General features: G+C 35.4%; 1 protein-coding gene and 1 non-coding gene across 2 annotated transcripts; both read right to left on the bottom strand.

The window, feature by feature from the left end:
* Nucleotides 1-1,496: 1,496 nt before the first annotated feature.
* G2E3 (G2/M-phase specific E3 ubiquitin protein ligase) lies at nucleotides 1,497-68,639 on the bottom strand. The gene is made up of 16 exons (XM_054577904.1): nucleotides 68,538-68,639; nucleotides 38,901-39,023; nucleotides 38,724-38,764; nucleotides 32,673-32,770; nucleotides 30,327-30,428; nucleotides 27,813-27,937; nucleotides 26,752-26,917; nucleotides 22,372-22,478; nucleotides 21,379-21,495; nucleotides 18,430-18,554; nucleotides 18,190-18,322; nucleotides 15,538-15,845; nucleotides 13,567-13,748; nucleotides 10,151-10,323; nucleotides 3,020-3,210; nucleotides 1,497-1,868 (listed from the first exon to the last, which is right to left on the bottom strand). Exons 3-16 carry the CDS (start codon nucleotides 38,758-38,760, stop codon nucleotides 1,612-1,614), a joined length of 2,121 nt encoding a protein of 706 aa, XP_054433879.1. The 5' UTR covers nucleotides 38,761-38,764; nucleotides 38,901-39,023; nucleotides 68,538-68,639; the 3' UTR covers nucleotides 1,497-1,611.
* On the bottom strand, nucleotides 42,953-43,096 carry LOC129074215 (small Cajal body-specific RNA 11). Its single transcript, XR_008529522.1, has one exon. It is a non-coding gene; the product is annotated as a small Cajal body-specific RNA 11 (non-coding RNA).
* Nucleotides 68,640-123,162: the final 54,523 nt, after the last annotated feature.

The raw sequence follows: 123,162 nt of genomic DNA, 5'->3' as shown, positions 1-123,162 counted from the left end.
ATCAGATATTAAAACTTTTTTGATAATAGGTCCTTCAATTATTTTCAATAATCTAAAATTAACACAAGACAAAGCATTGCCTTGTTTAACATCCTTTAAAAATTCAAATGAAAGTGAAACGTTAATTTGCTCAATCTGCTAGTAAGTATAACAAAGAAAATTACACTAGGATTATGTTTTAGTTTTCCCTTAGTATTAAGAGATACATAATCAACATCAAATCAGTCATATTATTTTTCTTTAAAAATATCAGTAACTTGAAGATATTTCTTGGGGAGAATGAGGATGTGATGACAGCTGATACCTGCTCTGCGTATCAAAAAAATTGCAATTACAATTAAGCAATTTACCTTTCATATGATTTACATTGGTAGAAAACCCATTTATATTTGATAATAGCTTTAGAGACATTAGACTTTTCCAATTTCTTCTTTTGCAAAAGTGTATATAAATACGGAGACATGACTACAGGGACATAATCTTCAAATGTTATTGCATGATTTCTTGTTCCTTTTAGGTAACATTAATAAATGTTAATGTTCTTTGACTTTTAGTAACAGTAATAAAGTTAAAAAAGGAAACGAGAGTTTATAGAAGAGTATACTGAAACAAATTAGTTAATTCTGCATGGTGAGATTAGAATGGGTTTTTCATTCTATTTGTATTTCTTTCTTATATATTTCTACATTGCCTATATAATAATAGATATCTTTCAAGAGCAAAAGAGATTAATAGGAATGCAATGGTGTGAGCTTATTTATCATAGAACCATCTCAATAATAAATAACTGTCAAATAGCCAAACCTACCACATGACACCCCACAGAGATCATTCAAATATCTGAAACAATTATGGATCAGACATGAAAAAAAATCCTGTGATAAAGCCAAAGCTTTAAAGAAGACAGTTTCTTAGTATTTTCAACTATATTTTATCCACCTCGGAAGTGTTTTTAAGACTATGGAATGTACATAGATTGTAGAATATTTGTGCAATTCTGCTTTTTATGTAATACTTCCCATAAGGCATAATCTAATTGCAGTGTGGGTCTATTTTAATATAAATCAGAAACTTAAAAAAACAACAACCACCATTTTTAACAACCAATTTAGTGCCATCCTAGAAAAGGATACATTATAACACATATCCCAGAATATATGCCTTTGATTTATATAACAGGATTTATCAATTAGCTTTCCTATTTAATGCTTTAAAATAAAATAAGTAATAATTTGAAAATTGCATAAAGCTAGAGAAAAGTCATTGTAGCATCCTAGAGCTAATCCAAATTTACACAAACAGTGAATACAAGTCTTTTTCTTATATATACCATGCTACTTTACTTGAAGAAAGTCTGTACAGACATCCTAAAAGTAATTATATTGAACATTATAAAGCATGTATACTAACAAAATTGAAAAACATCAACTTTGGTACATCTTAACAAAATATTTTTTAGCCTAAATGGCCAAAATATTCCTTTATGTTCACATCAACAATTTTATTGGACCAAGAAGCTCAGAAGTGTGTTCAACAGTGATGATGGACAGATTCTTGAAACAAAAATATCCATAGCAGCTTTTAAAGAAGCATCTCTTTGTTCAAAACATGTTAATGTCCAATATAATGAGAACTTTCTTCCTTTTCTAGTCTTAGAGTGTTTCTTATGGCAAAGTCCATTTTTTCTTGAAATTCTTTATATGTCTTGGTGATTGGAAGAGCTAAACAGTTATTACACTTGTTTCCAACAGGAAAATCTATATGGAGGCACTCAATTGAAGGAGTGGGTTTAAATCCTGCAGGTGGAATGGAATTGCAACCAGTTGCAAAAACAAGAATGTCTTCCATTGTTGTTGCAGATTTACCATCTGAAAAGTTTACCGAAAAGAGAAAGAGAAAGAAAAATAAATTCAGTATATATTGCTACCATCATGACTCTTCCCCAACTCAATTGGGAATGTTGAAAGGCAGGGACTTCCACATTTATCTCAGGCAAATTAAATCACTAAGTCAAGTATAGTAAAAGGAAAACAGTACTTTCAATAAATGTTTATTTGAATCTCAAAGTAAGACTCACATCATCACTTAGTTGAACTACTTATTGTATATCTGAATGCCTTCTCTAATATAAAATTATCATAGAGTACAAAAGGTTCAGTCATGAAACTCTATCTTTTTGGAATATGATGCTAAAAACAATTTTAAACTATTTCTAGGGCATCACTGTTTGATAAACTAGTTCAGCGATTTTTAAGATATTTTTATTTCATGACACACACAACCACTCATTATTAAAAATTTGCAGCACACCAAAAAATATATTTTTGCCAATCTGACAAAAAATAGGTATAATTTTGATTCATTTACACTGGGCAGCTATTGTGTTGGCTGTTGTTATTTTTTAATTTGATAATGTAAGGGAAAAGAGGTCAGTGCCCCTGACTAAATAGTCAGGCATTGCATGTTTCAAGAACTCCTGTGCATTACCAGTGTGCCTCTTGAGTCATACCAGTCAAAAAGTACTGAATTCAACAAATACAGAGAAAAACTAAATGGTGTAAAACAAACAAACAAAAAAACCTAGCTAAGAGATTTAACTAAAAGTTAATTTTTCCCACTCTATTAAAGAAAATGATTTCACATTGCTAATGATCAATGGTAAATATCACTCACTATCATGGCCCTAACCAATGAATGAAGAATAATTCAGTTTAAGTATGAAAAAGATGAAATAGGCAGTTAGCTTTTAGGCTATTCTATGCAGTAGCAATCACCCATATATTTAAAATTCCTAGGAAGAATGCCTTTCACTTCAAATTATATACAGGAAAACTTTACTGTGTAACCTTTCCTTGTCACTTTCAACTCAAGTCATATAAACTTGTTTTTAAATGTTTCATAAATATGGAGTTAGCCAATGACAGTTCTTATTATCAAAAAGCAAAACTCAAAAGAAATAAACTAAAATCCTGAAACAAACAGTCTAAGACAGTTAGGTAAAAATAAAACATCTACATACCCTCAACAGCCTGTAAGTAACTGTTCCAAAACCCCAAACACTGTGCATCAGATAATGTGTGTACTGTAAAAAGATCACTAAGGATTTTTGCAGAAAGATTCTCAGGTTTATGACAAAAGATGCTATAAAATGCTTCCGGATAAGTCTGAATTTTCTCCAAAACACCAAGAGTTTTCAGACCCTGCTTAAAACTTAGGAGAAGAAAAGTAATGAGTGAACATTCATACATGTGTTTGATATTACAATACGGAATTAACATTTCTAGCTAATTTACTACCACATATACAGAGAGGAAAGGAAAACGATAAAAAAGTATGGGTATACTGTATGTGCTATGATACTTTCAAATAAGCAATATTTTAATATAAAATAAAGCTTTTATATATCTACAATATCTGGCTGTATAGTTTTAAAATTAAACTAACAATTTTTAAGAGGAAGAAAGTAGACATCTGAAGTATTTTACATGTCAAAGCTAGTTAGTATAAAATGAAATTGACTAGCGAAAGCAAAAATTGCAAACCGTAGCAACATAAAAATTTAAAACATAGCTAAAAAGAAATTAACAAAGGAAACAAAGTGGGAAAATTATAATATTCATGACAAAACTAATTTCTAAATATACAAAAAAATACAAATCATTTTTCTAAAAGAACAATCCAGTGGGAAATGAGCAAAATGCATAATTAACGAAATGCAAGTAACAAATGGCTTTTTAAAAAACGTACATTCTCACTGGTAAGGAAAGCATGAAGGTGCTGTCAGACTGACTAGGCCCCATCTGTGGCTCTGGACTCCCCATCACAGGTCCCCTTCCACACTGATCCACCTCCCTTTCTACTGGCTCTTCCTCAGGAGTGCATAAATGTGCTTGTCTTTCCCATTTTGAATAAGGAAAAAAAATTCAGTCAATTCCATCAGTTTCCTTCATTACAACCTACTTGAAAGACATCTCTATTCACTGTCTCCATTTCCTAATTTCCATTCACTTTTCCTCCACTTTTGTCTACATCTCAGGAAAAACTGCCTTTGAATGATCTTCCTCTTTGGCACCAGTCTCCTGGTTTCCTCCTTTTTGTCTGACCAGACCCATTTCAGTCTCTTACAAAAAGCTTTTTTCTTTCCTTTGCCTATTGTTGTTTGTCCCTCATGGGTCTGTAACAAGGCCAATTTCTCCCATGGCTTCATTTACCAGGTATAGGCTCATCACTATAAAATCTACTCTCTCCAGAAATACATCCAACAGAGTACTGGGCACCACAAATTCCAAGCACCTAGGTTATGATGTCCAAAAGAAAGTTATTCCTTACTACCAAAATCTGAACCATAAGGGACAGTAAATGCCTCCATTTCATCTATCAAATTAATACAGCTAAATCTGAAAGTCAACCTTAACTGCTCTCTCTTCCATTCCTAATTACCAAGTCCTATAAACTCTCTTTTCTGAATCCCTTTATCTGCTCATTCCTCCATATACCCACTACCACCCTATTACAAACCACTTGCAGAGGAACTGTTGTACCAGGTATATAAATCTCCAAGTTCATGCTATAGCCACAGGTATGTGCCAGAAATAAACCCAATACTGTCATCCTGAGGTAGGTTGAATGGAGGTCCCCGCTCCGTCAAAGATATTTTCACGTCCTAGTCCCTGGAACCTACGAATGTGACCTTACTTGGAAAAACGGTTTTAGCAGATATAACTGAGATCTTGAGACCATCCTATCTGGATTATATATGTTCTGGCCCTAAATCCAATGACAAGTATCTTTGTAAGAGACACACAGACACAAAAGGCCATGTGGTACAGATTCAAAGAACTGGAGTTACACAACCACAAGCCCCTAGAACCTGGGCATAACAAAGAATAGACTGTTTTTCTAAATTCTGAGGAGTGTAGCCCTGCCAGCACCTGGATTTGGACTTTGATGCTCCAAAACTGTGAGAGAATAAATTTCTGTTATTTTAAGTGACACAGTTTATAATAATTTTTTACAGCAGCCACAAGAGACCGATATACACACTTGTCCATGAAACAAAGTCCACACTCCTTACCATGCCTTCCAAGGCCCTCCACAGTGCCACCCTTGCCTTTCTTTCCTGCTTTTAACCTTCACCTTCCATTTATCTTTGAAGCAAGTTTCAGTCAAAATTAAGTTCACCCTTAAAATTTTTTTAAATTAGGAAATATTTCAAGCTTACATAAAAATCCAAGAAATAATAGAAAACCACAAACTGTCACTAGAATTAAAAGATATGAACATTTTGTTTGCTCATATTATTTTTATGAAAAATATTCTATTCATTCAACTAAATCCTGTCCTCTTATCACTTTCCCCTCTCTCCCTCTACAAAGGAAACTATTTAAAATTGTTGTTTAACTACTGTCCTAAAATTTTTACTATAGTCTGCATTTTATTTTCATTTCACTATGTATGTATCCCCAAATAATAGCATTGCTCTGATTGTTCTGAAATGTTTATAAATGGTACAACACTGTATTTATTTTTCTGCAACTTGGTTTTTGAAGAGTAATTTTCACTTGTAACTATTACTATATTAGGGAACTATTTCTATCACTTTGGGCAATTGTACTGCTTTTTAAAAATTACTTTTTTACTTGGTTTTAGAGGAAGGGAGAGTGAGAGTATGAGTGTGTGTGTGTGTGTGTGTGAGAGAGAGAGAGAGAGAGAGAACATACATCAATTTGTTGTTCTATTTATTTATGCATTCATTGGTGGCTTCATGTATGTGCCCTAACTGGAAATTGAAGCTGCAACCTTGGAGTATCTATCAGAAGGACGCTCTAACCAACTGAGCTACGCGGCCAGGGCCAATTGTATTGCTTTTAAAAAATATTTTTTTCTTAGTTCTGCTGTGGTGCCAATTTTCATATTTACTTTTTTAAAATTCTTATTTATTTTAATTGCATGAAATCTTTCTTAAAAAAAGTTACCTCTTAAGATTTTAATAGGCATATTTAAAATATTAAGTGACTCCATGTACAGTAGCTCCACAAGACCCCTTAGTAGATGCCTGAAACCATGGATAGTAACAAACCCTAATATACTATATTTTCTCCTGTACACACAACCTTTCTTCTTAGTAATCAACTTCTTCAACTCTGCTGGAAATGTGGCAGCAGTTTCTTTATGGGCAGTGAGCAGACACAGCCCCTCCAGTAACCTTTCTATTTTTCAGACCAAAACTATTCTTGAATCTGTGTAACCACACCCTTACTTGAAGTAAATGGCGTGGTGTCACTTGTTCAGGAATCCCTTGCCGAAGTCTTCATATAAGCTCAATGTTTTCTGGTCCAGTGTGTTGCCATCATTCAGAACAAATTTTCTGCTCATATCTTCTATCCACAATTTAACTCCTTTTCTATCTTAGCTGAGCAGTTTTTACACACTGTGGCTATAATTTTGCCATTTGAGGTGCAATGGCAAAACTAGCATAAATTTCTTTTTCCTTCTTCATAATTTCACAGATGATTCACTCTTACTATACATCTTAACAACTTCAGCTGATTTTTTTTTTATTCCTTACTAAGGTTGAGAATGTTCAATTTTTCACATAAAGGAAACACTTTATAGCTTCTCTTTGCGTATCTGAATTGCCAGTATCATTACTTTTGCACTTTGGGACCATTATTAAATGTATCCAAATGTCCTGACAATAAGACTCTTAAGTAGTATAATTTTCTTATGAATAGAATTACCATTTATAATTATGGTTAATACACAGAATAGCCCAACATAGTATAAATTTTGATGTGGTTATTTTAAATTTTGAAGTGCATCTCTTAATGAGATAGCTGTACACAATGTTTATTTCCCCAAATAGTTCATGTATCTACAGATGGATTTTTTCTGATGGATTTTTCTGGTTGCTAAGTCAGAGAATTCATCATTTATTTCTTCTGTTTTGTTTTCTTTTCACAGATATCACTAATCTAGATTTCAGAGAGGGCTTCCCTAATCTATGTAACTGGTGTTTAAATTAAAACTGAATGATAAATGGGAGTTAGGCAGATCAACATGAAGAGGGCAAGAGAAAAGCTGAAGAGTAATCTCTCCTATGTAAAAGATAAAAAAATTATATAGCAAAAAAATAACCTTTTACATATACATCTGAACTTATAAGAAAAGTCTTACAGATGGCGGAAATAACAAGGAAACCAAAATTTTGCCAAATTCTGCATGGACCCCCATGTGAAGCAAAGATATTAATAAGTAATTGGTTTTATGATTCATAGCTCTTGTAAGTAGAGTGCCAGGCAAAAGCAATACACAGCAGCTGTGCTGAGAAATTTCTACAGCCTGTGCCTAATGGGAATGCTGAAGACACATTGCTAAAGAAGAGGATTTCCCAACAGAAGACAAAACATGCAAACATCTATTAAAGCAAGTATTGGGAATAGCACTCAAAAAAAACAAACTGAATGAAGTAAAGTATTAGTGCAGTGATTTAAAATGAAAACAAGCAACTGAAAAAAAATGAATCAAATAACTTTTCTGTGTTGAAAAATGATCACAGGCATTTGTGTAATGGAATAATGGAATAGACATATTTTTCTCTGCTCTTTCTGCTAAGTACAGTAAAAACCCTAGACATTATATATAAAACAAATGTAAGAAGACTGAAAGATGGAGAGATGAAAGCAGATCAGCTGGGTATCTCAGGACCCAAGGAACACCACAGCAGAACGAAGAGGAAATCTAGACATTCTTATATGAAGTAAAACTAAGAAATGTGTCACCAGCAGATCTACCCTAAAATAATGCCTATAGGAATTTTTTGAAACAGAAAGTGAGTTATTAATGGTATACTCTTGGAATATCAGGAACAAAGAAATAAATAAAACTGAAAGCATGCTGCCTTCTGTTTTCTAAATTATGTTTGATAGTTGACTCAAAATTTATAACATCCTATAAAGTGTTTCACAATGTATGTGGAAGAAATTACATTATAAACAGCGAAAGGCAAAGAGACTTAAAGAGAGGCGAGGCTTATAAAATGTTGACAACAGTAGACTTAGGTTTTTTAAAAACTACACAAAGACACACACTCAACAGCACTCTAAATAAAAATGAAATTTAAAAATTCAACCCATAGGAAAGCAAGAAAGATGAAACAAAAACGATCATGGAAATGAAAACTATTAAAAGAGCTATATAACTGTTATTTTAAATTGCAATATTAAAAATATATTGGGAATTATATCCTTTGAAACTATTTAAGCTTATGATGTCATATTTAATTTGTAAGAGTGCTAGGGAAAATCTCAAATATACATCTATAGAAAACTGGTTCAAAACAAAACAAAACAAAACAAAAATGATACATCAAAACAACAGATTTCTGTAGGGCTCTTACAAAGACTGAGGATTAGGTCTGTTTACTACCACTGAGTAATCTCCAGAATAAATTGACAAGTCAAAAATGAACAGGGGGGAAAAAAAGGGTGGATGGTATCTTATCCAATTAAGATAAGTGAGTACACATACACATATACTCACATATTTATCTGCTATTACTGAAAAAAAAAATGAAAGGATAAACAATAAAAGCCACTAAAATGATTACTTCATTAAGGGCATAGGAGGCAGATGTGGTAAAGAGAAAAGCTGTATTTCATTGAATACAATTTCTATCATAGAGCTGAGTTCTTTCAATACCCTTTCATTATAGATCTGACTTTGGGACCACATAAATATTTTACATAACATTTTTAAAAAATCAAATTTTAATTGAAACCACTAAAAATAAAAAATGAATAAAAGAGTATACCCACTTAGTAGTATAATATAGAAAGGAACTATTACAAATGACTTTAAAACATAGTAATTTGATGATAACAGCCCAGAACATAACAAAAAAATAATTTTAACCTGTTTTCAATATCTATTACTGGTAATAATGTTGGCATTGTTATTCTAACACTATTATTTATAAAATGTGGAATAAGTCAAGTGAGTAATCATTTCATATTCTAATTCTTCAGTGCCTTTAAGACCTGGGATCTTTCAATATGGGACAGAAAAAGTTAAACATCTTGTAGTAGTGAATTTGAAGTATCAGTATAAACTCATAATATATTTTATCTTAAAAACAAAAACAAAACAAAAACACCTGCATTTCCCAGTTTGGTCCACTGAAAAGGCCTAGAAACAATGACCAACCTGACATTCCTAGATCAAAACTGTAGTTTTAAAATATCATTTCCCATTGAAAGAAACAAAGATCCTTCAGATCAAAATGACAAAATGAGACTGAAACACATTATTACACCATATGGCAAGATGGCTATCAAAGACCATTAAGGGTCAACATACAAAAGAAAAAAAAAACAACTCTCAAAGAAACAACATAAAAAGGCTTATACTGGCCAAAAACGAGACAATTTGAACTTCAGTAAAGATAATAGCTCTAACAGTTTCAACACAAGTATATTCAGATCTATGGATTAATGATACTGAAAAAAAAAACAAACATGATCACTTTGGAGATAACATGATGTCTGATAATAGCTTGAAAATAATACTGGAGTTAACAGCAATGGTAGGATCCATGAACAAGACTGGCCACAGGTTGATTGATAATTGTTAGATAATGGTTGATCACATGGTATACCATTCCGTTTTTGTGTATATTTTGTTTTTCAATATTTAAAAAAAAAAGTATGAGGGCATATAGAAATTTTGAAGCTTCTTCAAAGCTTGAAGAACAAAAAGTTTGAGGACCAGTGTTCTAAGCTAAAGCAAGAATCCTATCTACCGTGTTAATCAAAGAACACTTAGTACCTCTTACCCAGCAGACTACAGTGCTCAATATATATTGTAGTTATTAAATGAGTGAGTAGAGATGAAATAGTTGGCTTATGTGGTAGGAATTTTTAAATAATTTTTACTTAGAAAAATAATTATAAATTGAGACAATGATTACTTTTCCTACGTAAGTATCATATACTTATGCAAGTCTAGAATGGTCAGAAGAGTAATCATCTGTAACAGGTTAGTTTTAAAGCATTGTTTTAAAATAACATTTAAATTTTTTATCAAATATATCTCACATTATAAGACAGTTAACATGTAATTTGAGAGAATCTTTCACATATAAATAACTTACCTTTCAAAAGGTGCTTGGACTCTCTTAATTACATGGTAAGCAAGTATATCTTTTGCCAGTAAGTATTTATCACTTAATGATGTTATAAGTCTTAGACATCCAATAAACTCTAGGTAGCTATAGCACTCATTCATAACTGAGTTTAAGTCAGCTATATTTGTTGCAGTATTTATCTGTAAGGAAGAAGAAAATATACCCAGTTTCCCCTTTCACTTGTGAATGTTATTTACATTTCAAATGACATACTACTTTATCCTCAATTCTTGAGTACACCAAGGTGGAGTGAAAGCATACCAAATAATTATTTTTCTAGAATATTTGACAATTTAGTTTAATAAACATGGTATATTTCTGCCTTCAAGAAACCTTGAGTATAATGCCACTTTAATACAGGCAATTACTTATATAAAACACAGTAATTGACATAGAACAGTTACACAACACTAGAGGCAGGAGAGAGAACCTGAGATTTTATGGAAGAAAAGAATTACCAGATGACTTAGATGAATACGATCAAAAGAATATTTCAGTGCACAGCATAAACAAAGGAATACTTGACCATTTATGTGCCAGACACTTTCATATAGGTTAACTCTTGAACAAAGTCACAGAGGATGAAAGATAAAAATAGGAGGCAGTCAATAATCTACCGAATGGAAAATTTCCTTGCTATTCTTTTCAAAATCCTCTTCTCCCCAAGATTTATATGATTCATTCATTCATTTCAGATTTCTGCTGAAGTCCCCCAAGTTCTTCCTGACTACCTGGTTCAAAATATTACCTTCACACTCTGTGGGTATATATGGCCTCATCCTCCCAAACCCACCACCAAGAATTTTAGTTGGGCCCACAGCCAAACTTCCCTTGCAGCTAGATGTGGCCATATGTGACTAAGGGTGTCCAAATGGGATGTGAATGAAAAACGTATCAAGCATTGCTGTACTCCACTTTCTCCCTTAACACAAAGCTTGAGCCATGGAGATGCTGACACTATCCTAAGTGATTACATAACAATGAGAGGATAAAATACAGTTTCCTGGATGACTAGGTGTACCATAGCTATATCTTTAAAATAGGAGTCAGGAGTCATTTCTGTAAAAATCAGATAGCATTTTATATTTTGTTGGACATATTTGTCACAGCTACTCAACTCTGCCATTGCAAAACGAGTCGCAGATGTGTAACAAATGGCTGTGTTGTGTTTCATTAAAACTTTACAAAAAGAGGCAGCAGACCCAATTTGACTTATATAGCCATAGTTTGCCAATCCCTATCCCTAAAATCTAGACAACGGATTTGAGAAACAAATATCTGCCATTTTTTGAGACATTGGTTATTTTTGGATCTCTTTGTTTTAGCAGCTTAGCCTAAGCTTTAACTTATTATACCCCAATCATTCTCTAGCTCCTTTCTCAGTCTTATTTTTACAACATATTTTACTACATAATAGTACAGTTGACCCTTAAACAGCACAGGTTTGAACTGTGCAGGTCCACTTGTGCAGATTTTTTTTCAATACTATCATCTCTCTGCATCCATGGTTTTGCATTAGTAAATGGGGAGGGCTGACTGTATGCATTGTTCTATGACATTTTATATAAGAGATTTAAACATCTGAAGATTTTGGTATCTGTGGGGGCAGGGAGGGAGGGAGTCCAAGAGCCAATCCCCAGCGGATACCAAGGTATTTAATTATAGTTAAATTTTGGGGGAATCAAAAATTATATCTGGATTCTTAACTGTGTGGTGTTAGGTGCCCCTAGCCCCTCATGTTTTTCAAGGTCAACTATATATTATATATTTATTTGTTTATCTTCAGTCTTCCCTCTAAAAGGTAAATTTCAAAGAGGCAGGGACTTTGGTTCACTACTCTATACTCAGGGATAAAACAGTCCTGGGTATGTAGTATTTGTTGACTAAATAAACAAACATCAAACAGGAAGAGAGTCTAAGGGCTCACAAATACAGGTCTGGGAATCACTTAGAAAGGTTATGGGTGAGCAGAAGCTTTCCAAATACTACAGAATGAGGACTGTTAAGACAACACTGAAAAACACCTAAATTTGAGGGGTAGGAAGAAGCATTAAAAAAGACAAAATAGTCAGAAGTATAAGGAAGTGCAATATTAAAGGAAACAGTAGAGAGGAATTTGATGACAATGGTGATTGCAGAAATCAAAGGAGATAAGGAGATTAGAGAGAAAAAAAAAGGGCAAGATATTTGAGTGTGAAGGTCTAGATCCCTGGATTATGAACTAGCTAACTTGGAGAGAGTGATGGTGGGAACAGAGGTCTCCCTCTAAGAAGTTAAGAAATCCACAGGAAAGAGGAAGTGAGGATAAGGTTAGGCTTAAGAAAATTAAGCCTAACTTCATTGCCCAAGTCACACAGCTTATAGTTTCTAGTTATTTCAATCTAAAATCTGACTTGTAAGCATTTGCTTTTAACCATTAAACTATACTGCTTTATTAATTGAGACAATGAATGGATACAGCAGGCTTAAGTAGGAAGAAGGTTAAAGGAAGAAAAGGTGAATGGCTTTCATTACCTCAATTAGCTTCCAAATCAGTAACATGTAAGCAATGACACACTTATACAGCATTGTGATAACTAAATTGAGTTTGTACATATAACATATGCAGTACAGAATTCAATAAACATTAACATTTTTTAGTTGGGAACAGTGAGTCTCCCCACTTGTTGCCATACAGAAAAAATTTATCCTGGTCTTTCTCTTAACCTAGCACCCATATGTCCCTACAGCAGGAAGCAGAAGTTTTCTGACTGGAATACTAATTCCTTGCTCTCTTCAGATCCACTGCCCACCTGCAGGAAAGCATACTTTCATCTACTATATAGCATGCAACAAGAAATCTGCCTTCCATTGTCTCTGACGGGGTAGATAAATCCATCTCATTCTGAGAAATGTTAGCAAGCCATTCTTGCTATAGATTGAAGTCACATTATCCAAACGGTTTTATCAACATTAAACCTGGGATTTTAATCCCTAACTGTCTTACCTTTACATCTACCTTTTGACTGGTTATGAACTCTGCTGGTAAATAAAAATATTGACAGCTCTTAACTAGTCCACAGAATATTATTATTCTATTGTAGATCCATTATGTATATTTGAATATTCTTAGAATGTAGTCTACATTTTATTTATTTTTAAGATTTTATTTATTCGTTTTTAGAGGAAGAGGGAGGGAGAAAAGCAGTGATGTGAGAGAGAAACATTAATCAGGTGCCTCTTGTACGTGCCACAACTGGGACTGAACCCACAACCTAGGCATGTGCCCTTGACCAGGAAATGAAACAGCCACCTTTTGCTTTGTTGGATGACACCCAACCAATTGAGCCACAATGGTCAGAGCGAATGTGGACTACATTTTAATAAACATGCATAATTCTTACCCTGATTATAATCTGTGCCACGTCAAAGTCTGAAACATCATCGAAAATTGGTAAGGTATTTTCTGGTCCATAAACAAGGCAGTTAAACAAAGTTTTAGAAAAGAAACCAGGTGAAGGACCCCCATGTACCAAAGAAATGGCAAGCATTTTGCCAGCTTCATAGTAAAGATTCTCTTTGAGAGCTGTAAATAGATGGAAATACATCAAATACACTTTAATTATTATAAGATAACCATCATACATAAGGAATACATATATAATAAATTAAAAATAAAAAAAAACCTAAGCATTAGGTAAATGAAAAATAATTCATGGAAGCTATAACATGTATAAAATGTTTCACATAAAATATACAAAAAATATTTTTCTGAATACAAAGTAACAACCTATTGTAGAAAAAATATACAGAAACTAAAAAAAAATCACCTATGAGCCTACCACCATAATTACCAATGTACATACTTTGGCATATTTGTATCTTGTGTGTATATAAATATTTACATAATAATTTGACTTCTGCTTTTTCCACTTTACTATACATTTTTTATATTATTCAAAATTACTGAAATTTACAGTTAAGGCAGGCATTAAGATTAACTTATAAATGTGCAGCAATATAAACCATCCCTTTAATTATTGGTACCCTCCCTGAGTGACATTATACAATCAACATCAATTTACCTATTGTTGTTTATATATATCTTTGATTATTTGATTAGGATAAATTAGGATAGATACAGTATTAGTGGCTCAAAGGATATGGCTATTTTTAAAGTTACTCATATATAGCGCTAAATTATGTTCCAAAGTGATACAAATTTAATCTTAACGGTATATGCTATCACAGCTTTCAATATTTTTCAGTTGTCATTTAAGATGTTTTAGCTAATTCAATCAAGTCAAAAGGATATCATGTAAATTTTCCTTGATTGTTTCTAAAAATTTTTCAAAGCAACTTTTTAGTAATCAATATTAACAATACTTGAAATAATAATAAAATCTCAGTAACTTTATAAGCTATGTATTAGTAGTCACATTTTACAGTAGAAGAAACTAAAATCCAGAGAGACTATATAATTAATCTAAGGATATAAAGCTACTTAAGTGATGTGAATAAAATGAATTCAGATTTTGTTCCTTAAATTCAAGTACTCTCCACTGTACCACAACTACCTTGAGTTAACATTACTGATTACTTGGAATTTTTTTCTTTTTCCCTTAAAGGAAGTTTAGAATTGAACTGTATGTAGTGTATATAGCACAAATGATCCTCAATAGTTTCTCAATTATTTCAATGATGCTTCAGGCAACAGTGAGGAAGTTCTAGGGAATATGTAGGAAGAAATTCAATTGTAATGAAATAAGTTTTCTTACTTTCAAATTTCCCATTAGAGCAAAAGTGGTATGAAAGCTCCTAAAGTGCTAGAATTAACTAGTGTTTTGAGATGCCTGTTTTAATCACATTAACTCCTCACTAGAAGACAGAAAAGTATCATATACATAATTAATTGCATAAGAAAAATTCTTGAAAGCAAAAGTACATTTAAAAATCTGTTACATGTGGACCAGAAAATTATGTTATAAAAATCCTAGGTTGTGAAGAAACACGCCAACTGTAAATTCCAAATATCTGAACAAGAAGGACTTAGATCATCCATCCCATTTTGCCATTTATTCAAATAAAATTATAATAAATATAAAATACATTTTTAAGAAGTTAGTTAATTATGGAATTACTTCAAGTAGGATACTGCTATAAAGAAATTAAGAACATTCTTAAAAACAATGTTTCACTACAAAATTTGCTTTTAAAAATATCACTCTCCACACCCCCTATTTCTGTGATTCTATCAGTATTTTATTAACAAAGTAAATTATACATTCTAATCACATGTACTGTGTATCAATTCTAACCTGCTATCTCTTTGTTTACACAAGGTATAGTCAGTAAATTCAATAATAAACAATTACCTTGAGAATTTAGGGACAAGTTCTTTGACAAGGACCCTTCAAACAATGGTGAGTTCTCAAGATGGTGCATTAAACGACTTAGAAATTCTTGCTTTGATCCAGAATGCTCTATTCCAAAATTATCATTTTCATTAACATATACTACTTCAATTGTGTATGAAGGATTAAACTTTTGATTTCTGAATCCATTTAGGGCACTATTCCAGATGTCCGCTTTGTTGATATAGAATCTTTTAGTTTTTTTAACAATCTGAAACCCTAACTCTATAATTATTGTTGAAATGTCTCTTCTAAATTTGTTGCCTTGCCTGTAAAACATGAGTTTAAACACAGAGGTAAGGACTCTAAAATACTTTATGTGACATGGCAGTTATACAGCCAATTAAAAAAAAAAGATAAAAAGGGAGTTCTTTCCCAACTCCCACCCAAAAAGCAGACAATGGCTGCCACTGGAACCCAAAACAGTTATTTGATAACCTTATTTCAAAATTTTTTATCCTCTCTCCCCAGTCTCCTACCAAATTAAAATCATCTAATGTTGTAAATGATTTTGAGTATGTTGATAGATGATTATTTCAAATTTGATCAATTCGGTAGTCAGAAGCCAAACCTTTATGGCCTATGGCTGCAACATACACTTAACTATATCTTAATTCATGTTCACTAGATCCTTTAATAATAGAGCAAACATAGTCTCTGCTTACTATACCAGATAACTATACTTTGAAGAAATTACAATGTACTTTTAATGATAAAGTTAATTAATATAACTAATATAAACAGATCTCACAACCCTATAAGTAGTGCTTTATAGTCTACACTAGTAATTTTCAGGTTGTGATCCCAGACCACCACCAATAGCAGCAGCATCTGGAAACTTGTTAGAAATGCAAATTCTTAAGCCCCCCAGCGGATAAATGGAATTGGAACCCCTGAGCACGAGGCCCCACAACCTGCCTTAAGTAGGGTTCCAGTCTACTATATAGACTAACTCAATTGCTCCCTACCTCAGTTGCTCCATCTGTAACTAGAATTGATGTACTCAAAATGATCCTATTTGGGGATGTCATGGATCATCTTTCTACATCAAGTATAAATTTTTCCCTACTAAAATACTATAATGGCCTAGTGTGGCCTAGGTTTTATTCTTGTAATTCCTGTTTGGTCCAGGCAGGAAGTTTAGTGTAGCTTCTACCTAACTGGCTGCCATCTTGGATCCTCCTGTTTTTTTCTTTCTTCACAGAACCCCCTTTTCATTAACCCAGGTTGAGCAAAACCAAAATTGTTTGCAAGATAATCCTTCAGAAATACAGCTTTTTGTAGCAATTCGATTCCTTGCTCCTGCCAGGAATGGGAATACTAATGCTATTCTAGAATATGATGGAATATTAAAGCAGGAGCAAGGAATCAAACTTCCTTGGTATAATATCTTTAGTAACCTAAATATTAAAATTGCTTAAAACCATGAACATCTTTTTTGACACTAAAATATAAAAATATTTATAACAAAATTTTAGTTAATACAGTACCTTAAAACAATTGTTCACTTTTTGAATAGTATTCAACTTCTATCTGCAAATCTAGTTATCAAATATTTTCAGAAAAATTCTCGTCCTGCCCTGGCCAGTGTGGCTCAGTTGGTTGGAGCGTTGTCCCATAAACCAAAAGGTCGTGCGTTTGGTTCCAGTCAGGGCACATGCCTAGGTTGTGTGGGTTAGGTACTGGTCAAGGCACGTATGAGAGGCAACTGATTGATGTTTCTCTCTAACATCAATGTTTCTCTCCCTCTCTTTCTCCTTCCTTTCCCTTCTCTCTAGAATCAAAGAGCATGCCCTTGGGTGAGGACAAAAAAAAAAAAAAATTTTTCTTGTTCTTCTAAGTTTTAACTTGATATTATTTTTAACAAGAAAATATTTCCTCATGCTAAGCTACTCATGTTACTTTAGTCTATTTTTCTCCTATTGGCTACAACAAGGCTCTATAAACTTTTTTTATAAGCCATATATACTTAAAATCCTAACTAGCTGAACAAATACCTGACACAGTATAAAAATGTAATTCTATCCTAAATGGTTACGTGATTTTGGAAGTTATTCATTTTTCTGTCTTATGAAAACAAGCATTAATACAATAATACTTGTAAGTATGCCTTAAACTTCCAACACAGCTGACATTAGACCTGACATTGACAGTAAATACATTAAACAAACTATTACAAAATAAAAAGAAAACCCTCTATATTAAATGATTCCTTCCTTTTTAACAAAGTAACATGGTACCATGTTATTTTATTTTCCTGTCTTTCTCTGTAACCAAATAACAGTTTGAGCACATTTTCCAGATCCGTGTTTTTAAACTATCTTGAAAAATCTATAATGAAAAAACATTTTACATCATGACTCAGTATAGGATAAAATACAAGTATTTCATACATTCTTTCTATTTGCAATGCAATGTGATACTTTATATTCCTGTTTCATTTTCTTTTTTAAATGTTGGTTGCATGACTTCATAATCAAATGTTGGGTCCTGCTGTTTGAAAAAAGTTCTTCCAGACCACTGTAAAAATCAGCTAATATTCTAAGTGTATATAGCCACTTCCTAATTAATTTTCTTAGAGGTTTATATTTTTCTCCAATTCAAAATACACACCTCAGCAGATCTTTATGCTGGGCTCCAGGTGACTGTCTGGGTAATTTAGGTGATGATCCTTCCAACAAACAATCATTTATTCCAACATTGTTAGTGTTGGGTAATGTATGTTTTTTGGCTTTTTGGAAACCCCCTGCAGATTTAAAACCCAATGTGAACATAACAGAAATATAGGTAGAAACTTTTTAATAATATACATTTGAATAAGAACACCTTTACTCAAAATTACAAAATAATTACCTGAATTGTAGAGAATACCTCTACATTCCAAACACTCCCAATTTTGTTCCCATGACTGTAGTGAGGAACAGGCTAAATGTGTTCCACTAGAACCACAACACTGACAGCGCTTTATTTCCCATTTGCTGTAGAGATAAAGAGAAGCAGATGTTGACATTCTGGTATTAACTTGGTCAAATTCCAACCACCCACACTGCCGCAGGCCTCACTGTCCGCCTCACACACACAACCAACCCAAAGGATGTAAAGTACAGTATCTGCTTTGATAGTGTATTACTTTTCCTCAAAGCATTTTTTTTATTTCATTATGTTTAAATCTGCTCCTCTAAATGTTCTCTAACTCAAATATGTACATATATATGAAGATGCACATACATAAAGAATATACACATCAGAAAGAATATGATTAAAGAAAAAAATGTTTCTTTTATATTTGGAGATGACTGTGCTCATAGGAAAATTGCTATGCCAGTGTATCTGACATGGAAGAAGCATTCAGCAAGTATAGTACCATGGCTAAAATATTATCTTTCCCACCTGAGATGAGGCATCATTTCCTATAAAAAGCTTGCTCAGACATCTCAGGTACTGTCCACTCAACAGGACCCAGACTCCCTAGCTGGCCCATCTTTGTATTCTCTCTCAGCTGTTCTCCCACTACCACCATGTTGTATGATGTGTGCTGGTCCATATTCACATTTTCTGTCTGGGTGTGAGTGGGGGTTGTTGGGCCTCATCTTTATTTGGTTATGAGTACACTTTCTCTATAAAATGGATATACTCCCTGACTGTGTAGACGTGTAGGTGACGAGAGAGGTAACTGGATACCCTGCCCTCTGGTGTGTGTGGGCGAAGCTCCCTTTGTGTGGATATGGGTATGCAGGTGTGCGTCCTGTGTCCCAGTGACCCCTTCCCCAGATAGTTCTGCCAACTAATGATGAGAAGAAAGATGATAGCTAACACAAGTGCTTATTATATACTGGGCCCAGTTCTTACTCTACATGAAAAGTTTAATCCTCACATTTTACAAGGTAGGGAAAACCACTGTTATCTCCTTAAAGAAGAGAAAACCAAGGCATAAAGGAGTAAATAACTTGCCCAATCAAGTTCACCCTGCTGGTAAGTCTAAGAGTGAGGCTTCCAACCCACTTTACCTGCCGCCAGACCCATGCTGCTAACCTTTATACCATGCTGCCTTTCAGCAAAACTACCTTCCTGTCACTGGGATGAGGGGGAGAGATTACAAAGAAAACATTTAGAAAGCACATATCTGTGTCCCAGGAGAAAAGGCAAGGGATGGTAATCTCAAGTAGCTGCCAGAAAAAAATGGAGTTGGTACCTATTGATGGGCCAGTGGTTTACAAAATATATATATATATGTATATCAGTTAAATAAAACAGCCTAAAAGAATTTAGAAAATATCAATATTAACAAATGCAATGCTTCTTAGAACTCTAAAGTGCTTTTATTGTTTGCATTATCTGTGCCTCAGCACAACCCTTGAGAGGGGTATTATTACTGAATGTAAAGAGTTACCATATTAAGTTATATACATGCACATTACTCGACATCTTCAAAGATATCTCTGCCCTTATAGAATTTTTAGTCTAACAACAAAGACAAATTAAAACAATGCAATTATAACAAGCATAGTGAAGGGAACACCCAGCCCAGAATGGGAAATCAGGAGTGCTAACAGCTGCTTAGCGGAAAACTTCCAAAGCTACCAAGACTTCAGCTGAGTCTTCACAGGTAAGTAGTAGCCCATCCAGCTAAATCACTTTCCATGAGGAACAAGGTTCCCAATATCCTGCTCTATACTTTAAGTTTCACCTTGCCATGTTCAAATACTATTGTATAACAGAGATAAACATTTAATGAAATTTCCTATAAGACTGGCTTTGTTACTTTTTATACTGCATCTTAAAAAATTAAGATACTCTTGATTTCTAGTACCCAACACAGTGTTGTACAAACAAAATGCACAAAATGATTGTTGATTAAGGTTAGAGTCAATATCTACTGACATTATAAAGGAATAATCAATAAATTTCAAATGCAAAACCCTTCATATAGTGATCCAAAAGAAACACTGCTAGATTAATCTAGTTAAATTAACTTCTAGAACAGGGCCATCCAATAGAACTATAATGCAAATCATGTATGTCATTTAAGTTTTCCTAGGAGCCATATTTAAAAGGTAAAAGAAACAGGTGAAATGAATCAGAATGTTTCAAAAATATTATCATTTTGTTCAACATGTAATCAATATAACATTATTAAGATATTTTCAGTTCTTTTTTCTTACTGTTATAGGCTCCCCAAAATTCTTACGTTGGAGTCCTAACAACCCAGGACCTTGCGATATGACTGTGTTTGGAAATAGGGCCTTTAAAGAGATAATTAAGGTAAAATAAGGTCATCTGGGTAGACCGTAATCCAGTTTGACTGCACAGAGACACAGGCACAATCATGTGAAGATATAGCTAGAAGAGTCATATACATGCCAGAGACTGGTTTCAGAAGAAATAAAATCTGTGGATACCTCTATCTTGGTCTGGCCTCTAGGATTGTGAGAAAACAAATTTCTATTGTTTAAGCCACTCAGTTTGTGGTATTTTGCTATGGTAGCCCTAGCAAACTAAGACACATTCTAAGTCTTCAGTGTTCAATAAACCCACATGCGTAGTGGCTATTATATAGGAACAGCGCAGCACTAGAAAACAGAGCCTTATGAAAATGTACCAAGGAAATAAGTTGAAATTATGCTGAGTGCAATAATTTTTCTGTGAACAAATACAAATATACATTTAATCAATATACCTCATCTCAAGATAGAACTTCAAACATTGTAAAAGCAAACACATTTCACTAACTATAACTCTGCTTACTAAGCTGAAGGTTTCAGTAAGAACACTAATTAAGCACAAGGGAACTTCCCAATATACCTATTAGGCACATTATAGTCTCTCCCTTCCTTGCAACGACATCTTCGTACATCACAATGCTCATAGTGCTGCAGAAGCTCTTGATAAGCATTTTCCTCTAATTCCCAAGATGCATCTCTGTAAGTGAAGCAATATTTAAAATATACTTTGACCTAAAATGTTACATAAAAGGATTAGTAATGAACCTAAAAATAAAAACTTTTCACGTACTTAGGAACGAGGATAAAATTTGTTCTTTTTAGGATTAATCATTCTCTTCAAGATATAAATCCATTAGTGTCATTTTATCCTAAACTTAATTAGTCTCTCAGTGAATTTTCAACTGCTAAATGAAAAATTAAGCAGAAATTTTCTTAACTTACATTTTTAACATTTCACTGCCACTTTTTAAAATTTCAAGTTTACTAACATTTCTCGATTCCTCATCTTTAAGTATTAAGAAAATTCTCATACATTTTATTTATTTTTTGTTTTTGACACTATTACAGAAGCCCCCTATTTTCACTCCTCTGCTTCCCTCTACCCTGCCCTCACCTCCCCCCCCCCCCGCCCGCCTTCACTACATTATTGTCTGTGTATATGGGCTATGCTTGTGTTCCCTGACTAATCTCTTCACCTTCTTTTATCCAGCCCCACCCCCATCTGTCATCAGTCAGCCTCTTCTCATACATTTTAAATCACATCTTAATTCTCTTAATAAATATATACCACTTTGAAGCCTACTATACTTGTATATAAATCAATTAATACTGTATTACAAGTAAGGTGTTTATTAAGAGACTGTAAATCAACTAATGAGACATTTAAGTCACAGTCCCTGCTCCCAAGAACTAGAAATCTGATGAGAAGGACTCAGTGGCAAGGGTGGCTTTACAGTTCCTCATTTGAAATGTCTGTTTGTCCATTATCACATAATCAGACATAAATTATTATTTCCAGTTATTAAATATTACTTTTAAAATACCTTTTGTCAAAAGACTACATGTTACTCACTTTTCAGGAATATGAATTCCCATTTTCAGCATCTCTTTCTGAAACATGTCACTATTATTGCATATTGTGCACCTAAAGAAAAACACTCCTGCATTTATTGCTTGAACCTATTATAAAAAAATAGAAAACCTATTAGCAATTTAACAAGTTATCTGATCATAAACTTTATAGCTAACAAAACATGTGCTATTTTTCACTTACTATATTATGAAATCTTATTTTATATGTTAATGGTTCTCAAACATTGATTAAGTTATCTCACTGCTAAAATTTGGATATCTTTTTTCCCCAGTGGTCAAAACAATTAAGCTAATGAACTGACTATTCGTAGCTTTACTATTTCTTCACCAATATAGTCTTCTCAAACTTTGGTGTCTAATATCATTTCTTTCCCAAATAATATGTTGCCCATCTCTATGAATAAAATAGTAAAAATCTTGAATTACTTCATCTAGGAAAGATGTTTAAGTGTTACTTAAAAAGTATCCTTGATTCTTTTTCTAATTCCATCTGTTTAGTTTTCTTCCTAAGTGGGGAAAAATATAAAACCTATTCTCACTCTAACAAATACCAGCACAGAAGCAGCAGGCAGAGGACATGCAGGAGACAGAAAACTCTATAATCTACTGGGAAGAGTAGCCAATCCCAGCAAAAAAAAAAGAAAAAGGTAGCACATATTCATTTAACAAATATTTAACCCTTTCTATATAGGTGTCAAACACTATGCTATTGTACCAAAAATAGAAATATAAAATGACTTGGGTTTTACTCCAAGGAAAAGTTTTTTTAAAGCATATATATGCGAGAGGAAGAAGTACCTCAGTCTATACAAGAGTTTGACAAAAGGACTTCTGGCCAAGATGGAGGCATAGGTAGATACACACTGCCTCCTTACACAACCAAAATAAGGACAACAACAATTTTAAAAACAAAAAATACAGAAAATCAAACTGTATAAAAGTCCGACAGCCAAGGAATTAGAGAAGAAACATTCATCCAGACCAGCAGGAAGGGCGGAGACAGGCAAACAGGCGGAGAGGACACGGGCCAAGGCAGTGGCTGGAGGACTGGGCAGACAGCAGGGGCCGGCAGACTGGGCAGTCCCACATTTGCATGCAGATAAACCGTGAGGAACTGCTGGGGAGTGAGACAGACCATGCAACCCAGGGTTCCAGTGCGGGGAAAAGAAAGCCTCCAAACCTCTGAAGATAAAAACCTGTGGGGGTTGCAGCGGCAGGAGAAGTCCACTGGAGAGACCTATAAGGTCCTAGAATGTACACAAACCCGCCCATCCGGCAATCAGCACCAGACGGGCCCAATTTGCTTATGGGGTAGTGGCGGGGGGTGGGGGCGGCGTGGGAAGTGACTGAAAGCCTGCAGAAAGCTGATCAAGTGGCATTGTTCCCTCTCGGACCCCTCCATCACACACAGTGTCACACCTTGGCAACCTGGGTTGCCCTGCCCTGGTCAATATCTAAAGCTCCACCCCTTCCAACATAACAGGCGCGCTGAGACAAAGAAACATGGGCCAAATGAAAGAACAGATTAAAACTCCAAAAATAAAACTAAGTGATGAACAGATAGCCAACCTATCAGATGCACAGTTCAAAACACTGATAATCTCGCTGCTCACTGGATTGTTTGAGTATTGTTGCAAAATGGAGGAAAAAGCGAAGGCTATGCAAGGGAAATAAAGAAAAACATACAGGGAACCAACAGTGAAGGGAAGGAAACCAGGACTCAAATCAATGATGAGGACCAGAAGGAAGAGATAAACATTCAGCCAGAACAGAATGAGGAAATAAGAATTCAAAAAAATGAGGAGAGGCTTAGGAACAACTGGGACAACTTTAAACCTCCCAACATCTGAATCATAGGGGTGCCAGAAGAAAAGAGGAAGAGCGAGAAATTGAAAATTTATTTGAAAAAATAATGAAGGAGAACTTCCCCAATCTGGCCAAGGAAATAGACTTCCAAGAGATCCAGGAAGCTCAGAGTCCCAAAGAAGTTGGACCCAAGGAAGTACACACCAAGGCACCTCATAGTTACATTACCCAAGATCAAAGATAAGGAGAGAATCTTAAAAGCAGCAAGAGAAAAGGAGACAGTTATCTACAAAGGAGTTCCCATAAGGCCATCACCTGAATTCTCACAAGAAACCTTGCAGGCAAGAAAGGGTTGGAAAGAAGTATTCAAAATCATGAAAGGCAAGGACCTACATCCAAGATTACTCTATCCAGCAAAGCTATCATTTAGAATGGAAGGGCAGATAAAGTGCTTCCTAGATAAGGTGAAGGAGTTCATCATAACCAAGCTCTTATATTATATGAACTGTTAAAGGGACTTATCTAAGAAAAAGATCAAAAACTATAAACAGTAAAATGGGGTGGGAGGCAGAAGAATGGGGGAAAAGGTACAGGGAATAAGCAGCATAAACAGTAGGTACAAAATAGGCAGGGGGAAGTTAAGAATAGTATAGGAAATGGAGAAGCCAAAGAACTTATATGTATAACCCATGGACATGAACTAAGGGGGCGATGGTGAATGCTGGGGGGTGGGGTGGTATAGGGTCAATGGAAATAAAGGGGGCGGGGAGAATGGGACAACTGTAATAGCATAATCAATAAAATATTCTTAAAAAGTAAAAAAAAATAAGAGTCTGACAAAAATATCACAGGGATGGTGAAGTCAAAGCTAATTTTGGAAGATACAGGGGTCTGCCAGGAAAATGGGACAAAAAACATTATAAAACTAGAAAATAGCATTTATCAAGCCTCAGTGGTGATAGAAAACACATGTTATTAGAAAACTAATTAACAATATACTTAGAAATTACATGTTGTCCACACTGAACTAAGTTAAGGAGGCTAAACAGGTAAATCAAAGACAGCAGAGTGAAGAAATGATAGGAAAGCATGCAAGAGAAATCTAGTTAAAGAAAAAAAAGTGCCTGAAGTTAAATCACATAGAAGGCTGAGAACAGCAACAAAAAAGGACAACCAAAAATATATATTAGGAAGACCTGATAGACTTGTGAATGCTTTGTGCTCAGTGAAGAAAGAAGTGAAAAAGAGGAATCCAGGCTCAAATAAGGAGCAAGTAACACCCCCCGCCACACCTCCCCCCAGGAGCTAGACAGACAGACACACCCCACCCCCTCCATGTGGTATGAAAGCAACAAGTTACTGAAATCTCTGAACCTAAAGGGTCTGATAGCAACTGAAACAGATACCAAGGTCTTAGTAATTGTATGATATAATTTCGAGAAAGTAAGTATCTAGTATGGAGGGGAAAAAACAACAATATGGAAGCAAGACCAGAGCAACAATAGAGAAATCCAAGCAGAGCAAGAATAGTGACAATTCTGTACATACCCAGAGTGAAAAGTTCCCATCACTTTTTTGATATTAACATAATAGCCTCTCCTCACGAAATCCCAATGTATCATTTGTGTGGTAAAAACAATGAAATTTGCTTAACCACATATGAACTGTGCCCTCTGGGTCCTTTTACAAACACTTCTTTGTAAGAATTAACAGAATTTCTAATATTTACCCAACAAAATACGCTCCATCCTGCCACTTCTCACTGAATAGTACTAAATATAAATGTTTAAGGCTCATACAAAAAAATTAAAAGTAATCAATTAAGCTTTACTACTTTGACTACTGTTAGTAGTTTTAAGAGTAATGAAATATAAGAGGATTTACAATATTTCCTAATTTAAAAAAATACTTTTGTGGATAATCTGTAATCAGTAGTAATGTTTCATTTTAGTAGGCAACAATGAAAGATAAGCTTTAAAAAATAGTATTAAACTTAAGTAAATCCTTTGTTATTTGGCATTCTATTAACTATAACTATCAGTTGGCACTTTCATACATGTATACTACATATTAGATGTTTTTAATAACTGATATCTTTTTACCTTTCAAGTATATTCTGAATAAAATATTATTAAATTGTTTAATGCCACATTTTATGTTACTTCATTTACTTGAAAACTTATCATGCTTGACATATAAGAAAAAATGCCAGTAACATTTAAATATCTTAGTTTACAGTTAAATGATTGTTTCACTTATCTTGGTTCTGTAAGTTTAAATATGTAAATAACTTGGGAATTAAAATCTGCTTTTTATTCACTGTGAAATACAAACTAAGTCCTCAGGTAAATATACATTAAAGGGTAGTATATAAAATAATAAAATATTGTATACTTCTAATGGATGAATTTTATATGTAAAATGTTTCAATAAAGCTGTTTTTACAAGTTACAAATAATATTAGCTAAATTACACATGTTAATTCTTTCTAATTTTAAATTCAATTCAACAAGGAACAAATTTTATATCAGAACAAGTTTACAAAACATCTTACCTGTAAACAGTCTCTGTGAAACCAAGCATTCTTACAACAAGGACTTCGTAGTATGTTGTAAGTTGGAATAGGCTCAACAAATTCCAAGCAAATGGTGCATGGTATTGAGTCTCTATAATTATTAGGTGTAATTATTTGAACAGGTCGATGGTTCCAACAAAACGACCTAAAAATGTAAATTATTTAAAACCAACATCTAATAAATTAGAAAGCACAACTACATTAGCATTACAATTCACATTTATAAGAGAAAATGTATTCATATATCTCTCATTACTAACCTACATTAGACTGGAACCTTGGTACTATACATCAGTTTTATAAACTATGACCATGGTGAATTGAACTTTCCAAATGTAAACCTCTGGTGATAAGACTTACCTCACAGAATTTCAGTAACTAAAATTATGTTGAGAATCCCATGTAATATTGTTGGCAATAGAATATACACATCATTGTATTCAACACTGTACAAAATTAAAGGAACTTAAAATTTAAATATTTAATCATTTAACAAATGAGAATAACTTATTCCTAAACCACTACATTTATTTCCATTTATATTATTGAAACTGCAGTTTTTGTACATAGTAAAAATCTATTAACTTGGTCAAGAGCACAAAGACTAAAAGAAACATAAAACTCATGTTACCAAATATCAAAATTTATAAATTTTGATGCTTAAATCTGGATCCAGAAAGCAGTATTTTCAGGAGCATCCGAGGGCAAGATATTCATTTTTTGGACTCCACCAAATTTCTCTACCTTCAATTTACTCAAAGAAAAATACTATGAATACACATTAACAGTTCCATATTATATTCCAGAGCTGAAAGCTCAAGGTAAATAAGTCCATTTCACACAAGGCAATTCTCAAGATTCTTCAGGGAGAAATGACTCCATATATTTTCCCTGTCTATATATTTATACACTATATATATAAAATGTGTAAATTCAGTGCAGCTTTAAAAATTTTTTAAAAAAATTTTGTCTTTGGAATACCCATATCCTTTATCCACTTTCCTTTAAACATCATCCCTTATATTCAACAGTTAACTCACGCAAAATTGCCAGTGAATTGAAAAATACATTCTCTTTGAAGTCCACATGGGAAATGATAACTTCGTTTACATCGAGGTGCAACACATCCAATTGAAGCACCACTTTTCTTGCAAACACAGCATTTCTAGAAGAAAATAAGAAAATAGGGGCCATAATATAGAGAATTTGAGCACAATAATATGACCTAGGTATACATGAATATTTCTTTTGTGGAGTATGAAAATTATTTTCATCATGATGGTATATTAAAGAAACTTCCTGTGGAAACTGTTCTACCCAGAAACAACCTAAAGACACTAAAGATTCACTCCTACAACAATTTCTGATATAGGGAACATTTATAATTTAACATGTGAATGAGAAAGAGAAGCTTCTTTTCCTTCCTACTTGCTAAAAGAACCAGAAGGGTTTATAAACATAACAGCTAACATGAAAGTCTCATTCAAATCTCAATAGAAAAATACTCACCAAGGAGAACAGTAAAAGAATACTAGAAACCAATCTGTAGAAATATTGGCTACGATCACTTTATCTTAACCAAATGAAAAAGTGTTAGATACTCATAGTAAATTAAATAGTGAACCAAAAAATACATGTTCACGTCTTAATTCCTGGTACCAAGGCCACGTTCATATTAGGTACTCCCAGTATGAATGTGGCCTTATTTGGAAATAGGATCTTTGTAAACGTAAGTTAAAGATCTCAAGATGAGCTTATCCTGGATTTAGAGTGGTTCCTAAATCAAATGACTGGTGTCTGTGTAAGTGAAAAGAATGGGAGATTTAAGACACAGACACACAGAGGGGAAGGCCATGTGAATATGGAAGTAGAGACTGAAATTATGCTGCCACAAATCGAGAAATGCAAAGGTTGCCAGCAGCTACTGGAAGTGGGGAGAGAAGCATGGAATGGATTTTCCCTCAGAGCTTCCAGAAGGAATCAATTCTTCTGACAACTTGATTTGGAACTGCTGGTTTCCAGAATTGTAAGAGAATAAATTTCTGTTTTAAGCAACCCAGTTGGTGGTAATTTATTATGACAGCTCTGGGAAAGAAACATCATACCACTGTCACTTAACTGAAATACAACAGTGGTATACAAACAGAAAGGCTGTTAGATGAATCAGTCATTACTAAAATACAGACCAGTACTAAAACATCCTTTTCTGGTGCATCCTTTTCTGGTGCATCTCAAATGGAATCCTTGAGATGGCCATTATAATGGTCACTGATGAAGAGATTATACTGTGTTAATGCTAACTCCTCAAGCACCACCAAGTCATAGGAGAATACTTTGCCAACCTGATACTCTCCCAGTAAAATGATACACAGAATTCTAGTGTAAGGTCACAAATGGAGATATTTTCAAAAGTTCACAATACAGTATACTCAAGAGAGAATTCAGATGCTTTAAGAAATCAGGTATTTCCAAACTGTAAGGGGACTTTTAGAGGTTATCTTTCACAAGTTCACTGTCTTCAGGAGGTTGAGGAATTTTGATGCTAACACTCACATGTGGCCCTTAGATGAAGGCCACTGATCAACTTTCTCCAAAGGGTTTCCCTTGTGCTCTAGAGCCTCTATTTTACCATCAAGTCTTCTGTATCCTCAACATCTTAAAAAATAATTGCTTCCATTTCCTTGCCTCAACTAACTTTAAAATAGGGAATAAAACATTATTTTAATTATCTGTTGCAGATTGTAGGCCACTACTCTATCTTCATATTTTACCTACTCATTCTCTCATTTTCATTATTTCTAGTCAGACCACATGGAAACCTACAGTCCTTTCCTTGCACATAATCTAGTAGCTATCACACAGAAGACTTACAAATTATAATTAAATGAATGAAGAGTTAAAGTTTAGAATACTTATCTTGGAGAACAGGAGAAGGCACTGAACACAAGCATGCATTGTCACAGAAGGGCCACAAGAGGTGTGGAGATCATAAATTATTGGTCTACATAGTTGAGTAATTTTTTCTCAAATCATCATTCCAACCCAGAAACTGAAGTATAAGAATGAAAAGTGAATGGCTGGATTGACTCAGGTTTAAAGAACAGCAGTGTGGAGTTTGTTCACAATTCTGATGGAGAGTGAGTGAAATGGCCCTGGCCAGGTAGCTCAGTTGGTTAGAGTGCCATTCCCATACACTAAGTTGTGGGTTTCATCCTTAGTCAGGGTATATAAAGAAACAACCAATAAATGCATAAATGAGTAGAACAGTAAATCGATATCTCTCTCTCTCTCTAATAAATAACTACATTTTAAAAAAGGAGTGGGTAAAATGATGAGTTGGTTGGACTAAGATAAAGGAAGTGAAATCAACATTGTCACATATATTAACCAGGGGCAAGATATACAAATGTTCCAAAATTCACATTTGACAAGAGTAAGCACTGGAACATAAATCAAAGTCTTACAAATTTCTAGTGCAGAAACTGATGAAGAAGACTTCCCTAGTATTAACAATATTTATGGTATTAGTGTACTGAATTAAATAATTTACTTACCAGTTTGGAAGCTCTATTCACTTCTTTCCTTATGTCTTCTATTAGAAAACCATAAACTCCTTCTTCTTCTTTACCTCTCTGCCAAATTCCACTTGACATCAACTATGAATATATTCTCAGTTAGAAAATAAGCTCTAAGAAACTAGTTTGTAATAAAAATATATCTGTAGTATTTTAATAAGAATAAGCATAGAACAACTCAAATTTCAAGCACCTCTTAACTTTAATAGTTATTTTTCATGATCAAAGAAAGAAGCTACTCATATTCTTTGACTGGAAAGACATTGCACATTAATAGTTCATATAATGAAACTGGTTTCTAAAGTATTTCAGAAAATAACAGACAAAGAAAGAAAAACAAAAAATATCTATAATTAAGGTTTAGGGAAAAAAGGGGATAAATGCTGAAAGGTGTAAATATAGTAACAGTATATAGTATGAAGATAATAGAGATTACCAGTGATATTTCAGGCTAATTGTAAATCTAGCTGGATTTTGAATCCTAAAAGGCATATTTACAGGGAAACCTAATGAATTGTAATTAACATAAATGTTTACATGTTAAAACATCTGATTTTTAACTTTAGCTTAAATATGTTAAAAGAGCATCATTAAACAAGAAAAAGCATGGGACTGCTAATAAGAAACACTCACTTGCATGCAAACCAGGCTCTGTGTCCAACTTTCTGGACCCCTAAGCAAGTAATTTAATGTCTCTGACCTTAAACACAAAAATAAAAACACTAGACTAGACTAGCTTGTCTCTAAGTCTCTTCAATTCTAATATTCCACTGCCATTTGTAACATTACTATACTTTCCTGTTCACAATGAAGTAAAATGCTGTAAGTGTTGAGCCCATGGTCAATATCTTTTTAAATATATTAAATAATTCAAAAATATTTCAAAATTTTGATTAAAGAGGTTTATTTTAATCAATATATCCTAAAGAAAACCAAGTGATATACATTACTTAAGAATTAGCTATGAAAAAAAATAAATAACCCACTAACAAATAAAGTAGCTCTCCTAATTCTACTACATAAAAAGTACTATAGCCCCAGCCAATGTGGCTGATATGCTTGGTCATTGTCCCATAAACCGAAAGGTCTCCAGTTTGACTTCCAGCCAGGACACATGCCTAGGTTGCAGATTCGATCCCCTGGAGCATGTACAGAAGGCAACCAATTGAAGTTTCCTCTCATATTGCTGTTTCTCACCTTCTCTTCCTCCCTCCCTTCCCTTCTCTCTAAAGTCAAAAATAAAATGTATTTTTTTAAAAAACTGAAATAAACTCTTAGAAAAGTGAAAAAGTTTTCTTGTGTGATACAAAATATAATAAACCCCAACTTACATACAAATTTGGAATGCCAGCTTCATGTTCCCTTAAGACTTGATACAAAGGAATTTGGTTTTTAGACCAGTCTACAAGTCTAATTAACTGAGATGCAAAACGGTAGTCTTAGAGAGCCACCAAGGAATATGTTAGATGTTTTCTCAAGGAAGCATCTATAGAGTTTTAGCATGAATAATGTGACGGGTATAAAAATATGTCCACAAATTTGTTGATACTCCTTCCTTTAAGAGGCGGGACCTGGTCCCCTTCTCCTTAAGTGTGGCCTAGCCTTAATGACTTTGCTTCTAACAAACAGCATAAAGGGAAAGTGACTGTTAAAGCTAGGTGATATGATTCCATCTTGGTTTATCTCTCTATCCCTCTCTTTCTTTTTTATCACTTGCTCTGGGAGAAGCCAGAGTCTATGCTATAGACATTCCTATGGAGGCACCCAGAAAATAAGAACTTAAGACACAAATTCAGTGTGGGGAGAACTGGGTGGAGGGAATGGGGAACAAATTAAAAACTAATTTTCACTATGAAATCACTTTTCTTTTTCTTTTGAGTGACCCACCATAAATTAACTTATTTACTCTTCTACAAGTATTACCTTTAGTCAGAACTTTTCTTTCCAGGGTCTCTTTGAAATAAAATGCGTTTCCTCTACTCCCTCAACCTATGAACAAGTCTTTCATGAGATTTATCACTAGCAACAATGAAAACAAGAAGTGGTAAAAAGAATAACTTTCATTTAGACCAAACTATTTTTGTTAGTTAGGCCCTAATGGGTTAGACAAAAATAAACAGGTAACAATGACAGGTTTTTAAACGTGCCAAGCAATTTTAGAATCTTGGAATTTGATAAATGAAAATCTTATTTTTACATATAGGTGAAAGGAGGTATATAGAAGTTAAATGATTTATCCAATTCTCAGAAAACAGTCATCAGCATCTAATTATCTTCTTTAAAAGAGTATCAAATTTCTAAGTTTTAATTATAAATTATACTCACCAAACAATAGTAATGGACAGTGAGGTTCCATTTCTCATTAGTTTTTTTTTCTCCATATTTATTAGGGCAGTCATCATTTTTTCGACAGAAAACACAAGCTAACAGTGAAAAAGTAAGTAGACAAAAATATTTTTTAAGTTTCTAAAAAAAAAAAAATCTATGGAATTAGTGCTTTCCTCAATTGATGTGTTCAATTCTTTCTGTGTGAGCAAATCACGTTATATTGTTATCAGTAACTTATGATTCCCAACACCTTCTTCTAAAACAATAATGTGATTTTACATTTTACTCATTAATTCTTAATGATGAGTGTATAGTTAAATGGCAACTTGCAGGGTAACATCACTGAAAACAATGGATTAGGAGTTTTTAAAACTCCATTAAAGCAACAATCAAGCTGACAAAAAATGTCAGAATAAATTTTTCAGAAACTTTGAAATCTAATTTGAAAACATAAAATAATTAGGAGTATGCTTAATAAAGAAACCAGTTGCTATACTTTGATGAGAGCATTGTGGCATTTTAGCTTACCTACCTACCACCCCCTGATCTCCACCTGGGCAATATGGCCTTTGGTATGATGGTCCTTGGTATGATGGCCCATGTTCCTGGTGTAGATTGTCTAGAGGAGGCAATATGGACTCTGTTCTAAAAAAAATGTGACTGTTTTTGCCTGTGTGGTGGCTGAGGCACGTGCTCAGACGCTTGACCTTGTTTTTCCTATCTCAGAACTTTCTCAGGACTGGAGCATGACCATCTGTCAAAAGCATTTAGGACAAATATACTAGCTGCAGCAGCTTGAAGCAAAGGCTAACAGAGGGCAAGCAGGTAATACAGTAAAAGCAGACTGGTAAAAAGCAGGACAGCGGAAATGACTACCTAATGGGTACAGTTCCCTCTGATGGCAATGAAAATATTTTGGAACTAGAGGTTGTACAACATTGTGAATGTACTAAATGCCCCAAATTATATACTTTAAAATAAATAATATGGTGAATTTTGTATTTATGTGTATTTTACCACAGTAATAATTTTAGAAAAAAGTTTGAGAAACTCAGCTCTAAACAAGAGCTATTTTAAAGTGTTGTGGTCTGCTCACTCATGCACTCCTGTGCATTGTTTCTGGCTCCTGAGGAGGTCTGGACATAAACTAAAGGTCCCAGAAGGGCCACACTGAACCTTCCGTATGACTAGCTTATGCCTAATTGGATTTCATTGTTCATCAAGCCACATACAGAAGAGCCTTATACACACCAAGTTTGCTGATGGAAGTATGTACATAATGCTTCACAGACATGAACTACCACTATAATCAATAACATGGATAAATTTCATGAACATAAGGATGAGCAGAAGAAGATTTAAGGTCAGATATTACTCTTGGGGAGGAGCAACAATAACAAGGACAGCTTCTGGGTGCTGTTTCTATTCTACTTCTTGTTCTGGATGGTGGTTACACAGGATGATCCTAATTATCACCCTGAGGAGTTTGTAATTTATTTGGGGAGCAAACAGGTGTCAATGAAGACTTCTGACTTGGTAGTGATATGACCAAAGATGTGTTTAGAGAAGATAATTCTGCAAATTCAAAGCCTAAGCACTGTGTTAAAGAAAGGAGAAAGCCCACCAGAATCTAGAGCAACTTAGACAAAAGAGATGCAAGAAAGGCCAAAAAAGAAAGGAAGAGGGCCTATGTAAACTATAAGATGGTGCTGCTGCCAAACTTTATAAATGTGTCTTGATGTAACAATCTTACCCAAACTTCCAAGTACCTTCTGTTGGGAAATGCCCGTCTGGTTTTAGGGACTGTAGCCTTGCCGACAGGCAAGTGGTCCCAAGGTTGGAAATAATCAAGGAGGTCGTGGAAAAACAGGCTACTGAGGAGACAAAATCTGTCCCCCTGGCAAGGATGCAGCTCCTGCCTCCCTCACATCACCCTGACTGGCCCTGTGATGATTGGTAGTCAATGATGGGTAAGATCTTTCATGAGGAGGGACAACTTGAGACAAACACGGCAGGTATGGGCAGCAGACAAGGACTTTGGGGACATGGAGAAAGGGCAAAAAGGCCCGCACCCCTGCACCCCTTGGCTCAGCTTGGACATGGCCAGGATCCTCATTTTATCTGAAAAAAAGTCTCCTTATCTCTTGGTGGCTCTGCCCTGCCACCAGGCTCAGGCTTGAAACAATACTATAGGTAGGTATGGCTCTAAATTGGATCCCGAGGTTCCCAGGGGGTAATCAGGCCTAGAATTAAGTTCCTTGAAGCATGCTTTGTTCTTCCCTCAAAAGACCTGATAATCGGCTCATACTAGGAAGGAGATTTACATTATTCACAGACCCTGACCTGAGGCAGACCTCTTGTGTTCCTCTAATTGTTATCTATGATCTCTGTCTGTTTTCTGTAAACATAGCCTTTTGACAGTGATTGATGAGCTTTGCATCCACACCCCTGTGCATTCAGTTCTAAATAGAAGCCTTTAGACACTTGGGGGCTCAGGGCCTTCCCACTAGAGGGAAGAACCACGTCCCCTCTCCTGGCAAACAGAGGAGTGTTTGTGACAACTCGTGTTTATTCCCCCATCCATGACAACCCTGGAACGGGCTCTGTGGGATTCAGAGCCCCGGTCCTTCCTCAGCTGCCTCTGGACAGTGACCCTCAGATCCAAGAGTGCCCCGCGCAGCACTCCCTGCGACAACCTCATTGAAAATGGCTCAAAGAAAGCAAAATTGTTTTGTGACACTATTGGAAATAAGAGTGAGCCAAATCTACCCATGTCCATGCGATGTCCTGTAATCTTTCAAATGTATGACTTTGGATAAAATATGAAATGAAGTTAGTAATTTTATCACTATACTACATTTCTCGAATGTATACACAATGTTGTTTTTAATATAATGAGATACCAAACATCTATCTGCAATGAAGGGTGGGAAAAAAAATTGAGGGTTTCATATTCTCAGCAAGCTACTTACAGGTCACCAGATTACAAGCAATTCAGAGAAGCTCCAAAATCTAACATCTATATTTCAACCATCACATGTATTGAAACCACTGTGACAATGCTGTCATTCTCCCTTGTGAGACCAAGGCAAGATGGCAGGCTCTAAATAAAGCGTAAGTTTCCAACATTCCTGCTCTTATCCCTTTAAAAAAATAACAAAGTTATCTCTTTTATAGTCCGTGGTGAATCTGACAGTTGCTTTCAGAAGGAATCGTGACACGGCCTGCAGGTTCCTCAGGTTGCCCATTTCAGGAACACAGGCTGCTACTGCACATAGATGAGTACAGCATCCAGAGAGCCTTCCAGCTGCATTTCCCCAGGGCTGAACGGATCCACGCCAGCTTAAAATCCTGCCTCTACCTCTTACCAATTAGCATGTCCCTCAACCACTTCATTTCTCTCCTGGGAAGTCAGATTAATATTTTACATGAGGGAACAGTGCTCTCAGAAAAATGTTCAACTCTTTCCTTTACCTCTGAATACAGATCCCAGTGTAAGCAGACTGAAAACAGAACAGGAAATATAACCAAATATAACCAATATGTAAATTAGCACTAGCCCTCAGTTACTGGGCCACACAGATACACACTGACATTTCTGGTTTCTCTGAGAGTAGGACCAGAGAAAAATTAGGGAGGAAGATGGTGTGGTGGGAAGAAACAGGTACTGCCCAAACGTAAGGTGCCCTCCTCTTTCCTCTCTTCTCTTTGTCTGGATCCTCCGTAGGTTTCAACTTTCAAGATAAATTCTCCCAAGACCATCTTAACCCAAACATCTCACACTGCTCCTTGAATTCATAGCAACTCTAAGAGCAAAATCCTCCTCCATGAGATTTCTTAGTGTTGCTTGGTTTAATGTGTATGTATGACTAACTTTCACTATGGTAAGATCAAGAATGCTTAAGATCTCGAGGTTACTATCTATATCCCTCCCAGTGCACAGTACTGGGAATATAACAGGTTTTTAATAAATATTAGTGAGGTGAATAAAAACTAAATAATAATATTAAAAAGGCAATTGTAGAGTCAGGGAGATATGAGTTAAGACTCAGATCTACACTCTCACTGTACAAACCTTGGACAGGTCACATAAACAGTTTACAGCTGTTTCCTCTTAAAAATAAGGACAACAGTACCTACCTCAAACTGTGTTTTAATGAGAACAAGATAGTATATAGTAATATAATTAAAAGGGTGTGACACAGATAGAATTGAGTAAATGTCAATATTACACCTATCAATCTTTTCTATCTTGCAATGTTTATGTGCACAGAAAATTTCTAATGTACTAATAAAACAATGAGAAAATCACTAGCTGAAGCAAAAAGGCTCTGAGGATCTCAAGGTGGCAAATCAATACAAGGTCGAAGGAGCTTGGATATCTAAATGACTGCATGGAACAGAAACTCCCTACCTGTTCCACCTCCCCTAACTAATCCACACTGGCCTGTAACATGAGCACATAATAAAATTTTCTTGTGTTAAACTACTAAGACTTCAGGGTTTACCTATAACAGCAGCTAGTCCTATTTAACTAATCAAGAATGGATGTTATATGTTTAAAAGGTGCTATATATTTGTAAACAGGCTAGTCATAAAATAGATTTCAGGGCTGGAAACAAACCTCATTAGCTAAAATTTAATACTGTGAAATAGTCCCCCTATATTGACCCTCCTCACTCCAGTTTAATGAGATAAGCCATAACTGAAAGCCCCTTTCTCCAAACTTTTGAAAGAATTCAGCTACCCTGCCTTCCCCGTATAAAGTAACTGACCACATTAACTCCAGCAAAATGCCATTTGTTTATTGGACATCTTACATCAGCAGCTCCCACCTTAACATCTTCATCCCCAGTGCCTGCACTTTTATAGAAGTGTGCATGCAGCTATCAAGAGAAGAGGAATTAGCTTAGACTACAGAAGAGGAATCCTCATGATGTGTGCTTGAATGAACCTGAATCTGCTATAGACAGCGATCCTGTGGCTTTCCATTTGTGGCATTGAAGACCATGAATACAGGACAGACTAGGTTTCAGGCATGTTTTTTTATAAGTAGATTACTTTTGTTTTTATTTGTACTTTGTTTTTTCTAAATTTTAATGTTTAAAATTCAATAAAATTGTTCTGAATTAATTATACTTATCATCTTCTACTATAGCAAATGATACTGGCTGTATTATAATAATGAAATAAACACATTCATATATATGTATATAAAGCTGAGTCAATCTTGGCAAAAATATTAAGTAAATAACAGAATAGGTAGTGTTTGCAATTGGCAAATACATGAAGGTAGTCCATGAATTACTAAGTTTCAGAACTGTTAGCATAGTTGATAAGGAATCTATAGGTAAAATCAGGAAAGCTGAGGGAGGTTTAAGAAAACAAATTTTCTTACCCAACACAATGTAGAATCAACAGATATTCTCTATAAGTGACAGGCAAAGTATAGGTTTTTAAGTATAATACTTTAATTTGAGAGAGAATCAAAAAATAAATCTTAAAAAGGGCTGATGAGGGTAGAAGCGGTGGCACGGGAGTATAATGTAACAGTTTAAATTTCTCATTTTCAATAGTATCAATAAATACTGTTTCAATCCAATATATAAATGAAGAAAACAACAACTAAAAAAAAAGGTCTATTATCTATTTGAGGAGACTGTTGTGACCATGCAGAGGTAACTTTTCCTATTCATGTTAAACTTTTATGTATTGTTTAAATTGTTCTTAATTCCATTTCCTTTTTTAAGAAAAATTATTTATGAAATAAAAAATACCATTTTACCCAGATACAAACTATACCTGATAAATACATACAGAGAATACAAATAAAATATGGTAAATAGTCTTCTTACAGCAGACTTTTGTTGAAATGAATACACACAATATTGTCCTTTAGTATACAGATATATGAAGTAGGCATGGATTGGGGAATTCATTTCTATTGTTTGAGTTGTATTCTAGAGATTTATTATAATAAAAAAGCAAGAGTAAAATATATCAATATTTTAAATTATATTTGAAAATATTTTAAATATAGTTACTTACCAAGAGTCTGTGAGTCACCAGGTTTTTTTTCATTCATTTTACTACGAAACATAAGAACATACAAATACAGCCATCTTAATTTTAAAAGTCTCAAATTAGCCATCTTAATTAAATTTAATCAGTGCATGATTTCAAATATTGTATATCATTTTGTATTCTAGTACATGACTTCCTCACCTTTTACACAATTAGACCAATAGTTCCCGATAAGGGTGGTAGTCTGTGGACACTTAAAATTGGAGGAAATGATTCCTGTGCAGGTAGTTTAGTTGGTTAGAGCCAAGGTTGCAGGTTCAATCCCTGGTCAGGGTACATACAAGAATCAACCAATGAATGCATAAATACGTGGAACAACAAATCGATGTTTCTCTCTTCTTTCCTCTCTAAAATTAACAAATAATTTTTTTTAATTGGAAGGAATATTTTTTAGTTATCAAAATATTAAGATGACTACTTGTATTTAGTGTAAAGAGGATGTTGGGTCCTGCAATGCACACCCAACAGACCTACACAATAAAAAATAGTCTAGATGAGCAATTTTCAACCTTTTTCATCTCATGGTACATATAATCCAATTACTAAAATTGTGCAGCACACCAAAGAATATATTTTTTGCTGATCTGATAAAAAAAAAAGGATTAATTTTCATTCAATCACACCATACAGCTATTGATGTGTTGGCTGTTATTTTTTATTTGATAATCTAAGGAAAAGAGGTTACTGCCTCTGACTAAATAGTCAGGTATTGCATGTTTTAAAAATACTTTCAGCACACCAGTGCACCACAGCATGCCAGTTGAAGATCTCCGGTCTAGACTTTTCAATTTCTAGCTGGACATTCAAGTAGGTAAAGAAGCAAAAAACAAACAAACAAAAACCTATTTATAATTTCATTAACCTAGAACCTAAGTGCATTTTACACATGGTCTTTTTTCCCCCTGCTATTTTAGGGCAAAAATGAGTATTTCCAAAATACAACTCCTATGTAAAGTCAAAGAAATTTGTATTTTATTTCTGTTCATAACTTTACCAAGACTTGTTCATTGTTTAGGAAAAATAACACATCATCAATAGTAATGCCATTCATATTTGAGTAGCCTACACAACAATCATTCATCAGGCTATATTTGTGGCTGTTATATTTACAGGGTTTCTATATAGAGTTGCAACATATGACTGCCATATCACGTTAATTCTAATACAGTGTTCAACAATTCCATACTGAAAGACACTGATGTGCCTATCTCCCTACTCCCCACTAGTTAACAAATAAAATTATTTATATTCATTACTGAAATATAACTTTTCTAACTGTTCTCTAGTGCCAAAAGAACAATAAAGAACATCTTAATAATGTCAAAGTTTCACTTTTGAAAGATATATGAACAGCCTACTTGAAATGTTATGAGATTCAAGTATACGTATGTGTTGGCTCTTGGAATTTAAGTCAAAAAGAATAAATATAACGATGCTATGAGGTAAATATAATCTTTTACAGCTGCAAAACCAATGCTGAGAGAGATCACAAAGCTTGGAGGTGGCAATAGACTAACCTATCACTGAGTGACTGTGTCACTTCACATGAAAAAAATTAAAAGAGCACAATAAATAACAATAGTAATATCAAAGGAGAAACAAAAACCACAAAGATTACTATCAAATTTTGTCAATGCTTTCTTATAATTTAGGATTTATATTTCACACTGATGTTAAGAAATATCTGAGTTTAAACATTGATTTTTCTCATATATTACTTTGGCGTTTTCATAAAAAGTCATAATTCAAGTCATTTGAATCATTCTGACTCCAAGCTTCAATATATTCTGGTTCTTCCTTACAAAATCATTTGTGACATCAAGACTGATAATTAAAAGAATCTGTAAAACAACAAAAGAGACCCCTATGAAGCAGGTTTTACAATTAAGTGTGTCTAGCCTACTTTTCCCACCCCCACAACCATTATGTAGTGTTATAAGAATACTCCTTAGTGTTTCCTGGATATTTTTTCTTTTTTAGAAGCATTTATTATACTCTGTACAGGCATATGACAACATTTATGATGCTTATGCATTTCATACAATTACTGCGGACTATACTACTTGGCCAAAACTGGTTGATGATCATAATCTGTTTTTTTTTTTATTTTGTTAAATATATTGGGGAACGTCAGTTAGTAAGATTATATGTTTCAAGTATTGGATTGGTCAAAAAGTTCATTTGTTTTTTTCCATAAAATGGCTCTAATAGTCCTTCACTGTCCTTAAATTTACCTGAAACAATTCCATTAGACTGTATTGTGACAGCTGTCATTCCAATGGGCATTAAAAAAAAAAAACCCTCGAAATTGGTGAATTTTTGTGTAGCCTTTTTAACATTAAAGATGAAAGAAAATAAGCAACATTTTTGACATACTAAGCTTTATTATTTCAAGAAAGATAAAAACTCAATTGAAACACAAAAAAAGATTTGTACAGTGTATGGAGAAGGTCCTATGACTGATCGAATGTGTCAACAGTGGTTTGTGAAGCTTTGTGCTGGAGATTATTTGTGCTCCATGGTTGGGTAGACCAGCTGAAGTTGATGGCAATCAAATTGAGACATTAAATGGGAAAAATCAATGTTATACCACACGGGAGATCCGAATCAATAGTTATTGGTGAAAATGAAAAATGTGTATCTAATTTTACAGAAGAAACTAAACAGATATTTTAGCCAACCCAATATATAATTCTATAATACATCATCTATATATTGCATTGCGTGTTCACCACTCTAAGTCACGTCTCCTTCTATCACCATATACAGGAGTGGGCAAAAGTAGGTTTACAATTGTGAGTATGAGAAACACAGGATTTATTCTTGCATTATTATTTATTAATTATTGTATTATTTTCCACACAAACTGTCAATCTACTTTTGCCACACCCTATATTTTGCCTTTTCTACCTCTCCTCAAACAGCTTGTTTTTAAACATGCTAAAAAGGGTGAAGGGGGTGGGTCCATCTTAAAAGTGATGAAATATAATAAATAGGGAGATAAAAATGCCTTTTTTTATTCAATGGCTGATAATAATTCAGCATATCATAAACCCATTCATGCTTAAGAATGTGTTGCAGAAAATTCCATATACAAATGATAACAGCACTTCAGTTAGAGTAAACATGAAATTTTAACTTATATATGATAACCCAATATCTCCATCTTCTAATTCCTTACCCTCTCCTCTCCATGGGTGAATTGCATCTATCTATTGTTTACTTTTACATTTACTAAACTCAGTATAATGATTTAGGTCCACAATATAGGTAACTCTAGTAAAGATATTTAAAAACCTTCCAATGGCATTAATGCAAACATTAATCACATATGACTTTACATTCTGTTTATTTCATTTGTTAATCCCTCAGCTACATTGCTAACTTCTGAGGGCAATATCCCCATATAATTTAGCACAGTGCTAATAAGTATTTGCTGAATGTGACCGATAATTATAATACAGATATTGATATGAATAGCCAAGATTCTAAACTAAACTTTCTTTGTAAAGAAGTCATTGCATCTTCTGCTATTCTTCCCCTTCCCATTGCAAGGACCCAAGGAATCTCTCTTGGTGGACAATATGATTAAGTCCTGTCCAGGTTTTTATAATAATTGTATTGACTACTATGTTACTTTCGAAAAGGTACCTGCAGATTCTTGTTAATTACCAAACTTAGAACTCTGTACTAAAAATGCTCTTTCTTGTATTTATAAATAAATATAAAAGAATAAACTTGAACATCAGTCTCATGTGACACACAACAAAAGTAGCACAGGAGTATGTAGAAGACCATACTGAAAGCCTCCAAATATCATTGGCCACAAGCTGATCATAAGAAAGATCTCCAAGGCTGTCCAAACAGGAATGGAAAAGGTTTTCCTATGTATGCCAATATCCAATAAGCACTTTGTTAATATATAAGCAAAGTGTATTAATATATACTATTCCATCAACAGAGCCAGCCCAGAAACAGGTCAATACTTTTCTAGTGATTTGATTTTCAACAAAGGTACAAATCAATGGGAAAAAGAAGTCTTTTCAACAAATGTTACTAGAAAAAACTGGATATTCATATGGAAAACAAAAGAACCTGGATCCATACTTTACACCATAAATAAAAATTAATTTCAAACGGATCATAAACCTAACTGTAAAAACTAAAACTACAAAAGTTTTTTTCCCTTTTTTATTGTCTTCTGGTGCCTTTAAGAGCCAGCCCTACACTCATGATGGCCGGCCCTCCTAACCAGCAAGGGAGATTGCTGTGTTTCCTGCCAGACTTTACCGTAATAAATGAGCATAGGAGAGCAGAAAAAGCATAGGCCAGGAAAACTAAAACTACAAAAGTTTTAAAAGAAAAAGTAATATAGCCCTGACCAGTGCAGTTCAGTTGGTTGCGTGCTGTCCTGCAAAGTGAAAGGTTGCGGGTTCAGTTCCCCATAGGGGCATGTGCTTGGGTTGCAGGTTTGGTAACCATATGAGGTACATGCAAGAGGCAACTGACTAATGTTTCTCTCTTGCACCAATGTTTATCTCCCTCACTTTCTCCTCCCCCCCTTCCTCTCTAAAAATAAATAAGGTCTTGGGGAAAAAAAGGAACACATTATACTTCATTGAAAAAAAAAAAAAAGCTTCTACTAATCAAAAGATACCGTTAAGAAAATGAAGAGCATTCCACCGACTGGAAGAAAATCTTTGCAAAAGATGTGTCTGACAAAGACTTGTACTCTGAAAACAAAGAACTCCTACAACTCAACAACATAAAACAATCCAATGAATGGATGGGTAAAAGACACGAACAAACACTTCATGCAGGAAGATACACAAATGGCCAATAGACACATGAAAAGATGTTTAACATCATTGGTAATCAGAACAATAAAATTAAAGCTACTATGAAAAACCACTTGATGCCCACAAAAATGGCTAAGAAAGATTAAAAAGTTTACCAACACCAAACACTGGAAAGGATATGAAGCAACTTGGGAACTCCCATAAATTGCTGATGGGAATATAAAATGGAACAATCATTTTGAAAAGTTTAGCAAGTTTCTTAAAAGTTAAACATATACTTATGACTCTAACCTTTGATATAGATATTTTACAACTAGGTATTTATCCAAGAGAAATGAAACACATATATAGATAGGAAACTTCATTTATAAGAATATTAATTAGCAGCCTTCTTCATTATACTCCCAAACTGGAAACCCATAAAACCATCAAAGAGAAAACAGGTATAAATTGCAGTATATTGATAAAATGCAAAAGTACTTAGCAGTGAAAATATAAGAAGTGCTGCAAGATGCAACAAAAGAGTTGGCTCTGCCAGATATTATGCTGAGTGAAAGATACAACATACTACGGTTCAGATCCAGATTGTTCCATTCACATAAATTTTGCCTATTCTAGGACAGGCAAAAACCAATAAATCAAAGAAAACATCAAAACAATGCCTGTCTTTCAGGTGGGGAAATGACTGGGAAGCAACATAAAGAAAGTTTCTGAAATACCCTAGTTTTGCTAGGAGGATCTAAGTAAGCAAATTTTCAACAGAGATATCAGAGCTACAAATTAAGTTTTCTGAACCCAATATTCTTCATCTCTCTTAATTTTGTAGTTTTCAAGGAAACAACACCATAGGTCCACTTTGTAGTGGAGACCTGATGTTGACTCCTTTACACACATCCCTGGCTTTGCTATGATCCTATGAAAATGCTACTTCATTTAAATTTCACCTAAATGCCACCAAACTTGGATTCACCAAAATCCTATGAGAAATCTATTTTATCCTTTGGTGAGAAGTCCTGCGGTTCCTCTGGGCTGCAATCTTTCTCACTGCAATCAGTTAACCCCAAATTAAGAAGTTATAAAGATATCACATAATTCATACTTTTGATACATTTGCATTAGTCTTTTTTCTAATCCTTAACACCAGAAATAAAACATTTGTTTCTAAATCCTGATTGATGACAATTTTATTTCGAACAACCATCTCCAAAATAAAACTTCAGCAAAAAAAGGGACTATTCATATATTTCTGTTGGATTTTTATCATTTGTTTTCCTTCTAGTATATAAATTTTAAGAGCCCTAGAAGTAAGAAAAACAATGTTATTTAAGTATATATCTCAATAACTGCCCAAGAATTAACATGAGACTTGTTCTTAGAATAGCACTGTTTCCCCCTTTCTTGAGAAATCATTAACAATTTGATGAAGCAATCTAGAGACACTGTCTACAGACATTCTTGTAACAGTGATTGAAGTAAACATAGTATACCAATCAGGTGTTGATTATGGAATAGGCTGTACTAACAAACTCATAGAAAATTCATGTATTACAAGTTTCTATAAATATTTTATAGACATCAGCAGTTGCAGCTCCTGCTTAACCAAGGAATGACCTGGACCACAAGAAATTGGGCAAGTGTCAGCAACACATATCAGAACCAGAAGAAACGTTGCCTGCACATCTTGTTCCCAGATATCAGCAGCGAAATTGTGGATGGAGTGATGAAACTACATGATGATGCACACAGGAGATAACATTGAAACCACTCAGAAGCAGAGCTAAGAAACTGCAGATCACCAGAAATTCCTTAGTTCCTCTCTTCACACAGTTCCCCTATCTAAACTAGCCAAGACACCTGAAATGCTAAGATGGGCTTTGAAATGAGAGTCCCCCATCTTCCAGCTCCTGGATAAAACCACTTTCCTTTTACATCAGCACTTGCCTTTCACGTATCGGCTTTTGAAATGGTGGGCAGCTGGAGCTGTGTTTGGTTACAATTTTTGGCGAAGCAGATGGGGCTAGGTGGACTCGGATAAGGCCAGGAGTGCCTGGGCTGGAGTCCCAGATGCTTGTGGTAGACTGACTCCACTGCAAAGATTACACAAATTTCCCAGAAGCTGCCAAGTTCTTTATCTCAGGGATTCTCCCTCTCAAGGCATCAGCCACCTTTAAATGTTTTATTGGTGAAACAGGTTACTGGGGGCCTGTCAAGCCCAAACCAGGTAAAGTCCCTGGTGTGCACAACCAGGAACCCTCAACCTCGCCATCTGGGTTTTTTGAACTGCCTGGGATTCCATAGGAATCAATAGGGTGCCACGTGGCAGTAGGCATGGCTCAGTGACTAAGAAAAATCCCAGTTTCCTGGTGTGGCATTCAGAGTGTGCTTTTGGTGTTCTGGTTAATAGATTTCTGGGTTTTGAATATTTATTCTGTTTTAAAGCTCTCTCATCAGTCTGTTCTGTTTGGGAGCTTTGGGAGAGCTCTTGTCTGTCTGAAGTGAAGCTTTGGCTACAGTTGTTATCCACTTGCTTTCTTGTATTTTAAGGACTTGACTTGCTCTTTGTTGTTTTGTTCACACAGGGAATCCTGTCTTTGTCATTTGGGCATTCTAAACTTTGTGTCATTTAAAATTTGTCCAAGGTCATTTGCACTAATATCTCAGCCCGTTTTATAGAATTTAGTTTGAGAGTACTCATTTGTTTGAGGTTTGTCTTTGCTTTATGTATTATTTTGAAATGGGTGGCTTGATCTTGATCCCATCAGAGAATTCATTAGGTCGCATTTTAATTGGCCAACTTATAGCTATAAGTCAATGTCTAATTACAATTATTTTGCCAAAGGTCTGGTAAATGGGATAAGATCTTGCCCTGGCTGATGTGGCTCAGTGGATTGAGCGCTGGACTGTGAACCAAAGGGATGCAGGCCAGGTCCCTGGTAGGGGGCACGCGAGAAACCACCACACACTCATGTTTCTCTCCCTCTCTTTTTCCCTTCCTTCTCCTCTAAAAATAAATAAAATCATTTTTTTAAACAAAAGATCTCTTATGTGCAAGCTTTCATGTCATTACATCATTAGGGTTCTACTCAGAATTTAAATTGATAATTCAAAGGGAGGGAGAACTATCACTCCACTCCCAGACTGTAAACTCAAAAAGAAGAAAAAATGAAAACTGAGGTAAGTTTGTTGTTTTTTTTAAAGATTTCCATTTACTTTTAGAGAGAGATGGGAAGTACAGAGATAGGGAAGCATTGATGTGTGAGAGGAACTGGGGACCTGGCCTGCAACCCAGGCATTTGCTCTGACCTGGAATTGAACCAATGACCTTTCCCTTTGCAGGACAACACCCAAGCAAGCCACACTAGACAGGGCAGAGGAGATAAGTCTTTTAAACACTCTGAATCCTCTTTCTGGAGGCATAGGAGCTATGGTGGCCCTAGGAACAATGGGGAAACTAATGCCACCCCAAAATCCTATGGAAACAGCAGAGGTGACTACCCTACCTCAATATGAAGGAAAAAGAGGGCACTTTTTAAAACTTAAGCAGCTAAAACCAGCCAATCCTGATACTTCCCCCACCTGTCTTCCAGCTTCCTTACTGTTGTCAAAACAAAAAAAATCTTGTGTTTTCTACAATTATTAGTAACACCATGTATATGTATGGTAAAAAGAATAAGAACTACCTCAAATTATTTTTAGAATGATGTGGTCTGAAAAAATATTTGATATTAAGCCTGCTTTAAATTTAACTGGTATTTTTTAATGTTATTAACATAACATGTATGTTTGTTTTGCTTGGGTTTGCAGGAATAAGTTTACGTTATCTTTGTTACAGAATTTGTCAAGAAAATGGTTTGGGTAATAATTGACTTTAAAATCTTATAAAGTTGTTAAAAACTAGTAAGTAGGCATAACTAAAGTGAAAAGTTTTTGATAAGGCTTTTCAATAATAATTTTATATATATACCTAAACATAATTTTCCAAAGCCTTTGGTGACTTGGAAATTTGGAGAAGTTTTCTGGGTTAAATCATAAAAATTATTAAATATATAGATATTTTGAAATAACAGGATACTAAAATATTAATTGATCTGAGTTTGCCTAATGTGGCTTCTTATCACAGAAAAGCTAGAAAATGGATTTGGATCTGTTAATGACATATTTTATACTTTATTAGAAGTATGTTACTTGCAAATGTTAGCAAATGGAAAACACCTGCTTCTACAAGTTATGAAATGTATTCATAAAAATATCAATATAAAGAATGCTAATTACTTCTTGCTGTCACTAACAATCAAGGTTTCTAAGAATTAAGATTTCTAATTAAGTTACAAAGAAATTGTATGGTTTGATAATAGAAGGTATAAACTATGAAAACACTTGTTAAAGAAAAAGAAAAAAGCAATTTGTTCTAAAGTTGGTTAATTCTGAATGAGTTAAGAAGCAGCAAACCAGAAGGGACTATATAAATTGCAGATAAATTGTTTACATTGTGCAGATCTGTGCAAATTGAAGGTTTATGAAAAGAGGTTAAGGGGAAATTATATAGGAAAGCTGAATAATAAATTTAATTAGGCAAATGAACCTAAATATCAAAAGTAAGCTAATTCAGAATTTGTTTGGTTCTCCTTCACTTTGTTAAAAGGGAAAAAGTTTTCCTTATATCTTCCCAGACAGCAAACATTTTATTTTTTTTAAAAGTGATATGATATGCTGTGTTAATAACATACTTGATTATTTAAAAATCATATTCTTTATCATAAGAACTGAAGTTTTGGTGGCATGTATTTATGTTTGATACCTTGTCACTTTGGGTAAATAATTTAATATTATCTCATAATGATACATATTCTTTTGGTCAAATATGTTTGACAACCTTCTCAGGTTTTAAATTTTAAGAGACTTTTTCATGACCTAACATTGGCTTTGGGTCATTGCAATGGGTCCCTGAAATGCTGTGGGGATTTGTCCTTTCTCCTATGAATAAGAAATTTTGACCCAATTAGGACTATTTGAAATGCTGAAAGTATGTGGGAAGTTTTGCCATATAAAACAAAACAAAACTATGTTCTATTTATACACATATTTTTATTATTAAAAAGAATGTTCCAGATATTATATAGAAATGTCCAAGAGTCTACTAAGTTCTGATATACTCTTATTTGTAATTTTAGTTGTTATTGTAAAATGTTGTTACAGGAAGCTAATTTCTTTGTCCATTGCATTATAATCAGATCTATAACTTCATTTTAAGGGTTTTTTTTGGGGGGGGCATCTAGAGACTTTGTTTTACTCTGATGCATTTAAAAATATGTTATTCTTCAGAAAGATCCAAGGAAAGAATTGTGACATTCTAAATTACATATTTCTGAGAATAAATTTTCAGGTCATACTTTTGAACTAGATGAAGATGACTAGAACTCTTACGTAATAACTGGATCTACAGGAATACTGGCAAATACTCAGCATAAACACACACTGATTATAGGACAGAATGAACTGAAGATGATTGCACTTTGTAACTTTTTCCTGAAAATATTGCTAATTTTTAATCTTTTTATTTTTCAGACATAAGGAAACATTTTTTTCCTTAAAGAAATTTGGTAAATTATACTTTCATAAGCAATACTGAGGCACTTATATTTTTCTCTCTACCTGATCCCTATGGAATTTGGAAACTCTAAATGAAAATTATTGTTTCCATGGCAATATGTTTGTTTGCTAAATACAATAGGATCTGATTTCTTCACAACAGGACACATAAAGCCAGTTTCCTATTGTGATTTTATTAATTAAGACTTTGACTGGAATGTCATGTCTGAGAGAGACATGCATAGACTCTGGATGTTATGAGAAGCCTTTAAGGAATAAAGACCGACTTTGAAGCTGATAAAAGCCCCTTGGAACAATGCCATGTACCTTACAAATTTGGAGATTGGTTTGCAAGGCTATTTTCACGACTACAACAAGGATTCAAGACCGTATTAGGAAAAATTTTAATTTAGATTTAACCATTCTTTTCTTTATAATGCTTCTCTATTATTTTAAACCTCCTTATAACTTAGTTTTCCCACACCAAAAAAAAAATTGTATCTGCTCAAAAGACACCTCTTAAAAATACATCTGCTTTTAACTCATGAGATTTTACTTTACAGCAGGCTAAAGTTTTTCATTCCTCTAGAAGACTCAGAGACCATCAATAGCTCCATAGATAAAGAGAGATTGACAGTGGGGAATTCTAACAGTGTTACAATCAGCTGTTAATTACAGAATAGGTTGTACCAAAAAACTCAAAGAAGATTCATGTAATATAAGTTTCTATAAATATTTTATAGACATCAGCAGTTGCAGCTCCTGCTTAACCAAGGAATGACACAGATCACACGAAATTGGTCAAGTGTCAGTGATTCCTATCGGAACCAGCAGGAACACTGCCTGCATGTCCTGTTCACAGATATCAGCAGTCAAACTGAGGATGGAGCAATGAAACTACGTGACGAAACATGTAGGAGATAATGCCGACATGACCCAGGAGAACTGAGAAAGTGCACATCGCCAGAAATTCCTTAGTTCCCCTCTTCACATTGTTCCCCTATAAAATAAACTAGCCAGGACATCTGGGATGCTAAGATGGGCTTTGAGATGAGAGTCCCCCATCTTTCAGGTTGCCAGCACCTGAATAAAACCATCTTCCTTTACATCAGCACCTGCCTCTGCAGTATTCACTTCTGAAGCAATGGGTGGCTGGAGCTGCATTTAATTACATTCTTAGTCTCTTCCACTGCTTACCTCCAATTGGTCAGTTAGTGATATTCACAGTATGAATCTCCTCCCTTCAACAAGTGGAGCCTGATTTCCCTTTTCTTGTTTGTGGTTGTGCTTAGTAATTTGTTTCCACCAAAAGCCTGACAGAAATGACAATGTGTAACAATCATAAAAGGCACTGTGACATTCCTGTCATTGGTCACCTGCACTGGAGGGAGCTACTTGACATGTTATAAGGACTTTCGGACGCTCTCTAAGAGGTCAGTTGGCAAAGAACTGAGGTTTCCACCGACAGCCTTGTGAGGGAGCCATTTTAGAATTAATCCTTTAGACTCAGTCAAGTCTTCATACAACTGCAGATGGGCTGACGTCTGAGAGCAACTTCATAGAAAACCATAAGCCAGAATCACATTGCTAAGCTGCTTTCAAATTTTTAACCATAGGAATTGTCAGATAATAAATGTTTATTGTTTCTAGTCACCAAGTTTTGAGTGATTTATTACACAGAAATAGATAAGTAATACAATTAAGTAAGCCAAATTCCCTCTCATTGCCCTGGGGGGCTATTTTAACAGGTTTTTGGTGGGATCTTTAGAATTTTCATTATGTAAGATTATGTCATGTGCAAACAATTTTACTTATTCCTTTTGGATTTAGATACCTTTTATTTGTTTTTCTTGCCTGACTGCCCTAAGACTTCTGGTACTATGCTGAAATAGAGTGGTCAGAATGCATACCCTTCTCTTTTAATCTTTCACCATTGAGCATGATGTTAGCTTGTCATGTATGGCTTTTATTATGTTGAAGTATGTTTCTTCTATATCCAATTTGTTGATAATTTTATCCTAAAAAGATGTTGCTTTTTGTTAAATGCTTTTCCTGAATCTATTGAGAAGACTGATTTTTATTTCACATTTTAATAATGTGATGGATCACATTTATTGATTTTCATATGTTGAACCATCCTTGCATCCAGGGATGAATCCTACTTGATTGTGATGTATGATCCTTTTCGTGTGCTGTTGAATTTGGTTTCTTAGTGTTTTTTTGAGAATTTTTGCATCCATACTCACCAGGAATATTGGTCTGTAGTTTCCTGTAGTGTCATTATCTGGAATTGGTATGAGGGTAATGCTGACCTCAAAAAACAAGCCTGGGATTTGAACACACACTTTACAAAACATTTCAAATGGACAACAAGCAAATGAAAGAAAGAATGCTCAAAAAGTCACAAAAATGTGAAGATTCAAAAACACAATTTAACCAAGCAAGTCAAAGAAGACATCAAAAGGAAATTTAGAAAATACTTGAGACAAATGAAAGTGAAAATATCCTGAAATCTATGGATGGAACTAGAAAAGAGCAAACTGAAACCAAAGCTAGCAGATGGAAAGAATTTGTAAGTATTAGAGTGGAGATAAATGTAAACAATAGAAATATAATAGAGAGAATAAAACCAAAAATTGGTTCTTTAAAAAGATCAACAAAATTGACAAATTTTTAGCTAGACTAACCAAGAAAAAAAACACTTCAAATTACTAAAATTAGAAATAAAAACACTATAGAACTTACAAAAATAAAAAGGATTCTATGAACAATTGGATGCCAACCAGTTAGACAGTTAACTAGTTAAACAAGTTAGAGAATCTTACAAAACAGACTCAAACAGAAAGAGAAAAATTCACAGATCTCTATCAAAAGCTTGAATAATTAATCAAGAATCTACCAACAAAGAACAATTTAGGTCTAGAAGGCTTCACTGGTGAATTCTATCAAGTGTTTAAGAAGAATTGGCACCAATGTTTCTCAAACTGATCTAAAAAATAGAAGAAAACTGGTAATAGAAAAAAATACAATAAAAAATAAACAGGAGAGGAGAAAATACTTCTTAATTCAATCTATGAAGCCAGAATTACCTTTATACCAAAGCTAAATACCGAAAAGCTACAGACTAGTACCCTTACTAATACAGATATAAAAGTCCTCAACAAACTATTAGCAAACTGAATCTTTTTAAAGAGAATTAAACACCAAGACAAAATGGGATGTATCTCAGGAATGACTGGGTGGTTCAACACATGAAAAGAAAAATCAATGTAATACATCATATTAACAAAATAAAAGAAAAAGGTGACATGTTCGTCTTGATTGATGCGGAAAAAACATTTGAGAAAATCTAACACTCTTTCACCATAAAAAGAACACAACAACCTAGGAATAGAAGGGAACTTCCTCCGCATGATAAAGGGCATCTACAAAAACCCACAGCTAATATCATACTCAGTGGTGAAAGACTGAAAGTTTCCCACTTAAAATCTGAAGCAAAACAATAATATCCACTTTACCATTTGTATTCAACATTGTACCAGAAGTTCTAGCTAGAACAATCAGGCAAGAAGGAAACAAAAGGCATCCAAAATTGAAAGCAAGAATAGCTCTATTTGCGGAACACATGACATTTTGTGTAAAATATCCTAATGAATTTGCAATAAAATTTTTTAAAAAACTAGTTTGAGCTTCTGAAATGTCAGCAGCATGGCACACACTGAGGCTGAGCCCACAGTCAGGGGCAGAGATGCAAAGCAAAGGGTAGCAACATTGTACAACCATCACTGGACAAAGGAATCCTCAGTCATAGGAAATGCCCAGCCTGTCTTCCTGTGGCCCCCTTCCAGCAGTAAAATCCTCACTTGGAAGATCATGAAAAGGCACAAGAAACTTTCCAGCCTTAGTGTCTGTTCTCATTGCAGTTAAATCCACTAGAAAGAACAGAGCTGCAAATGAGCAAATCTGCCCCCCTCGACACCGACCCCTTCCCAACCTATCTAGAGAGAGCATGGTAGAGGCAGCTGGATCAACTCAGAGCAGCTTTGTGGGCACGCCTGGCTATAGGAGGGCAGCAATGGAAATACTCAGGTCAGGACAGTCATAGCTTACCACTTCTAGCACCTAGGTGGTGCTTTGACACTGAGGCAACCAGATCATAATGGGGACGCCCACCCCCTTGAGAAATATAGGGCGTTTCCACAGCAGAGGTGACAATGCTCCACAGAGATCACAGAAGCCCCAGTAGTGCAAACAAGAGCAAATAAAAGCTTGCGCTTCAGCGCCACCTCCTGGAAAAAAGAGAAAGACCTCTAATTATCAACCTGCTAAATAGTGAAGAGTCAAATACTTTAAAAAATACGTATTTCATTCCCACAACTGCTCAGGCAGAAATTAATCCATAAATCACAACTGATAACCAAAGCAAGAAGGGAGTTCAGAGAGAAAAGAAAAAGTCTCCAGAAAACAAACTTAAAAACATGAGAAACTATGATTCAAATTAAGAGAGAATTCATGAATGCAGTTCTGAAAAAACTCAGTGAGATACAAGAAAACTCAAAAAGCAATTCAATAAGCTCTGGGGGGAAAAAATCAGTCAGCAAAAGGAGTATTTCCCCAAGGACTTTGAAACTATAAAAAAAAGCACAAACCCAACAAATTCTGGAGCTGAAAAACCCTAATAAATGAGATAAAGAATGAACTATCAAGCTTGGAAAATAGAGCAGACCAGATAGAGGAAAGAATTAATGATAAAAAAGATAAAAATCTAGAAGTGACTCAGTTGGAAGAAGAGAATTGATAGTACAAAAAGAAATGGAAGAACTTTATGAGAACTGACTCCATTAGAAAGAACCACCTTAAAATAACGGGTATATCAGAAGAAGGGAACAGAGAGCCTACTTAAACAAATAATACTTAAACAAGAACTTCACACACCTATGGAAAAAACAGGATCTCGAATCTAAGAAGTTAACAGAACACTTAATTAACTCAATCCAAAAAGACCTTTTCCAAGGCACATTATATTAAAACTGTCAAAGATTATGACAAAGAATTCTCAAGGCAGCCAAGGAAAAGAAGACGGTAATATATAAAGGAAACTGGGTTGGCCAAAAAAGTCCATTTAGTTTTTTCCTGTAAAATAAAAGACACGTTTTTCATTTTCACCAATAACTTTATTGATTTAGATATCTTGAGTATGTCGGCTATCTCCCACATGGCATAATGCTGACTGTTCTCAAATAATGTCTTGATCTGATTGCTATCAACTTCAAATGGTCTACCTGACCGTGGAGCATCGTCCAGAGAACAGTCTCTAGCACAAAGCTCCGCAAACCACTTTTGACAGGTCCAATCAGTCACAGCATTTTTTCCATACACCGCACAAATCTTTTATTGCGATTCAGTTGCATTTTTACCTTTCTTGAAATAAGAAAACATAATATGCCAAAAATATTACATATTTGCTTCAATCTTCAATATTAACATGGCTACATAAAAATTCGCCTTTTCTGATAATTTTTAAAAATGCATGCTAATATGACAGCTGTCACAATACAATCTAACAGTTGTTTCAAATGAAGTTAAAGACAACTAAGTGCTACTTCAGCCATATTACAGAAAAACAAACCAACAAACTTCTTTGTCAACCGAATACAATAATAAATAAATACGTAATACAAGAATAAACTCTGTGTGTCCCATACTCACAACTGTAAAACTGCTTTTGCCTACCCCTATATATGCACCCAACCTGGGAGTACCAAAATGTATACAGCAACAATTAACAGAACTAAAGGGAGAAAGTGATAAAAATACGGCTATAGTAGAGGACCTAAATACCCCCATTCATTGACAGGAATGCCTATATTATCCAAACAAAAAATCAGTAAGGACATATAAGCTCTGGGGGGAAAAAATCAGTCTTAAATGACACATTAGACCAAATGGACATAATTGATATTTAGAGCTTTTCATTCTAGAACACCAGAACACACTTTCTTCTCTAGTGTACAAAGAACATTCAAATATAGACTATATGTTGAGGCACAAAACAAGCTTCAACAAATTTAAGAAGACTGAAATCATATTCTCTGACCACAATGCTTTGAAACTGCAAATCATATGCAAAAAGGAAGCTGTAAAAACCACAAGTATATCGAGATTAAACAACATGTTACCAAAAAACAACTGAATTAAAGAAGAAATAAAAGGTAAAAAAGATACATAAAGACAAATGAGAATGACTATACAATGTAGTAGTTGGGGATGCAGCAAAAGTGGTGATAAAAGGGAATTTTACAGAATCACAGGCCTACCTAAAGAAACAAGAAAATCTTAAATAAACAACCTAACTTTTCATCCTAAAGAACTAGAAAAAAATGAGGCCAAGTCAGTAGAAGTGAGGAAATAAAAATTAGAGCAGAATTAAACAAAACATAGGACATAAAAACAATAGAAAAAATGCAACAGAGCTAATTCTTGTCAAAAATTTAAAAAACTAACAAACCTCTGGCTAGACTAAGGAAAAAAGAGAAAAGACTCAAACAGAATAAAAAACAAAACAGGAGAAGTTACGACACCAGAGAAGTACAAATGACTATATGAGAATACTATGACAGACTATATGCCAGCAAATTCAAAAGCCTAGAAGAAATGGACCCTTTGCAACAGCATAGATGGATGTGGAGAGCATTATGCTAAGTGAAATAAGCCAGTCAGAGAAAGACAAATACCATATGACTTCACTCATATGTGGAATATAATGAACAAAATGAACTATCAAGCAAAACAGTGACAGAGAGAAGGCTGACAGCTGTCAGAGGGAGGGTGGAGGGACTGAACAAAAAAGAAAAAGAAAGAAAAAAGAAAAAAGTCATGGACATGGACAACAATGTTGTGACTGCTGAGTAGCGGTGGGGGCAGGGGTCAAGGGAAATGGAGGAGGGTATGGGCGGTGGAGGGGGATAAATGGTGATAGACAGAGACTTGACTTGGAGTGGAGAACACACAATACAGTGTACAGATGATGTGTTTGTGGGACTGTGCACCTGCACATGTATACTTTTGCTAACCAGTGTCACCCCAATAAATTTAATAAAAGGTAGTGGAGAAGGACACTTCTTAAATATATAACTTTCATAGGCTCATAGAATCATGAAGAACTGGAAAATCTAGCTATAAGGATGATCAACAGTAAGGAAATTGAAATAGCCATCAAAAAACTCCCAAAAGTAAAAGTCCAGGACCAGATGTCTTCATTAGTGAATTCTACCAAACATTCAAAGATTTAATACCCATTCTTCTCAAAGTCTTCCAAAAAACTTAAGAAGTGGCAATGCTTCCTAACTCATTTTATGAGGTCAAGCAAACCCACACACAAAAAATTACCTATCAATAACTAATGAATATAGATGCCAAAATCCTAAACAAAATACTAATAAACTGAATACAACAACACACTAAGAAGATCAAGGGGGGCTCATTCCCGGGGAACAAGAATGGTTCAACATAACACAAATGGATCAATGTGATATACCACATTAACAAAATAAAGGATAAAAATCCTGTGGCTTTATCAACAGATGCAGAAAGCATGTAACATGACACAACATGCATTTATGATTAAAACACAATAAAATAGGTACAGAAGGAAAGTAACTCAACATAATAAAGGACTATTTTAACAAACCCTTAGCTAAATAAGACTCAATGGTGAAAACTGAAAGCTTTTTCTTTAAGATTAGGAACAAGACAAGGATGCCCACTTCAGCACTGTTATTCAGCATAGTATTGGAAGTCCTGTATAGAGTAATAAGGCAACAGAGAGAGAAATAAAAGGCATCCATATTGGGAATTAAGAAGTACAACTGTCACTTTCTGCAGATGACATGATTCTATATATAGAAAACCCTAAAGACTCCATTAAAAAACTATCAGAAACAATAACATACAGTAAAGTTGAAGGATACAAAATCAGTATAGAAAGTCCATTGGATTCCTATGCACTGACAATGAAATAACTGAGAAAAAATTAAGCAAACAATTCCATTCACAACTGCAACAAAAAGAATACCTAGGAATAAACTTAACAGAGAATGTAAACAGAGTATACACTGAAAACTACAAGACACTGTTGATAGAAATTGAATATACAAAGAAATGTAAAGATATTCTGTGTTCATGGGTTGGAAAGATCACCACAATTAAAATGGTCACATTACTTAAAGCAATATACAGGTTTAATGCAACCCCACCATAATCCCATGGGCAATTTTCAAAGAAATAGAGCCAAAAAAATCATCAAGTTTGTATGGAACCACACAGACCCTGAATGGCCAAAGCAATCCTGAGGGGGGAAAAATATAGGGGCATCACCCTGACTTCAAATTATACTACAAAGCTACAATAATCAAAATAATATGGTATTGGCCCAAAAACAGACACAGAACAATGGAACAGAATTGAGAGCCCAGAAATAAACCCGTATGTATATGGGAAAGTAATTTTTAACAAAGGGGACAAAAACATACAACGGAGAAAAGAAAATCTCTTCAATCAACGGTGCTGGAAAAGTTGGAAAGCTACATGCAATAGTATGAATCTAGACTGCTATTTGACACTGCACACAACAATTAATTCAAAATGGATCAAAGATCTAAATATAAGACCTGAAACAATTACATACATAGAAGAATACACATTTACTAAACTTATGGACCTTGGTTTCAGAGAGGACTTTATTAATTTGAACCCAAAGGCAACGAAAGTAAAAGCCAAAATAAATGAATGAGACCATATAGAACTAAAAAGCTTCTGCACAGCAAACAAAACAAAACGGCAACCAACTAAATGGGAGAAGAATTCACAAATGATACCTCCAAGAAGGGGTAATATCCAAAATATAGTGTAAAGAATTCATACGACTCAACACCAACAATAAGAAAAAAAAATCCAATTAAAATGCCAGCAGAGGACCCAAACACTTTTCCCAAGAAGACATGCAAATGGCTAACGAATATAAGAAAAGATCCTCAACTTCACTAGCTTTAAGGGAAATGCAAATCAAAACTATAATGAGATACCACCTCATATCTGTTGGAATGGCTATTATCAATAAAACAAGAAACAAGAAATGTTGGAGAGGACATGGAGAAAAAAATAAACCCTTGTACACAACTGGAAGAAATGTAAATTTGTACACCCAGTATGGAGAATGGTATGTTGGTTCCTCAAAAAATTAGGAATAGAGCTACCATATGACCATGCAACCCCTATTCTTGGTATCTACCTGAAAAATTTGAAAACACTTATTCACAAAGATATATGTACCCCTATGTTCATTGCAGCATTATTCACAGTAGCCAAGACACAGAAACAACCTAAGTATTGTTCGAGGGATGAATGGGTAAAGAAGACATGGTACATATATACGATGGATACTACTCAGCCATAAGAAAGGATAAAAGCCGTGGCTGGTGTGGCTCAGTTGGTTAGAGCATCATTCCATAAACCAAAAGGTCGTGGGTTCGATTCCTGGTCAGGGCACATACCTGGTTTGGCAAGTTCAATCCCCAGTCAGGTCATATACAAGAAGGCAACTGATGGATGTTTCTTTCTCTCTGCCCTTCCCCACCCCCCGCCTCTTGCCTCTCTAAAAAGCCATGAAAAAATGTCCTTTGGTAAGGATAAATAAAAAAAAAATGAAAGAAAAAGGATGAAATACTGCAATTTGTGACAACATGGACAGATCTTGAGAGTTACATGCTAAGAAAGAAAATAAGTCAGACAGAAAAGGACAAGAACCATATGATATTACTGATATATGCAATATAAAACAAAAAAAACAACACGAGTACAAACTCATAGACACAGACAACAAAAAGTAACTAGAGGGGAAGGAAGGGGGAGGATGAAGAGGGTAAAGGAGGTCAAATACATGGTGAGAGACTAGACTTTTGATTGATGAGCACAGTGCAATATACAGATGATGTATTATAAAAATGTATACTTGAAACATATTATTAATCAATGTCACTCAAATAAAGTTAATTTAAAAAGGTGTTAGATCTAAAAAACAAACTCAGCAATGTTGCAGAATGCAAAGTCAACACACAAAAACCATTTTTATTTCTGTACAGTGGCAAAGAACAATCCATAGAGAAATTAAGAAATCAATTCCATTTATAATAGCATGAAAAGGAACAAACTATTTAGGGATAAAAAATGTAACCAAAGAGCGGAAGATCTGTGCACTGAAAACCACTAAACATTGCTAAAAGAAATTAAAGAACCCAAATATATGAAAACACACTCTATTCATTATTGAAATACTTAATATTGTTAAAAGTTCCCAAAGCAGTCTACAGGTTTGATGTAACACCTATCAAAAGCCAATGGCCATTTTTTGTAGACATGTAAAACCTAATCTAAAGTTTATATGGAATTGTAAAGGATGCAGAATTAGCCAAAACAATACAGAACATAAAAAGCTGGAGTGCTCATACTTCCCAATTTGGACATTTACTACAAAACTATAGTAATCAAAATAGGGTGTTACTGACATAAATATAAATGTATAAATCAATAGAAAAGGAATTCAAAAATAAACTCACACATCTATAATCAATCAATTTTTGACAACGGTGCTAAGACCACTGAATTGGGAAGGAACAGTCTCCAACAAATGGTACTGGGACAATTGGGTAGGCAAAGGCAAGAAGCCCTACCTTGTATTATATACAAAAATTAATTCAAAATCAATCAAAGACTTAATAAGAGCCAAAACTATAAAAAGTTTAGAGGAAAAAAATTTTTAGAGGAAAATTTAGAGGGTTATGTAAATTGTCATGACCTCAGATTTAACAATGGTTTCTTATACAGGATCTGGCAGAAGTAATGCTTGCTTGAATGTGGTTGTAGGGTAATAATATGGGTGTAATAATTTATAGTTTTAATTTGAATACTTCACCTAAAATGTCATATGGTGTGCTTGAGTGTGATACTGACATGTTACACAATTACATGCTTATGATTTTGTAAAAGAAAAAAAAAAGGGGGCATCATTTGTGCCGGACCCTGTATATGACACCAAAATCAAAAGCAAGATAAAAAGAAGCAAAAATAAATAAATAAATCGAACTACACAATCAAGGGAGTGACAAGATAATCTACAAAAATGGGAGAAAATATTAGAAAATCATTTATGTGATAAGGATCTAGTATTCAGAATATATAAGAAACTCTTACAACTTGACAACAAAAAGACAACTCAATTTAGAAACAGGCTAAGGGCCTGACTAGACATTTCTCCAAAAAACAAAAACCAAAAACCAAAACCAAAAACCAAAACCAAAAACAAAAACACAAAACAAAATTTAAATGGTCAAAGAACACACACAAAATATTGCTCAATGTTATTAGTCATTAAGGATACACAAATGAAAACCACAATGAGTACCACTTGATACCCCCTATGATGACTATAAGTTTTGTTATATAAGGGAAAATAACAAGTGTTGACAATGATATGGAAAATTGGAATCCTCATTGTTACACTGTTAATGGAAATGTAAAATGGAGCAGCTACTGTGGAAAACAGCTTGGCAGTTGCTCAATACATCAAACCCAGAACTACCATGTCACCCAGCAATTACACGAAGTACTTAGCCAAAAGAATTAAGGACAGATATTCAAACAAAAACTTGTACACAGAATAGATTGTAAACAGACCTATTCACAATAGATAAAGTATAGAAGCGATTCATTTGTCCATCAACTGATGAATTAGGTACCAAAAATGTGGTATATCCATATAATGGAATATTATTCAACTATAAAAAGGAATGAAGTAGAGACATATGTCATATCATGAACCTCAGGAACATGCTAAGTGAAATGAAGCAGATACAAAAGGTTACATATTGTATAAACCCATTTATATGAAATATCCAGAGTAGGTAAATCCATAGAGACAGAAAGCAGATTTGTGGTTTCTAGGGTCAGGACTGGGGAATGTGGAATGACCACCTAATTGGTATGAGCTTTCCTTTTGGGGTGATGAAATGTTTTTGAACTAGACAGAAGTAATGGTTGCACAATACTGGAAGTGTACTAAAATGTCACTGAATTGTAGACTTTAAAATAATTAGTTAATTTTATGGATGTGAATTTTTCTTCAATAAAAAAATGTTAAATGTACACATAAAATATGATGCAACCAAGAGAAATAAAGGCATATGTCCACTGTACACAAATGTCCAAAGCTGCTTTATCTGTAATAGCCAAAAACTGCAAATAACCTGAATGTTCATCAACAGACAATGGACAAAACAAAAAGCGGGATATTCATAAAATGGAATACATTTAACTAAAACTCTTTGAACTGTACTCCTAAAGTGGGTGGATATTATTCTATACAAATTATATTACTAGGCAGGTGTTTAAAAGTTAACAACCTTCTTTAACAATGAAGATATTTGTTTAAATTAAAAGGAAAAGCAGCATGTAAGGAGTTTGTAAGTCACCACTCCATCCTAACAACAAGAGCTGAAAAGGCTGAATAATGAATAACACTGCTGGAATCTGTAAGAGAAAAGTGGACACAGAGCATACCATTGCCCCCAAGACTGAAGAGACAGTGAATACTGGGAGTCACAGGCTACCTCCAGAGAGACACACCAGCTGAAACCACTGTGGAATCCAGTACTAACGTTGGGAAAACCATAACTGTAATTGATTCATTGTTGGAGGCTCAGTGCGGACAACTCTGTGATTTAAAAACTCCAGGGGGCCGCAGTCATGGGGCTCTCTCACAATATTGTTGAGATTTACCATGAGGAACTTGACAAGGATCCCACAGTAAATATAAGAGAAGAATTTCCTTGTGACTTCAGCAACATTCTGAAATATACCAAAGCACTCTGTCCGTCAAAACACAGCCTGCCCTCAGGAAAGCTAGGTTAACCAGACAGAGCCTAAACTGCTTGTGCATTATCAGAGCCTAAATGACCTGGAGTAAAGGAAATACCCAACTACAGTCCATTCTAGCCATTCTGACCTACACAATGGAGGAGAAAAAACCAGAAATATTTGTAAAGTTCAGAGTCCGAGCCTTAGGCTTGTAAAAAGACTGAGACCTAATCATAGGCTATAGAACACTTCCACTTTCCCCATACCTTACCACCACATTACTAACAGCCTATTCACAGCAACTCCCTTTCCTGAGTGCATCATGTTGGCTATCAAGAAAAACCTTGATTACAAGGTATACCTAAGGGCAAAAAGGTATTACAAGGTATACCTAAGGGCAAAAAGCACAACTTAAAAAGAGCAAACATCAGAGCCAGACATGGCAGGGATGCTGGAATTTTATAAAACGAGAAGTATGAAATAACTACAATTAATATGAGAAGGGCTCTAATGGAACAAGAAGCAAGTATACAGGAACAAGATGGGCAATATAAGCAGAGCTGGAAATTCTATGAAAGCACCAAAAGGAAACACTAGAGAGATCAAAAACATAGTAACAGAAATGAAGAATGCATTTGATGGAATTACTAGTAAACTGGACAAAGCACTGCTGAGATTGAAGATATCTTAATAGAAACTTTAAAAAACTGAAAAGCAAAGACTGAAAAAGAAAAATCAGAATACCAAGCAGTGTGGGAGAACTAGACAGTATAACATACATATTTTGGGAATGCCAGAAAAAAAAGAAAGGAACAGAAGAAATATTTGAAGCAATAACAAGTTAATGTGAGACACCAAACCACATATCCGGGAAGTTCAGAGAACAGCAAGCAAGATAAAATTCCCCAAACTACACTTAGGCATATCATTTCAAACTATGGAAAATCAAAGATAAATTTAAAAATCCTAAAAGAAGCCGGGTGGTGGTGGTGGGGCGGGGGGGAATACTTACTTACAGAGGAGAAACAAAGGTAGGAATTACATACAGCTTCTCAGAAACCATGCAAGCAATAAGAGTGAAATATTTAGTTTTGGGAGAGAAAAAAATACCAACCTAGAATCCTGTATCTTGTAAAATTATTCTTCAAAAGTGAAGAACTTCCTCAGACAAAAACTGAGGAAACTTGTTGCCAGTAGACCTGCCTTACAAGAAGTGTTAAAAGAAGTTCTTGAAAGAGAAGGAAAAAAAATATAGGTCAGAAATTCAGATTTACGTAAAGGAAGGAAGACCATCAAATAAGGAATACGTGAAGATAAAATAAAAACTTTTATTTTTCTTATTTTTAACTGATCTAAGAGAAAACAATTTGTTCAAAATAACAGCAGCAACAATAAATTTGATTATGTACTAGTTGTGAATGTATACTGCATGCTAGGGAAACCACTAAAAAATGTTGGGGGAAAAAAAAGATGTATAACTGATACCCTAAGAGAGAAAATAAAGTCAAATAAATTGTTCAATTAAAATCACAAAAGGTAGCCCTGACCAGTGTGGCTCACTTGGTTGGGTGTTCTCCCACAAAAGGTCATCGGTTCAATTCCCAGTCAGTGCACACATGAGAGGCAACCGATTGATGTTTCTCTCTCACATTGATATTTCTCTCCTTCCGTTCCCCTCTCTAAAAAATAAAAATAAAATTTTAAAAAATTGCAAAAGGTAGACAAAAGTAGGACAAAAGAACAGGCCAACAAGTAGAAAATAGTAGTAAATACGGTAGATATAATTCCAACTATATCAATAATCACTTTGATGTCAAAGGTCTAAAGTACCAAATGAAAGACTGATTTGTCAGAGTAGATTTAAAAAAAAAAAATTAGACCCAACTATATGTTACCTACAAGAAACTTTAAATATAGATTTATATTTAAAACTAAACAAGTAGAGAAAAACATACCATGCTAACACTAATCCAAAGAAAGCAGGAAAAGCTTTATTAATTTCAGACAGAATAGACTTCAAAGTAAGAAAACTTACCCAAGATAAATAAGGGCATCATGTAATGATAAAGGGGTCGATGCTCCAAGAAGGTATAACAATACTTAAGATGTATGTGCCTAACAAGAGTGATATGTGAAGCAAAATCTGAAGGAATTGCAAAGAGAAACAAATAAATCCACTAACATAGTTGGAAACTTCAACACTTCTCCATCAGAATAGGATAAATCCAACAGGCAAATAATCAGTAAGGGCATAGTTGAATTCATCATCAATTAACTGGATGTAATAGACTACTACATCTAACATCAGGAGAATATACATTTTTCTCAAACTTACGTGGAATATTCACCAAGTCAGACCCATTCTAGGACATAAAGCAGAACTTAACAAATTTAAAAGAACAGAAATCATATAATGTCTGTTCTCAGACCATAAAGGCATTAAACTAGAAGCCAGTAACAGAAAGATAATCAGAAAATCAAAAACTCACAGATACTAACACACTTTTAAATAACACAAAGGTCACAGAAGAAATCTCAAGAGAAAAATACAAGGTATTTTTAACTATATGAGAATTAAAATGCAACATATCAAAATTTGGGGGATGCTGTAAAAGCAGTGCTCAGGGGGAAATGTAGAGCACTGAATATGTATATTTAAAAAGATCCAACTGTTGTATTCTGGAAAAGGCAAAACAATGAAGATGGTAACAAGATCAGTGTTTGCGGAAGGGGGATGCATAGGTGGAGCAGAGGAATTTAGAACTATATTACACTATAGTATTTTTACTCTGTATGATACCACAGTGATGGATACGAATCATTACTGGTAGGTATTTGTCTAAACCCAATGAATGTACATCAAGAGTGAACCATAATTTAAATTATGGATTTCGAGTAATTATCATCAGTCAGTATAGGTTCATCAACTGTAAGAAATGTACCACTCTAGCGCGAGATATTGATAGAGAGTATGCATGTGTGGGGGCAGAGTGTACATGGGAAATCTCTATTCTCAATTTGTTGTGAACCTAAAAACTGCTCTTAAAAATAGTCTTGACAACAAAAAAGGAGAAGTAATAAAGTTACAAGTTTATATTGACTTACTTTATAACTAGTCCTTAGGAAACATGTTCCCCACCCTCTTCTGCATATAGGCTCCCTATGCCCATTGTTCATGTTTCTTCATGATACTACTGTCATCTCAGCACGTGAAAACTTTTCTAGCTTGGTTCCCAATAGCTTTTTTGTATCCCAACTCCAAATTCAAGAGAAATAATGTGAATGGCCTGGCCTACATCAGATATTCAGCTCTGAGGTAAAATACCTGGTACTACTTTGGCTGAAGATGATAAGTGGAACAGAAGCATCCTTAGACCAAATCCCTACCCCTTGGTCCTTAGAATGATGTTCCTACATTGTTGGACAGGTTTTCAAAGGAAAGTTTGTGGGCAAGGTCAGATAACAGTCTTAACTATTCAAACTAAAAAGAAAGGTAAACCTGTTTTTCGATCCCTTGACATTTTAATTTAGAATTGATGCAAAAATGAACATTCATGTACAAATGAGGCTAATTTTCTATTATAAAGTTAATTTTTAAATTACACTTAACATGTTATTTCTATAATTAAAAGAAAACTGCACTAGGAGGAAATTAAACACAAAAAAATAACTTTTTTAATTATTAAATTCTTTGGTGCCTGTTTCTTCATCATAATATGGAGATAAAATAGCTCTAAGTGTGAAAATACATATACAGGATTTGGAGTTATGTGAATGTTAGCAAATATTGCTTTTAATTTTCCCCCACTTGAAATGTCTTCTAAGCCAGTGATTTCAATATCTATTTTTCCATATTTGTGAAACTTACAAACCATATGATGTGACTAAAATCTCTCCACTATACTACACAGAATTATATTATCTCAGCATTAATAAGATACAATGTGTTAACTTGTTAAAATAACAAGCACTCATTGAATATTAACAGTTTCAGAGTATAAGGACCCACTGTTGTGCATAAGAATTTGCAGATAAAAAGACAAAGAGGACAAGAACTCTCAGTCTAGGGTTATGATGTCTTTAACTAAATGGAGGTGGAAGAAGCACTGTCTGGGGAAATCTGGGACAATATCTGAAACTCACTGGGTAAAATTTTAAGGGGAAATAAAAACAGTCAATGGCTAAGTATGCATAAAAATGAGAGAATGGATTTGAGGAACTGTAGTATGGATAAAACATCACAGGTTGGAAAAGGGTGGTAAAATATTATGACGATGATGTTTGGAAAGAGAGATTGGGACCAGATTGAGAAGGGCTTTGTAAAAAACAGCCAAGAAATTTGAATTTTATATGGTAGGCCATGGGGAGTCATAAGAGATTTTTTTATGGAGCAACATTTGGAAGGAGAGACTGCAGAAAGGGGCAGGGAGCATAACTTACAAAAAAAAAAAAGGCATAAACTTTCTAATTAAATCTAGCTTCTAACCCCAGTTCAAACATTTTATTAGTTGTGTGAAAACAAATTACTGAAGCCCTCTTAGCTTCAATTTTATCTGAAAGCAGGGCATATCAAGGTTATTTGTAAATAGTGAGGTAATGTATGTAACGTGGCTTGTATAATGCTTAGTAACTCAACAGGAGGTATATGTATCATTTACTATGTGCTACACACTATTCTAAAATGTGTATATGTATAACTTTGATTCTCACCATAATCCTACAAGGTAGGTATTATTTATCCCCATTATACAGTTGTGGGAACTGAAGCACAGAAAAGTGAAACAGCTTTCTTAGGTCACACAGCTACCAAGTGGAAGAGATGGAACCACTGGCTCCAGTTTCACGCCCTTAACTAATATATTATAAAGCCTCTTTAGGAAAGATCAAGTCAGTGTTTTTGAACACTGGCCAAATTTTCAAACTTTCTAGTTAAATTAATAATTAATAAATACAGATTCCTCAACCCCATCCTCCAGACCTACTCTGAGATTTGAAGTGCAGGAATTAGCACTTAAACAAACCCTTCATGATGATATGTACAAAATAGAAACGGAAACTCACTGATTTAGGCAGACAGAGCAAATACTCAATGAAAAGAGTCCAGGTAAGGAAAAGAAAAAGATTAAAATGTAGACACTAACCATTTAAAAAATTACCATTTGCTGGTGGTTTACACAAAACAAGCGGAACAGCTGCTTGTACTCCCTAGGAAAGTAGAGCTAATGTCTTTGCTACAGCCTTATGCAAGATGTTTAATTTTCAATGATCATAAATACTGAATATTTAAATCTAATTTTTCCTGATTATTAAAGGAACAAAAATTCATCAGCAGGATGGAAGAGTGGGAGTAGTCAGTATTGGATGAAGGAACGTCTGAGTATTACTAAGTACTACTTTTTAAGAACTATTTATACACCTATACGGTGTGAAACCCTGGTGTTAAAATCTTTAAAAAAAATGTGTTTCTATAAAGCAAGACAAAATTAGTCTGACAGATTTCAGTAAGGCAAGATATTTAATTTCTATACATTTAAAGTACTCATTTATAGTTTACACTTAGGGCACACAGTTAAACTATTCCAGAAGGCATCACTTTGTTACAGGGTTAGATAGATTTTGATATTTTATATAGTTCATCATTAAAAATAAATAAGCAAAAACACACAAACAAACATGCACACACAAGAACCAAACAAAGAAATCCCATACTATTAATATGAGTAGAGTATTTCCAAAATGACTCCACAATAACCCGGCTGGCCAATGAATGAAGAGAATGAGAGCAGATCTGTGGAACCTTATTGCTATTGTTAGCAAACTGAGACCCTTGTGAATCACCACTACTATTATAGTAAGTTTAAAGGAGAAAGAGTCTCGGATTTTTGTGGTATATGAAATATGTCAAGGAGTGAAAGAAAAATATCCGGGTTTTAAATACAAAGGATACTCAGATTTCAGTTTAAATCCCTACCAGGCGTTTCAGACTGTCACTTCCCTGCGGTCTAGAATAATAAAGGCTACTGCGGGCACTCCTCTTAGGGAGGAACTCGGAGCTCTGTTGAGCACCTCGTCATTCCAAACCTGTCCCCCACCTTCCATTTTTAATAAAGGAAGGTTCTTTTACCTGTGGTAACGCTTCCACAATTAGCTATAACTATTGTTGAAGCTTCAGCATTCCAACCTAATGGCGGAAATGCTAAACTGCGATTACCAGAAAGTCAGAAGTTAAACAAGACTTAATCTCGGGGCTGTGGAGTCTCTGAATCCTCAACATTATCCGAATCGACTTGTATACGCCCGGGAAAAGCTCCCCAGCGCCCTGACTTCTCAAAGTCCCCATACCCGGTCCCGCCATCCGACAAACCCTAAGGCAGTCCAAGGCCACCGCTACACTCTGCCGCCTCCCGAACTCCAACTCCAGGGGACGGTTCGGCTTCTCTCCCTGGAATACTCCATTTCTTCTCATTCCTCTTCCACTCACCAAAGCACGGGAAAGAAGTTCCAGAAGGGCCGTGTCACTTTTCAGTTCTCGCGCTGCAACAACCCAGACATTCCCATCCAACGGCCTCCAAGATTCAAAATCTCCACTTCCGTCCTCAACCCGGAAGAAGAGCTCAGCCCCGCCCCTGAGACACAGAACCCCAGGCGACGGGGGAGGTGGAAAGGATGAAGTGCAAAGGCAGGGTCTATGCTTTTCGGTGCTATCCCGGCTGTGTCCACGTCACTTTAGTTTCCTTTGTCTCGCTCCTATTTAGGTCACAGCCAAGTCCGAGTGCAGGGTTGGTGTTTCTGTCTGGTGACTCTTGAGAGGACCCTATTGTTTTAGAAAAGGGCAGAGATGTGCTAAAGTTTCCCTCCTTCAAGGAATAGGGAGAATTAAAGCAGTCATGGAGCCCGGATGTTTTTATTCCTCCCCTTAGCCTCGCCAAACAGTAGCAATAGCAAAGAGTAAAAAACCAAACCCTCCCCAAACTTAGGACGGGGTTTCCCTGGGCCGCAGCAGTCCTATCCCAGCCGAGACAGGACTTTTAACCTCTTTCCCTCCTGTTTGAGGAAGACAAAAAAACCAACTGCAGCTCCACTAAAAATTGAAAATAAGTTGTAGGACCAGTACTGGCCCACAATAAAATATTTGAGGATGAGTGTTAAAAAGCGACAAGTCTTTTTTTTTTTTTCTTCTGAGTTCATTTTACAAGTTGTCCTGTAAAATTCTTGGGAAATAGCGTTATTTTCTTTTACCAAGGACCGCACAGTATATTCTTTATCCAAGCATCTCAAGCTTCTGAAGGAATACGCGTGAGAACCTTAAGAAGAGAAAGGAAGGACTGAACGGTTTGTAGGTACACACACACACACACACACACACACAAGGACTGAACGGTTTGTAGGTACACACACACACACACACACACACACACACACACCCAACCCCGCCCCCGCACCCCACCAAATAAAAACTAAACAACTGATCTTGATGTGGCCGCCAGTTCATCCTGATATCTAATGAGCATTGATTTACCTAAACTGATCAGTTTAAACCAAATCATGATAGAACAATTTCTACCTTCATCAGAAGTGCAATTTGAAGGATTAGATTTCTGGGGATTTATTTTACAGATAATCTGACACAAGGAGGTATAAATCTATTAACTGATGTACTATTTCTAACAGTGGAAAATAGGAAATAATCTGAATGTCTATCAATAAAGAAATGATTAAATAAGTTTTGACGTTAGGATCTGATAATGCTGACACTGTGTAGACACTAAAAGTAATGAAATAAATCAGTAGGTAGTCAAAAAAAGATCATCTTTAGGCGGACTGTATATGGTATAGTTCTTTACAAGTCTGTGACTATGTATGGCATGCAAGTTTCTGGATGGATACATACACTGTAAAAAGTTATCTCTGAGGGTCAGGTTGATAAATAAGGATAGGAAGAGACTTTATACCTTTTGCATTATAACCAGTGAATTTTTCAAATAATAAGCATGTTACTCTTGCAATTTTGTTTTTGAAAGAAGATAGTTAGAAATTCATAATACCCTAGATACAGAATCAGGTTTAATAAATGTACAATGTTTGAATAGTGTGGGTCCATTCATTCCTTCATTGACTCATTCAACAATTATAATGGTTTGGCCACACATTTTGTATTCATGATAAGTTATTTACATTATTTAATGTCCCACATTTTAAATATATAGTTGCTTCAAATATCTTGAAGGCAGAAACTGTCATATATTTTTCTGTCTTTCACATTCTTGGCATCTGCCTGCCATTAAGTTTCATTCTTCACAGAAATTAAATGTTCGAGTTAATCTACAAAAGTTAAATACACTCAAACTGCCCTTGAAAAGCTGTCAAAACAATAATAAAATACTATATATAGTAAATATGTAATTTATAATCTTTCTAGAATTTATTTTGTCATATAGTGTGCAAATAGAAACCTAACTTTGTATCTTCCATATTGATAGCCAGTTATTGCCATCTCTTATTGATTTATAAATGAAATATCTCCTTCCTATTAAACCGAAATGCCACTTTATAATATATTAATATACAGGGTCCGTCACAAATAACGTCCTTTCTTTATTACAAAATCTTTTTTTTTTTGTTTGTGTGTGTCTGTTCTTATGCCAGTACCAGACTGTTTTGATTACAGTGGCCTTGTAATATAGTTTGATGTCAGGTATTGTGATCCCTCCTACTTTGTTCTTCTTTCTCAAAATTGCTGCAGCTATTCAGGGTCATTTATGATTCCATATAAATTTTTTAAATGTTTGTTCTAGATCTGTGAAATACATCATTGGTATTTCAATAGGGATTACATTGAATCTATAAATTGTTTTGGGAAGTATGGACATTTTGATGATGCTAATTCTTCCAATCTACGAACATATGTGTATGTGCTTCCATTTATTTGTGTCTTCCTCAACTTCTTTCTTCAGTGTTGTAAAGCTTTCTGAGTGTAGGTCTTTTACCTCCTTGGTTAAGTTTATTCCTAGGCACTTTATTTTTTTTCTTGCTATAGCAAATTGGATTTTTTCCTGATTTCTGATTCTGGTATTTCATTGTTGGTGTACAAAAATGCCTTTGATTTCTGAATATTAACTTTGCATCCTGCTGTTTTGCTAAATTCACTTAGAAGATCAAGTAGTTTTTTTGGTGGAGTCTATGGGGTTGTCTATGTACCCCATCATGTCATCTGCAAACAATGACAGTTTTACTTTGTCCTTTCTGATTTGGATTTCTTTTATTTCTTTTTCTTGTATGATCGCTATGGCTAGGACTTCCAATACTATGTTGAATAGAAATGGTGAAAACAGACAACCTTGTCTTGTTCCCCATCATAGTGGGAAAGCTTTTAGTTATTGCCCATTGAGTATGGTGTTAGCTATAGGTTTTTTTATATATGGTCTTTATTATATTGAGGTATGCCTCCCTCACTCCCACTTTGCTGGGTGTTTTTATCATAAATGGGTGCTGTACCTTATCAAATGCTTTTTCCTCATCTATTGAGATGATCATGTGATTTTTGTCTTTCTTTTTGTTTCTGCGATGTATTATATTTATTGATTTGCAAATAGTCAACCATCCTTGCATCCCTGGGATGAATCCCACTTGATCATGGTGTGTGATCTTTTTGATGTATTGCTGGATGTGCTTTCCCAATATTTTGTTGAGGATTTTAGCGTCTATGGTCATCAGCAATATTGGCCTGTAGTTTTCTTTCTTTGTTGTGTCTTTATCTGTTTTGGGGATTAGCAGGCTGCTGGCCGCAGAAAAAAAGTTTGGAAGTCTTCCCTCTCCTTGGTTTTTTGGAATAGCCTGAGAATGACAGGGGTTAGCTCTTTTGTAAATGCTTTGTAAAATTCTCCTGAGAAACCATCCAGTCCCTGGCTTTTGTGTACCAGCAGTTTTTTGATGACTGCTTCAATTTCACCAGCTGTTATTGGTCTGTTCAGGCTTTCTGCTGCTTTTTCATTCAGTGTTGGAAGGTTATTTTTTTTCTAGACATTTGTCCATTTCATTGAGGTTTTCAAATTTCTTGGCATATGCTATGAACAATAGTTTCTTATAATCCTTTGTGTTTCTGTGGTATCAGTGGTTATTTCTCCACTTGCATTTCTGATATTAGTTATTTGGGTCTTCCTTTTTTCTTGATGAGTCTGCTTAAAGGCTTGTTGGTTTTGTTTATCTTTTCAAAGAACCAGCTCCTGGATTGATTGATCCTTTGAATTGTTCGTTTAGTCTCTACTTCACTCAGTTCTGCTCTGATCTTGATTATTTCCTTCCTTCTACTCACTCGGACTTTGTTTGTTGTTGTTTATCCAGTTCTTGAAGATGTAGGATTAGGTTATTTATTTGAAACATTTCTATCTTTTTAGGTAGGCCTGTATTGCTATGAACTTCCCTCTCAGGACTCCCTTCACTGTGTCCCAGAGGTTTTGGACTGTTGTATGTTCATTTTCATTTGTTTCCAGAAACTTTTCAATTTCTACTGTGTTCTTCAATTCAGAAATGGTATTCTTCATTTCCTCTTGTCGCTTATTGATAGTTTCTATGTCCTTTTCCATGCTGATATAGTTTGCAGTAAGTTCCTCATAGTTTCCCTGTAGTTTTTGGTAATTCTCCCTGAACTCCTTAAGCTCATTAAGCTTCCTTTGAACCATTGTTTTGAACTCAATAGCTGATAGTTTACTTGCCTCTATTTCATTTAGTTCTATTTTTGGGGATTCCTCCTTTCCCTTCAATTGAGGTTTCTTTCTTTGTCTTCCCATTATTTGTGAGACTTTTTCTTTTTTGCTTTTCCTTCTTAAATTGACCTCTCTTGACTTCCTGACTTTGTGGTGTTACAAAAGCTTTATTATAAAATCATAGTCACATAATTCTGTAACATTGCAATATCATACTCATGCCCCACCATATGACATTTTAGGTAAAATGTTCAAATTAAAACTATAAATTATTATACCCATATTATTATCCTACCAGCCACACTCAAGCAGGCCTTACTTTTGCCGGATGTTTTATTATTATATAAATATATATATGATGGGAGGAAATTAGTTTTACTGTTGTTTGTATGGAAAATAGTAGAATAATAAAAAATAATACAAGAATGAATTCTGTTTCACATACTCACAAGTGTAAACCTACTTCTGCCCCAACAGGTATATTGATTTTTTTTTTTATTACAACTATATAGGCAAGTTTTAAAAAAATATTTGGCCCTGGCTGGTGTGGCTCAGTGGATTGAGTACCTGCCTGTGAAATGAAAGATCACAGGTTCAATTCCCTGTCAGGGCACATGCCTGGATTGTGGGCCAAGTCCCCATTGGGGGCATGTGAGAGGCAACCAATCAATGTACCTCTTGCACATTGATGTTTCTCTCCCTCGCCTTCTCCCTTCCTGCCCCTCTCCCTAAAAATAAATCAATACAATCTTTCCTTAAAAAAATTTGTTCTGTGAGTTTTGCTTAGTCAGTACTTCTTTGGTACCCTTACTGAATTCTTTAATTTCTTCCACAAAAATATTGACAAAGTTATCAGCCAGGAGCCTTGATATCAATCAGACTAATGAGATTAATGTCTCAATAGTAGTGGAGAATCCCTGAAAGTCATTGACATATTTTTTCCCATATGACTAGCTGTGTTTGACTGCATAAATTGCCCAAGGCTGGTGTTCATTGAGTGGAATTTCAGGTTATCTGCACTACTTACACTATCATTCCTTTTTTCCCAGATTGAGAATAGGTGAATTTGAATAGAACCAGTATTCAAGTAATGCTACAATATTTCATGAACAAAGAAGATGAACACCCATTGACTAAATCAAGGAGCCTGTGTAAATACAGACTTAAGAAACTTTAAAAAAAATATTCACTACAGTACATATTTAAATCTAACAAATTTAGTCATGAGATTGGGCTTTCTGATTGCTAATACATTTTTTAATTAAGTGAAATACATTGATGAATATCACACCTAACAAAAGCTGAAAAAACTGAAGAAAAAAGACAAGGAATGCTATTTAGTTTCTGATAACACCTTAGTAATCTGAACTAGCTGAGAACTAAATTCATTGAAAATTTGAGTCATAGCTAATGTAACCTCTCTTCCCCGCTTTCCTCCTCCTATTCAGTCTGTATGCAGCAGAGAACAAATCAAAACCACTCTCGGTCCTCAACTCACACGTAAGAGCCTATAAAGTGCTTTGGTGGAAAACCTCCTAAAACCCACTTTGAAAGGTCCTTATCATCACCAATATGATTGACAATAACAATAAAATGCCTAGAAATAAATTTTAAAGACAATATAGGACTTGATATTTTTTAAAACTGTAATTGGAGGACATAAGTGATTTCAATATTTTTAAATGTAACTATTAAAATATTTTAGGAAAAGAAGATTACCAGAGTCTGGGAGGAGATAATTTGTCTTATTAGACAACAAGACTTACCACAAAGCTATGATCAAAGCATAGGAGTGTAAAAAAAGTTTTAGCATAAAAAGACAAATACATAGCAAATCCAGAAAAATTCAACTATATATGGAATATTAATATATTATAAAGGTGATATTTCAGTTTAATAGGAAAATACATTTCATTTATAAATTAATAAGAGATGTCAATAACTGGCTAGCTATATGCAATATACAAAGTTGGGTCTCTATCTTGCACCATATGCCAAAATAAATTCTAGAAGGATTATAGATTAAATATAAATGCATATAACAAAAATTGTTCTGGAAGAAATACTAGAAGAATACCTGTGACTTTAGTTTAGAAAAGACTTCTTAGAAAAGGAAGAAAATTTAGAAGCCATAAAATAAGAGCTGAATATGCCACCCCAAAAAGGCCACTTTGGCAATAAGCATTATTTTGAGTTGAAGGCAATTGAGAAAAATGTAGACACAGGAAGAACTCTGCCCTTCCCCTACCTAACTAAAAGCAAGGCATAAATTACCCTTTGTGGTGTCCTCCTCTTCTCCTGTACCAGGAGGTGGAGAACATCCCTTATCACCAGAGATGGGGATGGCACCAAGGAGTCTGCATAAAAAGTCATAGTAAATAACTTCATCTACCATTAGTTGCTCCCGTATTTGTATTTACCTTCCCGCAATTTACTGCTGCTAAAAGCCCAAACCTCTCTTCGTTGTCTAGTCACTTTACAATATATTGCCCTTTGTTAAAACGGTATGTAAGGTCTTAAGCTCAATGATTTCTTTGAGTTTTCACTTCCTTTCTGTGGCCCCCCATTCATGTAAAATTAAAAAGAAAAATTTTATGCCTTTTTTTGTTAATCTGTCTTTTGTCAGTTTAATTTGCAGGATTTCAGGTACTAAACATAAGAGGCTAGAGGAAGATTTTTTCCTCTCCTACAAACACATATGAGTATTTTAAATTTTAAAGTATTTATTTGGCAAGTTTCACCATAAAACATTGAAATATGAATGAGAGACTGTGAAGAAATATTTATAATACATACGATGCAGGGTTAACAACTCTACTGCAAAAAATTTTTATATTTTGATTTTTTTTATCCTCACCTGAGGGCATGCTTATTGATTTTAGAAAGGGGGGAAGGGAGGGACAGAGAGAGGGAGGGAAACATTGATGAAAGAGAGAAACATCAATGAGAGAAACATCGTACGTGCCCTGACTAGGACAGAACCTGCAATCTAGCCCTGTTCCTTGACCAGGAATCAAGACAAGGCTCCAACCGAGCCACACCTGCCAGGGCTATAATTTGCTTTTTTCAAAAAATTATAAAAATAGACCAAAGAAATTAATAAATAATCCACTAAATAGGAAATGAGAAAGGATAGATAAAAAAATACTCATCTTAATATTACACTACCAAAAACTAATTTTCCTTTCTTGGATTGGCAAATATTAAAACAATGTATAACACTGATACTGGGAGAGTTTGGTGGTAAAATATACATTCTCATCTATGGGAGCATGCAGTGCTACAACTCTCCTGGAAAGTAACTTTTTGACCAAAACTCAACTTTGGAATTCTCCCAAAGAAATAAACATGTTAGTACATTTTGAAGCACTCCTAATTAGAAACAACTGTCTATCAAGAGGGAGGCGATTGAGTAAGTTAGGGTATTTCTGTACTATTAGACTTCACAAGCCTGGGTTGCTTTGCTCCCTAAACTGCTGCCTCCAAAGTTAGGACAATTGAACCCCCAAAACATACAAATGAAAATTAATTAGACAAATAACAATATTTTGTTATACAGTAATGCTGACAAACCTAGCCTTGCAGCATGGCATTCATTATTAGCATTTGCCTAGAATGAGCACACACTGTTGAACTAAATTGTCCTTTAGAGCTCATTCCTCTCCTGGGTTAGCCATATTGAATGTCTGGTAACCCATTCTTTCTCTCATGAGTCAGATTTTCTTGATCCTCATCTTCTACTCACACTTGTAGCAACCACTTGACCTGTACTTTTGGCAGATCCTAACCTGCTCTTTTTATAACTGGATAGGTCCCTGAATGTCTATTCACCCTGAGGATACATTTGTTTTGTTTGTTTGGTTTTGCCTTTAAAGCACTCCTTATCAATCCTTATCAATATTCTGCCTGGTACCCAAGTTCATCTCATCTATCTGTTACCCTGACCAGTGACCATCCCTGAGATCTTGGAATGAAACTTATTACATTGTTTCCTGTTACTTAGAAACCTAGCAGAGTCATATAATGAAGAGTGTACTTCCAGAAGGGACCATTCAAGAAGTTTAACCAGAGGTCAATTCAGATTCTTCTAATAGGATGCCTAGCATAGAAACAGAGCACGAGTGTATGTGTGCAGTGGGGGGAGGAGCAGGGAGGAGGCTGGGACTGTTGGTAGATGGGGAAGTGTCACTTTCATGATTCTCAGTCTTGCTTTCACACATCTTTCTTCAATATCTTTTAATATCATTACAGGCAAAACTCTAAAGTCAACCTACTGACTTACAAAAAGGTACTTCTTTTGGAGATTATGCTAGAGGAACTGCTACCCTTTGTCCTATCCCTCTCCTAGGCCACTATTCCTCTGTTCCACTCACTAGTCTACAATGTGGAACAGGGCCAAAACAAGTAAAAGATGGGGAGAAACAAAAAGTAGGCAAGGCATGTGCTTCCCCTCTCAGCAATTCTTCAACCAGCAGTGCCAGTACAATTGTTAGCCCCATTTATAGTTTTCAGTTTTCTAGCAGCCACGTTTTTAAAAAAATCAAAAGAAAAAGGTGAAACTAAATTGGAATGGTATATTTTATTTAATCCAATATATCTAAGATATTGTTTTAACATGTAATCCATAAATAAATTATTAATGACATATTTTATTTTTTGGTACTAAGTCTTCACAATTTGTATATATTTTACACTTACAGCACATCTCAAATTGTACCAGCCACATTTCAAGTGTTCTTTTGCTACATGTGGTTAGTGTCTACCATATTGGCCAGCACAATTTAAAATATGTCACGATTAGTTACCTTCTAAGTATACAGGCTATCATGGGATTCTATTTCTTAAACACTATTTCACTAACTTATAACAAATATTTAAAAGCATAAAATAGAATTATTTTTCTCACAACTAACTTTATATCTTAACTATTCTTAGTGTACTTAGGTTCTTGTTGCTGCTACCATGCTTACCTTAGATTTATTTTTTTCAATTCCTCTTTTAGTGGACTTTTTCCTCTTATCCTCTCCTTGTCTGTTCTTTAGGCTTCTATGGTCCTCAGCAATTTTCAAATACTTTAGAATATACTTAATACCCCTAATTATGGTATTAATGATACAGAGTTTTCATCCTATAGTTGTAAAGCAAATTGCTCATTTAATTGATCACCTCGTGTACAAGTCATAATGAGAATATTGTACAAAATAAATATATATAAATTATTAGCATATGGCATCATATCAATAAATATTTATTAAGAATCTACTATGCTATCAGCAGTGCTAATAATTTGTTTAAATTTTTATTTATAGATTTAGAGAGAGAGAAGGAGGGGTTGGGGGGAGAGAGAGAGAGACATCTATTTGTTATTTTATTTATTTATACTTTCATTGGTTGATTCTTGTATGTGCCCTGCCTGGGGATCGAACCACAACCTTGGCGTGGTATATTGAAACAATGCTGTAACCAACTGACCAATCCAGCCAGGGACATTAATACATTTATAAATGGAGTTTTTACTGTGTACACTGAAATGTCACTTATATTCATTTGCCTGACCAGTCCTTTTACATCAATTTTTGAACTTGAATCAAAATACATTTTAGGAAAAATAGCTGTTGTTTTCTACCAAACAGAATTCTTTTTCTCAATGTCTTATTTGTATGAATGTTTTGATCTAAATTTTTAATCTGTGGATCAGCATTGTTGCTATTGTTTTTTTCCGAGTCAAACCTACCACTTCCTTGCAGCAGGAAACATCAGCTAAAACAGTAATTTCAGGTTTCTTATTTCAGGGTTGTTCGGAAAATAAAATAGGTTTAATAACAGAAGTGATTTGGCATGATACCATTCCTGCTCAGTAACTGCATGATTTTTGTAAGAAGTGCTCAAAGTTTGCTTGTAGGCAATAGGAGACATGATGTTCTAATATAGGTCAAAGGTATGATATGTTTATGTTAACATTCCTCCTTTCCAGGTTGGTGTTTCAAACAAATGGTTTTCTTGTTTGCTTTTCTTAACTGCAATCTTTTGGCATGAAGTGTTTACATAGAAATCAGAGCCTCTTTCTAGTTGAGTTACTCCAAATGCAGGGACACACATAGGTGATGCCACCATAATAAGTCAGGTAATGAACTACATGTTTGAACTGAATCTTAAACATTTTTGGATACAATTGCTGGCAATCAAAACTGTTCTCAGTTTATTTTGTGTACTCTGATGTTTTAAAATTCCTCCCAGATTACTCAAGGAAAATGATTCCTTAAGTGAGGTGATAAAGCAATTCAGTTATAAGCTAATTCTCACTTGCATACCTTTATGAGAGTGAAATAAAACTTCAAATTCTCACAAATGTCCAAGGCACAGAATTACCATTTAGGAAGTAGGTACTTGTTTAAAGCTTAACTTAGACCTTTATGGCTGGTCTTAAGGGAATATTCTTGAAGAAGACCAAGTAGCACAATGTCAAGGGTCTGGATTTTAAAAACAGCATGGTACTGGCATAAAAGCAGACATATAGATCAATGGAATAGAAAAGAGAGCCCAGAAATAAATCGTCAAAGGAGACAAGGAAATACAATGGGGTAAATACAGTCTCTTTAATAAGTGATGTTGGGAAAACTGGACAGATACATGCAAAAAAATTAAACTAGACCGTCTTTTTTTTTTTTTTTTAATTTCAAGAGTACATTTATTAAAGCTGAGGACAGTGAAACAAGGAAGGGCTTAGGATGAAAGAAGGAACTGGAGAGAGTCTGTGCGGGTCTGCTTTGGCTCACTGGGAAGTTAGAGCAAAGGGGCCTTGGAGACAGGTTCAGGTGGTTAGCCCTGGACGAGTTGGCACGTTGTTCCTCTGGTTGCAAGTCTTGTGGGAATCCTTAGAGTTTTGCAGATGCATGCCTGAGAAGGAAGAAAGGCGTGCTCCCAGGAGGAAGAGCACTAAATTAGATCACCCTCTTAAACCATATACAAAATAAATTCAAAATGGATTAAAGACTTAAACGTAAAACTTGAAACCATAAAACTCCTGGAAAAAAACATGAGCAATAAGCTCTTTGACATTGGTCTTAGCCCTTTTTTTGGATGTCTTATTGGGCAAGGGCAACAAAAGAAAAAAATAAAGAAATGGACTACATTAAAACAGATTTTGTACAGAGACCATCAATAACACAAAAAGACAACCCACTGAATGGGAGAAGGTATTCACATTCAATAAAAAGTTAATATCCAAAATATATGAGAAACTCATACAACTTAACACCAAAAACAAAATTCAATTAAGATGGTGGTAGAATAGGTGGATCTTGTACTCTCCTCCTCCCAGGACCAAATTGGAAATGCAACTAAATTGGGACATAATCATTCTGAATAACCAACTAAAGACTAGCTGAAGAGGAGTCCATAATCAAAGATCTGCAGAAGAAGCCATGATGAGAGTGGCAAAAGGAGCTGACCCTGCTCCCACAGGCAGTGGCTGAGGTGGTGGAGCGGTATCTCAGCTGTGGGAAGTTTCCCCTGGGAGGTGCAGAGCCTAAACCCTACACTAGGCTCCCTAGTCCAGAACATGAGAGTCAGGAAGAGGTGCCCATATAACATCCAGCTGTGAGAAGCAGCTGGGTTTCTGTCCACCGAGGAGAGGAGGAGTGTGCTGGAGACACAGACACCCTCTTAAAGGGCAATAAAATGACCATAAGTCCACACATATTCAATAATCACTTTTTAAAGTATATTTTATTGATTATGCTATTACTGTTGTCCCATTTTTTCCTCCCTTTATTCCCCTCCACCCTGCACCACCCTCCCACTTGCATTCCCCCTACCTGAGTTCATGTCTATGGGCCGTACATGTAAGTTCTTTGGCCTCTTTGTTTCCTATACTGTTCTTAACCTCCCCTTGTCTATTTTGTGCCTACAAATTATGCTTCTTATTCCCTGTAACTTTTTCTCCCTGCCCACTGATAATCCTCCATGCTGTCTCCATTTTGTGATTTTGTTCCTGTTCTAGTTGTTTGCTTAGTTTGTTTTTGTTTTTGTTTTTTAGGTTCAGTTGTTGATAGTTGTAAGTTTGTTGTCAGTTTACAGTTCATAGTTTTGATATTCTTCTTTGTTTTAGATATAAGTCCCTTGAACATTTCATACAGTAAGTGCTTGGTGATGATGAACTCCTTTAACTTGACCTTATCTGGGAAGCACTTAATCTGCCCTTCCATTCTAAATGATAGCTTGGCTGGATAGAGTAGTCTTGGACGTAGCTCCTTGTCTTTCATGACTTTGAATACTTCTTTCCAGCCCCTTCTTGCCTGCAAGGTTTCTTTTAATAAATCAGATGTTAGCCTAATGAGAACTCCTTTGTAGGTAACTGTCTCCTTTTCTCTTGCTGCTTTAAAGATTCTCTCCTTATCTTTAATCTTGGGTAATGTAACTCTGATGTGCGTTGGTGTGTGCTTCCTTGGGTCCAACTTCTTTGGGACTCTGAGCTTCCTGGATCTCCTGGAAGTCTATTGCTTTGGCCAGATTGGGGATGTTTTCCCTCATTATTTTTTCAAATAAATTTTCAATTTCTTGGTCTTCCTCTTCTCCTTCTGGAACCCCTATGATTTGAATGTTAGAATGTTTTAAGTTGTACCAGAGGTTCCTAAACTTCTCATTTTTTTTTTAATTCTTGTTTCTTCATTCTCATCTGGTTGAATGTTTTTTTCTTCCTTTGACTCCAAATCATTGATATGGGTCCCAGTTTCCTTCCCTTCACTGTTGGTTCTCTGTATATTCTTCTTTATTTCACTTTGTATAGTCTTCACTTTTTCTTCTATTTTGCAACCATATGCAACCATTTCTGTGAGCATCCTGATTACCAGTGTTTTGAAATTTGCACGTGATATGTTGGCTATCTCCTCATTGCTTAGTGCTTTTTTTTTTTTTTTGAGTTTTGATATGTTTTTTCATTTGGGCCACATTTCTTCGTCTAAGCATACCTATTATGTTGTAAGGGGCGGAGCCTTTAGGTATTCGCCTGAGTGAGGCAAATACCTAAACATTGTGGTCACTACATTGTGGTATTGTATGTGGGGGAAGTGTCAGAGAGGGACCACTTGCTCAGCTCTCAGCTGGCTTTCACTCATTTCCCATGTTACCCAAAAACACATTGGGCACCTCTGGTGCGAATTCCCAGGTGGGTGGGTTTGTTTACATTCTAGGACCCTGTGAATCTCTCCAACAAACACTCTAGTGAGGGTGGGAGTTTCTTCCCTTGTTGCAACCCCCACAGGTTTTTACCATCAGAGGTTTTGAAGCTTTCTTTTCCCATGCTGGAACCCTGGGTTGCATGGTCTGTCTCGTTCCCCTGTTGTGCTTCCTGGCTTGTCCGCATGCAAATATGGGACCACCAGCTGCTCTCCCTCTTCCCTGGATGCCCATCTCTGCCCCTCCTGCAGGTCTGGATGAATGTTCCTTCTTTAACTCCTTTGGACTTCCATACAGTTCAATTTTCTGGTAGTTCTGTTTTTTTGTTGTTGTTGTTAAATTTGCTGTTGTCCTTCTTTTGGTTGTGTGAGGAGGCAAAATGTATCTACGTACACTTCCATCTTGGCTGCAAATCCTCTCAATAATCACTTTAAATGTAAATGGCTTAAATGACCCAATTGAAAGACATAGGTAGCTAAATAGATATGGAAAAAAAAGACCCATATATATGTTGTCTACCAGAGACCCACCTCAGAATAAAGATACCCACAGATTAAAAGTAAAGGGATGGAAAATGATATTTCATGCAAATGGAAATGAAAAAATCCCTGGGGTAGCAATACCTGTAATAGACAAAATAGATTTTAAAGCAAACACTATAGTAAGAGACAAAGAAGGATACAGTATAATGATAAAAGGAGTAATCCAGCAAGCAGATATAACTATGGTAAATATTTATGCACCTAACAGAGGAGCACCTAAATATGTAACACAAATCTTTATGGATGTAAAGGCAGAGATTGATAGTAATATAGTCATAGTAGGAGATTTTAACACCCTATTGACATCAGAGGATAGATATTCCAGACAAAAAATCCACAAGGAAACTGTGGCTTTTAATGACACACTAGATCAGATGGATTTGATTGATATCTTCAGAGTAATTCATTTCAAAGCAACAGAATATGCATTCTTTTCGGGTACACATGGAACATTTTTCTAGGACTACATGTTAGGACACAAAACAAGTCTTGATAAATTTAAGAAGATTGAAATCATATCAAGCATCTTCTCTGACCATAATGGTATGAAACTAGAAATCAACCACAGAAAAAAAGCTGAAAAACACACAGTCATGGAGGTTAAATAACATATTACTAAACAATAAATGGTTTAACAACCCCAAAAGTATGGGACACAGTAAAAGCAGTCCTAAGAAGGAAACTCAACATTATAGGCCTACCTCAAGAAAGAAGAAAAAACTAAAATACACAACCTAACTTTATACTTTTAAAAAGACTGAAAAAATAACAAAGCCCAAAGTGAGCAGAAGAATGGAAATAATAAAGATCAGAGCAGAAGTAAATGAGAATCTAAGAAAAAACAAAATTAAAGGTCAATGAAATCAAAAGCAGCTTCTTTGAAAAGATAAATAAGATTGTCAAACCTTTAACCAGACTCATCAGAGAGAGAAAGGAAGGACCCCAATAAATACAATGAGAAATCAAAGAGGGGAAGTAACAACTGACTCCAAAAATTACAAAGGATTGTAAGAAAGTATTATGAACAACTATATGCCAACAAACTAAACAACATGGAAGAAATGGATAGGTTCCTAGAACCATACAATCTTCCAGAACTGAATTAGGAAGAGTTAGAGAATTTGAATAGGCAGATAAAACTAGTAAAATTGGAGCAGTAATAAAAAAACTCCCAACAAAAAAAAAAGTCCTGGACTAGATGGCCTCACAGGTGAATTTTACCAAACATTCCGAGAAGAAATAACACTTATCCTTCTTAAACTATTCCAAAAAATTCAGTAGGAGGGAAATCTCCCAAACTCATTTTATGAGGCCAGCATCATCCTAGTCCCAAAACCAGATAAAGACATTACAGAGAAAGGAAATTACAGGCCAATATCACTGATGAACGTAGGCGCTAACATTGTCAACAAAATATTAGCAAACTGGATCCAACAGTACATTAAAAAGATCATACAATGTGATCAAGTGGGATTCATTCTGGGGATGCAAAGGTTGGTACAAGATCCACAAATAAATAAATGTGATACACCACATAATCAAAATGAGAGATAAAAAACACATGATTATATTAATAGATGCAGAAAAAACATTTGATAACATCCAGCACCTATTTATGATTTAAAAAAAACCAACCCTTAGCAAAGTGGGAATAGAGGGAACATACCTCAATGTAATAAAGACCATATATGACAAACCCACAGCCAGCATCATCCTCAATGAGCAAAAACTGAAAGCCTTTCCTTTAAGACTGGAGACAAGACAGGGATGGTTGCTTTCACCACTCTTATTCAGCATAGTACTAGAAATCTTAGCCACAGCAATCAGATAAGAATAAGTAAAAAGCATCCAAATAGGAAAGGAGGAAGTAAAACCGTTATTATTCACAAACATAATATTTTACATAGAAAACCTTAGAGACTCCACCAAAATACTACTAGATTTAATAAATAAATTCAGCAAAGTAGCAGGATACAAAATTAATATCCAGAAATCAGTTGCATTTCTATATGCCAATAATGAACTATCAGAAATAAAAATTAAGAAAACAATCCCATTTACTGTTGTAACAACAACAATAAAACATGCCTATGAATAGATTTAGCCTAATAGGTAACAGAAATTGGAAAACTATAGGACATTAAAGAAAGAAATACCAATAATACCAGTAAGTGGAAGCATAAACTGTGTTCACCAATTGGAATAATTAACATAATTAAAATGTACATACTATCCAAAGCAATCTATAGCTTAAATGCAATTCCTATTAAAATACAAATGATGTATCTCACAGATCTATAAAAAATATTCCAAATATTTATATGGAACCCAAAAAGACTCTGAATAGCCTCAGTGATCTTGAGAAAGAAGAACAAAGTTGGAGGTATCACAATACCTGACATTAAACTATAATGCAAGGTCATTATAATCAAAACAGGTATTGGCATAAGAACAGGCATATAGAATGGAACAGAATGGAGAGCCCAGAAATCAACCCATGCCTATATGGTCAATTAATATTTGACAAAAGATGCAAGAGTGTACAATGGAGTAAAAACAGTCTCTTTAATAAATGGTGTTGGGAAGTTGGACAGGTAGCTACAGAAAAATTAAACTAGACCACCAATTTAAACTATGCACAAGAGAAGAGTAAATTCAAAATGGATAAAAGACTAAAATATAAGTCACAAAACCAAAAAATTCTAGAATAAAATATTGGCAGAAAAACCCCAGACATCTCTCATTGCAATATTTGTGATGATATGTCTCCTGGGATAGAGGAAACAAAGGAAAAAAGTAAACAAATGGGACTACATCAAACTAAAAAGCTTCTGCATGACAAAAGAAACCATCAACAAAATGAAAAGGGATCCACTGTGTGGGAGAACATATTCATCAATGATACATCTGATCAGGTGTTAATTTCCAAAATATATAGAGGACTTATACAACTCAATACTAGGAAGACAAATCATCCAATTAAAAAAATGGGCAAAGGACCTGAATACACTCTTCTCCAAAGAGGACGTACAGATGGCCAATAGACATATGAAAAGATGCTCAACATTGCTAATCATCAGAGAGATGCAAATTAAAAACAAATGAGGTATCACCTCACACCTGCCAGAATGGCTACCATCAATAAATCAACAAACAACAAGTGAAGGTGAGGATGTGGAGGAAAGGGAACCCTAGTGCACTGTTGGTGGGAATGCAGACTAGTGCAGCCACTATGAAAACAGTATGAAGATTCCTTATCAAATTAAAAGTAGAGCTGCCATACATCCAGTAATTCTATTTCTGAGTATTTACCCAAAGAAAATGAGAACATTAATTTGAAAATATATATGCACCTCCATGTTCATTGCAGCATTACTGGTAATAGCCAAGATATGGAAGCAAACTAGAAGTCCATCAATAAACGAATGGATATATATAACATATCTTCTTTATCTGTTCATCTGTTGCTGAGCAATACACATATACACATACATACACAATGGAATATTGTTCAGCAATAAAAACAGTACAAAATCTTGCCACTTACAACAGCATGCATGGACCTAGAGGTCCATGCAGAGTGAATTAAGTCAGACTGAGAAAGACAACTACTGTATGATTTCACTTACATGTGGAATGTAAACAAACAAAACAAATGAATAAACAAAACAGAAACAGACCCATAGATACAGAGAACAAGCTGATGGTTGCCAAAGGGGAGGTAAATGGAAGGATGGGTGAGGAAAAAAAAGAAACTTCTTTCAGTTTGTTCACTTATGTAAGTGATTCATTAAAAAAAAAAGGGTATGGAATTTAGATTTAGATCAGTTGAAATTTAAATACTAGCACTGTTATTTACAGGCTATATATGAAGAACCCAAAACTCTGAGCATCACCTTTGGTTTATAAAATGTAAATCGTAATAACCGCTTCACAGGTTTCTTGTGAACTTTAAATGAGAAGACATTTTTAATGGTAATTATGATTAGGCAAAATGAAAAAAAAACATGCAGTCAACATCTTCCTTCTCCTCTCAGTGGACATTCTATATCCAGTTCTTTTTTCTTTTTTATCATTTTTATTTATTTATTTTTTAAGATGATTCTAGAGAGAGGGGAAGGGAGGGAGAGAGAGAGATATGCATCGGTATGAAAGAGAAACACTGATCCTCAGTTGGTTGCCTCTTTTACAGGGCCTGACTGGGAACCAAACCCACAACCCAGGCATGTGCCCTGACCTGGCATTGAATTGGTCAGTGACCTTTTGGTTTGCAGGATGACACCCAACCAACTGAGGCACACTGGTCAGGGCTATGTCCAGTTCCTTTAGGCTGATGGCCCATTTAGAGTGACCTGGGACCCTCCACCCAGGTAGATCATAGACTCTTGCTCTTTTCCTCTTCCCTTCAGAGCCTTAGTGACTTTCTCTCCATTTTCTATGTTAGCAGCTAATCTGAAAAATTTATCCATGTTAATATATAGAACTAATGGATTAGGTTCAAACAAAGCTATATCTGTAGCTCAAAGGGATAGTGAAAATTTGGGGGTCGTCAACTGTTATGTTTGCAATAAAACTGTGTCCCCTTTCTTTAATAATGTACATTTGCAAGTCTAGTATCTCAGAAGTAGCTCACATCTTTTCTGGTATTTGTATAGTAATAGATATTAATCTTCAGTGAGTAGATAGGGGTCATAATACATAATCAGACCTCCTATAAATGATATTAACTAACAAAAGACATATAATTGGGAAAGAGAAAGGGAACTATCATTTATTCAATACTTTCTATAGTCTAAACATTATGCTAAAAAATGATACAAAAGTTGATTTACTTAATTCTGACTAGTAAAATAGGTGATGAAAGTAGGATTGAATGAGATTAAGTAATGTGCCCAAGCCCACAATAGGCAGACCTTGTATTTTAATTGCAGCTCTTTTGCATACCAAGTCTGTTCTTTTTATCATCACAATATTTTAATTCACACACCCCATGAGAGGTAAGAAACCCAACAGTAACCTAAAGAAGCCAGCTGATAGTTTAGTTTGTCTTTTATATGAAATCTGTTTAGGATGTTAATTTGATATCATGTAGTTGTAGGCAGAGGTTTCATTAATATTAGTACAGAGCTTTTAGTAGTAGGCTGGATGTTGAATTAGATCAGCAGTTTTAAAAATGTGGTTCATGAGGTCAAATCATTTACAAATAATACAAAGATTCTTTGTCATTTTTTTCACTTGTGTTCTCTAACAACTGTATAATAGAATTTTCTGGAGGCTACATGAGGAGTGATAATGCAACAGACTGAATGCAGAAACTGACCTAAGAACTTATTTGTTTTTTAAAGTCATACATTAAAGAGATTTGCATAAATGTAAAACAAGAAATACCATGTTACTCACTGAAATATTTTTGTTTTAGAAAATAAAAATATTTATATTACATGTAATTGGTTCATTATTGTTATTTTTAAATGAATTAATTATCCATTTAAAAATTTTCTTAGTTTTAATTTATAATAAAGTAAATGTCAATAAGTGTAAACCGCATAAACATAAAGTTTTGGGGCCCTCAGCTTTATAAAATAATCCTCACCCAAAGACTACACTTAAATTTTTAAATTTATTTTTAAAATTATTTTTAGAAAGAAAGGGAGGGAGGAAGTGAGAGAGGGAAAGAGGTGAGGAGGGAGAGAGATCAAATCCACAACTTTTGGTGTATGGGATGATGCCTCAACCAATTAAACCACATGGCCAGGGTGGTGTCCCAGCTTTTAAAAGCATAAAGAAATCCAAAAAGCTTGAAAGCTTCAGGATTAGATAACATCTAAAGAGTAATGTCTAGGCTTTTGATTTTTAAGGGCCAGAAAACTGAAGCAAAAAAGGAAAAAAATAGAAAGTCCCAAATTTTGAAGACTAACCATTCTTTATTTTGCCTAGTGTATTAGTTTCTTAGGGCTGTGGTTTGCAAAGTAACTCAGAAACAGAGTAGCTTTAAAACAGAAATTTATTGTTTCACAGTTCTGGTGGCAAGAAGCCTGGGATCGAGGTGTTGGCAGGATTGGTTTCTCCTGAAGGCTGTGACAAAGAGTCTGTTCTATGACCCTCCCCTGTTTCTGGTGGCAATCTTTGGTGTTCCTTCATCTTCAAATGGCATTCTTCCTGTGTGTGTGCTTGGGTCCAAATGTCCCATTTTTATAAGGACACCTGTTATGTTGAATTTGGGCCAGCCCTAATCACCTGATTTTATTTTGATTATCTTGGTAAAATTCCTTGTTCCAAAGAAGGTCACATTCTGAGGTATGGAAAATCAAGACTCCAATATATCTTTTATGGAGGGTACACCATTCAACATAACACCATGTAAGAAGATTTAATAAAAAAAAACAAACAGAACAAAAACAAAACCAAAAAAACTTCTTCAATCATTACCAGATGAATTATTTTACAAACAATGGGATATTTTACCACAAAATAAGAAAGAAAGAAAGAAAGAAAGAAATGAATTAAGAAGATTATACTTTGATATACTTATCTTTTAGGAAAAAATCAATATGGTGCAATCACATTTTGCAAGAGGATTAGTTTCTAAATCTATCACAGAAGGCTAAGATTGAGCATAGTAAACGTTATTCTAAAAAGTCCCCATCAATTCCCATGTATAGTCATTTAAGTGTATAAATGAATAATGTATAGAGTAGTGAGCTCCCCACAATCTGAACATATTCCAGGCACCCGAGAGATTCAGTGATGAACAGGCAAGGCAAGACCTCTGCCCTCATGGAGCATATATAATAGTATAAAAGAAAGACTATCATCAAACTGTTGAAAGCCTCCCCGCACCGCCCCTACTCCCCCAATTCTGTTAATAGGACAGAACTGCATTTATTCTTACCATAATAAGAAAGAGCACAACCTTGACTGAATGTTCATTCTCCTTCCAAAGGGAAAGAGCAAGAGGTTCTAGAGTTTGAGTTAAGGGAGTCTGTTCAGTGAAGGTGAGAAGACTTGGTTAGGATTGGGTAAGGACTGTAATATAACAGTTTAAGATTGGTGGACAAAGCAAGGTAAAGATTTTGGAGCAAGAATTTCAAAAAGATTTGGAGAGTTAATAGTTATTTGAGGTTATCTATTGAATACTTGAAGTGTGATTGCATTTTAATGAATATTTCTTGTCCTGAAACAAAAATGAAATCATTTGCAATATTTATCATTCTGGACTAGAGACTTCTGGAATTGTAAAATCAAGTTGAAAAAGACAGTGGAAAAGTTATTAGTGAAGACAGCAGAATAATAAACTCATATTAATGAACACAGTAAGCTGGGTACATTAGAAGTTTCCCATTCCCAATATTCCCCCCAAAGTCATTTTCAGTCTAAACTGAAGGATAGGCTCTTCACATTTGGAGAAACACCAGTTCACACCTTCTGCTCTATGCATTGACATGGTTGCGAATCAGGTTTCCAGGTGCAGTTTTGGTTTTTCCATCTCCACAAATATCTGGGTTCCCTGCTATTGTTGATGTTGTTCTGTTTATTTGTTTTAGTAGTTATTTATTGAATCATTTAATAGTATACTGGCTATTAGCATCATTTAACACACTGGAAACTGCATATATGAACATTACATCAAATATAAATGCCAAGAGAAGTATCGTGATTAAAGTGTGAAGTCTATTTCTCATGAGGAATCAAGAATTGAAGGTTTTTAGTCAAAATGGCAAAGTGGAAAGCTTGTAGGATAGTGTAAAAAAATATCAAAATTAACCCAAGAGAATAGATTTCATTCCCAATGTGAAGATATCATAGATTTGTTTGTTTGCTTCCTTGATCATTTCAGTACTATTAGAGCTCCCAGAGATACCTGCAGGAATGTAAGCACAATGTTCTTCCCATAAAATGGTGTGTGTTTCCCCTCAAGAGGCCAATATCATATCTATGTGGCTCTACTTTGAAGCAGTGACTGTCCAATTTTATGAACCTCCCAGGCAAGGAGTTCAATAGCCCAGATGACTTTATCTAACTGACACTTCTGCTATTCTTTAAGCCATAGCATGTAAAAATCTCCTAACATTCTGTGACTTTTGTAGAGCATATATTCAAGACAATTGAATAGAAAAGCAAGCAGTTCAGAATCCCCTTTGAGTAGTCAGGGTTTGGATTTCAAATCAAGCTCCAGTTTTTCTGCTCTTTTAATTAAGTTACCCCAAAATTTCTTTTTCTAAGAGGGGACATTGATGTCTAAAACAAACCCCAATTGATGTGTAGCATTATTTTATCAAGGTACAACCCCTGCCCAAATTATAGGTAGTAGCCAGTAGGCTTTTGTGTCACAAACCCAGTACCAGTCATTAAAGGACACTTGATCTATTTTCTTCTAAAATACCCCCCTAGGAGTTGTCAAACAGTGTGGTAACATTTTGGCATCACTCATGGTCTGGCACCAGCCAATGCTGTTTGAAGTAATGAGATGCTTCGATAGATCTAAAGCAAAAGAGAGGTAGTGTGCCTTATTTGTAAAATCTGTGGCAGTGAGACAGCTTCCAAATAAACACAATCTGCTCCTCAAGCTCTTTGAAGTTCTCCATGAAAATAATTGGTTACAAAAGCTACCTTTTATGAAAGCACCTCAGTTATTGTTTCAGAAAAGGAAAACCCCATTTATATCATAGGGACTATATAATAGGGGATTTTAGTTTTATGGCTTTGTGGACTACCATCTAAATATTCACCTAATGACTGAGTCCAGTTACTCAAGAAACCAACTAATTCATTACAAGAAAATGGTACCAAGAAAAGCTGAGTGTTCCCCAAAGAAAAATGTATACAAACACAAAACTCAGTAAGATTGTATGTTTTAGTCAACTCATGAGTAGGTTGCAGTTTGGTGCTGGATTAATACCAAGTGACTGAAAGGACAAAACTCATGTTAAGAACAGAGCTTTAACAAATAAATAGAAGGCATTTAGATAGGAAAGGAAGAAATAAAACTTTCCAGATAACATGACTGCTTGTGTAAAATCCTGAAGGAATCTACAAATAAGCAACTCAAGGTAATATGTATATTTAACAAGGTTTTGGGATATAAGATCAATATACAAGAATAGATTGTATTTTTACATACTAGAAATAAAAAATTAAATGTTGCAATTTATAAAATCAGGTAATGACTTCTTAGACTCAACATCGAAGCACAAATCATAACAGAAAAATTTGATAAGTTGAACTTCATTAAATCTATATTTCAAAGAATACCACTAAGAAATACACAAGACAAACCCATAGGCTAGAAGAAAATATTTGCAAATCATAAATTTGATAAGGGACTTGTATCCAGGATATATAAACAATTTATAACAACAATAAAAAATAAAAGCCCAATTAAAAGATGGATAAAAGATTTGAATGGACAGTTCTCTAAAGAAGATACAAAGGGGTCAATAAGCACATGAAAGAATGCTCTACATTGTTAGGCACTAGGGAAATGTCAATTAAAACCACAGAAGAGGGGAGGGGCAAGATGGTGGAGGAGTGAATGGTAGTCACACTAGCCTCCTTCCAGGGCCAATCTGGAATTACAACTAAACTGGAGAGAAATCACCTGGAACAAACAACTGAAAAATAGCTAGAGAGAAGCCTTACAACCTTGGACAGACAAAAGAATCAGCTTTAGCAAAACCTGACTGGTAAGGAGTGTGGTAGGGACTCAAGAAGGTGGGCTGGGTGCCCACAGGTGGCAGTGCCAGAGGGATATTTAAACGGCCAAGAGGATCCCCCTAAGAAGAGTGGGGTCTAAACCATAAGTGGGGATCTCCAACCTACAGCACTAGAGCCCAAATAGTACACAGATAACAGCCAGCTGCGAAAAACAGCAGGATTGCTCTCTGTCAGAGATGGGTGGCTAGAGACACAGAGAGCCATTTGAAGGGCCAACATATAAAGATTTATTTGTAGCCACTTACCCTGGGCTCCAGCAAAGGGAGGGATGGAGTGGACTAGAAACGTCTGAGAGGAGACTGGGGACAGAGGCTTGGGGGAGAGAACTGAGGGAGTAGCTGGCGGGATCCTGGCGCTGATTCATCACCCGTACGGCAGCAGCCATCTTGCTCAGGCAGACCACTCCCCTGAATGGCAGTGGTGTGAGAAGAAACAATAGCCCTGCCCCCAGGAGGGACTCAGCCCTGGCCTAGTGGTGCTTAAGTCTGACTGCTGAGTACAGAGTGACCGTCACAAATAGTAGATCCCTGGCAAAGCAGGGTGGGCAGAGTGGACTAGAGATACTTGAGGAGAGACTGGAGATGGAGGCTTTGGGGAGAGAACTGAAGAGTAGCTTCGGGGATACCAGGGCTGAGTTCATCCCCTATGGCAGCAGCCACTATGCTTGGGAAGACCACTCCCCTCTGAGCAGCCTGAGGGGAAATAATAGTCCTGAGCCCAGGAGGCCCTGTGGTTCCTAAGCCTGACTGTTGAGTGCAGGGTGACTAAATTAATAACCAAAGGAGAAAGCCACAGACAGTGGCTTCCTGGAAGTCTCAAACAGACTGCTTAAGGTCATATGGGGTCAACATCTGACATCATCAAAGGCAGATCCAGAAAGAAAAAAAAAGCGGTAAATACTAGAGGCTACTGAGAGGAAATCCACTGTGGTCTTCTCCATGATTTGTGATATTTTCTTTACTACATAGCTTTTTAGCATCCTTTTCAGGTCCATCAAGTTTTTGTACATTAAGTCATTAAATTTTATACTAATAGTTTATTTCTCTCCTTTCTTGTAATAGCTTTAATCCCTTCACAGCCTTTTTAATACTGGTTCATTTGCTCTTGATAGTGGGATTGCAAGGGGGAGTTATTTTTGTGGATGTGGGTTTATTTCCTGCACAAGAACACACAAGATGTGGTGGGCAGAGTGACCCTCAGTCAACCAGATGGAGGGAAGGACCCATGAAAGAACAACCAAACAACAATCAAAACCCAATTACTTCCAGAGAGCCAACACAGATGGCATAAAAGAAGTCCAAAGAGCATCAAGTTCAGGAGATCAAGGAGACTGCACCACTGAATCTCACAGGTCTCCTACCATAGAAGTTCACACGGCAAAGTCAGGAAGTCAAAATAGATCCATTTAAGAAGCAGAAGCAAAAAAAGAAAAAAGAAAGTAGGAATCTTCAGAAAGAGTACTAAATGAAATAGAGGCAAGTAAACTATCAGATATTGAGTTCAAAACAATGGTTCTAAGGAAACTCAATGATGAGCTCAGGGAAAATTACCGAAAACTACAGGGAAACTGTGAGGAACTTACTGCAAACTATATCAGCATGAAAAAGGACATATAAACTATCAATTAGAGACAAAAGGAAATGAAGAAACCATTTCTGAATTGAAGAACAGAGTAGAAGGAATCAAAAGCAGGCTCGATGAAGCCGAGGATCAAATCAGTGAGCTGGAGGTCAAGGTAAAAAAAGAGCTCCCGGAAAGAGCAAGAAAATGAAAAAAGACTCAAAAAGAATGAAGAGGCTTTTAGGGAAATGCAGGGTAACCTGAAATGTAATAATATCCATATAATAGGGATGGATACCAGAAGGAGAAGAAGAGGAGGAAGGGATACAGAACCTGTTTGACAAAGTCATGATGGAAAACTTCCCTAATTGGAGGAGAGAAGTCATACAAGTCCAGGAAGCACAGAGGGTCCCATTAGAGGAATCTAATGAGGACCACTCCAAGACACAGCATCATTAAAATGGCAAATATCAAAGAAAAACAGAGAATCCTAAAGACAGCAAGGGAGAAAGAGGTAGTTACATATAAGGAAACCCCAATAAGGCTAGCAGCTGACTTCTCAACAGAAACACTACAAGCCAGAAGGGGATGGCAAGAAATATTCCAAGTCAGGAAAAGCAAAGGTCTGCAACCAAGGCTACTCTACCCAGCAAGGCTCTCAATTAAAATGGAAGGTGAAATAAGGTGTTTCCCAGACAAAAGAAGACTAAAGGAATACACCTTCACCAAACAAGTACTGCCAGATATGCTGAAGGTACTTCTTTAAGAAGAGGAAGAAAGAGAATGAGAAAGAGAGGAACACAGGTACAAAGGGAAAAAATGGGTAAGTACCTATCAATAACAACCTTAAATGTAAACAGATTAAATGCTCCAATCAAAAGACATAGGGTAGCTGAATGGATAAGAAAACACAACCCACATACATGCTGCCTACAGAGACCCACCTTAGAACGAAGGACCTACACAGACTAAAAGCAAAGGAATGGAAATAAATATTCCAAGCAGATGGACAGGAAGAAAAAAAAACAGGGGTAGCAATATTTATATCAGAGAAAATAGATTTCAAAACAAAGGCCATAATAAAAGACCCAGAAGGACACCTCACAGTACTCAAAGGAAGAATCCATCAAGAAGACATAAACATTGTACACCTATATGCACCCAACATAAGCACACCCAAATACATAAGGAAAACCTTGGAGAACTTGAAGAAAGATATGGACAGCAACACACCAAGAGTAGGGGATTTATCACTCCACGGTCAACAATGGATAGATCTTCCAAAAGAGATATCAACAATGATACTGTGGAACTGAATGACACATTAGATCAAATGGACTTAACTGACATATATAGGACCTTTGATCCCAAAAAAGCAAAATGCACATTCTTTTCAAATGAACATGGAACATTTAAAAAAATAGACCACATGATAGGATACAAAACAAGCCTCAACAAATTCAAGAAAACTGAAATCATAACCAGCATTTTCTCAGACCACTAAAGCTTGAAACTAGAAACCAACCTCAAGGAAAAAACTCAAAATCATTCACACTCATGGAGACTGAATAGCATGCTATTAAACAATGAATGGGTCAATAATGAGATCAAGGAAGAAATCAAAAATTTTCTGGAAACAAATGAAAATGAACATACAACAGTCCAAAACCTGTGGGACACAGTAAAGGGAGTCCTGAGAGGGAAGTTCATAGCAATACAGGCCTACCTAAAAAGATAGAAATGTTTCAAATAAACAACCTAACCCTACATCTTCAAGAACTGGATAAACAACAACAAACAAAGTCCGAGTGAGTAGAAGGAAGGAAATAATCAAGATCAGAGCAGAACTGAATGACATAAAGACTAAACAAACAATTCAAAGAATCAACCAATCCAGGAGCTGATTCTTTGAAAAGATAAACAAAATTGACAAGCTTTTAAGCAGACTCATCAGGGAAAAAAGGGAGAAGACCTAAATAAATAATATCAGAAATGAAAGAGGAGAAATAACAAGTGATACTGCAGAAATACAAAGGATTGTAAGAAACTATTGTTCATAGCATATGCCAAGAAATTTGAAACCTCAATGAAATGAACAAATTTCTAGAAAAATATAACCTTCTAACACTGAATGAAGAAGCAGCAGAAAGCCTGAACACACCTATAACAGCTGGTGAAATTGAAGCAGTCATCAAAAACTCCCAGCACACAAAAACCCTGGGCCAGATGGATTCACAGGAGAATTTTACAAGACATTTAAGAAAGAGCTAACCCCTGTCCTTCTTAGACTATTCCAAAAAATCCAAGAAGAGGGAGGATTCCCAAACTCTTTTTATGAGACCGGCATTATCCTAATTCCAAAACCAAATAATGATACAACAAAGAAAACTACAGGCTAATATTGCTGATGAACATAGATGCTAAAACCCTCAACAAAATATTGGGAAACTGCATCCAGCAATATGTTAAAAAGATCACCCACCATGATCAAGTGGAATTCACCCCAGGGATGCAAGGATGGTTGAATATTTGCAAATCAATAAATATAATACATCGCAGAAACAAAAAGAAAGACAAAAATCACATGATCATCTCAATAGATGAGGAAAAAGCATTTGATAAGGTACAGCACCCATTTATGATAAAAACACTCAGCAAAATGGGAATAAGGAGGGCATACTTCAACATAGTAAAGGCCATATATGGAAAACCTATAGCCAACACCATACTCAAGGGGCACAAACTAAAATCTTTCCCACTAAGATCAGGAACAAGACAAGCATGTGTGCTTTAACCACTTCTATTCAGCATAGTATTGGAAGTCTTAGTCAACGTGATCAGACAAGAAAAAGAAATACAGAGCATCCAAATTGGAAAGGATGAAGTAAAACTGTCATTGTTTGCAGATGACATGATAGTGCACATAGAAAACCCTATTGACTCCACCAAAAAACTACTCAATCTAATGAGTGAATGTGGCAAAACAGCAAGATACAAAGTCAATATTCAGAAATTGAAGGCCTTTTTCTACACCAACAATGAAATATCAGAATCAGAAATCAGGAAAAAATTCCCATTTGCTATAGCAACAAGAAAAACAAAGTACCTAGGAATAAACTTAACCAAGGAGGTAAAAGACCTATATTCAGAAAACTACACAATACTGAAGAAAGAAATTAAAGAAAACACAAATAAATGTAAGCACATACCATGTTCATGGATTGGAAGAATTAACATCATCAAAATGTCCATACTACCCAAAGCAATTTATAGATTCAGTGCTATCCTTATTAATATACCAATAACATATTTCACAGATATACAACAAACAATAAAAAATTTATATGGAACCATAAATGACCCCAAAGAGCTGCAGCAATTTTGAGAAAGAAGAGCGAAGTAGCAGGGATCACAATACCTGACTTCAAACAATATCACAAGGCCAAGAAATTTGAACAGTCTGCTACTGGCATAAGAACAGACACTTAGGTCAGCGGAACAGAATAGGGAGCCCAGTAATAAACCCATGTCTATATGGTCACTTAATATTAGATAAGTGGGGCAGAAGAATAAAATGGAGTAAAAATAGCCTCTTCAACAAATAGTGTTGGGAGATCTGGACAGTTACATGCAAAAAAATGAAATTTGACCGCCAACTTACACCGTACACAAAAATAAACTCAAGATGGATAAACGACTTAAATATAAGTTGTGACACCATAAAAGTCCTAGAGGAGAACATAGGCAGGAAACTCTCAGGTATTCCACACAGCAATATTTTCACCAATATGTTCCCTAGAGTAAGGGACATAAAGAAAGAATAAACAAATGGGGCTTCATCAACATGGGAAACTTCTGCACAACTAAAGGAAACATCAGCAAAATGAAAAGGGAACCAACCGTATGGGAAAATATATTTGCCAATGATACCTCGAACAAGGGTTTGATCTACAGAATATGCAAAGAACTCAAATGACTCCACTCCAGGAAGACAAACAATCCAATTAAAAAAGGGCAAAGGGCAAAGGATGTGAACAGACACTTCTCCAAGGAGGATGTACAGAGGGCCCAGAGACATATGAAAAGATGCTCAGCATCACTAACCATCATAGAAATGTAAATTAAAACCACAATGAGATACCACTTCACAATGGTCAGAGTGGCCATCATAAACAGATCAACAAAGAACAGGTGCTGGCGAGAATATGGAAAAAAGGGAACCCTAGTACACTGTTGGTGGGGATGCAGACTGGTGCAGCCACTGTGGAAAACAGTTTGGAATTTCCTCAAAAAGCTAAAAATGGAACTGCCTTTTGACATGACAATTTCACTCTGGGATTATACCATAAGAATCCCAAAACACCAATTCAAAAGGACCTATGCACTCCAGTGTTCATAGCTGCACAATTTATAGTAGCCAAGTGTTGGAAGCAATCTAAATGCCCATCAAAAAATGAGTGGGTCAAAAAACGATGGTTTATTTACACAATGGAATACTATGCAGCAGAAAGAAAGAAAGGAGGGAGGAAGGAAGGAAGGAAGGAAGAAAAGAAAAAGAAAGAGAAAGAAAGAAAGAAAGAAAGAAAGAAAGAAAGAAAGAAAGAAAGAAAGAAAGAAAGAAAAAGAAAGAAAAAGAAAGAAAGATAAAAAGAAAGAAAGAGTGAGCTACTACCCTTCGCAGCAGCATGGATGGAATTGGAGAGTATTTTGCTAAGTGAAATTAGCCAGGGGGTGAAAGACAAATCCCACATGATCTCGCATATAAGTGGAACCTAATCCACAAAAGAAAGAAACAAGAAAATGTAACCAGCAACAGTGGGAGAAAAAAGAAAGCAACAGTAACAAGAGGGGAGGAGGGAGGTAGTAAAGGGGAAAAGAATGGAAAGGGTCAAGTCAAGGAACATGTATAAAGGACCCATGGACAAAGCCAAAGTGGGGAAGGATTGAAGGTAAGAGTTAAGAGTGGGTGGGGGAGGGGAAAGTTGTGGTGGGAAAATGGAGACAACTGTATTTGAACAATAAAAAAATAAATTAAAAAAATAAACAGAAAGTAATTTCAAAAACACCTCATAAAAGGAATATAGCACTAGAATAGTAATACTAAAAATTAAAAAAAATGCAAATGTTGTTAAAGATGTGGAAAAATCAGAGCCCTCAGACATTGCTAGTGGGAAAGTAAAAATGATGCAGCCTCTTTGAAAACCGTGTGTCCGTTTCTTAGAGTGTAACCATATGACTCAATAATTCTACTCCTAGGAGTTTCCATAAAAGAAATGAGATTATATTCTCGCATTAGAGACCTGTACGCAAATATTTACAATGGTAATATTCATAATAGTGAAAAAGTGCAATCGAATGTCTATCAACTGGTTAATGGATAAACAAAATTTATATATCCACACAAAAAATGCTATTTAACAATTAAAAGGAATGAAGTGCTAATGCATGTTATAACATGAATGAGTTTTAGAAACAAGAAAGAAGATACAAAAGGTCACATATTTTATGATTTCATTTTTATGAAATATCAAGACTAGGCCAATGTGTAGAGACGGAGAGTGATTAGTGGTCGTGTAGGGCTGTCAGGGGAAATAATAGTTGACTGTACAAAGTTTCTTTTTTGGAGTAATCAAAATATCCTAGGATTAGATTATGGTGATTTTTTTGTATAAATCTATAAATATAATTGCCATCTGCAATATCTCAATAAAGCTATTTGAAAATGTTTATAGCTTTTATCTTTTTGGATAAGAGTTTCCTGGAAGAATAAATCAGGTCAATGTAGGTGGAAGAATGATAAACTTTTGCTAGTGAAAGCAGAAGAACAGTGAAGTCATTTATGCAGACAGTAACATATGGTGGTATACGTGGTTTCAATTTTCAAAATCAGTGGATATTTTTAAAGTCATAAACACATCAGATCAATGATAGAATTAAAATATAGCATCTGGTAGAGTGTGAATGAGTGGCTATTCTACAATAGATTAAGCACTACTTTTACGGAGTGATATCAAACCAGAGATATGAATGATAAAGAGGGGCCAGCCTTGTGACTATGACAGTGGGGATGGATGGGAGAATGGGAAGAGCATTTCAGAAAAGGAAATAGAGCAAGTTGTGGAGGAGTGCTCTTTGTTAGTATTTTTCTAAAATCCTGAATTAATTCTTCAATATCCACCCACCCATGTTCTCAGACATCAGAACAATGCATTTTTCTACTATGTCAGTGCTCGGCAAAATGTGAATTTATCAGTCTTTCTTTTTTTTAAATATTAAAAGGTATCCATATTGAGCTATATTCACATATTGTAAAATTCACCCATGTTACATGTACAATGTAATAATAGTTAATATTTTTACAGATTTGCTTAAGAGTCACCACAACTCATCTGCAAAAAAGTGACCATTTTACTTCTTCATTTCCAGTTTGGGTGACTTTTATTTCTTTCTCTTGCCTGATTGTTTTGGCTGGAACTTCCAGTACTATGTTGAATAACAGTGATAAGAGTGAGTGTCCTTTTCGGTTAGAATGGCTATTATCAACAATACAAAAAATAAGTCCTGGAGAGAATGTGGAGAAAAAGGAACCCTCATACATTGCTGTTGGGGATGTAAACCAGTATAGCCACTATGGAAAACAGTATGGAAGTTTAAGAATAAAGTTCCATATGACTCAGCAATCCCTCTTCTGGGTGTCTACTTGAAAAACTTGAAAACATTGATTTATAAAGATATCTCTACCCCTATGTTTATTGCAGCATTATTCATGGTAGCCAAGACATGAAAACAACCTAACTGTCCTTTTGAGGTATGATTGGATAAAGAAGATGTGGTAGATATATACAATGGGATACTACTCAGCAATAAGAAAGGATGAAATACTGTGACAACATGGATGGGGCTTGAGAGTATCATGCCAACTGAAATAAGTCAGATGGAAAAGGAGAATTATATGATTTCAGTCATATGTGGGCTATAAAACAGGAAGCAACAAATAAATGAACCAACCAAACCAACCAAAAATGAAAAAAACTTCTTGATACACACAATAGTATGATGGCTACTAGAGGGGAAGAAAGGTGGGGGGAGGTTGAAGAGGGTAAAGGAGGTTGTATATAGAGTGATAGAAGGAGAGTAAACTGTAGGTGATGAGAACACAATATAAAATACAGACGATGTATTATAATATTGTACACTTGAAACTTATATAATCTTATTAACCAATGTCACCCTAATAAATTTAATTTAAAAAACAATAAAATAGGGTTCTGAAAGGATAGAAAGCATATAATGAGTACCAAAACAAAGATGAGAGACTAAAATAATTGCAGATATACTTGATCCCTTACATGATCCCTTGCTAGTGTCCCAAGAAACCTACTTCTGTCCAAAGACTTTATTGACCATCCAATTTAATGCTCTGTGTGAACACTCTCCTCTTATTAACAGTACACTAGTAAGCTCCTTCCTCTGTTGAGGATGGGGTGTATCATCTCCTAGAGTATCTCTGGGTGTAGCAGAATAGAAGGGAAAGCCCTAGTGGTATCAGAAGGCGTCAGAATAGTGGGAAAACTCTTCTGATTCTAATTCATTTAGTAAATATTTATACCAGACCCCCCAGACTCTGACTGTGCTGTGACTTTATGACAGTGAAATTTTAGGTGAAAAATGCACCGTAAGGAATTATAATTTGATAGATTTTGCAATAAATATTCATGAAATTTATTGTCTATAACATTCTGGAATAAAAGTTTCACTGTGTTTCCTTCTATTGAAGTCAATTAATGTCAATAGCCCTTGTCAGTGTTTTTACACTGAAACTAAGCTTTTTAAAAATGATTAAACATTTCACTAAGTAAATTCCATACTTCCTCGCTTGCCTTTTGAAAGTAGTGAAGTCAGCAGGAGGGGAGTCCTTGCCAGCCATTATTCACGTTTCCTCCTGCTATCCTTCTCTTGCCTCCAATCAGCTCTCACTAAGTCTTGCTAACATTTTGTTTGCAGGGAGGAGGTGTAAATAAAAATTTTCATTGCAGAAGAAATAATAGGCTTATTCTAATAAAAAATCTGATCAGAAGCCAAATACTACACATGGTGTTTTTCCAGGCTCCTAACTTTAAATGAATTTTGAAAAGCTATCTTTTCTAGACAACCTTCCATAAGAACTTATAGTCAAATATAGATCAGAAAAAGATTTCTTTATTTTTACCATAATGTTTCCATATATTTGTTTTTAAACATTATTAAATAACTACACTCAGCTAAATATTAGAGGGATATGAAGGTATATAAAATACTGACGTAGCCTATAGAGAAAGCCAGACTCCTCTCCTCTCTCTCATCTTCATTCCTTATTTGTTTTTCTTGAGCTTTAATTTTTATGAGATTTTTCTCTCTCTGCACCAAGGAGCAGGTGAGATAAGAATTGTGTAGAATGTGCCTTAGAATTACCTGCTGGAGGGACAGAAGAGGAGGTTATTTGTTCTCAAACTCCTGTCCTCCCATTTATCCTGGGTTCTTTTAAGTGCACCAGAATGGCGGAGCAGGCTCCCATAGGCTTCCTACGTGATGACGGAAGTCTGGCAGAAAGCACAAGAGCTTTGCTGCAGCTCCGTCAACGTGCTGAAGGCTACACCTCTCTATAGTTTGTTGTGACAATTGCTCTGGAACCAAAAAGTAAGCCAAGGGGACATAAGAGAAGATTTAAAGGATGTCCAACATAGCTAAAGGTTCTGGACCCAATTCCTATGTGTTCCCCAGCCACCAAGCAACTCTCAGACACCAGCTGGGTATCCTACAGTTCAACTCAATTTGACACTATCTGCACAAAGTAAGCATCATATCCCACAGGGTAAGGTTCAGTTCCACAAGACTGCCTTCCCCTCTCCAACTTCAGATGCCAGTTGAAAGTCCAGATTGTTACCTGGATGTAATTCTGACTGACTGGCTATGAATCAGAGGTTCAGAACTCAGAAAACTCATTTACTCACAGGATTACCAGTTTATTATAAAAACATATAACTCAGGGACGGCCAAATGAAAAAGCAGCATAGGACAAAACATGAGAAAAGAGTGCAAGGCTTTCATGCCCATTCTAGGTTCACCATTCTTCCCCAATGTCCATGTGTTTACAAACCTGGAAGCTCTCTTTGCCCTGACTGGTGTGGCTCAGTTGGTGGGGCATTGTCCCGCAAAGCGAACCTCATTAGTTTGATTCAATCCTTCGTCAGGGCACATGTCTAGGTGGTAGGTTTGGTCTGGTTGGGGTGTCAACGAGAGGCAACTGATCAATGTTTCTTTCCTTCTCTTTCCCTCTCCTTTCCCCTCTCTCTAAAAATAAGTGAATAAAATCTTTAAACAAACCAACCAACCTGGAAGCTCTCTGAACCCCATCCTTTTTGGTTTTTATGGAGGTCTCACAATATAGGCTTGATCGATGAATTCGGTGTCCAGTCCCTTGCCCTCCCTGGAGGCCAGAACATGGGACTAATGTTCTAATCCTCTAATTGCAAGTTTGGTTCTCCTGGAAACAAGTTCTCATTTTTAGGTAGGGTCCAAAAGTCACTTAATTAACATAACAAAGGATGTCATTATAGCTCTCATCACTTAAGAAATTCGAAGGGTTCTTAGGAGCTTTGTGTCAGAAATGAGATGAACACCCAATATACATTTATTATAAATATCACACATTCTTCTAGCATAGACAAAAGAAGACCTCAGTGGGTCATTCCCATCTCAACTGAGGACTTTGAGTTTGGAGCAAAAGCCTCATGGTAACAAGGAATGGTAACATTTGTCTGGCATTGTTCTCTCTATATATATACATCCCTGGGGAGTCTGGCAAGGAGGTGTAACTATGGCGTATTGAGAGTGGGGTGCTTGGGGGCCTGGACTCTTACCATCTCTCAATCTCATTCTACCTTGTAGGTGTGACTAAAAGAGGCCATGGCCCTTGACATCATATAGCACATCTGTTTCTGGCACATTGTCCACTGAAATTTTTAATAATTGTGGGATAACTGTTAAGTAAAAGGTTATAACCTCCTACCTTGAAAAGTGTGCCTTTATTACAGTAAAATTTATTAAATATGTAAAGCTATGATTTTGGTATGACTGAAAAGAAATATCAAAGATGGAAATTAAATTATTAATGATCATGACTGGGTTTTCTGTAGGTCGGTTGACAATGTAATGAAAAATACATGAATTATAAATTTTATAATAAATAAATAGTAAAATATAATAGTAAAAATTTATATTTATTATTAGGCTTGGTAGAGTAGACTAACGTAGTAAGTGTCCTGTAGGGTCCAGTGGCACAGCCTCCTTAATCTCCCAAGCTGGACACTCAAGGTGTGCCCCCTTTGTTGGCTGTGTACACCCTCTTGTTGTAGTTGAACTTTAATTGCTGTTGGTATATCAATGGGAGGGATTTACTTCCAACCAATCAGTTACAAAGACTCATTGTGATCACAGAAAACCAACCTCCAATGATTATGGAGGATCAGTTGTGCAGGAGCACACCCCAAAGAGCAGAAATTACTTCATTTGGGCTCTGGTGCTCACTAACTATGCCCCTTGACTGTGTTGTTCATGGACATGGTTGAATACTGATGTTTCCACAAGGCCTGAAGCTGTCCACTGAGTGCACTAGCTCTGGGTCTCCTGGGAGGTGCAGGCCTAGTTCAGCCACCACCTGTGTAATGCCTGAGGCCATCTAGCATGAGCTATAAAGTGATCTGCAGATGGCTACTACTTGTGCTGGTCTTGGAGGTGCCCAGGTGAGGCCAAGATGTAAACCAAGACTAGCTGGGGCTAGCACCAGGCCTGGGGCCACTTAGCAAGAGGTACGGGGCAGGCCAAGGCCACATGCTGCTTGTTTGAGAGATTTTGGGAAAATATGAAGCATGAGCAATGATAGACCATCTGTATGGAAAAGCCTCTAGACACAGTTTGGGTGGGCCTAAATGTTGAGTGGGGTGGGGTCTCAGGGAATCACCAGGGTAAAGCAACAGTGTGAGCCATGTTGATGGAATCTCAGTTAGGGTGCCCACCACTGGCCCTGTGTGTGTGCGGGAGCTCATCAAAGGAACAATGTCCTCTGCCAGCACTTTCGTCTGGGAGAAATCTGACTCTCCCTCTCCCCACCACCTCTCACCCTGATGCTGGACAATTTACTTCCTCCCAGTATGTCTCTGGTGCCTTTCCAGCTGCTGCCCCCATGCTGTAGCTCAGAGGGGGTGAGTCCAAGTAAGTTCATGCATAGGCCCTTTAAGAGGAACTGCCTGGAACTCCTGAAGCCCTCCACCTCTCCTAGTCGCAAACTTTGTAGGTTTACAAGCAGGAGTTAGGGGGACTTCTCCTCCTAGGACTGGAACCTGGGGATAGAGGGTCTGGTGTGGGGTTGGGACCCCCTCTCTTCTCGGGGGGGGGGGTCCTCTGCAGCTGAAATATCCCTCCCAATTTTTATCTGTACCACATGGGTGTGGGACCAGCTTGTTCTGTATCTCCACCCCTCCCACCAGTATTGATGTGGCTTTTTCTTTCATTCCCTAGTTGTAGGACATCCATTCAGCCAGATTTCAGGCAGTTTTGAATGATTGTTGTTCTGTAGTTTAGTTTTAATTTTATTGCAGTTGTGAAAGGCAGTGAGCTCTGCATTTACCTATGCTACCATCTTAACTGGAAATCTCCTCTGATACTCTTTTGTAATCCCTCTCTTATGTTCCCCCCTGTTCCACTGCCTTACCCTATCTCAAAGCAACCACTGACCTGCTTCTTATCACCACAGATTTGTTTACATTTTCAATAATTTTATATGCATTAAATCAGAGCATGTACTCTTTTTATGTGTAGTTTCCTTCACTCAACATAATTATTTGGAGATACATCCATTTTTGTTTGTTTGCATACTCATGGATATATAATTTGCTTATCCTACTAATAGACATTTGTTGAAAAACCGTTTGTTGAGAAGACTGTCTTTTCTCCACAGAAATGCCTCTGCATCTTTGTCAAAAATCAGTTTTTAATACATATGTGGGTCTAATTCTGACCTATCTATTCTGTTTACTGATCTATTTGTTTATTTGATGTCAATACCATATTCTCTTGATTATCATAGCTTTATTAACAATCTTTGAAGTCATGTAGTACTGGTCCTCCAACCTTGTTCTTCTTTTACAAAGTTGTTTTTGGCTATTCTTGATCTTTTCACTTCCTTGTGAATTTTAGACTAAGCTCTTAATATGTGTAAAAAAGTCTGTTAGAATTTTGTTTGGGATTGCAGTGAACCTATAAACTAAGTTAGGCAAGGAGGCATATTAATAATTTTGGGTCTTCTGTTGATGAGCACAGAACACAATATATATATATATATATATCTTTACATTTAGGTTTCTGTTAGTATATCTCATATAGTTTTGTATCTCTCAGTGTACAAGTTTTGAGTATCTTTTGTCAGATTTTCACCTTAGTATTTTATTTTCTTGGTTTACGATAAATGGTACTGTTTTCATTTTAAATTCAATTTGATTATTTCTAGTGTATAAAGATATAATTTTTTTGGGTGTATCACTGCTGTATACTGCAAACTTTACTAAATTCATTTATTAGTTATAGTAGCCTTTTGTATACATTTCATTAGTTTCCTTATATAAATGATCACATTCTATGTGAATAAGTACAGTTTCCATTCCTGGTTTTCCAATGAGATGCCTTTTATTTCTATTTATTGCCTAAGACACTGGATCAAACTTCCAGCACCATGTTGAACATAAGTGATGAGTGTCCTATTCCTGAAAGTAGAGAGAAAGCATTTATTATTTCACTGTTAAATATAATGTTAAATGACATTTTTTGTAGATTTTTTTACTGAGAGTTTTGATCAGGAATGGATGTTTGATTTTGCCAAATGCCTTTTCATGATCTCTTTAGATAATAAAATGATTTTTTAAAAATTTGTTAATATACTGAAATAGTTTGTTTGATTTTTGAATGTTAAACCAATCTTAAATTCCTAGGAAAACCTTACTTGGTAATGAAGTATAATTTTTTTATTTATTGTTTAATTTTATTTGTTAACATTTTATTTAGAATTTTTGCACCTATGGTAATGAGGGATTTTGGTTTATAATTTTTGTTCTTGCAATGTTTTTGTTAGATTTTGGTGTGAAGGTTCTGTTGGCCTCTTATAAAATGACTCTGGAATATTTCCTTCATTTGGATTTTATGGAGGAGTGTTGAAAAAATGCTATTAATTCTACACGTATTTCATAGAATTCACCATTGATGATAATTGGGCTTTGAATTTTATTTCTGGGAAGATTTTCAACCTCTAATTCAATTTCTTTAATAAATATAGGGCTATTTTGGGCTATTCATCTCTTCTGGAATGAGTTTTGGTAGTTTGTATTTTTTAAGGAATTTGTCCATTTTGTCTAAATTGTCAAATTTATTTCAGTGTCATTTATAATATTTCTTAACATATGTGTAGTATCTTCAGTGATCTTACCTAAAGATAATCTTGATATTGATAATATGTGTCATCTTTCTTTGTCAGTCCCGCTGGAGATCTGTCAATTTTATTAATTTTAAAAAGTAATTTTTTGTTTTATTGGTTTTCACTACTGTTTTTCTGTTTATTATTTCATTAATTTTAGCTTTATTATTATTTTTTTCTTCTGCTTATTTTGTGTTTCTTTGATTTCCTTTTCTAGTTTCTTAAAGTAGAAACTGAGGCCATTTATTTGAGACATTTCTTCCTGTCCAATATTGTTTAGTTTTATAAACTCCCTATAGACTGCTTTACCAACTTCCCACAAAATGTGATATGTTACATTTCCATTCAATTGAAATTATTTTCTAATTTTTTAAGAATAGGTTATTTAGAATAATGCTACTTAATTTCCATGGGTTATTAAGGATTATGCATCTAATTTCCAAGTATTTGGGGATTTTCTACAAATCTTCCTATTATTAATTTCCAATTAAATTCCATTGTGGTCAGAGAATATGCTTTGTTTGACCTGCATCATTTAAAATTTATTGAGACTTGTATCATGGCCCAGAATATGAGCTATCTTGGTAATTGTTTCATGTGCACATGTAAAGAGTATGTATTCTGCAGTTTTTCTGGTAGTGTTTTTATAAATTCAATTAGGTCAAGTCAGTCGATTTTATTGTTCAAATCTTCCATAGCTTTACTAATTTTCTGTCTACAATTTCTGTCAAATATTGAAAGTAGGGTATCACATCTCTGAATGTTATTGTGAATTTATCTATTTCTCCCACTGTTCTATCAGTTTTTACTTAGTTTATTTTGAAATTCTGTGACCAGGTGCATACATGCTTAGGGTTGTCGTGTCATCTTTATGATTTACCCCTTTAGTTCTGTGAAATGGCTTTCTGTATCTTTGATGATCCTTGTTCTGAAGTCTACCCTATATGTTATTAATAAAGCCACCATAGTTTTTGTTTATTGATATATCTATATATCAATGTAGATATTGATATATCTATTTCTTTCATTTTACTTTTCTACAGAAACCACAGAAGTCAGAAGTTAGTGGAGTAACATCTTTAAAGTGTTCAGAGAAAAACAGCTGTCAAAGTAAAGTTCTCTACCCCATGAAAATTTTTTTAAAAAAATAAAAGTAAAATAAAGGTATTTCAAAACTTCTTCAGACCTTCATTGCCAATAGACCTGCACTATAAGAAATGTTAAAGGAACTTCTTCACACAGAAAGAACATATGCACAATACCAGATGGAGACTTGGATCTATGAAAAGAGATGAAGAGTTCTGGAAATGGATAAAACAGTGTCAGTTATGATCACAGAATTATAAGTTATTCCCAGGAATTTTCCATTACTTGTGCCTCTTCATCCTTTAACTATAGTATAAACTTCTAAATATCTCTGAACAAATTTATGATAGATGAAATAAATGAAAAAACATTTCCTATTATATCCTTTGAAATATTGCCAATTGGTGTTTCTAAGTCTCAGCTTTCTTAAGGTGTATTTTTTAAGTGCAAGGTATTTTTCATCTTGTATATACATTTCTAGTCAATGTTTCCTATTAAAATCACACTATAAATCCTGTGTTTCTATAAAAAGAAACATAAGTTATATGGCTAACATCATTTACTAATATCTTGTTAACAATCAGAATGAGTATACAGAATCTTGACTGAACAAAATCCAATAATACACAGTTTAAAATATTTATGTTTTGGTTCTCATTTTTACAAATATTGATTAACTCATTAACAATAATTACTGAATGCCAGGTACTGTTCCAAGCCGTGAGAACAGAGCAGTAAACAAAGTTCCTATTCTCATGGAGCCCACATTCTAGTGGAAGAAGACACAAAATGAGCAAGTAAAAAAATACATATGTAATGTCAGGTGCTGTGAAGACAACTGAGCAAACACAATTGAGCAAAGTAACAGAGAGGAAGGGGTTTTATTTTAGATCGAGAGACCATCAAAATCTCTGATAAAGTAATTTTTAAGCAGAGATATGAATAAGGTGAGGAAATGAGACCTTGAGACAGAAATGTGCTCGGCATGTTCTAGGAGTGGGAAAAGTGGCAACTGGCTGAAAAAGAGTAAATGAGACAGAGTTGAAGGAGATGAGGTAGCTGGGGGCCAGACTATACAGACCTTTAGGCCATATGATTTGAATTTCATTCTTTGTGGGATGGAAAGCTACTGGAGAGCTTGGAGGTAGGTAAAGGACATTATCTGACTGATGTTTTAAACTTACAACTTTGGCTGCTGTGTTGAGAATAGAGTACACCTAAGTCAAGAGAAGCAGGAAGGCTTGTTACAAAGATAAATGAGGTAGCATAGAAAAGCTTTAGATCAGCTCCATGCTGACAATAATCCAAGTGTAAATTTAAAGGGCAGCTGAACCCACACTACTTCAGAGCTTTCTCTGTTTGCAACTCCATAAAATAGCCTTTGTGTCCATGTGGCAGCTTCTCTGAGGAGCTGCTCTTAGCATTTGGGTTGCAATTTATTTCATTGTTGTTTCAGTTATCTATTGCTACTGGATAAATATCCCCAAAATTTAGTGGTTTAAAATCAGTCGTTTTGGCAGGGCTTGTCCGTTCAGCTCTCTGCTCCACTTGGCATCAGCTGAGAGGACTGAGATCGTCTGACTGCTGGGCCACCCCCACGCAGCCGTCGATGCTGGCTATCAGCTGGGTTCTTTGCTGTGCCTGTGGTCAGACCTTTACATGCTGCTCCATGGCTTCCCCACAGGATGGTAGCTTAGTTTTAAGAGCCAGCATCACAGTGGTGGCCGGGTATGAGTGAGCCAGGTGGAAGCGATATGACTATTTCTAATCTACCCTTAGAAGTTAGGCTGCATCCCTTCTACTGCCTATTCTTCATTAGAGGCAAGTCTGTAAGGCCGGCCCCTATTTAAGAAGAGGAGAATTAGGCGTCAAACTGCACTGTGAGCCAAATTGAGCTGGCAGTCTGGATGGCTTTAGTAATATCTTTAGGCCTTGAAAAGACAAACTTTCTTTGCCTGGCTTCAACAGGACACAGAATTGTGGGGGAAAAGCAAAGGATACACAAAATTTTAAAAAAAGTATCAGAAACAAGTGTGATAATTTGTTTCCCCAACAAACAGCTGAATGTTTGTCTTATATTATAAACCAGATAAACAAACAAATAAAAAACAAACAAACAAAAAAAAACAAGTCCTTGAGGAACTCATAGTTTAATGAAGAAGAAAAAACATACAAACAGATCCTGAGGACTTCAATAAAAGTGTCCATGTCTCACTCATGTATTCTCAGTGCCTAGTACTACTTCTGCAACATAGTAGACACTTAATAAATGTAAGCTAAATTGAATATTCTATTGTGATAACTATTAAATTAAATTATATACAAATATTTAAGGAAGCACAGAGGAAGGACAGACATACCATAAGGGGGTCATGGATGGCTTGACAGAGGACAAGGCATGTAAATTAGGTCCTGAATGATTGGCTGTAAAGTCAGGGCACCAGAAGTAACATGTGCAAAGACATAGAAGCATGAAATAATCATAACTGATTAACTGAGCCCTGGCAAGTTCAGAAAACTTGTCTGTGGCTAAATATATCCTTGACACAGAGTGGGCACTCAAAAAATATTTGCTGAATAAATGAATGAAGGATGAATGTTGGCTGGTCAGCCTAGAAAAGTGGGGTTTATGTTGGGCTGTAAATCTTTATGCCATGTAAGAATGTTGGAATGTATCCTACATGTAGTATGGACCTGGATGATTCTTTTACACAGGAAAATCTTATGATCAGAAGTATGCTGAAGAGAGAGAACTCCTGTTATAAGAAGAGTTGAATGAAATGGGGAAATATTGAACCTGGTAAGCTAGACCCGTTTGGAAGATACTCTGAGAGTAAAGTAAGAAAGGAGAGATAGGGAAGAGCAAGCAGACTAAAAGAGATGGTTTTGATGGTGTAGTTGGTAAGACTACATAACTTGACTAAACTGTCAGGAATAGAAGTGAAGGAGAGAAGAATATTTTTTGTTCTCTAGCGGAGTGACGAAGATGATGAATGTGCCATCAAATAAGACAGAATATGCAGGGGTCAGGACACACTTTGTATGTTTTGTTTTGTGTGGGTGTGTGATATAATGCATTTAGTTCTATGTAGTACTATTTAGTTCGTAATATTGTATACTAAGTCCTCAAGTGGAAATTGAAGGAAAGATGACAGGTTGACATGTAGAGCTATGTGTGTAGCCCCAGTTGTCCTAAGGCCCACAGCTTGGGCCATAAAATAATATTCAAACAAAGACTTAAAGTGGGATCTCATCTAACTAGCTGGACATCTAGCCTCGTATCATTTGACCTGTGTCCTAGTGAGTGGTATTAATTACCTACTTTTTCCTGTCTTCTTACATTTTGACTGTCTTCTGCTACTACCAATATCATGAACTGGGAGCACAGACTCTTGAAAACAGTTCCTCGTTCTGCTTCATCTTTTGATTTTTTACATCTTTTACAGGGTCCCATGACAATGCTGAGATGATAATTCTGAAATTTCTGGAGGTAGCATGGCTGCTCTTCCATTCTAACACAGGAGATACCATCACGAAAAAATAAGAAAAATACGCTCCTCAGCACTTGTGTTGTGTCAATGGAGGTGAACCTCTCTGATCTTTCTTCAAAAGAATCTATTGTTGGATGCATGCGTGAACATATTTGGAAATGAGGGCATCCCTCTAAGGCCAGAAATGACAAGAAAATGTAAATCCAAAAATTAACCCTAGGTGTCAAACCTCTGGGGCCATATGCCAATCCTTGGTAGCCTAAAGGGTTTGTTTTATTTGTCAGCTTATGTGGGGAATGGTAGACAAAGCTCAGGGCTTGAGCAAGATAAGATGCTGGAGATGGACTTCTGCATAAAGCTGGGAACCTTAAAGATGATGCCTTCAAGAAAAGGGTAAATTAGGTGACCCCCAGCAGCAGAATAAGACAATAAGAACATTAATTTGTTTCAATCTTTGGCTGTAGGTGAAGGGATTTTTAAAAATCTCCCTGAGTATTATTAACCACAAATTAGCTCTTATATAGGTTTGAGGAAGGAATCCCTGCTATTGGTGTCCCCCTTCCCCAAAATTCAAGGTGAGAATTTTTTTTTAAAGGTAGTTTCAGGTTGGTAGTTCCCATAGGCAGTTTTTTAGATACGAATTCAAATTTTCATGAAGAAACTCGCCTTAAATTTGGTCTCAAATAAATTTCTTATATTAAGTGCCAATGAGCATGAGTTTGCAATTAAAAAAATCACAAAGTACATAAACCCTATGCCTTTCAAGAATAAAAGTCATATCCTTAAATGGGAACAAATGGAGGTAATACAGTCCTATACAAAGGTTTACCACAATTGATAGTTTGATAACACATATAAATGAAATAAAAGGAAGAATTATAGCCAATAATTATCATAAAATAAGGTAAACTTTCTTACATATTTTGGTTCATAACAACTGAACACAAAGATAAGACCCTTGCACTCTTATTTTGTCAAAAGAAAGAACATGGGATGATAATGAGAAGCAGTATAAATAAAATTAGTAGATCCTTCAATGCTTAGAAATGTTTGGAAACTATACCCCCTAGAAGTATGTATACTTCCCAATGATAGTTTTTAAATCATTTAATAAAACTTCTCTTTTTAAAAAAGTCAGTTATTTTACATTTGCAGAAGTTTTGATACTGATGTCTCTAAAAAAATCTAATACCTCTGAGACTGATATAACTAATTAATAAAATACTCTGCAAACAAAATAAATTCAGAAGAATTTATGCCACAATTACAAGATCAAGATAAACATTTGCATCAAAGCAATCTATTTCAGATGCTGTATCAAATAACAAGCTGAACACTTCACACTGTATTTATAGACCTTCCAAGAGACTAAATTATGCATAATTTATTGGAACTTTGAGCTTGCCACTTATTATGTAGTGTTAGTAGCAAATACTGTGGGACACATAAAGTATCGAAATAAATTATGGAAGGTGAGAGACTGTCTTTTAAAGCTAAGGACATCATTAGCTCTTTTTGTATTTTCTACCAAACAAGAATCAAAGCACTGTCCGTTAAATTACCAAATAGTGGTAAATAAAAATACTCTCACGATAAGTTCCTTCTAGCCTCCCTGCTACAAAAAATATTTGTTTCTCCAGGTGAAATAAGCCTGAAATCATGAAGCTTTTGTTCTTCCTCCCTTTTATTTTTTGGGATCTCTCTCTTTTTCCAGGTGACTTTTGCTACGGACTTCAGCTGAAAACAGCAATGCAGGTCTAGATTTATTATGAGCACATGGGCATTGTATAACATTAGGCCTTTTAAGCCTCCTCACCACCAGCAAATCTGGTTCGGAAAACCATTGAGTCATTTTTTTTTTTTAGCTGGGGCCAATGTGGTAACAAGGGGCTTCCTCGCCGAAGGAGATGGAAGGATATGGAGAACTTTAGGGGAGAAAGCAACCTCTTGGCCGCCCTAGGCCATGGATATCCTGAGATCTTGTTGGGGATGAAGAATCACAGAGAGCAGTGCAAGAGATAAAGACTTGGTGAACTGCCTCATATATATGTAGATGCTCTTTGCTCGTAAGAGGGCACAGAAGCTGTTTCCCAGCGGGAGACCACTGTCAATCAGACTTAGGTGTCAGGAATGCAGGGACCAAGGAGAGGTGGAAAGAGGAAATTTGAGGTTTTAAATATATGGGATAAATGGTAGGCAGATAATGAGGGCTTCAGAAAAAACTTTGTAAGTGTAGGTGCCTCAAAGTCAATTTCTAAAATTTGAAAGAAAACAGGAATGTTTCAAGTACTCTTTGAGAGGTGGTGCATATAAAAGACTTCCTACCTGCTCGCTGGCTCCTTCCCTTTAGGATATGGAATTCTAAGGTCACAGTTAATTTTCTCATGGGCTCTCTCTCCTAAGTGAAGGTTAAGTTCACAGATAGGGCACTCGGGATAACTGGCATGGATTGACTAGCACGCCACGGAACCTGAAACCGAGAAGCTTCTTCTCTTTTTCTCTCTTCTGTTTTCTTTGCTAGAGATTATGGCTGGTAAGAACCATGTGGGCCTAGATTTTATTATTGCCTGATTGATTGCATTGGTTTTTTTTTTTTTTTTGAAATATTTAACAAGTAATTGATGTTTATATTGTAAATTGTTGAAGTAGTGGTCACATTAAGTCCGGAATTTAATTGCCTTGTAATTTTTTTTTTTTTGGAATGTGAGGTTTGCAGTCATATTCTTTATGCATGGTGCTGCATTTAGCAAGAGTGAATGCTTGGAATGTTTGGAGTCAGAGAAACTCAATTTTGTAGTTGCTGAAGGAGGTACCTTATTCTGATGGAAGACTGGTAGGAGTCCATTTTTAAGCATTGCAGTCAGTTTTCAGCCTGTCATTTTGAGAACCAGTGTTTCCCAAACATGGGATGCTGTTCAACGGTGTATCAGTGGGAGTTCCACGTAGGGGAGTTCTTGGTGAAATCAGTTTGAGAAAAACCATCTTAAGCAGACTTGCCCAAGCCTTCTTTTTCTGCAGGACTTCTCAGTTTTTAATCTGTTAATGTGCATTGTTAAATGCCAAGAGGGGAATGTATTATACAATGCAAAATGAGTATGCCCATGATATTTTTGGTCATGGAATACTTTATTATAACATACCAACTAACATCTTTTAAACAGTTTCCTAGTAAAAGAATTTGAGAAACATCAAACTGTGAAAAGGGACTTGGGTACTGGTTCCCATTTAGTTCATACTCTGGGGTTTTGGACAAAAGCTTCATAGTATAAAGTAGGCACATTTATCTGGCTTTGGGTTCTGTGCCTGTCCCTTGGGCTTCTTGCATGGGGGCTAGGGAGGGCAAGGGTAGTTTGAACAAAGGGGAGGGGAGGGAAGGGAAGGGAAAGGAAACATATGGCTATGGCAGGACAAGATACATGCATTCAGAAATCTTATATCCCGACCAAATGCTTTTTGAGTTCTACATTTGGCACATCTTACTGACTCAGAGAGATCTGGGTTGAAATATAGGCTGCACTAGCTATCAACAAGGTAACTATGGGAATGTTACTAAACCCCTTGATACTTCAGTTTCCTCTTTTATAAAATTGGGGAAATGTAATTAACTCATTGTATTATCTTAAGAATTGCTAATAACCTACCTGGCAAATAATAAGGACACAATTCATTGAACAAATGTATCTAGGTTTGTGCCTGGCATATATAATTCTCACCCAGTAGAAAATTTTTTTTCAGTATGGTTGCTATATGATATGGTATTAGTTTCAATAAAATGATTTGACGTTTATATACCTTACAATGTGATCATCACGCAAATTCTAGTATACATCTGTCACTGTGCACACTAGTCACAATACTATTGAGCATATTCCCCTTCAGCCTTCTTACCCATGTCCCCTCACCGGGCTCCCCTCTGGCAACCGTCAGCTTGATCTCTGTTTCTCTGAGTCTGTTTTTACTTTTGTTCACTTTTCTTAGATTAACAAATGTAAATATTTTTATGATTGCTACTATGTTTATGAAGTCCGAATCCCAAATATAAATGTAGTCAGAATGGACATGAGGGTTAAGAAAGACATTCACTAAGCTTAAATTTTATGCATGTTTATGCATATTTTTGAAGAGATCACTTATATGGGTCTGTAAGTTATCAGAGAATTAATTCTAGATTTAGAATACCTCATAAAGAAGTGTTAAGTGTTTAGAGAAGGGAGGAACATAGTACCATACAACCAGGGTAGCAGATGTTTCAGTATTGCTTTTGCTGGGGGAATAATTAAGCCCAAATATGAATAATAAGTTACCTGCCCATTTCAAACTGTCCTACACACCAATGCTAGGGGAATCTTCCCAAAGTTCAATATGTCAGTTTGCTGTTCAAAATCTTTACTATTTTCCTATTGGAAGAGCAACAAACACCACTGACAATCTGATAATAATAATGGATATTTTCCCTAGAAATTTGCATTTAAGCTCATGTGTGCACTCACGCACGTGCACATGCACACACACACACACACACACACACACTACCTTATTTCAAGAAATTCTTGAACACCACAAGCCCATTATGAACCATCTATGATCCATGGATGCCACCATCATAATTTCTGGGATTGAACCAAATGAGACATAGCTCAGCATTGTAATCTTGACATCAAGACCCTCTGCAACAAATCTATAGTAACTTGTTCCCTGCTCTCACCCACTTGACCACATACATAGACTCCTTTTTGCAGGGAAAAGATTTATCCTTTGTCCTCCAAAAATGCCAGTCATTTGAATTCTCGCTTTCCAATCTTTGTTTGTTAATTGTCGCTCCCGTCTGGAATGCAAGTCTTCAGTCTTCTCTGGTATGTACTCCGTACCATCTCTTTAAAGACCATTTCAATTCCATGTATTCCTCAAAGCCATTTTCAACCAGTGGTGACTATCAAAGACCATACATTCTTTGGGGTTCTGGTAACATCTCCCTTTATCACTCATTTGATAATTAAAACATGCTTTCCTTTATTCACCTTTGATACATATATGTCAAGCCTCCCTACCTAGATGGTAAACAAAAACTGTTTTTTATTAATTTTGGCACAAGGCTGAAATATTGTAGACAGTATTGCTACATTTCTTCAGGCTGTAGTAAAATCTTTCAGAAACCTAACAAAATTTAACTTAACTTCTTACATAAATAAATATAAAAACAAAATGACATTTTAAACAAATTGGAATGTTATTTCAGAATTTGGAATAATTACAGTAAGTTACCACTAGATGGAGGAAGCGATTTTCTTAGTCTCTGAGAGAATTTGCAGCTTTTCATATGAAGAATTACAAATGCTTGCTTAGGCCTTAGATGGTTATCATTGACGATTTATCAGATTATTAATATGTTTTAGAAGATTAGTCCTCTTCATAATTCTATGAAAAGTATAATCTGTTTTCCTCAAACCCCCACTCCTAGCAAAGGCAAAACAAAAATAAAGCAAGCAGATATAACTAATATGAAGTGAAACCAATTAAATAAGTGATACAAAATTTACCTTTAGACTCTGAAAGAAATTTCATATGATTTTATTACACATTAGCATAATTAATGTCTTTTTATAATAAAATGAATGTGTTGATGTTTATAAACCTTTATAGACTTCACTGTCTTTCAGAGTAACATGCTATTTGACTATATTTATTGCTATTGTTGCATGTTTATAACATGATTGCATTTTAAACATCAAACATGACAACTTTTGCTTCAATTGACTTTTGTTTTGAAAAGCCCTTTGTGTTCCTTCAAAAGGGTAAACTTGGAACGTAGAAAAAAATGAAACCTATATAACTGTGAAAATCACTTTCATTGCAGATATCATTGCAATTGGTTAGAAAGTGAAACCCTTCACCTTTCTTTGTTTCTTCCTTTTTTTGGTAAATGTTGTTACTTTTCTATAACCCTAGCAGAAATGTTAGAATTATCATAAATGAGCTTTTGTGCATGCTGTTATTTCATCTTCTGTAAAGAATTTCAATCATATTCTTAATGTTTCTGTTTCCAAGCCAACTGTTTAATGTTCAAGGCTTTATTTCAGACTGCAGCTAAGACTATTCATTTATGCTAACAGTAGAGCTTGAACAATACTGTAAATTAAAGAAAATGTAATTTTAGGATTTGTCTTATAATTTACCATTTTCAAAAAGCCCTCTCTGGAGAAATTAATAGCTTTAATATTACTGGAATAATGAGGATCAAGTTTGAAGAAAATATAGCTTGAAAGTCTATTACGGAAAATGATGGAAATAGGCATTTTTGTATTGCTATCTGAGCAAATATAATACCACACCATTTATCTCAAATTATCCCTAAGAAAAAGAACAAGAAGCACTGAAAAAACAAAGAGTAAAGATTTAAATGGATCTGTTATTCTCTTGTTTTCCCTCACCTACTATTTTTGTTATTATAAATATTAACAAAAATCAGCAAATAGAATTAGAGAATTAAAACAGAAGGCTGATATAGCCTTTGGGTCACGAAAGAGCTCCTGCTTGGCCCATCGAAATATCTTGGGACTATTATTCTGGGAAAGTAGCCTCACATAGAATTCAAAAGTTCATTTTCAAATGCATTTATGTTCAATGAAGTGTGTGATATTTTTCTATTCAAGTTAAAGAAAACTTATTGAGAATTTATCTAAATTCAGCTAATTACATTTGGTCAAGCATTGTCCTTGGCATAATTATTCTCCAGATATAAATTTTTGTACTTGCAATCAGCTGTAGCTGCAGGTGCCATTGGCTGCAAAAGTAGAAATTTTTATTTCCTCAGGTTACAGTGCTACCACTAGACCTTATATTTGATGTTGCTCCTCCCTGTCCAAACAAATGGTTGGGTTTATGTAACAAATATCCAGAAGAGATAAAACAGGGACAAACATCATGGAACAGTTTAGTAAGATTCATTGGTATCTTAGTTCAGCTTGGTAAAGTTTAGAGCTTCATTTCTGAATGGTATATAGCTTCTTACAGCCATTTGCACGCTACCTCTTATGGTACAGCTGTCATTTGGACAGGGGTGTTTCACCACCACCCAAATAACTTTTTAATTGTACTACTAGAATTGAAACATTGTTTCGATGCATTTATATCTATGATCTGGGAGCTTTGATGCCATACTTACTACCCTGCCTTCCCCAACTTGTTATTTTTTTAAATGTTTTTTTTGTTTATGCTATTTCAGTTGTCTCATTTTCCCCCCTTCACTCCCCTCCACCTAGTCTGCCCCCCTCTACCCATTCCACCCCCCACCCCCTTGTTGTGAGCAAGACGTCTCTCCTTTGTAGAGGCAGGGATCTGACACAGAAAAGAAGCAGGCAGAACTGTTACACCTCCTCTCCTCAGTCTGGATGATTCACTAAGGTTGGTAGGCTGCATGCCCTGTATCAATACAATTACATAATCATTACCTGTATGTTAAATCACTTCACACACCCACTGCCAAAAATATAATAATAAAGCTATTCTTATGATTTTTCCTCTTCAGAGTAATTACATATAGTTGAGAAACTAAACTGCATTCAAATTAATGTGACTTCAAACATTATCTTTCCCCTTATAAAAGTTTCTGCTCCTCTTACCTGGCATTTTACTGAATTAAAAAAAAAAAAAGAACTAGTTGTGATGAAGAGATAAAATAAATTTCTTAGCTATTCAGCAAATACACTCAGGAAAGAAAGGAAACTGGTAACATTTTCACATTGCCTAACAGGTAGTAGGTACTCAGGAAGCACTTATTGAATCAGTGTTAAATATATAAATTTCTTTCACAATGACTTGATAAATGCCAAGGTTTCCCAGAATAAAAATGTGCTTAATGGATAATTTTTCTATAATAAAATTAAGCATCAGTAAATTTCCATGAATTAAGGGAAATGGGGATGACTTTCTGATTTTATAATTAGTTTGCTTTGAAAATTAGTGTGCCTAAGTTCTGAGTATTAAAGGATTTAGTGACAGGGAGCAAGTCATATCACCTCCAGGGGCATGAGTGTGAATCTAACACAGGTTGTTACAGAAAGTTGATACCATTTGACAACTGCTTTGTGAAATGAGCTGGTCTCGGTCCAGTGGACAGATGTCCATATCGCAAAATACTCTAATTGGCAGTCTCTGCAAAAGAGCCAAGAATTGAATGGGCCTGTATTCTGAACCCTCTTCTCACTCTCTAGAGGGGCAGACAGAGGTTCACTCATAAAAGAAGCTTAGGATTGCTGGTGGCGATCACATAGATGTTTTATGGATAAACAGGGGACTTTGTGTTTCTAAGCTGTCAGTCTAATTTTTTAATATACTCAAGTCCTTTTCATAAGGCCTTCTCAAGTTGGTGGGAGTGTTCATTACTTTCTGCTGCAAATTAATGATTGCAAACTTGCATGTTGTTAAAAAAATAGAGCTAGAACTATTTAAAGCAGTAAAAATAGATTTTACTTAGGAACCACTGCAGCAGGAAAAAATAAACCTCAGTACAGAGCTGGGTTCAGTTCTAAATCCAGAATGGGCATGTGTGGATTTATAGTCAAGGAGTAGGGTGGAAGTTGGTGGATAGAAAATCGCTAAGAGGAAACATTAAAGGTAAGAGAGAATTCTGGCTAAACCAACTCGATAGATCTTTTGATGACAGCAGGCCAGGGTGATCACCTGCCATGTGGCCAACTGTGGGAGATAAGGAATTGGATCAGAATTCAAGGGTGGAGAGTCTCACTAGACCGACCTAACAGGGTTTTTGCTAAAATTCGGTGATGTAAAGATAAACGAAGTGCAGAGGTCAAGGCTTAGGTGAGGAGAGTTCAGAGGAGCCTGACTAAGGTTTGGTGAGAGTTTTTGTGAATACATTGGTGCATTTCTCATATAAAATTCCTACTACTGTTAGATTTAATGACTGTCATTATTTAGCTAATAATATTATATACACCATGACAACTGGCAAATAAAATTCAATAGGTGCTTGAATTTAGAAAGCTAATATTATCAAGGCCTGGAAAATCAGATGGACCGAATTACTGGACATATTCTTTTAGAATTAATGACATAGCAATAGGCTTGGTCAGGGTCTTTATGCTAATAATGACAAATGACTGCCCACTGATAAGATTTTAGCAGCTATGAGAATCCCTACCTTCTCCATGTGCCTAAAATTTCAGGCCTGGCATGTCATTCTTTTAGCTTTGGTTTTGATTTTTTCGGGAGAGTTCATTTCTCCAAACCATGATCCAAAGAACACTGCTAACTCTATAGCTGTTTCACTACCCTCCACTCCTCTCCCCAACACATGGAAGCTCCTGCCAGTCATTTAGAGTTCAGTGTATATTAATTGCTACCTGATAGCAACAATTTTCAAAGGAAGGGGAAAAATAAGCAGTTTGTTACCTGGAATTACCAGAAAGTAATTGTTTTTCCACAACTTTGCTGACATCAAAAAACTATTACAAAAATAAAACTTTCCTCAGAATGAAAATGGTTTGCTCATGGTAAAGCATTCTCAGTAAATAATTGGGACAGTACAATTTCTTGCTCTCAGTTTCTCTGAAGTGTTGAAAAGATGAGTAAGCACTGTTCAAAGTCCTTCCTGCCCTTTCTCTTCAATCCTGCGTGTTCCTCCTCTGTTGGAACCGTAATGGCAGGCAACCCCCAGTAATATGTGGGTAGTGGAGGAGAAATATGCTGGAAATGTATCAACTAGAACTAATCCATAGAAAATCCTTCCAATCATCATACATGGAAAATTGTATGTCCCAGTTCTTATTGACTCCAATTAAAATAAAATTTTTTCTCCTGTGAGGAATATGTTTGATAATGGAACAGAGACTGTTATAAACGTAGCACTCATTTTTTTAATTAATAGAAATTGCATGACATAGGCCTTATTTCATGTTCCTGTTTGTAGGGCACAAACTTGTAGCACTATCATTATTTTTTTCTATAGAGAATACTGTGAATCATTGCCGTATGAGGAAAAATTCAAAGAATACGAAGCCAAAAGATGTGGTGGTGGTGGGGAGGTATCATAGAGGTGTGCCAGGCAGTTAATTTGTGAAAATATTATTTTTCTGGTAGTTGGAATATATATAGCATTTGTCAGCCTTTAAATTTTTTAAAATTTATTTTGACTGCTATCATTAAAAATACTTTCTTTCATATTTAATTTTGTATTATTTAGCTTCAGGTACCACAAAACCTGGATCTATCTCTGATATACTGATAATAAAATGAATTAAAATAGTATACTTTATGTGTTCCCATTATACTGATCTAATATGCTTTAGGTTTAAATATTAGAAAACAATTTCTCTCTCTCCGTCTCTCTCCAATTTAAAAGGAAACTCTTAATTGATGAAAGTTAACTTAAAAAAATTGTGATAGTTCTTTAAAAAGACGTGTTTGGGTGAAGAAGGGAACCTAAAAATAGGACTAATAATAAAGAAGATGAGGAAAAGATGAAAGGCAGAAAAGAAATCAGAAAAGAAAGGAAGTGGCAGAGAACAGAAAAAAGACAAGAGAAGAAGAAAGGATGGTTAAAATAACAGTTGGTCTTATAAATTATTACTGACTTTCATGTATTACAATCACTATGATTAGGATACACAGTGCAATGATTAATTTTCCGGGGCTTTATTTCTTTCTGAGTTTCATCCTCTGTGTTTTTACACCATATACACTCCCCTTTCACACAATCTGATACTCATTCATACTACAGTGTTAGAGATCAAGTGTGTTATTTAGGAATGTGGAATTACCATATTGGGTGAGATTTATGGTCCATCGGCTCAGCATATTGTTTAAACAGGGCCTCCAAGGTGTGGGAGAGAGTGTTTTTAAACTGTGTTTAGTAGATTTGAAACTGTTAGAAGTATGATTTATTTCAGTCTGAAAGGAAAGCTAGACGGAGAGTCTATAAAGTTTTCTACTTATTAAGGGAAGCTAAGTAATACGGGACTGGTGAGTTAGTTCATTTACAGCCTATGTGAGCAGATTTAATTTCCTATAAGAAAAATTCTATAAATTAAGTGGAAAAATATAATTTTTATTAAAAATGTTACATACTCTATGATTAAAAATACTTAATGTATGGCAACACTTCAAAAGAACTATGACTCATGACCTGGTGAAATCTTAGCATCAATAACCTCCTGATACTTTATTTCTCCCTATTTTTATTGGTGACAACATGATCTCACCAGTCCCGTAAACTATAAACTTTGGAGTCCTCTCAAATTTCTTTCCCCAAGATCCAATTGGTCACCAAGTCCTACTGCTTTTATATCCTTAATTTTTCTGAAACTGTCTTCTCTGC

The sequence above is a fragment of the Pteronotus mesoamericanus genome, unplaced genomic scaffold (assembly GCF_021234165.1).
Source record: "Pteronotus mesoamericanus isolate MK-2021 breed Mesoamerican mustached bat unplaced genomic scaffold, CSHL_Meso_final contig_46, whole genome shotgun sequence".
Taxonomy (NCBI): Eukaryota; Metazoa; Chordata; class Mammalia; order Chiroptera; family Mormoopidae; genus Pteronotus; species Pteronotus mesoamericanus.
Note: the sequence above shows the minus strand (reverse complement) of the source record. Positions and strands in the feature narration are given on the sequence as shown.

Coding starts and splice junctions, on each gene's coding strand:
- G2E3 (XM_054577904.1), bottom strand. CDS start 38,760: ATGAATGAAAAAAAACCTGGTGACTCACAGACTCTTG. Junction 10,324..13,566: donor TGGCACAGATTATAATCAGG/GTAAGAATTATG, acceptor TCTTCCTTACAG/ATAAATACTGCAACAAATAT. Junction 1,869..3,019: donor TTACTTACAGGCTGTTGAGG/GTATGTAGATGT, acceptor TAAACTTTTCAG/ATGGTAAATCTGCAACAACA.